At 40.5% G+C, this 144,179-nt stretch overlaps 4 protein-coding genes and 2 non-coding genes across 7 annotated transcripts; 2 read left to right on the forward strand and 4 right to left on the reverse strand.

Moving 5' to 3' along the window:
• The first annotated feature begins 16,128 nt into the window (after positions 1 to 16,128).
• LOC149279490 (general transcription factor IIF subunit 2) lies at positions 16,129 to 92,405 on the forward strand. Its single transcript, XM_089501117.1, has 9 exons — positions 16,129 to 16,197; positions 19,123 to 19,196; positions 19,527 to 19,545; positions 20,274 to 20,424; positions 33,346 to 33,381; positions 59,430 to 59,511; positions 68,197 to 68,296; positions 83,047 to 83,190; positions 92,286 to 92,405. Exons 1-9 carry the CDS (start codon positions 16,129 to 16,131, stop codon positions 92,403 to 92,405), a joined length of 795 nt encoding a protein of 264 aa, XP_089357243.1.
• Positions 49,980 to 50,753, reverse strand: LOC149279491 (BTB/POZ domain-containing protein KCTD4-like). Its single transcript, XM_089501118.1, has one exon. The coding sequence runs from the start codon at positions 50,751 to 50,753 to the stop codon at positions 49,980 to 49,982; it is 774 nt and encodes a 257-aa protein (XP_089357244.1).
• A 7,686-nt stretch (positions 92,406 to 100,091) lies between the features above and the next one.
• On the reverse strand, positions 100,092 to 101,437 carry LOC149279492 (translationally-controlled tumor protein homolog). The gene is made up of 4 exons (XM_089501111.1): positions 101,250 to 101,437; positions 100,832 to 100,937; positions 100,595 to 100,711; positions 100,092 to 100,244 (listed from the first exon to the last, which is right to left on the reverse strand). Exons 1-4 carry the CDS (start codon positions 101,435 to 101,437, stop codon positions 100,242 to 100,244), a joined length of 414 nt encoding a protein of 137 aa, XP_089357237.1. The 3' UTR covers positions 100,092 to 100,241.
• On the reverse strand, positions 100,317 to 100,447 carry LOC149279493 (small nucleolar RNA SNORA31). The gene has a single exon (XR_016278578.1). It is a non-coding gene; the product is annotated as a small nucleolar RNA SNORA31 (small nucleolar RNA).
• LOC149279494 (small nucleolar RNA SNORD58) lies at positions 101,007 to 101,075 on the reverse strand. The gene has a single exon (XR_016278576.1). It is a non-coding gene; the product is annotated as a small nucleolar RNA SNORD58 (small nucleolar RNA).
• A 28,722-nt stretch (positions 101,438 to 130,159) lies between the features above and the next one.
• SLC25A30 (solute carrier family 25 member 30) lies at positions 130,160 to 139,351 on the forward strand. 2 transcript variants are annotated; one of them, XM_089501114.1, is made up of 9 exons: positions 130,160 to 130,241; positions 133,213 to 133,360; positions 133,943 to 134,037; positions 134,412 to 134,497; positions 137,013 to 137,108; positions 137,388 to 137,512; positions 138,219 to 138,357; positions 138,778 to 138,858; positions 139,310 to 139,351. In XM_089501114.1, the coding sequence occupies exons 1-9, from the start codon at positions 130,178 to 130,180 to the stop codon at positions 139,349 to 139,351; spliced, it is 876 nt and encodes a 291-aa protein (XP_089357240.1). In that variant the 5' UTR covers positions 130,160 to 130,177. The 2 variants fall into 2 exon arrangements, with proteins under 2 accessions (XP_089357240.1, XP_089357238.1); XM_089501112.1 differs by having other exon boundaries at positions 130,178 to 130,241; positions 137,013 to 137,204.
• Positions 139,352 to 144,179: the final 4,828 nt, after the last annotated feature.

Raw genomic sequence — 144,179 nt, forward strand, 5'->3', positions numbered from 1 at the left:
GGTAGATAGTGAGAAGGGGGTAGGGAGAGGTTAGTTAGTGAGAATGGGGGGGTAGGGAGAAGGTAAATAGTGAGAAGGGAGGGAGAGGGGGTAGATTGGGGTGGGGCCCTTAACAGATTCTCGCACCGGGGTCCTGAGGCTTCTAGTTACGCCCCTGCCCCTCGCCCTTCCAACATACACTCTGGCACACATAAATACACTTACATAAATAACACACACTCATGTTCACTAACACACATGTACACATTAATTTTAACACTTCATCTCACCCACTTACACATCCGTGCTCACACACAAACACCTACACATATTCCAGCACAAGCAAGGTATCACTGCGGGATAAATAAAGGGTAGAAGCAGGTTTAAATAATCTTCTAAACAGCTAATAGGTGGATCAGGAGATGAATTAATGAAACAGGAGAGCATGTAGTTTAGTTCAAGGGATCTGTCAGGTACAATCCTGACAAGCCACATGCCGGCTGTGGCATAACCACAATTTGTCTTTTGCTTCTAACATGCTTTAAAGCGACTACTTTAATGTCACCCCTATCCCTGAAAATGTCCATGGTAGGGTAAGCCCTGCTACTGGGTTCAGTTACCAGTTCCACAACATTTGAAGTTCAGTTTAATCGTAAGCCAGGGTGGATAAACCGACAGAGGTCGGATGGGGCAAATATCTCCCCAATGAGCTGGCTTCAAGGGAATGATTGGGTCCTGGGTATACCTCTGCCACACATACAACACACAAACCACCATCTGGATAACAATGGCCTATATAGTTTGCTTGATATGTGAGCACTTACTTGGTTCTCAAATAATATGAATAATTAACTGCTCTCTCATGAAAGAAAATTTCACTGAGCTTTGAAGAGATGATGAATATTCCAAGCAACTTTTTTTCTGCTAACTGGCAAAATTAAAACAAACAAGAAAATCAGTAGTTATTGATACTTTGTCTAGAGTATGCAATTATAGGTTATTAAATCCTCTTGGCTTGAATTGTACAAAAGGCAATTTCCTTCTTACTTCATATCACTAAAAATCTTGCCATTCAGTGGCATTCACAGTACAGTATATATATATATATATATATATATATATATATATATATATATATATATATATATATATATATATATATATATATATATATATATATAATAACCTATTGGTGGAGCCATGTCCAACACATTCAGTCTGAAACACTGATAGATTTAAACTTTGTTCTTATGACCACGGATCTCCCAGCAGAAGATCTGAGGTAACTATGGAGACCCCATTTCCTATTTGGAATATAGGAATGGCTTCAGCAAGATGTATCAGACTAGTGTGCACATGCAACATTGTGATAATTTGCCTTCTATGGAAGAAACAGCATTGAGTGCACTCAAATACAATGCACGTTTAAGCATATCTGTGTTCTGCAGAACTTGTTCTTGTTCTACCATAATTGTACCTGTTCTACAGTTCTCAGAGGTACCAGACATCTTGTCCCAATCAGAATATCCCCATACAATCTGATGCAATCACACATATAAACATGCACATGCATATACACATCTTCAAATTACTCATATAGGCATGCATACAGACACAAATGTAGCCACCCTCTCCTCTCATATTTGGGAGTCTGACATCAGGGAGAGAGGAGGCAGTGAGGCTTGACGACTGTATATGAGTTTCTTGTCAAGAACCCAGCCAACCTGCTACAATATACCGGTATATAACTATACACACACACATACAGTACACACTAATGCCAGAATCCAACAAGTGGGGCCACCCTCCATTAGAGTGGCACTAACACACCCCTCCACAAAGCTACACTGATTTAATCACAAGGTTGTTTATAGTACTAGAATGGAGTTGTTCAGGGCTCATAATTTGATTCTGTGACTGTCAGGGGCTTTACAGACAAGAGGTCATCCTAGAGCTGATAGATGCATATGTCATTCAGATCTCTCTCACTAGGACACAGAAATAACTGCCTCTAGGGCATCCCACTAATAGATGTAAAATAATTAAAATTGGAGGGACACACAGTCAGAGCCCTTTTCATTCTGCCTATCGTTACATTAAAGTTAAGTGAGCTACCATAGAATGGCTTCCTTAACAGGATACTGTATCATACCAAAGTACAATAATGCTCCCAAACACTTGCCACAGGCTATATACAGTTGTGTGAAAAAGAAAGTACACCCTCTTTGAAATCTTTGGTTTTATATATCAGGATATAATAACAATTATCTGTTCCTTAGCAGGTCTAAAAATTAGGTAAATGCAACCTCAGATGGACAACAACATATGACATATTACACCGTGTCATGATTTATTCAACAAAGATAAAGCCACAAGGAGAAGCCATGTGTGAAAACCTCAGTACATCCTTACTGCTTCTATAGGAATTGAGATATTAAGTAGCAGACAGGTGCTGCTAATTAAATGCCCTTCATTAACTGATCATCAGCAAGTGTGATCACCTCTATAAAAGCCGAAGTTTGTTGGTCTGGAGCATTCAGATGTGTGTTAATGCAATGCCAAGCAGGAAAGACATCAGCAATGATCTTAGAGAAGCAATTGATGCTGCCAATCAATCTGGGAAAAGTTACAAGGCCATTTCCAATCAATTTAAAATCTATCATTTCACAGGAAGAAAGATTATTCAAAAGTGGAAAACTTTCAACACAGTTGCCAATCATCCCAGGAGTGGACATCCCAGCAAATTCACCCCAAGGTCAGATCGTACAATGCTCAGAGAAAAAGCAAAAAAATCCAAGAGTTACATCTCAGACTCTACAGGTCTTAGTTAGCATGTTAAATGTTATTCATGACAGTACAATTAGCACAGACACCTCATACGAACTGTGAAGCACGTTAGGCGTGATGATTTTAACTACTTTTGCAGCTACAGGACCTGGGAACCTTGGAATCATTGAGTCGACATTGAACGCCTCTTTATACCAAAGTACTCTAGAATCAAATGTGAGGCCATCTGTCTGACAGCTAAGCTTGTCCATAATTGGGTCATGCAACAGGACAATGATCCCAAGCACACCGGCAAATCTACAACCGAATGGCTGAAAAAGACAAGAATCAAGGTGTGGCAATGGCCTAGTCAATGTCCAGACCTCAACCCAATTGAAATTCTGTGGCGGGACCTTAAGGGAATTGTACATATGCCTGCAAACCTCAATGAACTGAAGCAATGTTGTAAAGAAGAGTAGGCCAAAATTCCTCCACAATGATGCAAGAGACTGGTACAGTCATACAGATAACAATGACTTCAAGTTATTGCTGCTAAAGGTGGTGCTACAAGCTATTGAATCATAAGGTGTACTTAATTGTTCACACATAGCTTCTTCATTTTGGCTTTATTTTTGTTGAATAACTCATGAGACAATGTAATAAGTCATATGCTGTTGTTCATCTGGGGTTGTAATTATCTAATTTTAGACCTGCTAACGAACAGATGATTGATATTATGTCCTGAGATGTAAAACCATAGAATTCAAAGAGTGTGTTCTTTCTTTTGCACACGAAAAATACTACAAATTACTAGCAGGTTGTGCTTACCTTTACATGGGTGCCTTTGTTTATACTTCAGTTTCACACATCTTACCAGGATGCCTGCTCGTCCGTAGCGGCAGGTCCTACGCCGCGTCTGATGCTTCCTCCTCCACTCGCGGCGCGCCGTCTAATAGACGCGTGCCCCTTCAAACAACTTTATTCGTTCCCCGTCAAAGACGGCGGGGAACACGCCCGAGTGACGTCATGCACGTAGGCGTCCACTAGCAGGCAATTTAAAAACTGAGCACTGAGATTAATTTAGTGCTCAGTTATTGTGCTGTTTGGACCTTCGTGCCTTACTCCTTATGTTCCCTATTGGTCTCCTGTGTACCAGACCTGGCTATCCTGATTCGTGCTGTTGCTCTCAGTGTACCAGACCCAGCTATTCTAATCGTGCTGCTGCTCTCAGTGTACTTGACCCGGCTATCCCTAATCTTGCTGTTGCTCTCAGTGTACCAGACCCGGCTATCCCTAATCGTGCTGTTGCTCTCCGTGTACCAGACCCGGCTATCCCTAATCGTGCTGTTTTTCTCCGTGTACCAGACCCGGCTATCCCTAATCGTGGTGTTGCTCTCAGTGTACCAGACCCGGCTATCCCTAATCGTGCTGTTTCTCTCCGTGTACCAGACCCGGCTATCCCTAATCGTGCTCTTTCTCTCCGTGTACCAGACCCGGCTATCCCTAATCGTGCTCTTTCTCTCCGTGTACCAGACCCGGCTATCCCTAATCGTGCTGTTGCTCTCAGTGTACCAGACCCGGCTATCCCTAATCGTGCTGTTCCTCTCCGTGTACCAGACCCGGCTATCCCTAATCGTGCTGTTTCCCTCCGTGTACCAGACCCGGCTATCCCTAATCGTGGTGTTGCTCTCAGTGTACCAGACCCGGCTATCCCTAATCGTGCTGTTTCTCTCCGTGTACCAGACCCGGCTATCCCTAATCGTGCTCTTTCTCTCCGTGTACCAGACCCGGCTATCCCTAATCGTGCTGTTGCTCTCAGTGTACCAGACCCGGCTATCCCTAATCGTGCTGTTCCTCTCCGTGTACCAGACCCGGCTATCCCTAATCGTGCTGTTTCTCTCCGTGTACCAGACCCGGCTATCCCTAATCGTGGTGTTGCTCTCCGTGTACCAGACCCGGCTATCCTTAATCTTGGTGTTGCTCTCTATGTGTATTTGACCCAGCTCCAGTTCTCCAGTCTTCTACCTGCATTCTGGTCTCCACCTGCATTTACCAGGTGCCTTTTCCTAGGGCACCTCATAATACTAAGGGAGAAATACTTTGATATACAAATTTAAAAGCAGTCAGTCTACTAGAATCAGTACATCTTAGACAGGAAGAAGCAGGTCTACATTATCACAATTGTAAAATAATATACCAATTAAAATATGGCATGAGATATATCAAAAAATCATTAAAACAATATATATAATATTTACTGTTTTATTAAATTAAATATATATGATTGATTATAAGAGCACAGTGCCACTGCAAACAAAAAGTACTTAAAGTGCAATATTAGATTATACATCATCAAACAGAATCATGTCTCAGGTTATTTATTCTTATTCAATTTCATGAATAAGTAACAGAGCTCTTGTAACCGGGAGAATACATTAGTTGCAGGGGACTTTCCTAAATGTCAAAATTTAAAGGACACTATCCATCATGTGCACTTTAATGCATTTGACAACTGAGAGATCCCCTTAAACGTTCATGGTGTCCCCATTGCCCCATTCTTTTCTATGCATCTTCCACTTTTTGTTCTCCGGCTCCAAGGCATGCATTTACTATGTTCAGCCAAACACATCTCCTGATCACCAAAGCACACACATGATATACACACTGATATACCAAGACCTCCCCACATTCATGTACAGAGAGTGCTTGTAGGTAGCGCTGGGATAGCCTTCCTTGCCGAGGGATATCCAAAGGGACTTTTAGAACCACAGGCTTTTGGACTCTTAATGTCTACTTGGATTGACTGACAGGAGGGCAGACTTCGGCAGCCGGCCATCTCTCCAGCGGCAGTCAGAGCATCAGGGAGGGGATGCAGGCGGCGTCCTTCTCAAGAGGCTGAGTGAGGTCCCAGGAGATTGTGCAGCTGGCCCATTTCTCCAGTGGCAGAGCATGGCCAGGTGAGCACTACCCTTTTAGGGGCAATTGGGCTAGGGGACCATGTGGGACCGGAGGCAATCCATCTGGGGTTTCCTCCTGTGTTAGTCTTCTTGCGAAGGGGGAGAAATGTCACGTTAACCCTTTACGGCCAAGGGTATGTTTGAGTTGGGGAGAGGGGCACTGTTGCATTTCTGGGGAGGCTCCTTACCTACCTGCCTAGTCTCTTCTTATGTCTAAATAACCCTGTGCTCACTGGGGGCACAGGGTGACCGAGAAACCCCGTCTGGTCTGCCAGAACCAGACTCCCATGGACTAGCCAGCTATGGGGGCTTCACAAGCCAGGAATGTGCCTGACCGGGACGCCTGACCGAGGAACCGCTTCGATTCGCTACAGACATCCTTTGACCCACCACGTTGTTACAGAGAGGGGGCTCTGGTTGTTACAGAGAGGGGGCTCGTTCGGCAACCCTCGTTTTACTACCAATCTTTAGGACCGGGGTTTACCCAACCGCGGCTATGGAACTCTGGCCCGGCTACCACGCGGACTGTTCCCGGGGACGTTTCTGACGCTGTTGCTCAGGGTCTCAACGTCAGATCACGTCGCTTTTTGGATCATAACATTATCAGACTCTGAGCTCTCCATTAGTACCCCGGGATTGACACCCCTCCCTCTAGATCACCCCAAAATAGTGACTCTTTGTCGGGTGGGCATTGCTGCCCATAGAACTGTATGGTGGTTGATTGGATTATACCTTTAATCCTATCATATTTGTTTTATATATATGTGTGCTGTCCTCAATAAAGTCAGTTCTGTTTACCCCTACACTAAGTCTCGGTTAGTGCTTGGGGGAACATGAAGGGTTAATCTCTTGAGCAATTAAGCAAGGAAGATCTCTATGGCAGAGCTACTCAGTCTGAGTATGGGTCTCTGTCACAGTGCTCCCATTGATTAAAACATCTGGAGAAAGGGAATGTTTCTGGTGAAAAGCCTGGGCTTACTGAACAGTCCTTCTTCTCAACAAGGGTCCAAATATTGACAGGTTTTGTTACAGAGAGGTGAAGATTTGGTACTCAGGTTTTTCAAATAAGATAATGTTGTTTGCAGGGTCATCTTGGCTAAGCTTTGTGAAACATAGGGTTTTATCTGACAATATTTTAGAGCAACAAGAAAGGAGGGAGTGGTGTTCTCCTCGATGGCTGTTTTACCTATGCATCGCTATACCTTTTAGGTCTGTTTGCCTTTAAGGGTTAAGTGTTTTAAATTAGGTGGTTCTATTACCAGTTTGAACTTGTTTGGTTAACAATGGTGAATTTTCTATGGTAAGATCAGTATGTTTCATTGACATTTTCCATGACTCCAGAGTTGAGGTTATCGTGTAATTAAATCTCTTTGACCTGGGTCTGGGGGTTGCCCAATAAAGAAAAAGGTGGATGGAAGAAATGTTACTTATTGCTTTGGATTCATGGCTGACCACGCCACTGCCGTACTCAGGAGCACCAAATACAATACAACACCACATAAAGGAGTACCAATGTTTTCCTTACTTTAGGCCTAGAGAGGTAACTCATGTAAGGCTTTGGGATTGTACTAAACAGTGGAAGGTGTATTAGCATACAGTTCTGTGGGGTAAGTGGACAAGAATAAGCCTACTTCTCTCTTAAGCATCTGTTTTCCTAACCCTTATATTGCAATTAAAAAACTCAGACATTATTCTTTGAAGTTAGGCATTAACTTTGAAGTTAGGTAGTCTAGCATAATGGAAAGCAAGGATGTGTGGGGCTGAAAGATCACCAGCTTCAAATTCTAAGCTTAAGCCTAGACCTTGTGATGGCACCCCATGTTACAAGCCCCTGATTTGCATTATTGGCTTGAACGGTACAATGGAGAATAATACAAATAGGGAGGATAAAGGTTAAAATCTGCCATATGCCATTTGAAAGAGTGAACATTTCTGACTCTGGCTGTAATCCTAGGTAAACTCTCGAAAAAAAACCAAAACTCCAGTTTACGCCGTCAAGTGCTTTTTCCACATCCATAGACAGCAGTAATATCTCTACTCTGGAAATTCAGCTTCAATGAATAAGGTTAATCACCCTGGTGTCTGTTGTTGTGCTTGGTTTCATAACCAGGGACAAAACCAACTTGATCCAAGCCAATCGATTATGGTAAAAATGGCTGTAGCCTGAGAGCGATAATTTTAGTGAAATGTTTGATGTAATCATTTTTAAAAATAGATAACTACTACAATTTAAATAGTGTTTACTTGGCTTTAAAATAAGTGTTTTTTTTGCCTTCAGAGATTGCCATGGTAACATAGCTCCCTCAAGTTGAATACGTTTTAGGAATTTTGCTTTTTGAGAATGTTCCTCAATGCTTTATAATATGAAAAAGAATATAAACACTAAAAATGTTCAGTTATGATACTATTCTCTAACAGGGGGAGGGATGGGAGGGCAATTTGTATCATTGGCTGCTCTAGTTTAAACATTTTGGGCTACCCAAGCTTTTTGTTTTCTGCTTGCAATTCTATATGTATCAACTGCCTAGAGTAACATACACTAAAGGCAGCATTTGCATCTTCATTGGGTACTTTCTGTGATTCTTTTATTTGCTTCATATGAATTCCCTTTTTTGCGATTGTTTTGTGATTTTTGGAGGATAGTTTAAATCAATGTAGAAATTGGGAGGGCAACCAAGTAACCCCTAGATCTATTGGCTGACCGCTCCAGGGATCTTACAATGTACAGAAAAACGTCATTTAGGAAGGGCCATCTGGAGTGTGATCATTAAAGTCAGAAGGAGCTTCCGTGTGGCATGATCAACCGGCAACAGTGAAAGCTGCAGGGCTCCTTTCTTGAAAGGAAATGGCAAGGCTCAGTGTTACTGTATCAGAACACAATTATATTGGAGGAGGCCTCTTATAACAGCGTTGCAGCCAGCGCTAATTATTTTTTTCCCTTAAATCATCACCTTAATCCTTACCCACCCTTGCATATGTTGCCTGAACATATCAACAATCAACAACTCAACTGTTAAACGTTCTTACCATACTGCCTTGTGGTAAACAATAGAATGTATCATAAAGGTCTGTGGGGAACGAGATATTGATAGTAGAAACATGACTTCAATATCATTGCCATAAATAATCAGCTTAGTGTGGTGCTTGAGTTTGGAATGTCACCACAATGTCAATTTGAAGCAGAACCTGGTTCAATTCAGTTCAATTACTGTGTACAGCTGTACTTAAAACTTTTTTTTATGACACTTTGTAATGTAATATGAATATAATACTTTTTTTATAAATGTAAACACATAAATGTAATCAATTATTTAGTGTAGAGATCTGTAAAATGTTGGATTTGAGGAAAATACTACTTTGTCATATAGCAGAAGCCTTTTGATAACTGATGCGATTATCATAAATGATTAGCAATGCAGGAGCAGCTTGTGCAAGCTTAGATTTTATTACACACAGAGCCAATTAGGCAATGGCAGCTTCTACGTGGAGCATACTAGATGTAGGAGTCAATGACTACTAGCAGTCACAAAAGAAACCCAAGCAATATTTTACTAAATTACTTCCATTTTGTATTACAGCCTAAAACCATTACCAATGATGTCATGGAAACCACCATCAGTGATTCCATGGAAACCTGTGGCTTTTTCACTTTTGGGCTTTGTATTGTTTTTTTATTAGTAATTATTTATAAACCACAATCTACTTTAATTTTTAATATTCTGAAGATTAATTTCAGTTAAGATAAGCGCTGGCACATTTTAAACAAATAAACAGTTTAGCAACATCCATTTTCCAAAGTGAAGGATCTGGCAGCAATTTGTCAAGTTGTAACTTGAATACATCTGATAACCTTATACCTTACAGAAACAACAGGGAAAATAATAATGCAATGAACAGTGGGCTTCATGTTGTGCACTGAATGAATGAACAAATCCACTTCCACAACAGGAAAATGACAAGGGAACAGACATAGCTCCAAATCTGCCAAATCTGGCAGGTTTACAAAAGTGGAATTGATACAATACAGCAGGAGCGCTTAAATTAGAGAAAATGGAATGGTTTATTTCTCCTGGCCTGCATTATATTTGACAGTGGGATACAGAGCTTGGCTATCTGATATTACAGGGTGACACAATGTACTACTGCCTTCTTGGTTCTCATATTGTAACTAACAGGCATGTCATGATGCCAGCAGCAGGTATTTAACATTGCAGCTGTGGTGTATAAGTTTGACCGTTCTTTGGCACTTTACTTCCAAAAGGGTAAAACAAGATACAAATGAACTTCTGTATCATAATGAAATTAATGAATTAACTTATTTGTTCCATCGATAAGATAGCTTTCGTTGTACATAAAATCTTTTCCCAAAGTGAAACTTTTCTTTGCAGGCCTTCAACATATACAAAAGATCTCATTAAGTATGTGTTTGTGGGGTTGCACCTAAAACACATAATAGAAATAATTTGCTAGATTCTACCCTAAAATATATTTTCAAATAACTCGAAAGCCAATCATTAAGATGGTCGCGTGATGATGTTCATGAAGTAATTGAGTATTAACCATTTAAATGCTGGAGAATAATCTCCACCATTTAATCTCCACCATTTAAAACTTAATCCCTTACCTCATAGTAGTGGGAATTGAGGTGTGGGGGGGAATTAATCACTGGTAATCTGGAGGAGGCAATAGTGTCTTGGTGGGACACAGACCTCTATATAAGTGCTCCCTTGTGCTATACAAGGTCCTCTTGATATGTACCACAGAAAACACTCTCTTGGGTCACACAAATTGGCTTGTTGGAAGAGGGATCCACACATCCCATTGTAAAGCGCTACGGGATATGAATGGCACTACATAAAACAATAAATAACAAAAATAATCTCCACAAACTAGCCCAAATGAGTCTGCCCATTCTCACCATAAGTGATTTCCCATAACCACAATGGAAAATGAATCTGATGAATGACAACAGCTCGGTCAGCTTTTTAGGGCTGAGTCTGCTATTAGACTATTAGAACTAGTAGAATTTTGCATTAATTATACGATTGAATGTTTCATGGTTAATTAAATATACCTCAATCTTTAGTTTTTCATTTATAGATTCTTTATTAAAAGATCACTAGGGAAATATTGAATTTTTAATATATAGGAACTTGTACACGCAGCTCTTGCATTCTTATTATGATTCCACGGGACTGTGAATTACCCTCAGCTTCTCCACAAAAGGCTATACGCCCCGACCAGGAGCAGATTGACATGCTGAGACACCGGTGACAAGCCTAGCAGTGTTTACCACAATCTTCTCGCCCATAAAAAATGTAAATGAAACAATGCTGACTATGAATGCAAAGTATGCTGTTTCTTCTCACTTGCTAATGAACAAGATTTTCAGCAAAGAGGGAATTGCAAACAACAGGCGTGCAGATAACATCAGGGTACCCAGAAAGCTAGATAGAAAACACTGCAGGTAGCCTACCCAAGAATACTTTGAAACAAAAGACTAATAAAGAAACACACAGACACTTACAAATAAGACTCATTTACACAGTATAGCCGTTCAAAATATAATAAATTATACTAGTACCTTTACCCCATGTGTCACAGCAGCACATCGGCAGTGTTTCACAATAAATATTTTCTGGAAACAGAAAAAAGTCAGCTTTTTACTGGGTAAATTAGGTATAACTGTTAGTAATGGTACCGCCATAAGATGCCAGGCATTATTTTTTCAACTGATTTATATCATGAGTGTGTGATAGAAAGTGAGTGCATTACACTTTGAGGGTACAGGCAGGTTCCGTACTGCTATTGTAGGAAAGTCAAAATGAAAAGATCATTGGAATTAACAGGATACACACTAACATTAACACAGGTTAAGACATATTAGAACAGAAGTAGATGAGGGCCCTGCTCTATTAGAGTGTAACTGAGTAGGTGAGGGGTGTCTATGCATGTATGTACAATTGTTTCAACTTGGGAGCCATGTCCTGGTTTGTTCCTTCAAGTTCTAGAGAGTTGTGTTAGGTTCTTACCACTGCCTGCTAAGCAGGTATTCATAAATTGCTGGTGATAGACACATGTGCTGAGTATACTATGATGTAAACTGTATGGTCTCAATGACTGACATACCCGTCCCAGAATTTCACAATTTGAGTGCGGTCAATAGAAATGGACTGCATTCACTAGTGACTGCATTTGAGGGATACTTCAGCTACCAGAGGGGTCTTGAAGTGGGAGACACTATCCAGGCCAGTCCAACACCTTCCTTTCCAGCAGTTGGTCCTTGAAGTTTCCTTTCAGAAACACATAGCAACCTATTTCTGCTTGGGTTACAAATTAGGCTGACTTGCCTACCATAGATGGTTATATAGTTATATAATGGTTAACTATATTTTTAGAGTAAATAAATCCAAAGATTTTTTTATGATGTACTTGGTTGAATAGCTTCATATAAATGTAAATCATTATTTTGGTGTGCTGCCTGTCGATAACAAGCAAAAAAGCGTTTCTTTGAATGCCTTAGCAGACCCATAATTATAAAAGCTTCTGATGTTCTAGCAATGCGTTCTATAATGCAGATTCCAGAGCTGAGCTCATAAAGAGATGGCAAAGTCTCAGAACGAAAAATAACATTGAAATTGCTCCTTGTCAAAAGAAACTGATTGCTGTTAGAGAAATAAGACAGTGTTTACTTTGTTCCACTCTGAATTCTAAATAAATTGGAAAAGGACTAATAAAAAATTGCTGAAAAGGGATTTACAGCTACAAATTATTTAATATCCCTTGATAGGGATGAAGATGTCTACAGGGGTTGATTCCTGCAAAATAGAAAGGCAATTCTTGAAAAAAAAAATGCTTATGTGTGTGTTAGGGAGACCATAAATATATAAAAATATCTATAAATGTAGTGATATTTTGTAAAGTTTAGTATTATATGTAATGCAAATCTTCTTTGTAATCTTTCGGTGATGAAATATATGGAAATCTACAGATCTTGATCCCTCATAAGGTTAGTGTAAAGAGCAGGGATCTCAGAGATCCTTATTAATGAAAATGTTTGAGAGTTAGGTAAAAAAAATTTGAAAGAAATACCGGAATGTGAAACATTTGTAACTTTATATTTTTTTAAAGAATTATTTTGCTTTAGACATATCCTCTCTATGTCAGACATCGAATATGCCAGCCTAAAGGATAGAGGGTAGTGAGAGGTACTCAGTAACTTCCTGAAGTTTTCTGAGACCCTGATATAGGGCATGTTAGTTCTATTCATTATAATTGTCAGGCTTAAATTCTTTATCTATTGAAACATCTAATTACTACTTGATACATTTCCACTAACTGTCTTTTGACAGTTTTGGGATCATTGTCATGCTGAAAGACCTGGCCACGTTTCATCTTCAGTGCCCTTGCTGATGGAAGGAGGTTTTCACTCAAAATCTCACAATACATGGCCCCATTCATTCCTTCCTTTACACGGATCAGTCGTCCTGGTCCCTTTGCAGAAAAACAGCCCCAAAGCATGATGTTTCCACCCCCATGCTTCACCGTAGGTATGGTGTTCTTTGGATGCAACTCAGCATTCTTTTTCCTCCAAACACGACGAGTTGAGTTTCTACCAAAAAGTTCTACCTTGGTTCCATCTGACCATATGACATTCGCCCAATCCTCTTCTGGATCATCCAAATGCTCTCTAGCAAACTTCAGACGGGCCCGGACATGTACTGGCTTAAGCAGGGGGACACGTCTGGCACTGCATGATTTGAGTCCCTGGCGGCCTAGTGTGTTACTGATGGTAGCCTTTGTTACTTTGGTCCCAGCTCTCTGCAGGTCATTCACTAGGTCCCCCCGTGTGGTTCTGGTATCTTTGCTCACCGTTCTTGTGATCATTTTAACACCACAGGGTGAGATCTTGCGTGGAGCCCCAGATCGAGGGAGATTATCAGTGGTCCTGTATGTCTTCCATTTTCGAATAATTGCTCCCACAGTTGATTTCTTCACACCAAGCTGCTTGCCTATTGCAGATTCAGTCTTCCCAGACTGGTGCAGGTCTACAATTTTGTTTCTGGTGTCCTTCAACAGCTCTTTGGTCTTGGCCATAGTGGGGTTTGGAGTGTGACTGTTTGAGGTTGTGGACAGGTGTCTTTTATACTGATAACAAGTTCAAACAGGTGCCATTAATACAGGTAACGAGTGGAGGACAGAGGAGACTCTTAAAGAAGATGTTACAGGTCTGTGAGAGACAGATATCTTGCTTGTTTGTAGGTGACCAAATACTTATTTTACCGAGGAATTTACCAATGAATTCATTAGAAATCCTACAATGTGATTTCCTGTATTCTTTCCCCCCATTCTGTCTCTCATAGTTGAAGTGTACCTATGGTGAAAATTACAGGCCTCTCTCATCTTTTTAAGTGGGAGAACTTGCACAATTGGTGGCTGACTAAATACTTTTTTGCCCCACTGTAGTATAAATTCACTCAAGTGGGGTAAAACAGTTCATTATTTTCATTACATAAAAAAGATACAAAATTGGGAAAAGACAAATCTTGTGTAATTGATATAGTTTCTGGACAATATTTCATCAGAAAGGTAAACACAAATTTTGAATAATTTCACTAAAAGCATGGTGGGGCCAAGTAGCACAACCTTTGAATATATTTAATGGTTAAGAATAGTTCTTTTAGGGCCATTAAGTGGACAATCGTGTTCTTAACAAGCTTATGACACATGTTTAAAACATGGTGGTCAAGAGCAGAAATAACATGGCTTCTCATTACAGATATCAGATTATGTGTACTGTTATACAGGCATGGCCAACTGTATGACCCATTTAAAGGAAAATGAGACACTAGGCTCTAAGGAATAGCACAGTATTTTTGCGATTCCTATTCCCACTGTATCAGGACAGAGGGCAAAACAGCTGCGAAGAGCAGGAGATAAAGTAGGACACCACTGTCTGCTGCATTCAATAGCACAAACACACTCCCTGGAGGTCTCTTCCTCCCTGCCTGTTCCTGCCAAGTTGCAGCTATCAGGATGCTGGAAGCCAATGCTGAAAAATCACCCCATACATGCACAGAATGTTTATTTACTGAGATGAGGAGGGTGTTAGGAAGTAAAATAAGTTCTATGGGGTCTAGGAAGCAGACATTTCCATATAAGGGTTCTATATAAAACCACAAAATAATATAAGTAACATGAAAAAGAAGAAAATGTTAACTGTAAATGCTGCTGGTGGTTTGTTTTTATACGGTGTCTACAGGTAGAGTGGGGGAAATCAGATCTACCCAAGGACTTTGCACTCTACAAAGTCATGCGCTGGTCCTCTACCTACTCTCTACCTTGCCAAGAAAACGTACTTGCCTCTTTCACAACCATAAATTCTGTTTTCATCCTGTCACCCCTAGCAAGGCTTCTGATGTCCCCTCATCCTCTCACCTCGCTACCTGCCCACTGCCTTGCATCGCGGATTACTTGAGATCTACATCTCGCGACACCTGCAACCGCACACAACTCCATTGATTTTACAGCTCCCTGGGCCAGTTACGGATTATCAGAGGATTTCCCCAACTGGCCCATGGTCCCTGGTGCCTACAAAACCAGGACTGTTGGGAGATATGTTAGCGTACTCCATGTTACTGTAAAAATCCACGCATTCAATCTTATCAATCATGCAGAAGGAGAACACAACTCTCAAGTTTAACTGTTTAAGAGGGATCCTTCCAACTGGGACCCCAAATCCAGTCGTATCCGAGGGTTCCATTGGTGAATGGCTCTAAATGACTCAAGAATGTTTATACAAACAGTAGAAAGCATGTTTACTAAGTACACGTGTAAATAAAATGCATTAGTCTTCTCCCAACTTGGTTATCAAAAAGTCACAAAAAGTCTTTAACCCTTTGGTGCCAGCAAAACACGTGAGATATCCTCATGGGGTTAACGTGGTTAAGGTGGTCACGCCACTAACCACACCACCAACACAAAAGCCTATTTAAAATAATGGAAACTGCGGAAAAAGTGAAAATTAGGTTTATGTAACTCCTTGGGGGGGAAATGCTGCCGAATTTTATTTAAACGTCTGGTCAACTGTTTTTTTTTATTCCTTTACGTCTAAACAGCAGATAAATATTTACGTTCATTTCAAGGTATAGTGAGAAAAGTATATATATCTTTGGATAACTTATGTCATCGCCAGCTATTACTTTTGCGGATGCAATTTTTTTAACAAGCTTGGTCTTTCTAAAGGTGCGCAGCTCTGTATGTTACGAATTTCCGTTCAGGGGAATAATGTGAGCGAGACAGTAAGAATGTCCCATCCTGCGCTCCGTAGAGCTCTGTGTACTGCGTGCACCGGCATATTGAAACCGCCGTGTTTTGTCTTCCGGTTTTGAGCATCTTGGAGCTTGCTGAGCTTCTGCATAGAATCATGTCGGCAGAGAAAGGGGAGCTGGACTTGAGCGGCGCCAAACAAAATACCGGGATGTGGTTGGTGAAGGTAAGTGGGGGTAACCCACGTGGGTGTATGATTTTTAAACCCCCTCACAAAACCGGCGACATACAACAAATTTGCTTTAAGTTTGTTATGTAATAACTTACTGCCTCATAAAATAATGGTCATCTGTTAAGAAAAGCTGTTAAGCATTATACTGGGATAAGGTATTAGAATAAGGCTACTTTGTGTGGTGGTCTCACTCCACAATAGGTAGCTTTCCTTTGTGTGGGACATGGACTTGGTGACATTTCAGGCATCCTTTGCAATCCCAATTTTTTTGCCCACCCTTGTCAGTGGGTGGAGGGGATTCTGCAGAGCATTTGCCTCTTTCAGCGGAGTGCTTTCTAGTCACTGATTGCCAATGGCCCAAAAAGGGGGTCATGGCGGAGGCTTTGTGCTGCAGCTTCTCCTAAAGGTAGGTGAATTTATCTTTATTTTACGGATTAAGGGATATATGTTAAAGCACCCGCACAGTTTTTGATTCCTTTCCTACGGATTTGTGGACTCCCTCTTTTTCTGTGTACTGTTGTTTGCCTAGATGTAGTACAGCTGTTTAGTACTGTTTTTAGCAGTGTACAGAGATGCGTTACATTGTTGACCGATCTAGCAAAGATAATCGCACATGCCAGTAAGGACGACTTGTAGTAAAGCGCATCTATGTCATCATAAATGTGAAGTATAGATGAATTGCTGCTAGAGATTTTATCATCCTAAGAAATGTTATAGCTAAGAAAATGAGAGATATTTGGAACCTCCAATGACGCAAACAAAAACGAAGTGCTCAGACTTTTTGTTTGCATTTGGTTTTTTTTCTCCCTACCTTCTCTACTTCTTGCCTTCTTTCTCTTGTTTTCTTTCTTGGTCTACGTTACACCTATACGAACTTGTTAGACGATCCAAAAGCACGGGTATTAATATGGTGTCCCCCCCCACTTCCTGCGCCCCTTGCGGCTTCCACTCTCCTGGGAAGACTTTCCACAAGATTTTGAAGTGTGTCTGGGAATTATCCCTCCTCAACCAAACTTCACAGTAGGCACTATTCATTGCAGTAGGTAGTGTTCTCCTGGCATCTGCCAAACCCAGTTTGTCCATCAGACTTCCAAAAAGTAAAGTGTGATTCATCACTCCAGAGAACACGTCTACACTGCTACTTAGCTACAGCATTCCAGCCAACTCTTGGCTTTGCGCGTAGTGATTTCCGGCAGCTGCTCTGCCATGGAAACAAGTTCAACAAAGCTCCTGATGCTCAGTGCTTATGTTGATGTTGCGTTTAGGGTCAGTTTGGAACATTCAAGATATCCTAGTTTTTTTTCTAAATTGCTGGCCCTTCATTATCCATAGATAAAGAAGAGAGGAGTGTTCAGGTATGCTCAAGGAAGAGCCACAGTGGAAACCAGAAACCCACTGAATATACTGCCCCTTTCTTCCTGCCATTGGCCCCCTCAAATAGTTCTGTAAGGACCTGGGTTCTTACCCGTGGGGGGTCTTTAAGGAGTAGTCGGAGCCAGACGATATGCCCACCTCCGAGCCATAGAGCTGAATTATCCTGGATACAGCTCTTGTATGGCATGTTAAGCATTATGGACGTGGTTTTTGAAACTATCTGCCTGCCCCCAAAAAATCCCATGGTGTCACATGCACCAAAAACAAAACATAAATCTTCACCTAGCAGCCAGGAAAGACCATGGAAGATGAAAGGGAAAAAAAAAGCAGTGAAGGTCCACAGTGGCCCTCCTGTGCTAAACCAGCAAGGCCCCACTATGACATTCCAAACGTTGCCCTGCATCAGGTACGCAGTATGGAGCATGCTCAGGTTTGGACCTCCCTGGGTGCTCAGGAAGCACTTTGGGTTTCATGCTGAGTTGGCGTTTAGGCCAGAGGATCGATTGTTTCCCTCTCTTACAGATACTACACTTATCTTTGTTAGGATTTCTCTATCCTACCGATATAACTGTAAGTGTAATAACGCTGTTTTAAAGGTGGATCTTATTGGTGTTGGCACTTTATAATGCTTAGTGTTGTAACACAATTATTTTAATCTATATATTTGCAGGTTGGCACAATGCGGTGTTCTATTTCTGGGAGTTAAGAAATCTGTTAAGTTCCCCCCACTATCTGCGGATACTCTTGCTGATGGGAGTGGACTGTTGTGAAGATATTGTGCTTTGGGGTCTAGTCGCAAAAAGAATTGTCAGGTTGTGCTGTCAACTCTGACTGCATGTCGTGAAGATCCAAATGAGTATTGTGGGAATAGCTTGGCTGGCCCTGTCTAATGTATAGTTAAAGTTGGTGAGAATTGTTCGGAATCCTCACACGTTGAACTATAGATTATACAGGGCCAGCTCAGCCATTCACTCTAGATAAACCTTGAAACCACAACTCTTGCTTTGAGTTGGTGTTCCAGTGCCCTTTGCAATCGTTCCATTTCGTGATTGTGTTGTCTGCAAAGTGCAAGGTTATTGACACAAAGATCTCCTACACAACAGCATGGAACAATTTTCATAAAGGGTTAAGTCCATGAAGCTGAATTTGAACTCTTTGATTCGTGTGAAGCGACGTGAGGATCTGGAACCTAACAAGCGTATTGGCAGACTAAATCATACTTGTTTGCTAGTGATTGGAAATTGGCATTTGGCAGATAACGCGGATGCTTTGATGCTTTCCTCATTTTTCCTTCAAAATTGTTCCTTTTGATATTCAAATTAAAGCGACATCTATCATCAGAAAGAGAGGAGGACGCACAGACTAAATTTAGCAGCCACTGCTTATTAGCATTTTGAAACGGATATTTGAATTCGGAAACATTTTCTTTTACTCGAATTTAACTATTTATATGTACTTTGGCGGAAGGAAGAGTTGTTTTGTTTAATCATCTGATTGCCAGACACACCGTTCAAGTGTTTCTAAAATGACGTATTTCTCTTGTAGCTCCCGAAGTACTTGGCACAACAGTGGGCAAAAGCTACAGGGCGCGGAGAAGTTGGAAAACTGAGAATCGTTAAGTAAGTAATGCATGACCTTTTAGGTGCAAATCCTTTTATTTAAATACTAAACATTCCCTTTTGATACATTTAGCATGGGAGTATGCAGCTTATCATTGATTAACTTGGCAGTGCGATTTATATACTATAGTGTTCCACCTGTAACCAAGGCTGACCCGTGTAACAAATGTGTGAGTTGTAATTGCACTAATATTAGTGAAAAATATATCCGAGCAAAAACCTTGGGAGTAACTTACATTTCTCTTTAGATCTCCTATCCCAGAATGTTTTCAGTTTTGGAACTGTATTTTTACATTATTTTACATTTTTCTTTTTCTCTCTCCATTACAGAAACCAAGGCAAAACAGAGGTGAGCATTCTACCTACAATGGTGTAGCTTTTTCAGTTTGCTTTGTTGTGTGTAATATTTGCTGAGCCCAGAATGCTTATGCAGCGTTTTAGCTGAGATCAAGTACCTGTGAAAGCTTGGTCCTCTTGCCTTAAGGTTGAGAAGGCCTATGAAGCCCGAGGAGGGATGTGACAGAGTCTGCTATGGTGCTGGGCATGTGGGGGCATAATTTAATTAAATTTTTTACCTCACTGGTTTGTAGTAGAGTCTTCATTTTAAACCTTTTTTCACAGCTCACATAAATTGCCCAAGCCTATGGCTGAGTTTTTGTGCACTTGTAGGTTTTGATTTTTCGGTACTGACACAGCTTACACTGGAAGTGCCAAAGGTGGAAATGGTTTCTTGAAGACTTAGCTTTTTTTGGTGTGTGTGTGTGTGTGTTGCTTTTAGTGTGTTTCCTCCTTGGAGTGAGCCCTACAGACTCTCCCTTGGTTTTTGGCCAGGCAGGGAAAGAAGGGCCTGTATATCCCCTCTTATGGGTAGTACAGCCCCCAAACAAAAAGTCTGGGGCCCTAGTATTGGAGCAATGGCCCCTTTTTCTTCATTGCTGACAGGGGCTTTACAGGGGGGGGGGGGAAGTATAATTACCTACTTATAAGACCACTGAACACAGTAATAGTTATACCTCCCCCCTCCAACTTTGCAAATAAACCGCAGGACGATCTTTGATTTTGGTTTTATGCCATCAGGTTTCATTTACTCTCAATGAAGAGCTTGCGAGTATCCAGGATATTGGAGGAAAGGCAGCCACCTCATCAGTTACTGCACCAAGGGAACATCCGTTTCAGCTGCAGAGTGTGGGAGGTCAGACTCTTACCGTGTTTACTGAGGGCTTATCAGGTAAGAAGGGGTGTATTTTAATGTGAAGACAGTTATGTTTTGGGATGGTTTTATATTGTGTACTATTTTCTAAGGTTGTGACATCTTCGCATAAATCCCTTGTGTGTAGGTGCAGTGAGTTGTGTTGTGTTGTTTACTACCAGTTATCTTGATAGGGACTTGGAGTATTATGGACTTCATAGGATGATGCTGTGGTTGGCTACAATGCCATGTTGATGGAAGCTCATGTATAGAGAGAGAATAAAACAAGGGCTCGGATTGAATACACTTTCCTCCTTAACCTAGGGAAGTTTTCAGATATAGTAACTAATATTTCAAAATCGGGTTCCTACAAAAGGGGATTGGGGTTCTCATCCATTTAAGTTCTTATGATGCTTGTTCAAAGTATACATTATTGGTAACCTGTAAATACTGCTTGTTACAGGCAAGGTCCATGGGCCCAGCTGAGACAGTGGGGAGAGTGTGAGAGTAAAAAGTTGACTCCACCAAATCCTTGGCTACCTGTTTCTGTTTCCAGCAACCACCAAATTAACACCTGAAATCCCAACTACGTTATCACCCCGGTAAACAATTTGTTTCCACGACCAAGACTATATAGTCTAGCTCTGGTGGTAATATCGGCTTATTTTACTTATGGCCTAGGCCCAGTACTCGCATTCCAATAAGCCCTGATGATCAAGGGATATGCTATATTACCCCAAGATCAAAGACTAAAAGAAAGGCTATAACAATGTATACAAACAAAATACAAATTCTAAAATACATATATCAACTCTTGACACCATTAAATTAGTGTTTTTCATATACGGAACAGTAACATTTTAGATTTCTTAAAAATGTAAAATAGACATTGAAAAGTCAAAAGCTGGTGACAATCATTTGTGTCATCGGTCAGATGGTTGTAAAATGGCACCAACTTTGGTGATTTACACAATGGAGTATTCACAGAATTGTCTACAGCCAAACAAAAATCTTTTTTTACATCTTTTACTTCTGTTTTATCTCTCAGACCGCCTCGCTTGTCACATTGTTTGGGATTAAATCCGAATTTACTATTTCAGGCTTATCAGACATACTTGGCAAGTTTGACTATTATAAGGTCACCTCGCTCCTCTATTCCTTGAAATATGACATTTACTGATAAGCATGGCAGAAACCCTCAAGACTAAAAATAGGATTTTTTTTCCTTCATGTATTGTCATTCCTATAAACGGCAGACTCCAGACGCCATTTGTGCTCCAATGTCCTTTCTTTAGTCAAGAACAACCAAATATGTCAATACAGACTCATAATGCCATATGTTTTACACTTAAAATTGTCAGATTTCTGTTTTTAAACCTCTTGAGAGCAGAAATGACATTTAATAATTCAGACTAATCATCACCTGATTTGTGATCACTGTTGTCATTTTTAGTGGCTAATTGAAATATTTCCAGATTTCAAGATGTCTAATGTGTGCTTAAATGTGGCATGTCATGTGAGAATAACCTCCCATTATTCAGTAAAAAAACTAATAATTGTTAAACTTAACACTGTCCTGCTAGATTTTTGTATCAATGACTACACACCCTCAAACTAAGAGATCAGCGCACACCCAGCAAATACTATTTATAAAAGTGTAAAGGTATATGCCTAAGTACACTATACTGCGTAGCCCACCACTTCGCCGAAGTACCCCAATTTCAGCGAGTCTTTTACATGGCTATATTGCTTACCAAGCAGTGGGAGAATTGGGACTGCACCCAGAAATATGCATGTTTTTTGGGGGTGTGCTCCCCCTTTAAGTATATATATTTTTTGCATATTTGCAGGTTCTGACCAAACCTTAGGGTTATGCACCTCACCTGCCACAGCCTTTGAATTACGTGAGAGTTTCGGTGGGTTAAGCAATACAGCGTGGAAAATTAGATAGTTCTCGCCGGTACTCTGTGGTACTCTGGCACAGTGGTAGACTAAGCTAATATACAGGCTATGTAGTATGACGGAATCCCCAATATTTATGCCTTAGGTGCTTTTTAGAAAGGATTTACGTTTTGGACACTGAAGCAGCACCCCGGAATCTGAATGTGTATGCTTTTTTAAAAAAAATGTTTAGGGTGTGTACCCCTTGCCGAATATTTGATATCAGTGTGATGGTGTGTGCATATCTTGTCTCATGTTACATTGGTAAATGCAACTTTCCTTTTGTGCAACTACTTTATTCCTCTGACTGTCCCCTTTTATTGAAATTGTTCGCAGCGTTTCGCAGGTAAAAGATACCTCCACAAATGTAATGAAGTTTTACTTTACCAAGAGAACGGTAGATAAATGGAACAGCCTCCCAATAGAAGTGGTAGAATTTGGTTGTGCGAGGAATAAGCTTAAAGCTTTCCTGAACCTAAGACTAGATGGACAGAAAGGTTATTAGAAATAGGATTTGATGGCTATTATCATGTTCTTATCAAACAGTAACGCAGCAACTGACTGTCCTCGGGAGGTAACTACGATCCTGTTGGAAATAACGCTGTCGAGTAACCTTTTCCTAGGCTGTTGCTATGGGGGCAACAATGTTTCCCCCTAGATCTCTTCTTCACTTCTAACCACCTGTCTTTTGAACGTTTGTAAGCGTGTATTGTGAAGATGCAAGTCTCACTAAATGAGCGTTATAATCACAGTCTGGAAGCTGGTGGCGCACGGTTTTCCATTTATTGCGTTTTATTATGTCTTGTTTCATGGCAAAATTCAGTTTTACGTTGAGTCCTAAGACTTTTTCAGGGACATTGTTATTGGTCGTTGGTTCTCAAGCATTTTAGTGTTTGAAAAGTAACAGAAAGTCTTTAAACGCAAACTATAAAGTGTAGGCAGTTCCCTGACTTTTCAAAGCTAGAAGCTGTGTTATTGTATTTCTAAAAGGCAGTAGGGTGAGTCACGATGCGCTGATGACTACAGCTTGCATTTTGGAAGGTCGGCGGGTCCCTGTAGTGTACTTTTATGTTGACAAGATTGCTCTGTAAATAGTTATCTATATTATATATATTATATATATATATATATATATATAATATTATATGGGCCACTTTACTAGGTACACCTTGCTGTCTATAAGGTGCTGGAAACATCCTCAGAGATTTTGGTCCATATGGACATGACGAATTTCTAGTTCCACCACATCCCAAAGGTACTCTATTGGATTGAGATCCGGTGACTGTGGAGGCCATTGGAGTGCATTGTCATGTTCAAGAAACCAGTTTAAGATATGAGCTTTGTGACATGGTGCATTATCCTGCTGCAAGTAGCCATCAGAAGATGGGTACGCTGTGGTCATAAAGGGATGGACATGGTCAGCAGCAATACTCAAGTAGGCTGTCGTGTTTAAACGATGCTTGATTGGTACAAAGAGACCCAAAGCGTCCCAAGAAAATGTCCCCCACACCATTACACCACCATCACCGCCAACCTGAACTGTTGATACATGACAGGATGGCTCCATGCTTTCATGTTGTTTATGCCAAAGTCTGACCATCTCAATGCCGCAGCTGGACTGGAGACTCATCAGACCAGGCAACGTTCTTCTAGGCTTCCATTGTCCAATTTTGCTGAGCCTGCACGAATTGTAGCCTCAGTTTCCTGTTCTTAGCTGACAGGAGTGGTGCCCGGTGTGGTCTTCTGCTGCTGTAGCCCATCTGCTTCGATGTGTTGTGCGTTCAGAGATGGTATTCTGCATTGTAGTCACAGGGGTGTAGTGGTTGCGCTTCACACGGATAGTAGTCATAAAAAGGAAAGAAAAGCACAATGGTGTAGTATGTCTTATCAAGCTGATGAAATAAAATGCCAAATTATAGTACTCACAATTTATGGGGGCTTAATGATTAGCCCCAAAGTAATTGTGCTCTACCCTTTGTTTTATGGTATTCTGCATTCCTTGGTTGTAACCAGTCTGCCCATTCTCCTCTGACATCAACACGGCATTTTCGTCCACACAGCTGATGCTCACTAGATATTTTCTCTTTCGGACCATTCTCTGTAAACCCTGGAGATGGTTGTGAATGAAAATCCCAGTAGATCAGCAGTTTCTGAAATACTCAGACCAGCCCGTCTGGCACCAACAACCATGCCACGTTCAAAGTCATTTAAATCCCCTTTCTTCCCCATTCTGATGCGGCATATCTGCTGAGCTGCACTGATATCTTTACCAATACATCTAATCAAACTACCTTTTGCTGTTTTAGCTGGATGGTTAAATATATAAAATAAAACAGATCTTATTTCACACTATTAGTACCTTTTATAAACAATGCCTATTAGGAAATACTCTGGGACCCACCGAGCATTTGTGTCTTGGAGACTGCGTTATCTCACTTATTCTTTCCCACAAACTTTGCATGTTCGTCATAAGAATCCATTTTACGTGATTTCAGCCATGACGACAATGTTATAATTTTCTATTTTTGTATTTTCTCAGAAAAACGTTGTTTTGATATTTGATATTTCTGCTACTCTTGCATACAGTTCCCATACTTTTTAAGGCTAGTCCATTAAAAGCAATCGCAGCCTATTTATCACGTAAGCTTTCAAGCTGCGGACCGAAAAACTATCGCTTGAAAGCTTATTTCAAAGAATATGTTTCTTGACTGAAATTCTTAATGCATTCTTAATTTACTGGAGAACTGCCTCTAGAGAAACACTTAATTTCCATAAAAAAAAGAGAGAGGTGAGATGTTTTAAAGAAATCAAAAGAAATCAAACGGCTGTAGGGAAAAGTAGATGATCAAAGTGTTTATTAACTGATAACAAATGCTTAACCTGTTAACGTTTTTACAGCATTGCAATTATATTTAGAATAGAAACATTGTTTATGTTGTGCGTTTTTAGATGTTGGAAAGCAACGAGTAAAGCTAGATGGCTCCTTATGGCTACACTTAACGAGAGATAATCCATAGTCTTTTTTCAGTAGCTGTTACCTTTTCCCTTCTTGGCGAATCCTACCTGAGTGTTTCACATCTGCAGATCCCTTTCAAACTTGCTGAATCTCCATCTGAGACGGGGCCAGAGTATAAGCCATTCTTGAAACCATAAGTGGTGGTTGAAGAGTAGTTGGTGATTTTACACCCAGCAGGCATCCTTTAAAATATACATTGTAGGTTCTTTCTTGCTTTTGATATCTGCTCTGGTGACACTGCATCCATCAGCTCCTATTTTAGCTACACATACGTGGCTAAAACAGCTTGGCAACATAGTTTGATGGTCCATCTAATCTGCCTGTTTTTCCTGATGTAAGGAGGCAAGCGTAGTCAGTCCTTGGTCTTAGATTCAACAATGCTATTGATTGACCATTTTCATCCCTGTCGTGTATTTTGTTCCGGCTAGTAGTCGTGTCCATACTGTGTCATCCGCCAGGCGTGCAGTGCTTCCGCAACGCTGAGGAAGATTACTCGTGCTGACTGGAGTACTTGGACAATGGGAGTAATATTTCTTGATACATAATGGGAAACTTTGCTAAGTTTTCCTTTTTGAATGTTTTGCTAGCACTGAAAGGGTCTAAGCAATGCATCTGTGTTTACAAACCTCACAAAAATATCCTTTAACCCCTTGATGACAATTGCCGGTCCGGGCACGTCACGGAAAAACAAGTCGTTTACGACAAATGACGTGCCAGGACCGTCATTTGTTAAAACGGGTGAAAAAAATCGATCCGTGATCTTTTTTTTTTTTTTTTCACCCAAACGGCGTTGCTGTAATGCCTCGACCTCGAGGCATTCAGCAACGTCACGATCGGCACTAGGGGCCATGTCTGGCCCCTCCCCGGGGCGTCAACATCCGCCATACATTGTATGGCGGCGGATGCCCGTTTTGAAAGCGTTTAGGAGGCGATCGACGATCACCTCCTAACCTTAAATGGTGTCGCTGGAATGTCTCGATCAGGAGGCATCCAGCGACACCAAACACTTACCTCTGGATGGACTGTGCCCGGGGAAAAAAACCCAATAAAGACGAAAAAGTTCGCTAGATGGTCTCCAGACCCTCTAGAGAACTCTGGCTCCACTTGCAGGTTGAATACAGATACTGCATTCAACCATGCAAGTCAATGGAGCCCAGCTTTCTAATCAGTGTGATTAGTAAAAATAAATTAAAAAATAAAATTAATAATTAGAAAAAAATAGTAAAAAAAACCAGTAAAATGTAAAAATAATTTCCCACTGATGTCACTATCAGGGGAACCTTCAAGTTTAAAAAAAATTTTTTACAAAAAATTAAAAAAGGCAAAAAAATAAAATATATATAAAAAATATGTTTTTGTGAGCAAGTCCTAAAATTAGCATATTAGCTTAAAACAATTATCGCATGGAAAGAGTTTAAATACTGGCATATTAAATGCCCATGGGGTGTCTACTTTTAAAAAAATGTATGATTTGATGGGGTAAATTGAATTGGCCGGGTTCAACAATGTCCCAATTAACACGGGGGGAAGGATGGCCGCACAACTAATTTCCAATTGGAAAAATGTACACGTACCAAATGTGGCCTTTTAGTTCCCCCAAAAAATGACAAACCCATGCATGTGGGGTATCACTGTACTCAGGAGATGTTGCTGAACACATATTGGGGTGTCGTGTGACAGCGGCATATACCAGGAGCTGTAAATTCATACATAACATAGGTGTGCGGGGGAAAAATACACACAAAAGAATACTACTGCAAACTTTGAAAAAATTCTGGTGGCAAAATGTGTGCATGCAAAGAGTTAAAATACCAGCATTTAAAATACCCTGGGGTGTCTAGTTTTCAAAAATATATGGTTTTGTTGGGCACACTGAAATGGCCCGGCTCAAAGATATACCAAATAGGGCATGGGCAGTGGATCCGCTGTACTCAGGAGATGTTGCCGAACACATTGGGGTGGTTTGTGATAGTGACATATACGAGAAGCTTTTAATTCATACCTGAAGTAAAATGTGTGTGACAAAACAAATAAAAAAAAAAAATGACTACCACAAAGTTTGACAGACTGGTGGTAGATATGGTGCATGGAAAGAGTTAAAATACTAGCATTTGAAATACCCTGAGGTGTCTAGTTTTCAAAAATATATGGTTATGTTGGGCACACTGAAATGGCCCGGCTCAAAGATGTACCAAATAGGGCATGGGCAGTGGATCCCCAAATGCCAAAGTTCAACATTGAAAAATGCGCATGCCCCAAATGTGGCCCTTTTGCCCCCAAACAGTCAGGCAAAATCATTCATGTGAGGGATCGCTGTACTCAGGAGATGTTGCTGAACACATATTGGAGTATGATGATAGTGACATATACCAGAACCTGTTTATTCATACCTGAAGTAAAATGTGTGTGAAAAAACAAATGCAAAAAAAATTACTACCATAAAGTTTGACAAATGCTGATGGTAGAATTAGTGCTTGGAAGGGTTAAAATACTAGCAGTTGGAATACCCTGGGCTGTCTAGTTTTCAAAAATATATGACTTGATGGGGTAAATTGCATTGGCCGGCTTCAAAGATACCCAAAATGGCACATGGGGGGAAGAATTACCAGATTTGGAAAAAATGGCTTTGAATAGCAAAACAAATAGTAGAATCTATTTAGCAGGTTTTTTCATTACCTTTTATAGATGAGTAAAAGATTTTTCAACTAAAAGTTAGAAACAGTCATTTTTTTGTAAATTTTTCACCATATTTTATACTTTTTTTAATAGTAAATAATATGATACAATCAAAACAATATCATCTAAAGAAAGCCCTTCTTGTCCTGAAAAAAACCAATATATAATGTGTGTGGGTTCAGTAAACGGGGAAGAAGAAAATGACAGCTAAACACGAGCAGCGCAGAAATGTTAAAACAGCCATTGTCACGAAGGGTACAAAAAGTAAAATCAGCCTTTGTCACGAAGGGGCTAAGGCAGAATGTTGTGTCCTGACCCTTATCAGGCACCGGCTAGTGTACAGGAAGACAAGATGCTGCTGCGTTTAAATCCCGAGACCAGCCTTGGTTATGCCATTTACTGCTGATTTTAGGAGACGGCATTTAGGGAACAGGAAAGATACATAGAAGAGGCTTAAAAATCTAAATCACATTTTTCTAGGTTTGTCTATGATTTCCACACAACTAAAGTCACTGAAGAAAAATACCCGTCCCCGTTTGGAAACCATGTATAGGACTGTTATGTATTTTGGAAATAACCAATATGAGTACTGCAATAAATAAGAGTCGTCTGTTTATCATTTTGGAAGAGAAAAAATGTCGGTGCGCTAAGCCAGTCTCAGGCTCAAATAATACAAATGTATAACATATACATTTGTATTATTTGAGCCTGAGACTAGCTTAGCGCTCCGACATTTTTTATTTTCCCTGTTTGCACATATTTGAGGTTGTTGGCTCCTCATCAGTCTGGTTGCAGCTTGCTGTCCAGGGGTTCAATGGGAGGAGGTTTAATTGCACCTCCCCCAACACATTAATAAGGTTTTGGTAGCAGTATAAACTGCATGTAGGAGGTGAGAGTAGGATCTCACCCTATTGAGAGTGTGCCTTGACGTGGCGGGTGAGCTTAATTATGCTTTGGCCAATTCATATAACCAAAACCTCTCATTTATGTTATGTGTGTGTGTGTGTGTATATATATATATATATAACACTTTCAAAAAGATGGTCAGCACTCCAGGTCTTTAAATAGACAATTTCATTTTATTCAAAGTCAAGTCGACGTTTCAGTCATTACTGACTTTCATCAGGACATATATATATATGTGTGTTTTTTGGATTTATTTTGATTTTATTTATCTAGCTTATACATATGTAATCATCTTGGAGATTAGTACGTACACATACATACAATGCCCCCCTCTTACCGCATGGAGACCTGTCTGCAATGTGTGCAAGCTGCTTACCGCTGCCTCTCACTACTGCGTGGTCATGTAACACAGGCGTCTGGATGCCATGCACCGGCCTCAGCACCCCCTGTAGAAAAATAGGGGGCAGCTTTCCGGTGCCAGGATGTGATTTATTAGTTGCCTTGGTGACCTAGCACCTGGGGTTTTTCGAGCCTTGCCATACACTAACATACCTGTGCTCTAACACCATACAATAACACACGTGCTAACATGTTATGTTTTACTAACTCTAACACTATATCTTGACATACTCGTGCAAATACCATACTGTAACAAACGCAACACTGTAACACCAAACCTATGCACACTATCCGAAAACATACTTACACACACTCACTCTACATATTTAAAAATACACACACTGAATGCCACGGTGCTGCCCATCTTCTGTTGTGTATGTTACAGTATAGCTTGAGTGTGTGTGTCGGCATATAGTGTGTGTGTTAATAAAATGTGTTTGTGACCATAAAACATTACATGATTAAGGAAGAATAAAATGTTGGCACCAATTTTTTTTTATTTTTTTTTGCTGGCTGCTAGATCCAAACCAAATTTTTCAACTCCTGTATTAAACAATGTATAAGAGTTTTTAAACTTGGGTTTGGAACGCATTAACCAATAAACAGAGAGGCTTACATAAGACAACCAATAAGCTAAAGGGTGCATCCTTTGGGTTGAGGATAAGGTGGCTCGTGGGAGAATTGCCTCTCCTCATCAGTGAGGGTGCTGACCAATAGCAGAGCCTACTTTCTCCGTGTTATCCAATGGTCATCAGTGCAGGCACTCCCTCTATATTATGTCTCCTAATTCTGATCCCGGGACACTGGGCATTCCCACTCCCATCATGCCTCCCCTCTCCGTCACAATGGAGTCGCCATACACTAAGCAGGCATGGGATCACCAAGTTGGTGGTATTTTTACTTTTTAATGTTACTGTTATTTGTGTGCTTTATAACTGAGTAAATACAATTAGACAGATTAGCTCTGGGTACTATAACTTTCCGTTGTCACGGTATACTTAATATTTTTATAAGAAGTTGCTTCTGTTTAACAAATCATTACTTTCCCTTGGAATCAAAGCTGAGTTGTCCATAAATTATTAAAACAAATATTTAATTTAATTTGACATGGTCTACTTGGCTAGTATAAGCCAAAAAGGTTAATATATATATCGTTTTGTTTTGAAAGGATGATTAATAAGGCATTGTAAGACGTTCAGCCGAAGCAGCGGCAGACTATCTGTTTTAAGCCACGCGGAATGTGAGGGCGACGGAGATTATCTGAGCATGCAGTGCTTTGACTGCAACCGATTTCCATTAACTGCAGAGCCGCTTTCTGGGAGAAAAGTCATTTGGTGGCACTTGATGGGATTTAAGACGTTTCCTGCAGACGTTTTCTGGTCTGCACAGTAAATGGATTAATGCTAAACTGTGCTTTCCCCTCCATAGAGGCGTTTCAGAAGCAGTTTCTGAGCCATAACAAAACAGTGATTTTGTTACTATACATTTCTAGTATTTAACCCCTTCGCGACCTTTGCCGGTTCAGGACCGTCATAACAAGAAGGTCACTAAATGACCTTTGACGGTCCTGAACCGTCAAAAAATTAAATAAGCTTAGAAAGTGATCAAGGATCACTTTCTTCGCTTAAACGGCCTTGTTGCAATGCCTCGATGTCGAGGCATTCAGCAAGGCCGAGATCGGCATCGGGGGCCATGTCTGGCCCCTCCCCGGGGCGTCAACAGCCGCCATACATTGTATGGTGGCGGACGCCCGTTTTAAAAGCGTTTAGGAGGCGATCAACGATCGCCTCCTAAACTTAAATGGTGTCGCTGGAATGCCTCGATCAGGAGGCATCCAGCGACACCAAACACTTACCTCTGGGTGGGCTGTGACCGCTCCGGAGAGCGGTCACAGCCGCCGCTGCCGGTGATCTTCGCCATCAAGCAAGATGGCGGCGGCCCGGGAAATAAAACAATAAAGACGAAAAAGTTCGCTAGAGGGTCTCCAGACCCTCTAGAGAACTGGCTCCACTTGCTGGTTGAATACAGGTACTGCATTCAACCATGCAAGTCTATGGAGCCCAGCTTTCTAATCACTATGTGATTAGTAAAATATTCAAAAAAAATAAAAATAAATAAAAAATGGAAAAAAAACTAAAAAAAAAATGTGCTAACATTTAAAAATAATTATGCAGTGATGTCACTAGATGAACCATCCAGTACCAGCAAAATGTGTAAAAAAAAAATATATAAAAAGTATTAAAAAAATAAAATAAAATTAAAAAATAAAGTTTATTATTTTGAGCAAGTGCTAAAATTTCTCAAAAATCTCAACAAAGAGTTAAAATAAAAGCACTTCAAATACCCAAGGGGTGTCTAATATATAAAAAAAATGGCTGATGGGGTAAATTGGAGTGGCCTAGCTCAAAGATAGGGCATAGGTACAGACTGACCAAAATGGAGAAAAAAAGCGCACTTCCCAAATGTGGCATTTTAAATCTGAAACAACCCGACAAACCCATGCATGTCGGGTATCACTGCACTCAGGAGATGTTCCTGAACACACATTGGCGTGTTGTTTGACAGTGGCATATACCAGGACCTGTATATCTATAACTAAAGTACAATTTGTGTGAAAAAAAAATAAAAAAGAAATTACTATTACAAAGTTTGACAAAGTGTAGTTCTATAATTGGTGCATGGAAAGGGTTAAAATAACAGCATTTGGAATACCCTGGGGTGTCTAGTTTTCAAAAATATATGGTTTGAATGGGTTAAATTGAGTTAACCGGCTTCAAAGATATTCCAAAGAGGAGAGGGAGGCACAATGACCAAATGACCACCTGAATTACGCATGCCCCAAAAGTAGCCTTTTACCAGCCAAACAATCTGACAAACCCATGCATGTGGGGTATCGCTGTACTCAGGAGATGTTGCTGAACACACATTGGGGGGTTGTTTGACAGTGACATATACCAGCACCTGTATATCTATAACTAAATTACAATTTGTGTGGAAAAAAAAATAAAAAAAATTACTATTACAAAGTTTGACAAAGTGTAGTTGTATAATTGGTGCATGGAAAGGGTTAAAATAACAGCATTTGGAATACCCTGGGGTGTCTAGTTTTCAAAAATATATGGTTTGAATGGGTTAAATTGAGTTAACCGGCTTCAAAGATGTTCCAAAGAGGAGATGGAGGCAGACTGACCAGATTTGTTAAAAAAGATTTGGAAATCATAAAACGCTGCTTGTACTTATTGCCCTATAACTTACAAAAAACAGCAAAAAAACATAAAAACATTGAGTATTTCTAAACTCAGGACAAGTAGTAGAATCTATTTAGCTAGTTTTTTTACTTGCTTTTTTAGGTGAGTAAAAGATTTTTCAAATAAAAGTCATAAAATGTTTTTTTTTCAATTTTTCACCATGTTTTTTTAATTTTTTTTATAGTAAATAAGATGATACGATCCAAATAATGGTATCTGAAGAAAGCCCATCTTGTCCTGAAAAAAACAATATATAACTTATGTGGGTACACTAAATGGGTGAGGAGAAAATTACAGCTGAACACAAGCACCACAAAAGTGTCAAAACAGCCTCGGTCCCACAGGGTACAAAACGAAAAATGAGCCCGGTCCTTAAGGGGTTAAGTAGTCAAGCTTGAATAAAAAGTAGGAAATTAAACTTCTCACAGAAGTTATAGCCATTCTGCAAAATCTTCTTTCTTCCTCCATGATCTGAAATCTCTTGCCGCTGATTGGCTGCTTAAGCTGTCAGTGGTAGTAATGTGCTTCAAATGAAATCAATTAGAGGGCATATGAAGGTTGCCGTGTCCTTTTTTTTAAGCGTGGGTAAAATTGTGCCATTTCACCCACAAAATCATAAAACCATAGCAGTCCACGTTGGATGCTCAAATGCTAGCAATAAGCATTTTAGAAAAGGTATCCCTCTTCTGGGTTGCCAGGTACACATTTGGATGTGCATTATATTGGCTGCCTGCCTCGTGAAATGTTACTAACCTCACGTTTTTGTGTTTTTAGGTCAGTCTGAAGATAAACCTGAAGGCAGAAGTAATGGTAAGTAATCACACGGGCGAATGTCTGCCTTTTTTTCGTGTGACTTGTTGCGTAAGGCACATCAAATAGATTAATTGAAAGATGACTCAATCTGATTCTCTGATGCACATTTGATTAGTGTAAAATGTTCTTGAAGGAAACCTTAAAGCCATGTCAAATACACTAATCGCATTTTGTTCCGAGTCCTGTTTTGTGGCAAAATCTGACATCCTAGTGCAGTTTGTTACCCAGCTGCTACGGAAATTCATTAACGGTATAGAGGAGTTCCATAGAAAGAGAGAAAGCAAAGGATCTAACAAAATCTAACATTTTACATTAAAGTACATACAATACTTAGAGTGCCTCTTTGTCTTTTTATCAAATTTTATTGCCAGTGTTCATTTGTATTTTGAGAATGTAAAATGCTTTGATGTATTCTTCGGCCAGCCATAAGCCAGCTGTGCACTATAAGAGTTGTAGTCCAACCATGTATATAATGTCCTTATAGTCTCATTACCCCGTCTTTAAAGATACAACTCTATCAACAAAGAATGCATATTAAAAGTACACATATGACTTCTGATGTACTTAATACCGTGCAAATAGGGAAAGGGCAAATGAATTTCCCTGCACCCAGGGAACATCAGCTAACAATGACAGCTATATCGTATGCGTTATATTGTATATGATGGTTGTAGTGTCCGTTTTATATATTGGTTTGCATTTTTACAAATATCAATTTGTTTGCTTTCATATCAATTTAACCAAAGCACTGGAGTTGCGTGGAAAAAGATGCTTCTAGATGCTGGGATATTTTTTTTTCCCATTTGCTTCTGTAGAAAAGCAGCAGGATTCTTCCGTGACACCACTGTACACATCTGAGGCATATTATAGGCTCTCATATGTGTTATATATGCATGTATGGGGGCAAGACTTAAGGAATCCTTATGTAGTATTAAGATGGGCTCTTTTTTTTTTTGTTTTTTTTGCCTTATCGGTTTCAGTTCCACCAGTTTAATTTGCAAGTGCATATTCAGGACTTATATATAATATTCCTGTAAAGAAAAAACATCGGGAGAGGCTTGCCTATATGCGTGCCATCTTCCAATGATGCTGGTGATGTCGAAAGGTGAACTAGTGGATCCCTCTTTCTTTTCATAGGAGACTTCTCATTGAGCGTAATATTCAGGGCTGTATACAGCAATGTACGTTAACACTGGGAAAAAAACGGGATCTTTTTGCTTTTATTCCAGTAAACGTTCTATATCTGTAAACATGTAGGCTGCCATTGTTGGCAGTCATGTGATATTTTGGGTGACTTTCTCTGCACCGGATTCTTTATGGCAGTGCTGAGTCCGTTCCTCAACATAAGTTCATTAGAGTGTCAGCTGGGTGATTTGCAATGAGCCATTCTATCGTTTATCGTGGCAAGTATCATAAGGAGTAAGGGTCGTTTTACTGATCGGTATAAGAAGAGCTAGAATATACAAAATATATTATATTATGCAAAAAGTAGAGCTGTAGGTCTATTAGACATCTAGTTTGCTACATTTTTTGTTACCGTGACAACCAACTTTAAAGCCTGGTAACACGTGAGACTTCATGTGCACAAACTTGCATGTTTTTAACTGGGTTCTGTTTGATGCCGTTATTTACCACCAGTGACAAAAACACCTGATTACACTTAGAGGGGAGTTATTAATGTTTTATTACTAAGATTTACTGTGCGGTTTTATTTTTAAGTTATATAATATTCTCTGACAGCTGCTTGTTTCTCAATTTGTATATGTTTTAGCGTTAGGTTATCCCAATCTTCTAGATAAACACCTTTCCTCATGGTAAACAGAAGAATGTCTAGGTCTTAATCATCAAGTTGGACTCTCTGGCTAATGAAAGTCTATTTTAAGATAAACTACTATATCAAGTAGGTCAGTTGAGAGTAGATGTAACCTACGGTATTTGCTAGATTATAAAACGACCCCCCAAAATTTGAATATTGAGGAAAAAAAAGAGAACCTGAATATGACAACCACATAAGAAAAAATGTTTTACTAGTAAATATTCACATGTAAAAATTTTTCATATTTAATAAAAACCATGATTGAGAAAAATCCCTATATGCCACTCTGCCCCCCAGACCTACCAATGCCTCCTTCAGACTCCCCGGTGTCTAGTGGAGGCAGCCAGCGAACGCCAGCGCGATGCGTGTAGACAACCTCTGCTGCTGCCCGGCACTTCCACCGGGGCTTCTACAACTGAGCACCAGAAGGTCATGTCGCGCAGCACTCCATCATAGAAGTGCCGGGTGGCAGCGGTGGTTGCACGCATCGCGCAGGCATCCACCATTGCCATTGTGATAAAGAGATGAAAGTGTAAATTTTAAGTTTTTTATTCTGCTGTTTTTTTTTGTTTTTAACACCCAGTTTGTTCATTACATTATTTTAAATAAAAGATAAATTTGCATTTTTTTATCCGATTAATCGATTAAATAATCGGACAACTAATTCAGGGGCGTACCTAGAGTATTTGGCACCCGGAGCGCATCCTGTAAGTGGCACCCCCCCCCCCACCAAATGTAAAGACATCTACAAAATTATGTTAAGAATATTTATTGCACCAATTTGTAAACTGTATGTCAATTGTAAACAACAAGAAATCTGAAAAAATAAATGAATAACTTATAAGTAAAATAAATACGTTTAAATAACATTTACTGAACATATAATAGAGCTTTCTTTAATAACCCTCCAAAAAAAACAGCGTCCACATTGCCCACATAGAACCTGACCAGCACCCAAATTACACACACATAGGACGTGCCATCTTTGCCCCCAAACAGCCCAGCATGAGTCAGCATTGTTCCCAAACAGCCGAGTGTACGCCATCTTTGTTCCATAAACACCCTGCCTGTGCCATTTTTGTCCCATAAACACCCTGCTTATACCATCTTTGCCTTTTTGACAAATCAACTATACACCTATGATTAACACAAACACTTTTACAGTCACTCACTAATTCACTTTCATTCACACAATTCATTCACACAATCATTTATTCTTTCACACAAATTATTTACACATATTCATTGATGCATTCTCACAAATTCATTAATTCTCTCACTCATTCAAACAATTCATCCACACATTAATCCATTCATTTTCACTCTCTCATTCTGACTCTTTATTTCAATATTCTTGCTACCCTCCTTTCTCCCTATCTACCCCTTCTCACCCCCTTCTGCCTATCTACCCTCTCCCCCCTTTGAAGTTCACTTACCTTTCAGGAGTCCTGCGGTGGGGGTGCAAGGCCTCTGTCTCCCAGCTCTGCCACTGTATGGAACAGTATAGAGTGATGGGAGTTATGATGTACTTTAGAGCATAATTATATAATGAAAAAGACACTGGAAATGGTACAGCATAACACCCATCACTCTCACACATTTACCAATCCACAGATTCCACACATACCAATCCACATTTACCAATCCACAGATTCCACACATACCAATCCACTCTCACTGTCACTCTCACTGAATGATTTCCTACCTTTCCTCTTTTCTTCTTACAGCAGTAAGCTCCTTTTCTTCCTCTTCTTCTGTCTTCTTCGCTCCTCTTCTGTCTTTTTCCGGTTCAGAGGGCACGGACGGCGGTGGGCGCGGCTTCAGTGTTCTGCGCCGGGATCTGACAACAAACCCCGGCGCACAGCAGCAGTTGCCGCATGGATCGCGACGGAGCGGTATCGGAGGTCTTTAACAGACCTCCGGCTCCCTTGAGTGATTTTAAGCCGGTTCAAGGGAACCGGCTTAAAATCACTCAAGGGAGCCGGAGGTCTGTTAAAGACCTCCGATACTGCTCCCTTGCGAGCCTTCTCCTCCAGCGGCGGACATTACTGTCCGTCTCTGGAGGGGTGCCGGCAAGTTGGCACCCCCCTGATGAGCGGCACCCAGTGCGGACCGCCCCCCGCTAGGTACGCTACTGAACTAATTGATTATTGAAATAATTGTTACTTGCAGCCCTAGTTAAAATTTGATTTGTGTAAGCTGTAGCTCAGGGCGACGCCAAGAAAAAGGAAACCTAATCAAATATTTAATTACATTTAACTAACTTTCTAATTAAATGCTTTCCTTTCATCCTTTTTTTCTTCAGTTATTTGTGATGTTTTGAGAACTGGTTTTATTAATACATCATTTTAGAAAATCAATATTTCTGTAACATATCTTGAAGCCTCTTGTTTTTTGACCCAACAATATTGTAACTTTCTAACCGTTCAGATATTCGTTTCCAGCAAACTTTGAAATCAAGGAACATGAACAATGTTTGTTGTTTTTTTAAATTTATTATTGATATGAATAAAGAGTATTTTAACCCCTTAAGGACCAGGCTGTGTTTTACCTTTTGTACCATTGGGACCGAGGCTGTCTTAACACTTTTGCGGTGTTTGTGTTTAGATGTAATTTTCTCTTCACTCATTTAGTGAACCCACACAAATTATATGTTGTTTTTTTCAGGACAAGAAGGGCTTTCTTCAGATACCATTGTTTTAATCATATTATCTAATTTCCCATAAAAAAAATAATAAAATATGATGAAAAATGTAAAAAAAAACCCAAATTTTCTGACTTTTACCCCAAAAATCTTTTACTCATCCAAAAAAGCTAATGAAAAAAAACTACTAAATATATTCTACTATTTGTCCTGAGTTTAGAAATACCCAATGTTTTTATGTTTTTTTGCTTTTTTCTGCACGTTATGGAGCATTAAGTATAAGTAGCGTTTTGCTATTTCAAAACCATTTTTCCCAAATCTGGTAATTCTTCCCCCTATGTCCCCTTTCGGGTATCTTTCAAGCCGGCCAATGCAATTTACCCCATCAAATCATATATTTTTGAAAACTAGACACCCCAAGGTATTTCAAATGCTAGAATTTTAACTCTTTCCATGCACTAATTCTACCACCAGTCTTTGTCAAACTTTGTGGTAGTAATTTATTTTGTGTTTTTTTTATCGCTAAAATTGCTCTTCAGGTATGGATTTACAGCTCCTGGTATACAACACTTTCAAACAACACCCCAATATGTGTTCAGCAACATCTCCCGAGTACAGTCATTTCCTTTTTAAAAATTTTTTTTTTTTAAATATTTTACTAATCACATAGTGATTAGAAAGCTGGGCTCCATTGAGTTGTATGGTTGAATGCAGTACCTGTATTCAACCTGCAAGTGGAGCCAGAGTTCTCTAGAGGGTCTGGAGACCGTCTAGCGAACTTTTTCAACTTTATTAATTTTTTTCCCTGGCCGCCACCATCTTGCGGATGGCGAAGACTGCGTGCGGCTGTGACCGCTCTCTGGATCGGTCACAGCCCGCCCTGGAGTAAGTATTTGGTGCCGCTGGATGCCGCCTGATCGAGGCATTCCAGCGACACCATTGAAGTTTAGGAGGTGATCGTACAATGTATGGCGGATGTTGACGCCCCGGGGAGGGGCCAGACATGGCCCATCATGCCGATCTCGTTGATCACTTTCTAAGCTTGTTTAAGTCTGATGACGTGTCAGGCACGTCATAGGTCGTTAAGTGACCGTTTTGCATGACGTGCCTGACCCGGCAATGGACATTAAGGGGTTAAGCATTTTGTCTTCTATTATCCTGTTCATGTGTTTAGTTGCTTTTTGATTGAAGATACCTGTTAGATGTAATTAACATTTCCAAGTTACAGTGTTGCACCAAAAGAATCATGCCTTTTTAGTGTCTGCGCAAAATTTTACAATGGTCTTCTATCCAAGTGTATTTCATCTTATTTCGAAGATTCTTTTTGGCCATAGTGAATACGTTATACTAAGCGACATTCATCCGCTTGTAAATGAGGGTCCATTGGAGTTACACATCCTTTCCCGCTTGTATGATCCTCATTGTGTATTTCTCTCATTAAACGTTCATTAAAGTATCGTTGCTCATAGGTGCTCCTTGAGAGTACTTCAGGCTCCATAGGGCTTATGGACTTTTCTGATACCAAGTACATCTCTTAATATACTAAGTGTGTATGAATATATACAGATTATAAAAAAAAAAAAAATTTCAGAATGGATTAATATATAAATGGGCAGTTTCATACAAATGTGATTCTTTCTTGATTCATAGTCCCAGCCACGTCCAAGTGCGGATCAATGTTAAATCAATATGCACTAACACTCAACCTCCAGGTAGGAATACAGTCATCCATCAGGCTGGATTGAAAATTCAGTTTTATCAATATACAAATTAGTGGTTAAGGAGACAATTAAAGAAGCTAATCTTAAAAATACTTTGTGTTTCATGAAATATTTCCTTTAATCCAGGAAATCCTTGTAATCGGTTCTCTGGTGAATTGATGTCACCTACCCCGAAGGGGGTGTTAAACTGAAATGACAGAGCATCGAAAAAAACATGCAAAAAGTGCAGTGGATTTGCAAAGCTTTGGCTTAATACATTAGGAGCAACTCTGGTCCAGATGAATCCTCTAACCCAGGCATGTCCAAACTTTTTTTCGAAGAGTGCCAGATTTGATGAAGTTCACATGTGGGAGGGCCGACCATTTTGCCTGACATTCTTTGAACCATTAAAATTAAAAGCAAATTAACTATTTTATGCAAAGTTTATTGAAAACAGCATACTTTTCATTTTGTGACTTGGGTGACAAATCTAAACAGGTGTTAAATCACTCTGCCTATAATATAAAAAAAAAACAAAACAGATCTATATTTGGGCAACTTATCTGGGGGGCCTTATCAGTCCGGAACGCGGGCCGCAATGGTGCCCTCGTGCCTGCTCTAACCTGTCTGTAGTGCAGGACATTTTTTCCCTTAGTTTGCTATGAACACATCATGCTTGTTCTCTTCAAAACCCCCTACTTATGGTTTGCTTGTTTTGTGCGAGTTTAACCTCTTAAGGACCAGGCTCGTTTTTTCTTTTTGTACCCTGTGGGACCGAGGCTGTTTTAATACTTTTGTGGTGCTTGTGTTCAGCTGTAATTTTCTCCTCACCCATTTAGTGTACCCACATAAGTTATATATTGTTTTTTTTCAGGACAAGATGGGCTTTCTTCAGATACCATTATTTTATCGTATCATCTTATTTACTATAAAAAAAATAAAAAAAACATGGTGAAAAATTGAAAAAAAAACACATTTTATGACTTTTATTTGAGAAATCTTTTACTCACCTAAAAAAGCAAGTAAAAGAACTAGCTAAATAGATTCTACTACTTGTCCTCAGTTTAGAAATACCCAATGTTTTTATGTTTTTTTGCTGTTTTTTGTAAGTTATAGGGCAATAAGTACAAGCAGCGTTTTATGATTTCCAAATCTTTTTTAACAAATCTGGTCAGTCTGCCTCCATCTCCTCTTTGGAACATCTTTGAAGCCGGTTAACTCAATTTAACCCATTCAAACCATATATTTTTGAAAACTAGACACCCCAGGGTATTCCAAATGCTGTTATTTTAACCCTTTCCGTGCACCAATTATACAACTACACTTTGTCAAACTTTGTAACTTTATTTTTTTCACACAAATTGTACTTTAGTTATAGATATACAGGTTCTGGTATATGTCACTGTCAAACAACACCCCAATGTGTGTTCAGGAACATCTCCTGAGTGCAGTGATACCCGACATGCATGGGTTTGTCGTGTTGTTTGAGATTTAAAATGCCACATTTGGGAAGTGCGCTTTTTTTCTCCATTTTGGTCAGTCTGTACCTATGCCCTATCTTTGAGCTCGGCCACTCCAATTTACCCCATCAGCCATTTTTTTTTTTTATATTAGACACCCCTTGGGTATTTGAATTGCTTTTATTTTAACTCTTTGTTGATATTTTTGAGAAATCTTAGCACTTGCTCAAAATAATGAACTTTATTTTTTTAATACTTTTTTTTAATACTTTTTTTTTATATTTTTTTACACATTTTGCTGGTACTGGATGGTTCATCTAGTGACATCACCGCATAACTATTTTTAAATGTTAGCACATTTTTTTTTTTTCCCTTTTTTTTTTATTATTTTTTTTTATATTTTACTAATCACATTGTGATTAGAAAGCTGGGCTCCATTGACTTGCATGGTTGAGTGCAGTACCTGTATTCAACCTGCAAGTGGAGCCAGAGTTCTCTAGAGGGTCAGGAGACCGTCTAGCGAACTCTTTCTTCTTTATTGTTTTTTTTTCCCGGGCCGACGCCATCTTGCTGATGGCGAAGATCACCGGCAGCTGCGGCTGTGACCGCTCTCCGGAGCGGTCACAGCCCATCCAGAGGTAAGTGTTTGGTGTCGCTGGATGCCTCCTGATCGAGGCATTCCAGCGACACCATTTGATCGTTGATCGCCTCCTAAACGCTTTTAAAACGGGCGTCCGCCGCCATACAATGTATGGCGGCGCTGTTGATGCCCCGGGGAGGGGCCAGACATGGCCCCCGATGCCGATCTCGGCCTTGCCGAATGCCTCGACATCGAGGCATTCCAGTAACGCCGTTCAAGCGTTCAAGCGAAAGTTGATCACTTTCTAAGCTTATTTAATTTTTTGACGGTTCAGGACCGTCAAAGGTCGTTAAGCGACCATTTTTCCATGACGGTCCTGAACCGGCAAAGGTCGTTAAGGGGTTAAAAAAAAAAAGTAGATTTGAATTATTAATATAAAGATTGTAAGCCCCCGTATGATAAAGTTTAATTATGACAGTGGCTTTAATCCATTTATATCATTTATATTAGGAAACCAGCTTGGTTTGTGGATTTTCCTTCTCACATGAAAGTCCCCATATTTCTTTTGATGGGCTTTTAGAATAATGTTATTCATACAACTCCAGCTTGCATTAACAGTATGCCTGGTGGCAAGATTTACATCATGCTGGCAAACTTTAGATTTTCCTAGTATCAATAAATGTCTTTACACATGCTGTTTCCAAACAAAGCCGAGTTCTACGTTGGATATTTTCAACCACCGGTACTTTCTAGTCTTTTTGCAAAGTTTCAAGCTTAACATTTTTTTTTTTTTTTTTTTTACAGTTTGTGGTCATTTGATTCATTATAGCAATTTATCATAATGTTCTCTTTAAACATTAAAATGTAGTGACCGTTTCAGTGTCAGAATCTGTGCAAAGAAAGAAATGATTAAGAAGAAGTTTACAAGCGTGGATTCAGTTGTTCTTGTTGCCAGGCTTTCACAAGTAAAGTAAAATACTTCTCTTATAAACCCAATAATGGTTCTTGCTATATTGTAAAACCCATAACACCATGGAAATATACCATAGAAAAATACTTGCCACCCAGAATATAAGGAGGATGAAGCGCTGGCAGGTTTAGTAAGGAAGTACAAAAGAAAGGCAGAAATATTATAGAGGAAGCAACTGCAAACAGCCACCAGCATTTTACTTGCTCCGCACCTCATCACTTTACTTGTTACCATTTGTCAACAGCTTAAGGTTTATCCAGCATGGAACATATTTTGGGGGAAAACATTGGGGAGGTTTTGATGGATGAAAGCCTGAAATCAAGTACTTATTATCTTAATTAGTTGTATATGGTGTGATATTTATATTCTCTGATGGTGCTGTAAACACTTTGGATCCTGGAATGAGGGTAAACCTGTTTTTAGGTTAAATAAAGGATACAGAGACACACTACTAAATTCACATGTACGTAAAACATGCTGGTTGTTCTGTATGTTGACTCTTGAATTATTAATTTGTATGAATATAGCTGTTTTTATGTCATATGGTTGCAGTACAGTTTGATTTAATTAATGTTTTATTTGATAACAGCCTGTATAGTAGCAGAGCCGAACCTTATCACAAGAAGGGAATGGACTGGTAGCGGGTGAGCTTCGCTTCCAGTTCTTAAGTATTTATGCTTACGGCACAGGTATCTTGAACTCGTGAATGAGTTCAGTCGGAATCAAACAAATTGCCATTTTAACAAAATTTGAATGTTTTAGGAGATTTGTATGAATTGTCAAAATGAGTAGGGACCCTCAATGAAACCAAAGAAAACAAATTAAAGTACTCCAAATTGTAAATTTACATTTCGTTATTTCACTCGCTTACATACTCACGCTCTCTCGGAATGTCTCCCTAACTTCTCTGCCAACTGCTTCTGTTTCCCCGTCTCCGTGCCTTGTATTTCTTGTATTTTTTTTTTCTCTTCTGCACTCTTTTCATCTGATTCTTTGTGGACAACGGGACAGGGACATAACCTTCCGGTGCACTTCCGCAAAATGGGGCATCAGGGGAGAGGATGTACTCGGAAGCTCTGCCATTCTGTGGTAGCTTCAGGGAAAAGGGCAGAGCCGCTGGGCACATCCTCCCCCCTGATCCTCTAATCCAGGGGTGGGCAATTAATTTTCCCATGGGGCCACATGAGAAATTGGAATGGTTTTAGAGGGCCAGACCTCTACAAACTACAAACTCCGAAGCCTTGTCCATTTTGTTAACTTATGTGCTGTTTAATAAAGTTATTCAAGCCTACGTCATTGGTAGAGGTGCTTGAATAAGTAAGGCCTGAATAACTATTAGCACAGCACAGAAGTGAACAAAATGAACAAGGCTTCGGAGTGCATACCGTATTTTTCGCTCTATAAGACGCACCTGCTGATAAGACGCACCTAGATTTTAGAGGAGAAAAAAAAGGAAAAAATATTTTGAGCTAAAAAATGGGCTAAAATATTTATTACAATAACTGAATAAGCTATGAACACAGTAAGACACACACAGACACAGTGAGACACACACAGACACAGTAAGACACACACAGACACAGTGAGACACACACAGACACAGTGAGACACACACAGACACAGTGAGACACACACAGACACAGTGAGACACACACAGACACAGTGAGATACACACAGACACAGTAAGACACACACAGACACAGTAAGACACACACAGACACAGTGAGACACACACAGACACAGTAAGACACACACAGACACAGTGAGACACACACAGACACAGTGAGACACACACAGACACAGTGAGACACACACAGACACAGTGAGACACACACAGACACAGTGAGACACACACAGACACAGTGAGACACACACAGACACAGTGAGACACACACAGACACAGTAAGACACACACAGACACAGTGAGACACACACAGACACAGTGAGACACACACAGACACAGTAAGACACACACAGACACAGTGAGACACACACAGACACAGTGAGATACACACACACACAGTAAGACACACACACACAAACACAGTAAGACACACACACACAGTAAGACCTCCCTCCCTAACCCCCCTTCTCAGTATCTCCCCTCTAACTCCCTAACCCCCCCTTCTCAGTATCTCCCCTCTAACTCCCTAACCCCCCCTTCTCAGGATCCCCCCCCCCGCCCCGGTCACTTACCTTAAACTCCTGTGTTGGAAGCGTTTGTCTCGGGTGCCGGCGCCCAGCGTAAAGCGCCGGCACCCGAGACAAACGCTTCCAACACAGGAGTTTAAGGTAAGTGACCGGGGCGGGGGGGGACACCGGACTCATTGGTGAGTCACCAGGACACTCTTTGCGGGCCGGTCCGAGCTATTCAGCGGGCCGGATGTGGCCCGCGGGCCGTGCTTTGCCCAGGTCTGCTCTAATCTTTTACGAGAGGTTACTTTGGGCAAATGGCCTGAGCTTTGAGTGCACCTTCTTTCCGATCGGAGTAAAGGGTGCGCCCAAAGATCAGCCATTTTGCCAGTTCATTGGAGGTCATGTCCCTGTCTTCTTGTCCACAGAGATCGTGAATGACAACAAATTTAGTTTCAGAATGTAAAAAGCCCCCCATGTTAATCCAAAACTAATTGGCAGGAATCAAATGGACCAAAACCATACAGTTTGACAAAGGCCCTGTTTGGCCGAAATGTTGCTTTTTTTTTTTTTTTTTTTTTTTTTTTTTTTTTTTTTTTTGCTTTATCTTCTATCCTAAAGATTGGAAGCTGTTTGGAGTGCTGGGATTCCTTTTCTTTGTTCGTGTGCTTCAAGAGGGTTTATGCTGTCCATTTTTTCCTGCTAGCACCCAGCTTCCTGGGAGTTGAGTGCAGAACCATTTTTTCTTTTTACAAAACCATACATGTGTCCGTCCTAAGTACTTATTGGTCCATTTGGACAATTCTGGTTCATATCACTCCAGACCATCTTGGTTCTCTGAGCAATACATTAACTTTTTTACCCCAGGGCTGGACTAATTTCTGTCAGATAGACATATCTGGGAACCAGCTTAATTTTTTTCCCCTAGCCACAAAGAGCTAGAGCCATACAGATCATTATAGAAGGGCAAAAAAAAGTAAAGATATAGACTTAAAAATATAGGAGCTATCTGGCTGCTTGGATTTGTCAAGATGTAAGAATATTCACCATATGTTTTTGCATGAATGCAACACTTTTCTTTTACGCAGATTAGTATGTATGCTCTTTTGCAATTGGAGTCACAAAACAAGAATTTTGTCCCATTCTCATCGTTCATCATTTTCATCATGGCTCTGTGCATACATATGATTGCCTCAGCTACTCCCATTGATTTCATTTGGCAAACAATACTTGCCTACTGCGCTATGAGTAGACACACAGCAGTAGCAAAAGCCCATGGAATGTTGACTTAAATATGAATTTACATTAATATATTATAATGGAGTGTTCCTGTAAGTATGCTGCCGCATACTCTTACCCAAACATGCTTATACTTGCCAAAACACACATTGGGTATAGCACGATTTAGTAGATGTTAGTGATACCTGCTGTTCAAGAATTATAAGTCGCATAACTGTACATAGGTTTCTTCCTTGTTTATAAAGATACTTAAATCTAAATAAAGCCCTGGATTTGAATATTTCTGAACATACCCAGCATACTCCAGAGTTTCAAGAGGTGATTCAGCTCATATCAGGTCTTCCCACCAGAATGGGCTAAGGAATATGAAAATAACCTACATGGAGGCTATGACACATTGTTGACAAATTAGTTGGTTAGCACCCTAGCACTTGGTGAATGTAATTGTTGAATTTATTGGGTTTTTGTGTTGATGGCCTCAGGTCCCTGGGTATGGGGAGCAGGACCAGCCAGCTGTTATAAGACATTCCTGTTGTTGGGTTTGTGTTTCAAGCTATACAATTTGAAATATTGAGCGTTAAGTTGCACATCTTGATCCTCCTCTTTGTGTGTGATTTGTATCGCTTTCTTACTCTTCAAAGTCAATCAACGAAATTAATACTTTAATCTACAGAATAACCTTTAAGAGATTAATGCAAGACCTGGTTAGTAACAAGTGAATGCTTTTACATGGCTATGTAAAGGAATTGATCAGTGTACACATACGTTACCTGTCTTCTCATTATTTTTCTTTCTTTCTTCCCTTTTCTTACTACCGGTCTTGTTCTTATTGTCTTCATCATTTCCAAGGGATAAAGCGTAACGCCCTGTTAGATTTATTGATCTAACAGGGAACATTATTGATTGATAATTGTTGCAGCTAGATGATTCTACTACTATTCAGTGTCTTTGTACCTGGAATTGTCACCATTTCATACAATGTGTTCTTGTACCCTTCAGTAAAACATTGCTTTATAAAAAGCACAAACTATATAAAACCAGATTTTAATAAATTCTTAAAGCAGTTAAAGTTCCGCTTTGACAAGTCTAACTTATGCCCGGAACAGAACGGTCTTCTTGGGAACGGGGAATGCCAAACGTAACAGGTTTTTTTTGTTTTTTTTTTACTTTTTGCTCCGTGAATGACATAAGGGATCTTAGAGCAAAAACGTTTCATGGTTCCACACCACCTACCTCTTGAATAACTTAAACTTTAGCAACATATGCAAAGCATACATATGTGTATTTTTGTGTGTTCCAAACCACGAAATTACTACAGGAACTTATTTTTCTCTATAATAATTCTAGTGGAAAACTGTACGTGGCATTTTAAAATTATGCGTCTAATAAGCCACATTACTTATCTACAGGCAGTACTTCACCAGCATGTGGTACTTAGTGATGGTTTGCATTCAGAAATCATAAAATTATTTTTTTCTTATTTTAGGTGCCTTTAGATATGCGTATTATTTAAAGTGTCTCATCACTGGAAAAAAGCTAGTGCTGTTTAACAGAGCACCAATTCTCTTAATGGCAGTCTAATTGTATAATTAAGAGGTTTTTTTAAAAAAAAATCGAGCTACTAATATGTTTGGATTTTTGTTTTACACTTTTAATTTTTGATTTTAATATAATAAATTCAGCCTTTACCAAATCCTGTCAATTTCAAGCCATTCTTATAATAATTATAATATAATAATTGTATTTACAAATAATCCCATTATTCTTCTTTCATTTCATATTGAAGAAAACTATATAAACAATTGTATCTATATATTTATCAGAAGGCATTGGAACATGTTAACATTCCCTGTGATCCATCTCCCATGATGTTGCTTTCTGTAAGTGGCCTGTACTCAAAGTAGAACTTTAGATATACTGCTTTAGTTCAAAAGCACACACATTCTTTGCTTCGGTTTACTAAATTTAAGAAATTATAGTGCAAGCGTACGACAAAACCAGAGACTTATTAGCAGTGAATAATTGTTTGGAGCGACCTAACCTTTTTTCAACCCTTTCTCTAAGCCATTTTTAAGGGTTTTGTTGCCTTATTTAGCAAAGTTTGGGATAATGGTCTAAGAGTGATGCCAGATTAACAACGCCTTTGGTTTTTCTCTGCGTTCTGGAAAAGTACAGTTCAACATTAAGAATGCTATTTGCAAGTTACATGCCTCACTGTGATTTTTCTGGTCTGGCGTTTTTCCGATTTTAGTTAACTGGCTTTTTGAAAGATGTTTGCTTTCTTGAAGCCTAGAGAAGTCTAATTCTACACAAGAGAAAAGCACTTTACCTTGCGCCATTGTCATAATTCTGACTAACATGCTTCAAGTTTGTACTTTATTTAATCTCCGGTGAGAGCTCTATTTATGCAGACCTGCCTTGACGGTGTTATCATGAGATGGCACCTTTTTATAAACCTCAATCTCTTGGTAGAGCAACGAAGCTATCTATTCCAGCAGTCAGATCTACTTGATGAGTGTGAAGTCTTAATATTGTCTTGCTGTGGTTCTAGATGTCTCAGCATTCTAGATGTAAAGTGAGATTCAGAGAAAGGACCAGGCACTTCGGTGAAAGGTTGAAGTTAGAAGAGTGATTTATTGAATTATTGTGTGCATTGTCATCACATCACATTTCTTTTACATATATAAACTGTGTTTTATAGACTTTAGAGTGTGTATCAGTGTTGATGAATCCCTTCCAGGAAAATACAGTAGCTCCATATGTTTGCTGGATACATTATTGTAGATTAGTAGAGTATTTCTGAGTACATGAACCCGATGAGGCCCTTCACAAACAGAGGTTACCAGTAGTTCGATTGTGTGTGGGGACTTTGGAGTCTGATGTTAATGATTCCTGAACGGGAAAAAAAACCATATACACAAAAAACCATTTCATGGAGGTACTTGGCTGGAAAAACTTGATGGCCACCCGATTACTGGCACCAAATCTTATCTGCTATGTACAGAGAAAAAAAAAGTTTATAGATAGAATGGGTGTTTGGCAATCTGTACTGGTGTCAAAATAAATCTTGCAGTAGAACAGTATTGTGCTTATTTTTCATGCATAGTCATACTTCATAATGCCTCATCAGTCAGACAAATTCCCTATGAATATTAATAAGGTGGTTTTCTAGAATCAAAATTGGTTACAAGAATGCATTGCATATTAGAATAAACAACTCTAAATAAGCTGAAGGTACAAAGAGATGAACCGGTTTACTTTTTCAGACGTTAAATATTTCTACGCGAAGTGTTACTGGTTTTCTGGTTCTCCTGATTACTTTTTCCCTTTACCTTAAGTGACCTTGCACTCTTTACGCGTAAACACAGAGAAAAGCAGTTCTGCGACCCTAGAAATGTATCCACTGGAGGAAAACAGTTTTCTAATTGAATCAACTTTTCTAGATCATCCACACTTGTACAACGTTGAATTATGCGGGGAACATAGCGAGGTGCCTGCAATGAAAAGCATGCACTGTTTAAGGTTTTCCATGAAAAGCATTTATTTCTGAACCAGTAGTCCACACAGTTGTGTTGCAAATTGCAGGCTGGAAGGAAAGACACCGTTTCCATGATATGGTTTGTTGTTGTACTGAAGCATAGCAGTTGTGCTTTCGAAAGGACATGTTGAAAGCTTGGGTATTAATTGGGAGGTGCTCAGAACTGCTTACCTTTGCAGAATAATAACTGTGTTCAGGTATTTCTTCAAGAGCACAAAGCGTTTCACTGCAGTTGCAGAGGATTAAATATATTAGCAGCATAAAACCATTTATTTACAGTAGTCGTGTTTCGCTAATCAACGTCTTGCCTCCTAGAGAAGGGTGATTTACGTGCAGTATGAGTAAGTCGGATTCTAAACGTCATTTCAGGCAAAATGTACGTACCGTGGGCTCTGTTCATTTGCAGCTGACCTGTTTGCGTGTCTACTACTTGGATACCTTTTGTGATGCCAGGCTACTGCAGACTAATGAGGCTCAGATGCATACTGTAGTCCTTTGTATAGCGGTAGAGGTAATTACTTGATAAAATGAAGTGCATCGCTCTGAACGATTGACCCTTTTGAACAATCCAGGCTTGTCAGCAGTCTAAAGCCACACTTTAGTGCCATCATAATGGCTTCAAATTTAAGAGTCTCCAGGGTGCATACAAAGGTGTTGTCCTCCTTCAGTACTAGCCGCGTCCCGTTCTCCGATTTGATAAAATATTTAAATTGGATAACAGTTGAAGAGATGCAGAATTCCTCAGGAAACCCATCCAGTCTGCTTTTAGAAACCAGCACAATACGAGCTTTTATTCTGGCTATGAAGTCGGAGGCGTTGCAGAAAATCCGAAGACCCTGAGACCGGTCGTGATTATCTGTTATTTCCAGAAAAGTGGTCTCGCGGGCAGCTTGTTGCTCCTTCTCCCATCTTGCTTTGACAGCCTCACTCAGTGCCTTGAGCCTGAAAAAATCCGCTTCTTGTGCCAAAAGGTTGTTTTCTTGGAAGCCTTCGGGTAGCAAGAGTTCTCCATTTCGTAGAAAGTTTAGAACGTGCCTAAACAATAGACCATCTCTGTCAATAAAGTAATGTCCATCTGCATCAATGGGACAAAAGATTTTCCTGTTCACAACACCTTCCAGGTAAGAGTCTGGATACTTGGATAATGTCTGGTTTTGTGTGATGTACAGATATCCACCGACGTTGAGGGTGACGAGAGCCGATTTGCAGTTTGTGCTTTGATCTCCGTCTTCTGTATTGTGGCATTTGTCATCGCCGTCCTTTTCCCTTCTGTTTATTCTGCGTTCCATTCTGAGCCTCGGCGTTTTACGATAGCTATCTGGCCGCCTTCTTGTTTGGTTTCAAAGAAGAATAAAAAAGAGCCGTATTCAGCTCTGCCACGATGATAGAATAGAAACGCTGCCAGCATTGCATGAGCTGTCAGCTCGGTTTTGCAGTAGGTGGCGTATGAGCTATGCAAACATAGAGATATCGGCAATACAGCTGGAAGAAGATGTATTTGCATTTAACTGTGTATGGGAACGTCTTATGTATGGTCACTTCTTCCTTTAATCCTGCCCCCTTTTACCTCCTCCTACTGAATACATTGATTCTGGATGTTTAGTGTGGTTTACAATAACATGTTTTTACCCGCTAAACCCGATTTTGCTCAACAGATGTATAGTCAATACTATGATAATTATTAATCCCCTTTAACCCTGTTCTTCCCGTTGAAACTGACTGCTTGCTCTCGTGTTCAGCGTTCACTAAATCTGCAAAGCGTGTAGTACATATGCATGATTCAGCCATGTACATGCTTCTATTGCATGTTAAGAAGGCCCCTTGCTCAGGTTTAGAAAGTCCTGGCTTTCTGTGGACGTGCGGAAAAGCTTCTCGCAGAGTAGATGCTTCAGGTGAGGGTGTGCCAGCTGCCATGTCTTAAAGGTTATCGCTAGTCGGACTTGTTAATTACATCTGATTTGGTTTAACAGCTGTTTTTTTATTTTTTTTTTACATTTTTATTTTTTTATAGTAATGTTTTTATTTATTGTGTCAGTTTTTCAGCTACTGAGGTTACTTATGGAAAAAGCATGTTCTGTTGCTAAAAGCCAAAGCGTTGCTGCCTTGCGTGATTCATCCTTGTAGCTCCCCTTAATAAAGAGACACTAGGGTTATCCACGAGATCCGAAAGAACGTAATGAGTGTTCCAGTACATTTCCCACCCCGCTCTGGTCATTTTTAAATTGTAATCTTCACATTTTTTGGCATAACTAAATTATTTTTTTTGGAACAATTTTATCCTGGGAATCTGAGATGGCACAAACTCACCACATTTTATTAGGTTGCTTTCATTGTCCTCAGCCTTTCCAAACTAATCCACAACAATCAGCTAGTTAACAGGTGAGAAGTTATTCAGAGGGGAGGAATAAGCACACGCATGCTTTGATAAGCAAATATTTCTTTTAATTTTTTTTTTGTATTTTGGAGTTTCTTGTTCACTTGTTGGGAGTGCGGGAGTGTAATTTTGTTTTTACAATCATCTCTAAACGAGCCTCCCTTTCTGTAAAACCACTCAAGTGCCTTCTGTTTACCTCAACTCATCTGCTGATGTGAGTGTCGAGGAATGAACAGAATGTTTACAAGCACAGGCCATCTGTTAGCCTCCAGTTGCACTTACAACTCCTATCATCCAAAACCCTGTGTAGTTTATTTAGCTGGCGGTTACCTAAAGTCTCCGCAGACTACTCGTATGAGTGCTGGTGGAATACCTCTGTCTGCTCCTAGTGTATTACAAATTAATTTTGTTTGAGCTTTGCTCACAAGCCCTTGCTGCTTCCTTGTAGACATGTTGAGAAAATGCTCGTTTGCACCCTTTTTATAACTGTGTGGAAAAGAACCTAGACTTCGCTGTTCATCTGTGTGAGGGTTGTGGAAGTTGGAGTCCGCAAAAAGTACCCATTTTTATTTAATACAATAAGTGAATTATTTTTTTTTTGTGTGAGTTTGTTATGAGGGGAGGGCTTGTCCGATGAGGGGGCACCGATGATGTCAGAATGTCTAATCTCTTTGTTTAAAAGGGATCATTCGTTTTTCCCTGCCTGCTGGCAAGATGAACAGCTGCCAGCATGCAGGCTCTTATGAATAAAAAAAAAAATATTAACCCCTTAAGGACAACGGGTTGTCCTAAAACCAATTGAAAGACTTGAGTGCTGGCTGATCGGTCCATTCTCTAGTTGGAAGCCTTGCCTTTAAATTTAAAGGTAAGACTTATCTCTTTAACGGAAGTCTTGCCTGTACTTTCAAACACTGTCAGGGGAGGAAAAAGTAGTAGTCATAACCGGTACAATGCAATTTGTGAAAGCTCTAATACAAAACTATACAAACGGCTATCTAGTGTTAAGTAAGAAATGTCCTTTCCTTTTATGTATGCTATGCAGATGAATTGTGCATTCTTACACCTTTAAAGCATTATTTGAGGATTTAGCTTTTAATGTATGTTTTGTATTCCTTGGTGGAAGATAAAAAGCATATGCTTCTTAACAAAAGAATTAAGCAAAGGCACATTTTAACTTTGGAACAAGAAAGCACACTGTATCAAACCTTTCCACTTAGAAGCTTAGCAGGTAATGTTATCTTTTTTTAAACGTCATTAGCAAGTTTCTTCAAAAGCTTCAAAACATAAAATGTTCTGTGCCAGTTTTTAAAACGTGGTTCATAAAATGTAAATATGTAAGTTGAATTTAATGCTTCCTAGGCATAGTAAGGAGGCGTTGCTATGGCAGCAAACTTTTTAACTTTTATTTCTCGTGCTTTTAGCCTTCACTTTTCTATACAAAGCATCAATGTGTCTAGTGTTCCTAGGAAGTTCATTCCGGAAAGGTTGGATATCATCAAATTCTTAATAGTGATATCAATCTGATTTTTGTATGATTTCTTTGTAAGTGCAGGACAAAAGTATAACAGTGACCTAATTGGTAGAGATGATTTCATAACGACCAGACCTCCATACTCCTAAAGTGCCAGATGAAGAATGAATACGGCAGAGACGGATAACTACCATTTTGCATTTTGGTCAGCTTTTCAATCATTAATAGTCTTCTTGGAACAGGAATACCTTGAAATTCCCTGATTGTCGAAAAAACAGCTTAGCAAAGCAGAAGTGATATTTGTGTGTGTATGAATGTGTGTGTGTATAATTACCGGTATATCCCCTCCCCCAAAGTGAAAATATTTCATTAAATGGACAATGTGTTTGAGAACACAGGAATCGCTGAAAGGTTATTGTGCCCCGGGCTCCATAATTATATGCTTGAGCATTGTTCTTTTTGTCAAAAGCTTTTGAAGAAAGCGTAAGCAAATCCATCAATGTATTATGAGAGATGAGAAGCCTTCTTTACTCGCCACCTATTCCTCAACAACAAAGGCTGAACATTTCTCTCTAGCGTCCCTCCCTTCTTCTGTATGTTATTATAGACAAGTCTATTGGTTTGTATTTTGTTCTGTAGTCTGCTAGGAGGAAGATAAGGACAAAATAGATGATTTATGAAGATGGAGTGTTGCACTTGTTAAGTTGACTGTAGTCATTTTTTATTGTGCAATTGTACAGCAGTGCAGAATACGATGGCCCTAAAGAAAAATTAATATGGGTAGATTTCAATTTAAAAGAGCCCCATATCATTTATACACAGATAATATATATTTGGCGTTTAGGCTTTTTTTCGTACCACTAGATTCTAAATCATGGCCACAGACCAGAAAATAGCCAGAACAGGATAAAGTAGCCATCGGGTTTTTTATTTTTGTTTTTTTTATGTTATAAAATTGAGGAATATGGACAGTTGAAATAAACTATCATGTATATAAGAAATTGTATCATTCAGGTGCCATTGTTCTTTTTATTTACTAGTTTGATGAACTTATAGGCCTATTGGGACACTAAGTAATATGTTGTGAGTTATGTATAAATATTTGTATACAAGATCAGCGCAAGTGCCACTCGGCTGTGTCATGTGTTTGTGTTTTTTTGTTAACGTGATACACTACTATCTGACTTCTAACCCATCATTCGGAGTTTAATACACGCTGGCAAGGGAATAAAGTCCTGTGAGCAGCATTAAAGTATTTCATTCTCCTGGTGCGGAGAGCTTTGTTTCTCTCCATCGCTGGCCTGATAGCGTAATGCAGAGTGACTCTTCCACAGCCAAAAAACAAGTAATTTTCAGTCTGTGTACTTTAGCTTAGTACTTTATATTATAAATATATATATATATGCGGGGTAGCTGCTCTGTGGGAAATGTCTCGCTGGTCTTAAAGAGAAAATAAGAGCTTAATTAATCTTTCCAGTAAAGGATCCTGGAAGCCGGTCGCTGTGATGCCCTTTTTGACATGTATTTCCCGAAGCTACCCATGTACTGGCAGATGCTGTAAAAGCATTACACATTCCACATCTAATAAAACGATACTTCACACGGTAATACACAGCTGCCGGTTGTGTGTGTGTGTGTGTGTGTGTGTGTGTGTGTGTAGAGCATTAACCCCTTCTCTACCAAGCTTTAGATTGCTCACCTGCCCTCCTCCATATTGCAGTAAAAAGAGTGACTTAATAGCGCTGCTTATTTATTATATTTTTAAACATTGCGTTCAATGCCTTTTAAATGTAAACCGTTCCCATGCCTTTATCTGTTTTGCAGGCAGATTGCTGACAAACTCTGTAAACAGGGATATAGTTCTCCGGGAAACAGTCTTCTCCAGCCAGATGAGCCTTTAGTATATGCTCCCCTTGCAGGAATTATCACATTTGTAAACTTGAGCTTTATTTTTCTGGCGGTTATGCCTTTTTTCTTTGCAGCGAGTACATAAATTAGTACCTTGACTGCACAGTAACAATGCAGCAGAACAGAGATTGTTCAAGTGTTAAAAATGTGGACTATGCTTAAGTGGATCAGATACTGTGGTTTGTTTCAACATGGACAGGCCTGGGTCTGACTGGGGTCATAAAACATAGAAAACACGACTGCAGCGTAGCCGTCGTCGTTTTTACTCCGTTTTATTATACACAACACTAATAAAATTAATTTGGGCATCTGGGTAAAGTTCTGTGAAGACGCAGCATGCCAGGCGGGCGGATTTTTGTGAACTATACCGAAGCCGCTATGTAATGATAGTGTGCGAAATCCCCTTAGCCATGAAAGGGTTAAAGTGCGACTGTGTCTCACTGTTACCATGACTCACAACATTTGATATGTCTGGAGGAGACACCGGTGTTAGAAAACCAAATTAAACCTCAAAAACTGCACACTGGCTTGTTCTCAAGTATGTTAACCCAAAACTAAATGATATCGGGCTCAAACTATACATTATTTTACAAGCGGTATCATCGTGAGCGCTGCAGACGGCCACCGGTGCCCAGGAGCCAGGTCGCTACTCCAATACGTAATCAATCACTTTAAAGATGCGGTGCTAGTAAACGTGACCGGCTTTATTCTCTCCCACAGAGGTTTGTTCACATAAAACACAAGACTTCTTACAAAGCTAATTCAGTGTATACGGCAATGAGACGGCGGTGCCTGCTTTCACATAATTTACTAACTATTCCATGGGGAATAAGTGAAATGTAATTCCAGGAAGCACTTGGGACATTCCTTAGTACTAATAGTGATGTTTCTTATACCTTTTAAGTAATAAGTTTAAGCAAAAGTTTTTTACCTTCTTAATAAGAGCATCGTGTCAACTGCTTTTACAATTAGTGAATAGAGATAGAGGTGCGTCAGAAATATACTATACCGCAGTTACAAGGGAAGGGGTAGCCAACAGTTAACTTGCCAGTGGTCCTCAGCCGGCCCTTTGGCAGGGGCTCGTTTCGGATTATGGACATTGTAATCCAAGAGTATCTGAAGAAGAAGACTGGATTAAAGCAGAACGTTGTGAAGAAACCAGAGCTTCGCACAACTACAAAACCTACTCAGTGTTTAGCTGTGGTCTTTAATATGCACCCAGTATCACGCCATTGTCTTTGTGTTTTAAAATCAATGTTTCTATCATCTAGTCTGATGGATGCATTGAAAGTAGTGTCATTTAAAAGGCAATGTTCTCAGCTTTGTATGTGTGTTTATCCAGAAAGTAAATGGGATTCTATAAAGGTGCCATTTGAAACACTAAACTGTATTTGTGAAAACTGCAAGGACTTCTCAAGGACGTTGGGGTTAGATGTCTAATACTGCTTTAAGAGCCCAGAAATGTTATCAGATATATAACTAGTTGAATTAATGTATGTGAAAAACCTTACCAATTACTTTGGTATGCCTTTATTTTTTGGGGGTGAGGGGGTCTCTGGGGCACTGGAGTGTCCCTTTAATTTATGTGTTAAAGTATAACAAGTCCATTGATGGGTTTTGTATTTAAGAGGACATTTGGGTTTCTGAATGAAGAAGATAGTCTCCTATTATCTGCTCAGTTTAAAAATGAACTATGGCAGTTATCACGTGAATTATTGTTCTGGCACATAACGGAACAATGAGCGAAAAGACACGGGGAACATCACAAAAGAACATTTACAAGCAATGGAGTCTGTTAACTGAATTTTCCCAATTGCTTGATTTTTACAAATGGGTTAATGGATATTTCAAAGCAAGTCCTTGGACTGTTTAAAATCTGGTGTAGTGGGAGACGGTAGCGAGTAACATAAATCTGTTTGCTAACTGGAACTTTAGCGGTGGAAGCTAAAACTTTCCTGCCATTTTGGATAAAACTCTGTAAAGCTGCATATAACTTACGTGGCCCCTGTGTTTATCATGTATCTATACATTATACAGGGCCGCTCACTGATTTAACTAGTTAAATGCAATTCTAGGTGCTTATTTATCTATTCCGTATTACACTTTTTAAAATCCAGTTTAACCCTTTAATAACCCTCAACTCCACCGAATGGATCTTTTCCATGTGTCAGCGTTGGAGTTCTGGAAGGGAATACCTAGGTTTGAAGGTAAACTCTTGTACCACATGCAGCACCTCAAACAGAGAACGCGTAGTCAAGTACTTTGTGAGTAGTTAAATATGCTGTATTTAGCTGAAAGAAAACCATTAAAACTCTTAATTTTAGAAGAAGCTGCAGCTCCAGTACTGCAGTTCACAACCAACACACACTGGCAAACAGGACAGGTTTTCAGTGTAATTGTATGCTTTCGATGGTTGGGAGAGTAGGTATATTATATATTATTCAGGTAACTGACACTTGAATGAAATACAGTGTTTGTAAAACTGATTATAATATTGTAGCCATATAATACCTGTTTAACTCCTGGTACATCTTCAAAACCCTATTAATTCTATAATTTTCATTGGCTGCCTTATCTGATCTGATGAGGGGGTCGGGTTTAGCAACTCTGTTGCCATAGCAAAGTTCAGAGTTTACTAAACCTTTTTATCTATATTTCATGTGATTAGAAGCCTTGAAGGAAGTAAACGAGGAAGATCGTCCTCCTCATTTGTTTTAATCAGAGCGCTACATCACCCATACAAAGAATTTCATGGGGTATCTTAAAAGGAAAATGTATACCGAGGCAAGCGTGGCCTAATGACCTTTAAAAGGCACATCTCCTTGCATCGTTTCTTTTAGAATTATTTATGTTTTATGAAGTTGCATTTCCAGATCTATTGGCATGGGGTAATTCTCAAAATAAGGCTGCATCGATCAGCTCTCGTAGGTGAGCAAGCTCAAAAATCTATAATGATCTTTCATATTATTCCTGGTGTTGATAATCCACGTCGAAAGAATGCAATTTCTTGGCATTACAAAAGACTTTCTCATTTCTCCCTTATTTATGGTGTACTGTTAGCGGATCCTTCACCTTTTCCAAATCTTCATGTTTATTTTACGGTTCTGTCCAATAAGTAAACCTATGTAATGGTGTCTGCCGATTAAAATAAGTAAGAAATATTTCCGAAAGCCAACTGAACGTGAGAACAGGCATTTTAACTTCTTATGCAGAATGTGACCATTATCCCCGCCGCATTGTCGCCGTCCCTCTTAAGTTGCCAGCCTTTGTAAATCACAGGGAACTTAAGGATAGGGAGTTTATTAGATGTGTTGGTTCCTTGAGCCACGACAAGGTCAAGTAGTCCCTTGGCTTCTACATTACATTTCTCAAAAACAATTAACCTGAAACATGAAAGACAAACGAAATGCACAACAATAGGTAGTTTCAATAGGGTGAAAGTTCCTCTTTCATTGATTGCCTCTCTCTTTATTTACTCTTTTGTATTTTTATGTCTGGTTGTAACACTGTTAAAAAATATGCTTTAATATTAGGTTTTTTCTGATTGGTTCAAGCTGTGCTATAATTTTAAGCATAAACCACATTAATACAATTCTACATTCTACAAAGTGATTCTCGTGGGGAGCCTTGCTATATAATGTTTGCGATTCCTGTTACAGGCCATTATTTTTGATAAACGATTGGGGTGTTATCCTTTCTTGCAGAGGCACAGATTACACTCACGGTGTATTACACATGCACAAACACTTTTTTTTTTTTTTTTTTTGTGCTTCACCAGCTTTTCTGTTTGAATGATCATTACTACATGCTGGGTATTTTATTCATGGAATAATGGCTTATCTGAACACTTACTAATTTGTTTGAATTGTCGAGATAATTTGCCTTTCTTTTATTCCAACACGAAGTACAGTGAGAGTGTATTTTGTTCTGTACCACGTTGACATGCATGGTTGGTATGAACACATGGAGTCCAGATAATGTATCTTAGGAATCCCATTCTTGTACACATTTAAATATTAAATGTCTCTATTTTTGCAGCAGGTTTTTTTTTTCATCTATTGGCTTTTTTGCTCTTATTTTTGTATCCCGCAATCTAATACATGAAACACACTTACCTTCTAGATTCCATTGCTTGAAAGTTATGTGTTAATAGACATGTTGTCGGGTACAGATGCATGTTTATGATCGGCCTCTTTTCTTTTATTCTTTTAGATAAACTTGCTTTGGAGGGAATAGTGGTCCACCGTGCTGAATGCAGGCCTGCGGCCAGTGAAGACTACATGCAAATGAAGCGGTAGGTTTTACCATGCTAAATACTAATTTACTGGGTTGATGTTGTCTGAACACTAAGCAGGAACAATTGTCTGAACCTTGAAAGCATGCAGTTATCAGATGTTGTGGGATAACAATTATGTATGCTACCCCCATCCATCAGTCACCCTTCCCAAATTAAAAAGATCAGGTATTGCGGACCACCCATGACCATCAGCTAGAATCTTGGTGGAGGTTCTCCACAAAAGCAGATGTCATACTTTTTGTGTCTGCCCCACTGTATTTTCTGTTATTCAGGTTCAGTCACTTTAATTATCCAGTTTGCCTTTTTTATCATCATATGTGATCCAGAAAGTTCAACTTAAACTAGTGCTATATGAATATCTTATCCTTATCCATCTCAATGTAGACTTCCCAGGGAAAAATGTGTCCAACCCCTAGCATTAAAAACATTAATGGTTTGTCTTGTTTTCTGTAGTCATCTTGCCCCTGGCCTGCCCGGTTCCCTCCCCCCCATTCAGATATGTTTTTTTAATGTTTGCCTATGGATGGACTTGGTATTTAGTGGGCCCATCCGTCATCAACATGTTTGTCTGTTGTATTGCATCATGTCCAGAATCCCCACTTTGAGATATTTTGCCTTGGCCACCATGTTCCTATGTTTGTGTTACTAATTGCATTTTTTTTATTGCGATACGTGAATTCAGTCTGCGTAGCAGGATCCGTCAGGGTGATTCAATTTGGGGTATATCACAACCTGTGTTCCATCTGCTCTGGTATCTGCTAGGACATAAAAAAAAACAGCCATTTGGAAAGCCTTATTTTTTTAAGCTTGTTTTCTATTGAAAAATGTATAAATGTGTGTAGGCTACAGACCTGACCAAGAAGGATATCTTAAAAAATACTAAAAATGATAGCGGTTGTGGGGAGAGTTTTTCTTGTTGCATTGTGAGTAATAAACTAACTTGGTCTAGGGCTTGAAATGTTCCCGGCACATGTGGAAGCCATTCATAAAATGCAGGAGCCAGAAACAGGTGCACTACTGCTGCCAAATCACCAGATGTCACATCGCCTGTCACTGCTGAGCCCCTGGCGCTGAGCCATGCGTGGAGAGGGAGAGTTGGCGCTGTATACAGACCGCTGCTGGACACAACCCGGCTTTGTATAGAGCCAATTAGTGTCCAGCATGTAAAGCTCTAGGCACTAGAAAGCAAATCCTTGTCGCTATGGTAACCTGGGGTTTGCCAAGCCCTGACTTTGTCCTACTTGACGACCAGTTAAAATCCATTTTAGATACGGTCAGGGTAATCCCCCCTTTTTCACCTTTTAACGCACCATAAAGTCATGCAGCCCTCATTCTTACTGGAGTTTGAGCGCTGTCTCCACGGCAGGCTTGTGTTCTTCACTCTTCAAAATCAGATAAACAGCAGACGGTCTACTCTGAGAACTCTGGAGCATCTTGCACCGTAGAAGCAGCTGATTGTTGTCCCCGGCTCCTCCTTTACTCCAACACTTTTCATAAAATTTCAAAACAAACTTTCATTCAAGTTGCTAAAATGCTAATAAGCATTTTGGGTATATTGGCATATTAAAGATCTATGAAACTTCACGAATTCCATAAAACATAGCTCAGAAAAAAAGTAAGCTAGTTAAAAAAATGTGATTCATAAGCCCTTTGATGGACTGTGACTAAAGATCTAAAGGTCTTTCTCCCTTAAGACCAAATTGTGGTCTTCTGTTAGCATCATAACAGCGAGCAGTCCAAGCTTCCCTGGAATCGAGATGAGGCAGCTGTTCAATCTGTGAGTGCGGTAATGGGGGTATGCTATAAAATGTAACTAATTAAATCCCTGGAGGTTTGTTCACTTAACACATAACTAGAGTAACTGAGGAAATATATTCAGTGCGAGAGCCAGAATGGCATTTTCATCATATTTTTTGTCATCTTGAAATATAAGAAAAGGGATGCCTCAATCCTTTTTATTCGATTAAACAAGTGCAGATCATCATAACATGACCTTTCCTGTGGTTATAAAGACACTTCATTTTTTTTTATTGTTTCCACAACCTTTCATAGAAGCATTAGAAATGTAAGCTTTCACCACCAGTGAATTTATGCTAAAGCTATGAACTGATGTGTTTGTCTGTAAATAAGAACATAGAATTTTACCCCATCTAGTCAGAATGTTTTTTCTGATGTAAAAGAAACTCGAGCCTTAGCCAGCCCTTGAGTGGCCCAGGCTAGCCATATGCCTATCTCATACAGGTCCCCTCACTGTAGACTCAACTTCTACCAGAAGGCTTTTTATCTACCACCCTCTAACTTTAGATTATGCCCTCTTGTTCTATCATTTCTCCTCCTTTTGAAATAAACACCTCTCCCGCACTTTAAGTAGTGTTTCTAATCTTTCTCTTTCATCCAAGCTACACATACTGAGATCCTGATCATAGTCTTTCCTGATGATGTTTATCCTGCAAAAGATTGACCATTTTATTGGCCATGCTCTGAATTATCTCAAGAATGTCCATATCCTTCTGGAGATGGGATCTCCAGAACTGTACACAATACTCTAGGTGGAGTCTGACCAGAGATCTGTAAAGGTTTAGAACCACCTATGTTTCTGCTACTGTTGCCTCTCGCTATACAACCAAGCACCATACTTGCTTTTTCCAACGCATTACATGCTTACCTTTAAGTCTTTAGAAATAGCTACTCCCGAGTCCCCTCTCTTCTTTTTTTACAGAAGAGTAACCCCAATCTAATATTTTGCTTTGGGATTATTATATACCAATTGCATTATTTTGCATTTATGTAAATAAAATGACAGCTGCCACACTCTAACTTTTAGACCTTCTGGCTTATTCTACTATAAAAGCAGAATCTTATATCTGCAAAAAGACATTTTGTGTCAACCACGAATTAAAGAAAAAAAAAAAAGTTTAAATATTGTGCTCTGTGGTGCCCCACTACTAACTTGGACACTCATGTGCCTTATCCATTAAACTATTTTAACATCCAAACATTGCAAAATATACCTGACATAAATGGATGAATAAGGTGTAAGGCGTTGTCCATTAGATAACAAATGTATGGTTATTATACTACTTGGAGTGCTCCTAGACAGTCTTGAGGAGGAGAGAAAGTGGGGGTTAGAGGGAGTGAATGTTTGTTGTCATTGTCATAATGCATCTAAGCAGCTTCTTTGATCTTTATTTGGATAAAAACCTTATAGCAGCTGTGGTTTTTAGTTTTAACACACTCTCTAGGCTCTTATTAACACTTATACCGCGCATCACCAAAATGCAGGATAAAAGAGTGATGGTTCGGTGTTTTAATGGGAATGTATGGTACAAGATACAGTAATGTCCAGTTTGCTGTCAGGTCCCAAGTTAGACTTTCTAAGTCTGTTTTTCCCCTTTTTTGCGTAACGCTCTCCGGCCTTTTGCCGAAATAGCATGATTTCCAAGCGTAGTCTTTTCTATTGCTTTTCTTTTGCTAGTTTAAAGTAGCAGTATCAAGCAGCGCACCATAAATAAAGTGGTTTTGGCACATAGGAGATTGCTGAGTAAATAATAATTCCTCGTCCACACTCTATACTTATCACATTTTCCTCCATGTCTTTTCTTTAGTTAAAATGCTGGCAACAAGCTGGTGTAGAGCCACATGCGTTTAGCAAGGCTAGAGACGTTGGCAACCACTTAAGGCTTTGTCTGTTCACTTGAACTAGAGCTAAGCAGAGACCTGGCTGGTGAAGGCATTCGCATTTAATAAATAAAGTGGTGGAACTGATCACCACATATACGCTCTGAAAGATGATTGAAATTGTACTCGAACTGGTTGCTTATCTACTGCCCTTTATGTGTAATTGAGTTGGAGAGATGAGTAGGGGGTTTAGGTAGGCGAGACAGGAAATAAAAAGTTGGCGGAATGCGGTGTTAGAAAAGGTAGTGAATTTCAGTTTTAGAATACTCAAATCAATGACTGTGTCCTTAAACAAGATATTGCAGACCATTTCATTTACTAGGGTAAATCCACTAAAGGGAGTTCGTGGAAGAGCAGTGGTTTCCTCTTCTTCACATTATATAATCCGTTTTAGTGACTCGCAGCAGCAGCTCCTACTTACCAATCCCTCCCTGTAATCACTGTGACAACTGGCCCCGCCCCCTTCCTTCTCCCAGAAGGCCAGAACCACATGGCTGTGACACTCATCTAACTGTAAGTATAAAATTAATATTTGGGCTACTGAAAGTTAGGGGAGGTGGGAGTTAATTTAGGGCGTTTGCTCTGAAAAAACCCTCATTTAATAATCGATAAAAATCGATTCAACTAATCGATAATTAAATTCGTTGGCAACGATTTTCATTATCGATTATTATCGATTTTATCGATTAGTTGTTGCAGCCCTATTTAATAGATTAGCTTTTTCCTGATCCCCGTCTATAACTTCTCCCTCATTACTTTTTAAGGGGCCAACGCTTTCATTTTTAACCTTTTTACTATTTATATAGGTAAAGAACATTTTGGGGTTTGTCTTACTCTCTTTGGCAATGAGTCTTTCTGTCTCCACTTTTGCTGCTTTTATCTGATTTTTACATATTTTATTTTTTTCCCGATAGCTTTTTAGTGCTTCCTCACTGCCTTCCTGTTTTAGTAGCTTAAATGCCTTTTTTTTGCCATTTATTACCCCCTTTACATTTTTATTTATCCACATTGGTTTTCTCTTGTTCCTGACTCTTTTATTCCCATACGGTATGTACCTTTCACAGTGAGAATTTAAGATATCCTTAAAAATCTCCCATTGAGTGTCTGTACTCTTGTTTTTGAGGACATTTTCCCAATTTACAGTGTTAAGGGCTTCTCTTAGTTGATCAAACTTTGCCTTCCTAAAGTTCATGGTTCTTGTGGCTCCTCTAAGAGTTCCCTTATTGAAGGAAAAGTTATAATGTACCATATTGTGATCACTATTTCCTAGATGCCCCCTGACCTGCACATTAGTTACTCTGTCAGGTCTGTTGGTTAATATTAAGTCCAGTAGGGCGCCCCCTCTGGTCGGGTCCTGTACCATTTGGGACAGATAATTATCCTTACTTATAGTCAGAAACCGGTTTCCTTTATGAGATTCACAGGTCTCTGTTTCCCAGTTTATGTCGGGATAGTTAAAGTCCCCCATAATAACCACCTCATTGTGATTTGCTGCCTTGTTTATTTGCTTTAATAATTGATCTTCTGCTGCTTCCATTATATTTGGTGGCTTATAGCAAACCCCGATCAGTATTTTATTATTTTTCTTTCCATATATTTCTACCCATAATGACTCCACATTATCATTTCCCTCACATATATTCTCCCGCAGTGTGGCCTTTAGGCTGGACTTTACATAAAGGCAAACTCCTCCCCCTTTTTGTTTTTTTCAATCCTTCCTGAATAGACTATAACCCTGTATGTTAACCGCCCAGTCATAGCTATCATCCAACCATGTCTCTGTTATACCCACTATGTCATAGTTTTCTTCAGACATTATTAACTCCAGTTCGTCAGTTTTATTGGTCAGACTTCTGGCATTAGTAAGCATACAATTTAGAGGTGTATGGTTTTTTTCCCTATGAAGCCTATCCCTATTGACTATTCTAACCCCTCCCTCCGCTCCACCCCCAGGTACATTTATAAGCCCCAGCTTTCTATCTACACTATCTTCCCCTTCTATATTGTAGTTTCCCTCCCCCCCTTTACCTAGTTTAAACACTCCTCCACCCTTCTGGCCATCTTCTCCCTGAGCACAGCTGCACCCTCCCCATTGAGGTGCAGCCCGTCCCTATATCCGTAGAGCCTGTATCCGACAGAGAAGTCGGCCCAGTTCTCCATGAACCCAAACCCCTCCTTCCTACACCAGCTTCTGAGCCACTTGTTTAGCTCCCTAATCTCCCGCTGCCTCTCTGGTGTGGCACGTGGTACAGGTAATATTTCAGAAAATACTACCTTGGAGGTCCTTGCCTTAAGCTTGCTGCCTAAGTCCCTGAAATCATTTTTAAGGACACTCCGCCTACCTCTCACTTTGTCATTGGTGCCAATGTGCACCATGACTGCTGGGTCTTCTCCAGCCCCCCCCCCAGTAATCTGTCAACCCGGTCCGCGATGTGCCGAACGCGAGCGCCAGGCAGACAACACACTGTTCGGCGATCCCGGTCTTTGTGACAGATCGCCCTGTCTGTCCCCCTAATAATTGAGTCCCCCACTACCAGCACCTGTCTGGCCTGCCCTGTGCTCCTCCTTCCCTCCTTACTGGAGCAGACACCCCTCTGGTGGTCAGAGGCAGTGACTTGCTGCAGTACTGCTAACTCTGAACTAACATCCCCCTCATCTGCCAACCGGGCAAACTTGTTGGGGTGTGCTAGATCAGGACTAGCCTCCCTGGCGCTTTTCCCCCTACCCCGCCTTCTAACTGTAACCCAGCTAGCTGCCCGACTGTCCTGTACCTCCATCCCACTATCCTCCCCCACCTTTACCCCCGAGAGAGCTTGCTCAGTGAGCAGCAGACTCCTCTCCAAGTTGTCAATAGATCTCAGTGTTGCCAGTTGCTCCTCTAGACTCAGGATTTGTGCTTCCAAATGAGCAACCCGCACACATCTCGCACAGCAATATGCACCCTCGAAGCGCTGATCAAGGATTGCATACATTGAGCAAGATGTACACCTGACCGCATTGTCAAACATGGAGGACATCTTGGCAATGGGGATAGCTCAAATAACTGGCAAAAACAGACAGTAAGGTGCAATGTATATATATATAAATATATGGAATCACAAGGATTTATACTTTACCCTCCTTCTTTGCTTGTAACTCCTCACTTAGAGATGTCACTTAGGAGATTCGCCCCAGCTCAGGATTCGCTTGTGTGTCCAATCTAAATGCAACTGCAAAAGCCAAGCAGAACTCGCAGAGACTTCTGTCTCTAAATTAGAACATTTAAAGCTATTTTTGTCAACCAGTTTGGTGATTTACATAGCACAACGTTTATAGATTTTTGTATTTCCTTTTTCTCTCTAGTTTTTAATAACTCCGTACGAAATGTTCTTTAGAAAGCAATGTGTAATTTGAATGATCATATGGGGGAAATGGAACAGCTCCTTATGGTATGAAAACCCCCTGCTCCTGAAGGGGTTAATTTAGTAATTTAGGAATAATGCTTTTTGATCATCCGGAGTATTCTATTATATTCACATAATTGGGCAAAGTTGCAGCTTTACAAAGTCATCGGATTTCATGCGCTTGAAAAGGCGTCTAATCTATTTAAAGAAGATGTGCGATGTTAAAGCGTGTTTTTGCCAAGCATTATATAGTTTCTGCCCACCTGCAATCTAAACACATGCGTGTGCGTCTCTGCAGTGTACATCTGTACATGTGCAGGCCTTTTGTTCACAGTGACATCTGACCAGTTGTCTTTTAAGGTAGTGGAAGCCATGCCAGGTTCAAAACACGCTACTTATATAAAATCCCAGTGAAGAACTTAAAGTAACCCCTACATTTATTATGAACGGCCGTGTGAAACGGACTAGAGAATCGAATACTGTTAAATTGGCTTTTTCCCCATTTTTACAATCCATGGGATTTTTGTTTAATGAATTGCAAATGTAATCTTTTGCGGTAGTTTAATGGGTACCAATCTTTAGCTTTCATTATGTAGATGGCTTCATCAGTATTGTGATTGTGACAGAATGAGCTGTCATACAGGAGCCCAAGGTACTCAGAGATGGCTCCAGCCTGGCGGCCAAACAGGCAGGAACTCCATTGTGCAAAGTAATCCCATTAACAGGATGGCTACCAGGGGGATATTCAGTAGCTAAAGGGGATTCAAGGTTGGGTTGTCTACATGTACCTGTTTATCAATGTTGATTTATGTTAATGAAGTTCTGTGGCTATATCAGTCTATGTTTTACAACAATAAACTCTTCGTTCCTGCTGTTCTCAATTCAAGGTAGTTGTGTCTACTTATTGGGTACACATAGCAGGGTTCCAAGGTGCGCATGCTGACTGGTGCTGGAAGTGATTCCGGGGACAACAGGAGGATACATCTGGGTGATCTCTGGGAGTTACTACAGCTCTCTTGGTGAACCTGTTAGAGTGATCTATTCCAGTTATTTAATACCAATATCTAGAAAAAAACACTTTAAAATCTGGTTGAAAAAAACCCCCAACAAATTAAAATATCTTGTTCAAGACAATCCACTAAAGCAAAATAATTATTCATTGTGTTTAGAATTAGCTTCCGTTGCGTTATTCCCATGAATGTCTGGGCAGCCATGTTTGTTCTTTGGCGGTATTTTGGTTCACAAAGAAATCTTTCTATGCGCCACCGGAATAGTTACTGCTTTTTCATTTTCCGCTGGCGCTATGCGCATGAGATACTTTTACATTAATATGAATAATTACAGTTTACAGATACATAAGCTAGAATGTTTCATGTAACCACAGTCTCTGTGTAAATAATTCTGGGACAGGATACCATGCAACAGCTTCAGGGGATGAGATGAAGTCATTTTCACCAATCTTAAAGTGTGATATTTTGGTTAAATTGTGATCAGCTCCTCGTAATAGTGTGCCTTATGTTTGTGGCTTTAGTCTTACAGAAATGATTGCTGTATAGAATTCATATGCAGGGATTTATAATTTTTTTATATTTCATTTTTTTTTTTTTTTTTTTTTTTTTAGACGGCAGATAGAAGAATCCTCCAAACCAAAAAGGCAATCGCAACAAATAGATAAGGCTGTAACAACGAACTATAGACCTGTGGCTAACCATCAGTACAACGTAAGTATCTGTTAAGAACTGTTGATGGCAGTAATATGCTTCACAAACACATTTTTATTTCTGTTCATACTATTTGGGGGGGGTTACGCATAAAAACTGATTCTAATGCAATTATGGAAAAGTCCTATCACCATAGCAACCACTGGCATGCATCAATAACAATGATTTGTCCCAGTTATTCAATGGTGGTAAGACTTTTTTCAAACTTTGCACCAAAGTCACCTTTTATACATACCCTTCAAGAACTAATTATGTTTAGAGAGTACAAGCAAGTCTGACAAATTCTGTATAGCATCTTTTACTGTTTGATTTAGAATGCAGTAATGATTATACCCGATTCCTACTTGAGAAATGCGAAGTCCCTCACCCGGTTATAACTTTGAACAGGTTTAGCTTGTAGAGCCTTAGTGCAAGTGTGAGAGTTTACAAAGATATTGCTTGAACGTTGATCAAAGCAACCTAAAGTTCCATTTTGTTGCAACATTCAACTGGTCTCTGTGTTGATAAGATCACTTTGAGGTCTATTTACTAAAGTTGTCAGGGGAATTTGGAGGAGAGTTGTGTTTTGGCTCCGTCACATCACTATACGTTACAAAGGGCCAAACCCTGTGAGCTCCTGCTGCAAGAAGAACTTGGCTGCCCGAGCTCAGTCCTTACAATGAACATTGAACCAAGAAGAATACAGCTCTCCTCACAACTCTCCCTTTAGTGAATACATAGTCCTTTCTAAAACTTTGCACCAACCTGGCAATATTAAGAAGCTGTCTAACAGAGCTTGTGATGGGGTAAATATTTGCTTGTGCTTGCATAAAGACCTAGATTATCAGAGCAGCGCTTATGCCATGAAAAGATCAACCTATGTTTGGGGGAGGAGGGAGTTGTAAAGCCTAATAACATTGAAATACCCTGGATTTCTATGTATGTTGTGGCTTTTTAGCATAATTTACAAGGGGTCACAAAATTGGGGACATGTTTTAACAAAGTCTGCTGATACCAAAGCAGTAGTTGGCTCGCATTGACCACAGAAATCCTTAAAGTGCTTTCGGCATGACTAAATGAGTATGTAGCTTATTTATTCACAGACTGTACTATTGGAATTCCTAATCAAGCTTCTGTTTATAATTACATGAAAAGAATAGAGAGAGAAAGCTTGTAAATTTAAATTGGGTATAAATGTGTCGCTGGAATAACTAAAATGCTTAAATACACGTTCGTGTTCGAGGCAGTAGTTTACTGTATTGGCTACAAAGACTACATCTCACTCCTACTTGGACACGTTTTGAAACAGTCCTGTTTTTTTTTACGGGACAGTCATGATTTTTGGGCACTGTCTGGGTAGCTGCCCCACTGTCCAACATGGCCACCTCGTGATGCTTAGCGTGTAAGGTGGGTGACCGTGTCTGAAGAGCCTCTACTAAAATGTTATTGTAAGCAAGGTGGTATTTCCAAAACACGCATGGATGTATTCCAAACATTTTATTCACTAAAGTGCCACCGATAACACAACTTAATTTTGGGATATCCTTGTTCTTCTGTAGATTCTGTTTTTCTTAAGACCTGTATGGGTTCTGTTTGCGGTGATTAAATTGCAGTAATAGGTGGGAGTTAAAGGGGATTATTTTATGTAATAAAATGTAATGCTTTTATAACTAAGTGTAAGGTTAGAAGTGTTATTTCTAATATTACTGAATGCCCAAGTCATTCCCAGAAATAATTCCCTAATTCCACAAAAAGCAAGTACATGTAGCCATAGACGTGACATTGGCTTCTTAAAGAATAAGAATAAAGAATAAAATGACCTGCTAAGGTCTATGTGCTGAGCCGACCACCGTGTTTTTCCCGTCGTGTAGTGTCAGTACCACGGGGTGTCGCTCTTCCTGGGACAAGGACCTAGAACCGAAGAGGTTAAGATACCTCCTAACCCCTCCTACTCCTCCCTATAAGAGCCCCGGCAACCCTCATACCTTCAGTTTTTTCCTTGTCCCTTGTCAGGGACGGACCTTGTTTTTTTCGTTGGTGGGGCACACGGGTTGTGTCCGGGGGTTCCCTCCGATTGCTCCCCGGGTGGTGAGCAGAGCGAGGAGTAACGTCCGCATCGGCGGACGTTACGGAGCCGTTTAGACGCCGCGCTCTTATGCCGGCAGGTTGGAGCATGCGCACAGCGGTGGAACGCACGCCAGAGGGCGCTGCGTTCCACCAAGAGTACTGACACGCTATTGAGCATGCGTGATTCAGTTTCTCTTGTTCAGGGCGCGAAAACTAACTGGTTTTCGCATATATATAGCTGTGCTGCCCAGTCTGACAGCAGAGGAGCTTGTCAACACTGGGATTTCCGTGTCACCAGCCCCCCCACACGGATTGAGGAGTTGTAAGGTAGGATTTGGTTAATCTTACCCTGTCAAATCCTCTGCCCTGTATATTTTCTACTAAAAATTTTTTTTTTTTTGTGTGTTTTATATTAGATGTCTGGTCCGGTTTCACCAGATAAGCCGGATAAAGAGAAATATTTTACACCTGCTCCAAAAAAGGCTGTGGTTAAAACCAAACATTTATCGTGCACTGAATGTGCCACTCCGTTGCCGGATGGTTGTAAGAAGAAATTTTGCAAGGCCTGCTCTGCTGAGAGTTTGGCAAAAGAAAAACAAAAAGACATGCAGTCTTTTTTAGGTTGGTTCCAGGACAACCTGGCGCAAACGTTTGAAACGTTTAAAGCAGCAGCAGCTACACCTGTGGAACCCGTTAAACTTAAATCCCACAAACGTAAGAGGGTATTATCCCCTCATTCTGATTTATCCTCTGGGGAGGTTTCTTGTTCATCCTATTCAGCTTCATCTAGTGGGGAGTCAGAGGATGAGACCAATTTTCCTCCACAGGAGCTGCGTAAATTTGTTAAGGAAGTCTCACGGCTTTTTCAGGATTCAGACCTGTCAGCGCACCCCAAAGGGTTGCCCATGTTATCTCACATGCAGAATCTCATGTATAGAGAGTGGAATAATCCAGGCAAAAGAGCCTTTATATCAAAGCACTCTAAGCAGCTTTTTTACCTTCAGGGCGATGATAAATGGGAAGATATCCCTAAAGTAGACGTCCAGATAGCCCAGCTTTCCAAACGTACGACCATTCCCATTAGTGAAGTGGCTGGTCTTAAGGATCCTATGGATAAGAGGGCAGAAACGTCTTGCAGACGTATTTACCAATCATCTGGATTCCAGTGTAAAGTGGCGTTGTCTAGCGCATCTGTGGCTAAAGCGCAGGGTGTCTGGTTGCAGTCCTTAGAGGGCAGTCTTTCAGAATCTATGGATGAAGGTTTGTCTAAACTATTTAAAAACCTGACACTGGCTAATAGCTTCCTGCTGGAAGCTGCAGAAGAGGGCCTTAAGCTTTCAGCCCGTAACATGGGTTTGTCTTCCGTTGCCAGAAGGGCATTATGGCTACGTTCCTGGGCAGCAGATACTGCCTCCAAATCTACTCTATGCGATCTGCCTTTTGAAAGAACCAAGCTATTCGGTTCTTCCTTGGAGGAACTGATCAGACACATGTCTGATACTAAAAAGGCACTTCCTCAGGATAGGAAAAGCAGATGGAACAAGCGATACCAGTATAGACCTTCCAGGCCTTTTCAACCAGTTTTCAAGACTCAAGCCTTTCGTAAACAACACGAGAGAAAGTTTCAGGAACACCCTAAGAAACCAGAGGGTAGGAAGTTCTGACGGTGTTGGAGGTCGTCTGCAATGGTTCCTACCAAAATGGAGGCAAACCACAAACAATTCCTGGGTCCTCAGGATCATTGCGGACGGGTACAGGATAAAGTTTTCCAGTTTTCCTCGTCCTCTGTTCCTGATTTCGTGTTACCCCTCTCAGGTGAAGAACTCAGCACTGTTGGCCGAAAGCCTTACCCTTCTAAAAAAGGGTGTCATAGAGCCTGTTCCAAAGTATCAGGAGTTTCAGGGAGTTTATTCCCGTCTCTTCCTGGTCTCAAAGCCGGATGGGTCCTTCCGTCCAATTCTGGATTTAAAGAAAGTCAATGCGTATATTCCTTACCGTCACTTCAGAATGGAATCCATTCTCACGGTTACCCGCCTGTTGAGACAAGGGGACCTTATGGTTACGTTAGACCTAAAAGATGCCTATCTCCATGTGCCTATCGCCATAGCCTCCAGGAAATATCTCAGGTTTGCCATAAGAGTCGGGACAAGAGTTCGTCATTTCCAGTTTACTGCTCTCCCTTTTGGCCTGTCGTCAGCTCCTCGGATCTTCACAAAGCTTTTAACTCCTATTGCAGCGGCTTTACGGAAAGAGGGGTTCACAGTCGTCCCTTATCTAGACGATTGGCTGCTAAAAGCAAGTTCTTCTCAGGAGCTCCGGGCACATCTCAGCTTTACGACCCGATGCTTGGGGGAACACGGCTGGATCATAAATTACAAAAAGTCCAACCTGATTCCAACTACGAAGATCCAGTTTCTGGGGCTCATAGTGGATTCCGTCTCTTCAAGACTTTATCTCCCACGCTCCAAGATCAAGAAGATAAAGAATCAGGTTTCCTTTCTGCAACAAAATCCAACCCTTTCCTTCAGGTTGGCTATGAGTATCCTGGGCAGTCTTACAGCGTGTATTCCGGCAGTAAGCTGGTCCAAAGCGCAGTTGAGACCCCTGCAATGGGACATCCTACAACAGTGGTCCAGGAGACCGGAGGATCTAGATGTTACCTTCACGGTATCCAGGGAGGTTTTACTCCGGCTGAATTGGTGGAAAGCAAAGGAGCGCCTCACCCAAGGGCGATCTTTTCTACCACGTCATTGGATCACCCTCACCACGGATGCCTCCAAGGTAGGCTGGGGAGCTCATCTACTCGACCTCTGCAGTCAGGGCAGTTGGTCCTTAATCGATCAAGCCCAATCATCAAACTTTCGGGAACTGAAAGCTGTGTTCCTGGCACTCAAGACCTTCGGTCCAAGATTACGGGGGGAAAGCTGTGAGAATCCAGTCCGACAATGCCACCACAGTCTCATATATAAACAGACAGGGTGGCACCCGGATTCCAAGGCTACAGGACCTTTCAGACCATCTCATGTGCTGGGCCCAAAGAAACCTGGAGGATTTAGCAGCGACACATATCAAAGGAGTAGACAACTGTCTGGCAGACGATCTCAGCAGATCTCGTTGCTCCCAAGCAAACTGGTCCCTGGACAAGAGCATTTTTTCTCTCCTAGTTCAAAGATTCGGCCTACCAGATATAGACCTTATGGCGACCAGACAAAACAGGAAATTGCCAGTTTTCGCCTCCCTTTACAGGCAGGACAATCCCCCCCTGCTAGACGGAATGTCAGTGGTTTGGTCTTTCAAGATGGCTTATGTGTTTCCTCCAGTAGCCATGATTCCTCGGATCCTCCTAAAGATTCGGGTAGACAGAGCCAGGGTTTTAGCTATTCTCCCTTATTGGCCGAATCGAAGTTGGTTTTCGGAGCTGCTCAGTATGGCGATTTCAGTATGGGAGCTGCCAGTTTCCTCCCATCTTCTGGAAAACAAGAACCTGTCCAAGGATGTTCTTCTGCAGTTCAGATTGACGGCCTGGCTGCTGCAAGGATGATCCTCCAGAGCAGAGGCGTTTCCAATTCTATGTCAGAAATCCTCTTGGGTTCAGTACGAAGATCTACGTCCACTATTTATCTTCGAGTCTGGAATAAATTTCTCCACTGGTGTGTCTCCAAAGGTTTGGATTTCTCTTCTCCCCCCACAAGTTCTGTTCTGGATTTTTTGCAGGAAGGTTTTTCAGCGGGTCTCACAGTCTCGACGCTTAAGGGACAGGTTTCAGCCCTGAGTCATTTTCTCCTGTCGGAGTTGGCGTCCCAAGTTCTCGTCAGGCGTTTTTTTAAGGCTGCCATCATTCAACGGCCTCCCAGACGTTCGCATTTTCCCTCCTGGGATTTGTCATTGGTCCTCCAAGCACTCTGCTCTGAACCATTCGAACCTTTGGAAGAGGTATCTCTAAAATTTTTATCCCTCAAGACGGCTTTTTTGGTGGCCATTACCTCAGCGAGGAGGGTCAGTGAACTTCAAGCTCTTTCCGCGGCTCCAGAATTTACTATTTTCCACCAAGATAAAGTCGTCCTGTATGTTAAACCTTCTTTTTTGCCCAAGGTTATCTCTGAAGCTAATGTCAATCAGCCATTAATTTTGCCCTCTTTCTTCCCGTCTCCTTCAACTCCGGAAGAATCACTCTGGCACACTTTAGACGTCCACAGAGCTCTACGAATTTATATAGACCGCACTGCTTTTTTCCGCTCCATGGATCAATTGTTTGTTAATTATTTTGGTAGATCCACAGGCAATGCGGCCTCCAAGCACACGATATCTCGATGGCTTTCCGATACTATTCGCTTAACCTACTCTCTCAGTGGTCAGGTTCTTTCATCCCGCATTACTGCTCACTCCACCAGAGCTATGGCTACATCCTGGGCTGAAAGGTCTTCGGCATCTCCAGAAGAAATATGCAAAGCAGCTACTTGGTCTTCCTTTCACACGTTTATCAAGCATTACCGGCTAGACATCTTCTCCTCCTCTGATGCTGACTTCGGGCGTAAGGTGCTTCAGGCAGTTACCTCGTGACCGTTTTTTCCCCACCCAGGAGGGGTCATCTTGCTATATCCCCGTGGTACTGACACTACACGACGGGAAAAATAGTAATTTTACTTACCGTAAATTCTTTTTTCCTTAGTGTAGTGTCAGTACATATATCCCTCCCTGTGCATTTTTGTATTAAAATTATTTTTTGCAAGCTATCTTGTGTTTCTTGGTACTTTCTGAAGGTATGAGGGTTTCCGGGGCTCTTATAGGGAGGAGTAGGAGGGGTTAGGAGGTATCTTAACCTCTTCGGTTCTAGGTCCTTGTCCCAGGAAGAGCGACACCCCGTGGTACTGACACTACACTAAGGAAAAAAGAATTTACGGTAAGTAAAATTACTATTTTTTGTTCTAAGTGGATTAGTTCCTTTAATAGATTTCAGTCAATTTAAGAAAAATATATATATAATTGACTGCTCCTGTGAACTGGGAAGGTTGTGGGTGTTTGCAGGTAATGCTTGGCAGAGAGATGGCAAAAGGCGGTGGGAATTTGGAAGACAAAGATAAATTGAGGGAGGTTTGCCAGGCAACGGAGAGCGGGCTCGGAGGATTAAATGAATACATAATCTGTTCTGTGCACACCTGGAAATGTCACCATTTGGAACATTGATATATATATAATATATATAATTACACACACACACACTCATTCTATGGATAGTTACCAGCACGCTAGGTCTTTTTCCAATAAATACAGATTCCTCTTTTCCAGGTCAACGTTTCAGTCTATTTGACTGAAATTTATTTATTCATCAGGACACCATGTGTGTGTTATTGATAGTATGGCATAATGTATCTAAAAATTACCGACTGAAATTCAGTATTCTCAGAGGTAATCTTAATGTGTGTTAGGCTGGTCTTGCTTTACGTCCCATTTATATAGCACCAGCAGATTCCCTAGCACTAGTTAACCTAAATTCCGGACGCAAATCCTTTAGAATGGGGGGGGGCGACTGACAAACTTTATTCATAATGTCCCCCTAAAAGTAGACTGAAACCTTCCTTAGCTCTATTTATTTTTTCAGCAAATATCTGTTTTCGTGGCTTCAACACGCTGACAATCTCGAAACAATTGTTGTTTATGAAATAGTTATTAATATAACACCTTACATTTATCTGGCTTCAAAATCCCAGTAATGTTTCAGAAAATTCTCATATTTTTACTTGCAATGCTCCGCATTTCATTTCTTGCACGGCTTCGTGGACCTCTAGTTCTCAAGTCACTTCTACTGTCTTAAGTAAATATTGTAGGGTCACGTCTCCTACAAACATAACTTCCAGATATTTTAGACCCTTCTATAGACATTAGAGAGATATATAATGTGTGTTAAATTAAAACCAGAACACAAGCTGATGTTAAATTAAAATATATATATTTTTATCTGTTTTATTTTCTATATATTTTTTTTCTCACTGGCACTTGATGTGGCCCAAGCATACCTGGTACAGATGCTCTTTTCACCTGTCCTTGGGGTTAATACGATGCCTGTTCAATAATTAATATTTTTTATATATTCTACTAACCATTCAGCCCATTTTCTGATTTTGAAACGCTATTCCAAGTATTTTTCGAGTTGGCAGTAGTTCAGCCGCGCGGAACGCCGAGATGAATAAATACGGGCTCGAAGGTAGAAGATTTAGCAACAGTCTGTGAAGACACAGCTGTGACTATGTGCTGAGATTTAAAGGTGACATTGCACGTGATGTGGAAACATTTCATTTTCTTTGGAGAATGTTTCTTGTGATTTGCTCTTTGCTTTGATATCGAAGCTGGCTCCAGCTGTCTTAGGATGGATTGCCAAAAACGCTATGACTGCAAACATAAATATATATTTAAAACAAAAAATGGTATCATCTATAGTTTGTTTCAAACTAACTGCCAGCTATATAATGGTCATATTCGTCAGCTATAAAACCGCATCTGCTCTTTTTTGAGCTCTTTTTTTTTCTCCTTCTGTGCCAGTATTATTTTCAAACTGAGTATTCATTTTTTTCTGTCCTGCCATTGTAAAAGCGCTACAAAATCTCCCGGTGCTCTATAAATGAGTGCAATACCGTCATTGTTTACCTACTAAGCTTCGGCTAACAAGCAGCAATAAAGAAGAACTTGACTAGCATGTAAAATGTGATTAATCGTAATTATGTGGAGCAGTTCTTAGCTGTCATTATTGATATGGTAACCCTGTCGGTTATCCTTTCTGATGCAAATATAGGGGATTTTATATTCTAAAAACTGGTAAAACAGCAACATCCTGCTCCGTCTGTCCTCTAATACACAGAACTATTTATAGAGCTATGTATCGGTACTCCTATTTTTAAAGGGTTGTCCTAATTTATGTAAATAAATAAAAAAAATCTTACCTGGAATTCCCCGCACTGGAACTCTCCTCACTGACAGCCGGGGAAGGTCTGCGCGATGGACGCAGACAACTCCCGCCGCTAAACGCACCTCCTTCCGGCTGCAACGGAAGTTGTCTACGTGAATCGCGTAGAGCTCTACAGGCTGCCCCGGCTACACACTGGGGAGTCAGAAGCACCGGTAAGTTTGGGGGGGGGGCCATAAGACAGGAGGATCCAGGTCCCCTGCAGCACTGCGGGGGATCTGGATCTTAGTGTCTGATTATAAGATGACCCCGATTATAAGACGAGGGGTCTTTTTCAGAGCATTTGTTTATACAGTGGAAACCATTTTCTAGGCCCCACATAGGGTTAAAGATCGGTCTGGATCATTGGCCAGGAAATGTGTGGTCATTTTGCTAGCTGTTATAACAAATTAACTTTGTAGAGCATGAATAATTCACCAACACTAGCAAATGTATGTGACAGAAATTGCACATTTGTTATTCAAGAGATCGAGATTCAGTAAATAATTCTAAGAAGCTGCGATGAGGGACTGAATGAAAATAAGCATGGTGGTGAGTCACAGTCAGTGTTTTGGGTTTGGCATCAGCATGGACACCTGTTCTTAATTTAGTTTTGTTGATGTCTTTTTATTTTTTTTTATTTGTGTCTAATATTAAAGGAGCAGTCAACCCTCCCTTAATTAAAAAAATATATATAATTTGCATTCTTGTCCAAAAAAAGTTGCAGCACAATGCCTCGTCTACTCATCACTACGTTTTGGCACAAGTTTCCCTCCCTCAAGCGACCATTCATTGGCAAGAAATCACTCCTATGGAGATCAATGCAAGCGTGAGAGATGGGGATGTAAATAGTTGGGGAAGAAAAAGAGCATATGAATGCTTATATGCATTTGCATGGCAAAATCAAGGCAAAAATGTTAATTAAAAAGTGACTGCTATCATATGCATTAAAGTGTGTATGATGAGTGAAGATTGTCTAATTACATTATTGCACCTTCTGGTAACTGGCATGACTTTGGATTTGCCTTACGCCTGAGCTAGGACAAGGAACCCAGCCGTTCCCTTCTCGGTTGCCATCTTCACTATGAGGTGCCTGGATATGATGTGATATCACGTGTCCTGTCAAGCATTGATCTCCTTTTATGCCAAATCCGGGTGCTACAAATACACCACCGATAGGGCAACACTGGAGATTTGTTCGCTTCTACTTCACCACTGATGAGACTCCTCCATGCCATAAATGGAGTGTGGGGTCATAATAGGACGTTGAGGGGGACAGAGTTAATCTTATAAAATACATTTTAGAAACCTCTGAGAATGTTTGTCCCTCTGTGGGTTGAAGTAGGACAGCTGAAGTAATGGAGTTTGAGATGCACGAACACTAGTTGCAAAATATGAAACATTGAAGGAAATAAATAATGTGAGGAATATCCCCCAATTGATCCAGAAGAAGTAAAGCATGCATAGCATTTTCCAGGTGCCCCATCTAGTCTACTCAGTACCCATACTGCCCCATCTAGTCTACTCGGTACCCATACCGCCCTGGGCTGATACCGAAGGTGCCTGCCGTTCGAGAAGCTGAGTCAAGCCTCAAAGCACATGCACATAAACCAATATCTAACCCAAACAGCTGTTAAAACAAATTAATTTGCCTTAAAATGCAGGCGGGCAAATTGGCACAAGACAAAGTTCACTCAGTCAACCAACTGTTTGATACTGTTTAGGATTTAAACTTGCAAATTCCAATTATGCAGCGCTTTATATTATGTTCAGTCTTGCATTCACAATTGGCTTTCAGGCCTCCTCTCTGAACAGCATTAAGAGGATGATAAATTCCAGCCGCTTGGGAATGTGATTAGGTCCAGCAGGCCTCAAGTGTAACGTTTCTGAGAATGTTAAGAATGTCTTCAGGATCGAATTCTCTTTCGGTTCGGTAGATTTTGTAGGATTAATGAACATGTATGTACAATAAACATTTACATTAAAAACTACCTTTTTATTCGATGCTATAAAACATGTTTACGTGAAAGAAAAACACCACTGCATGGTAAATAATTGCCAGAAATAGGTGGTGATCCTACACAATCACATTTTGGGAAGTTTTTCCTTTTAATGCACTAGTTGTGTGAAAACAAAACAAAAAAAACCATTGGCATGGCTATGAAAACGTTTCCCTATTTAACCTATTCAGCCGAACACATCTCCTACTGGGCATTTAACTGGAGGGGCGTGGAAAGGGGCAAATGGATATTGTGCAATCTGCAGAAACCCCCCATGCATTTACAAAAAGAAAGGACAACATTAAATGTGAAGGGAGCGCACAGCTATCATATTATATGCATTAAAATGTATACAATGGCTGTAGTGTCCCTTTAAGTTTCTATTTTAATAGATTTTTAACCTGGTATGCACTGGGGCATAGACAGTGGATTATGCTTGAGTCATTATTAGCCCTTGTAGGAAGTTCTGATACTTCCTGTTGTGGCAGTTTAAAACAGGATGTGTCATCATGGCGTGTAGAACAGAAAATTATATATAAAAAAAAAACAAAAAAAAAAACCCACAATGCTTTATATGTTGTATATAAACGTAAGAATTGCGGCAGTGCAGAACATTCAGGTTTTGGTGACTGTATATTTAACAGGGTTTCGGGATGGTGCGCTGTATATTCAGGAGCATCCATGTTGATTGTTAATTACATATTAATTAAAAGAAAATCCCAGAAGTCTAGCTTCTGACTGCCTAATTGAAGGAGGCTCTGGAGCATAGGGTAGAACATCTCTAGCCCGGCGCTCAGAGAATTTAATTAGCCACAGCTTGCAAAACTGAGCTTTTGGGATTAACGTTACTTTTTTTTTTTATTGTATGTTGGCCCATAATTCTTGAAGGTGGTATCACAAATGAGAACGCCTACCTGAAGGCATCTTGAAAACGTGAAGGCAGCGCACTATTAACTGTAAGGAAAGCACAGTATTATTTTTTATTACTGTAATTACAGTTGATAGATCATTTTGCCTGTTCCAGCAACCAGCTATCTACTCTATTAGCCATATATCGGGGATTACAGTATGTTGCCTGTGTGTTGTTGGGGGGGGGGGGTGTAGAAGGAGTCCTCGCACATCATCATGCAATGAGCAGGTGGCAAGCTGAGCTGCAAGAATTACTATGGAAATAGTCTAAACCTTTGGTTAATATAATGCAAACTCATTTTCTTTCACTTCTGCGTTTTTCATACAAGCAGTTACTGGCTCATTTTCCAGTCCGCAATGAACATTATTAGGCTTAAATACACATTATTTGTATTGTGTTAATTTACACGGTGCTGGAACGTTGCAACGCTTGAATGTCGAAGATTTCCAACACCATGACAGGTTGAAATGCTTTTAGAGCCGTGTATTGTGTTATTCACCCAGTAGCCTTTTCTCTTTGCTGTAAATTCAGAGCCGCCTCTCTGAAGGAGAGATCTTTCATTTGAAAAACATGAAACTAAATTTTTTTTTTCTCATTAATGGGTTTAGCCCTGGCATCTTTCACAATACCTGCCCTTGAATAATTTTGTGATGAAGAAACAAATACAATAAATGGTGAATAACAGAATGTTCATCCAGGGAGATGCCACATGCGAACATAACAATGGAGCACAGCTAGCACCAAAGGCTTCTTTTAGCTTCCGCATACTCGCTGTTTGTCTGGCAGAGACACGATATATCAAAGGCATTTAAATTATAGAAACAGAATAGTCCAGCTAATTGTTTCAAAAATTATACTACTCCTCCTATCTCAGGGGTCAGTTTGTTGATGGGTGGCATCAGGGCCAGCCCGACAATGGAGCCAAGTGGGGCAACCGCTCCAGGCGGCACTTTTGAAGGGGCGGCACTTTGCCGCCCCAAGCCCCTGCTCGGCGCCCCCCTCTCTCTCTCCTCTGCGGCGAGTCTCCCTGTTCGGTCTCGGTGCCGGCTTGTAATGCTGAGTGCCGGAAGATTTCCGGCGCTCAGCATTACAAGCCGGCACCGAGACTGAACAGGGAGACTCGCCGCAGGACTGCTGAAAGGTAAGTACAAGGGGGGGGGCGGCAGGGGGGGGGGAGAGGAAGGGTAGATAATGGGGGTGGGAGAGGAAGGGTAAATAATGGGGGGGGCAGGGACGGAGGGAGAGGAAGGGTAGATAATGGGGGGGGGGGCGGCAGGGACGGAGGGAGAGGAAGGGTAGATAGGGCGGGGGGCGGCATTTTAAAATTCGCCCCAGGCGGCATTTTGCCTTGGGTCGGCCCTGGGTGGCATTGCCTTTACGCCGGAGCCCAGGCACCTGGATAAAATGCTTTGGGAGTCTGTAATCCACTGTAGATACCAAGCAGCTTGCCCAGAAAGTAATCCTGTTGCTTTTCTCAGTTTATTATTTGTTTTATATAGCACCATCATATTCCGTAGCGGTGTACAATGGCTAACTAATGATATTTTAAGAGTCCTCAATTTATTTTGTATTTCTCATAAAATCGAAGAAGAAATGGTTGCGTGGCAGGCTACATGATATCTAAGATGTGCTGCTGTGCAGACCAAAGCCAGACTGGCTCTGTGTGAGATTGTCTTAAGGCTGGCCTCTCACAAAAACAAAATATACATTAATCAATGGAACAAAACAAGCATTCTGTATTGAGGACATTTTATTTTAACTATGTACAGCGGCTTTTGAGACCTTCTTGAATAACATTTACCTTTACTACTACCCTTCTTTTTGTCCATTGAACCAGGGCTGATATTCAGCATCAGGTTTACAACACAGCGTCTTGTAGGAGCAAATTGGCTACATCGGTGTTTGTCCGTAATTCCGCTTACTGGTCATCTCTGTACCTACAAATTGATGCCTGTATAGAACCTAATGGGGTTTATTTACTAACAGAGTTGGAAGGGGAGTATGTGGGAGAGTTGGTGTTTCAGCTCCTCCACTTTACTATACATTTTGAAGGACCAACGCTAGCAAGTTCCTCCAGCAAGGAGGACAAAACTGGCCCTGTTTAATTGTTTGTGAGGAGCATTTGAAGACTCCCTACCAAGTTAACATTACACAGGGCCTCTCCAGCTCATCCTGCAGCAAGGGGTCTCTGCTTTCATATTCTACAGTGAAGTCAAGAATCTGAAACTTCTTTAGAACCTAGTCTTCATAATATACAAACTACCGCCTCTATTTCTGCAAGTATCATAAATCGCTACATAGTTTGTTGATAAAGCACATTCAACATCTGAAAAATACGATCTACTAGTTTAATATACTGTATGTTCCTCCGTGACAAAATACACTTCCTTTCAGGGAGCACCACCAGGTATAATTTCCATCTCCAAGGAATTGGGAAACCTTTTCACTGGAAGGAACAGTCATATGTGTTTTACATGGCCTTTCATTCACTGAAGTTGCTGTTGAGTCTACGTTTACTGTGTGTCACAATTTTTTTTTTCCAAAAAATTAAAATGAGATTGTCAGATGCATTTCTGTAACTGTTGTTGAGATGACTTTTTAAAGAACTTTCATAAACTATACATTGTGTTGGGCCAGTTAAGCCCTTCTTGCAAGAGAAGCTCAATGGGGATGAACCTCTCATAATGCATGTTTAAATGTTGAGGGTTAAGTGTTCGCCAAACCTTCCTGGTTTGATGAATTCATGTCTTTCGAAAAACATGGTACTTATCTGCATGGATTTATTTAAGTGAATGCTTTTCAGGTTTTGGATGAGATAATTTCTGATGTAATAGACAATGTATATTTTTATATCCAGATTGAGTATGAAAAGAAGAAAAAAGATGATGGAAAACGCGCTCGTGCAGATAAGCAACAGGTTTTGGATATGCTGTTTTCTGCATTTGAAAAGCATCAGTACTACAACATTAAAGATCTGGTGGATATCACGAAGCAGCCTGTGGTGAGTAACGGTACAGAAAGTGGCTTTGAGAATTGCACCTAGAAAATGGTATCCATTTATTGGGTGTACATTCCTTTTTTGCCAAACTGCATTAGCATGTAGCCTGTGAGCTATAGATTCCGTAATTCCAGACATTAATGGATTTTATGCAATCTAGTACACTTATAGAAGGACAAATAGATATGCAAAGTTAAGAGTGTGAAGGGGGAGAATTAACATAGAATCAAAATCTGAATTCATCTTAATGTCTTCTATAAGACTATGTGAATTTAAATCATGGTCACTGATCGGCGTACCTGGGAACTCTCCCGGTTTGACCCGGAGATTGCCAGGTGAGTGCTGCTCCTCCATTTCTCCAGGTCAAGACCCGAATTCTCCGGGTCGTGGGGTCCTGACACGTCCCCCTCCCCACCCATTTTTTCCTTTACATGGGGGTGTTCCCCTCGACGTCAGCGGGACCGCCCGCCGACGTCGATGTGCAGCCCTGGCCGCGTCCCGCAAGGGAAGGCTCAGAGAAGTTCCCAGGTATGTTGATCAGGAAACGCAGATGCCTCTCTGCTAATTAGTAGAACAATACCAAAACAAATTTTGCTTAAAATTATACCATATAAAAAAACATACCATAGGTGCCACAGCTGAACAATGGCAGCAGTATCTCCTGGTCACAGTCATATACCCCACCTACTAACTATTGGCTTAAGGGGTCTGGTGCCTGTGATTTTTCTTATTGTTTGCTTGTAGTGGTAGGTCTAAGGGGTTGAGTTTTTGTTTTTCTCAATATTTTCTTCATATTTTGGAAGGGGGAGAAACTAAGGGGTGCAAATGGGTTATTGGGGGGCTTCCACTGTTTTTTTCACATTTCTATTGTTTGTAGTAAATGCTTTTTTTTTTTTTTTCTCACTATGAAGCAGAAGAGCAGGCAAACTTACGTTAATGTTTTGCGTGGGCTTTCCCATTTGTTTTCTGTAAATCCAGTGTTGTCTACAGTTGAGTGTCACCTTTCCTAGCCGAACTTTGAATGCTAAGGGTTGGTACTACCCTGAGCTGAGGTGTCACAGTTCTGTATAGGAAGCCAGGTTATTGTTGCCAATACAGTTTCATTTTTCTATTTTCGGGACAATCTGTGGCTTATATAAAGACTTTATTAATACTGCGTTATGTTATGTGTCAATATATTTTTAATTGTCCTACAGAAAAATTACTGTGATCAACAACAAGTATAACGGGATCATAGGGTTACAGTCGGTATTACTTCTTCTCGTCCTATTTCTGTCACACACATCTTTCAGGTTTTGAGATCTCCGTCATTTGTGTAGTGGACACCCCTCGTAATTGTTTCAACCACACTCATTGTTAACAGGTGTATAAAATCAGCACATAGACGTAGCCAATCATTGGCAGGAGAATGGGTCCTACTGAAGAGCTCAGTAACTTGTAACGTGGCATTATCGTAGGATAACACCTTTGCTACCAGTCAGTCTGTGAAATGTCTGCCCTGCTAGGTTTGTCCGGGTCCACTGTTAAGCGTTAATATGTGAGCTGAAATCACCTAAGACTAACGGCTCAGCCACAAAGTGCTAGACCATGCACACCAACAGAGCATGGAGGCCAAGTGCTGAAGCGTGTAAATATCCATCCATATATATCATGTCCAGCAGGAGTGGTGTAAAGCAAACCGATCATTGGTGGAGGAGGGATAATGGTCTGTGCCCCTTAGTTCCAGTGAAGTGTAATGTTAATGCTACAACATACAAAGACATTGTAGACAATTGTATTTGTTACATTTTGTGGCACCAATTTGCGGAAGACCCTTTCCTCTAACAGCATGACTGCAAGGTCCATAAATACATGGTTTGAAAATTTGAATTTGGAGGCTCTTGACTGGACCACACAGAGCCCTGACTGTAACCCCATTGAACACCTTTCGGATGAATTAAAACGCTGATTGAACACTTTTTGTTCTACATCAGTGCCTGACTTCACAAATGCCCATTTGGCTGAATATGGCCTTAGTGACAATGCCTGGTTTTTTTTTTTACTTTATTTTGCACTCTTCCTTTTTAGCTGTAATTTTCTCATTTACTGTACCCACACAAGTTATATAATTTTTTACAGGACAAGTAAAGGGCTTTTATTAGATACATTTATTTTGATAACATCATCAAATTTACCATACAAAAATATAAAACTACGGTAAAGAATTGAAAAAAAAAAAACACTAATGAAAACGCCAATGAAAAAACAGCTAAACCGATTCTATTAGTCTTGAGTTTAGAAATACCCTTGTTGTTTTGCAAGTTATAGGGCAATAAAAACAAGTACCATATTGCTATTTCAAATATATTACATCTATATCGGTGATTAAAAGAGAGCTTAAGAGCTTTAACATGAACATGTTTTTATACAGTTCTAAAATGTAGGTATTATGTGTGAGTTTTTACTGTGTACCTGCATTTATTGTTTTTCTACGCATTTTTCTCTGTTTTTCCCCTTCTGTCATTCTCTGGGTGTGTGCGTGACATACATTACTTGCAGGCTTTGATTTGTATTCAGCTGAGAGGTATACTCTTGTGTTCATTTCTGCAGATATTTCAGCATATAGGGTATTTGTGATGGAAAATCTCTAGGGCCATCAAATCCAAATGCCATTTTTCTGTCTCTTATGTAGCACTCTGCTTTTTTCCCCACAAATGGCAAAAATGCACAATTCTGGCTTTCAGAAAGTGAATGTGATGTTACATTGCAGTGATATCATTAACCACCTGTAAAAATGAAATTTAGGTACTGCATGTCATGGCAGGTTAAAGGGGCATTTTTGCAGTTTTTTGGGGGAAAGCTGCGTAGTTCAGGTCATTTGTCAAAGTTTACATTACCTAATAAACACTATCAAAGCCACAATAGATTTGATTGGCAGTTTTAACCTTGCTTATAAAGTGGTTCATTAAATTAAAAGGTCATTGGTAACACAGATGGATCTATTACTGATTAATGCCACTCACGCACTATCCTTAAAACTTGTATTGTTCATGGCCCTTGAAGACAAGACTAAAGAGAATGGAGTATTGTTCATAGTTCATTATAAACAAGATTTTTTTTTGTGCTGCTGCTTCATTTGAACCATACCCTGATGTTCAGCAAAGGAGTGGAGGAAGGGCCATGAATTGCACCATAGACACAGATCTTGGCTAAAACTGGGAGAACACAAATGAGTGAGCTGTTATAATTCATATCTTAAATTGAATGGGGTAGATCTCTGGGGGGCATTTGAAAATGCGACTTTGAGAATGCGAGAATGCTGGATCACCCGTGATACTATTGCTCCGCTATTTTTCCTATGTTAAAAGAATTACTTTTTTACAGTGCGAACACAAAAACCACCTCTTGTACACTACTAGAGAAATCCAAACGAGAGCCTCCTACCTTATCTCATATAGCATATAAGAAACACTATCTTTTTTTATATAGAGCCAGCAATTTCCACAGCATTTATTGCAATACATTCAATACATGACAAAACTAGAATTGACAGTCTAAGACAAACTGTCACATTAGGATAAGAGGACCCTGTTCACAAGCTTGCAATATAGATGACTCCACATTTTATTGTCTCAGCTGAACAAAAAGAAACGTGTACAGCAAGAGAAACAAAGACGTCACACTTACTGGTGTCTAAATTGTAAGCTCTTGAGCACGGTCCAAAATGTTGCTCCACGTTCAAAATTCCAAAATGTTGTTGATCTACGTTCGCTTTCTGCACCCAAACGGTGTCCCTGAGGCGTCAACATCCGCCATACACGGCAGACGCCCGTTTTTAAAGAGTTTAGGAGGCAATCAATGATAGACTCCTAAACTTCAGTGGTGTCCCTGAAGTGCCTCGATAGCGAGGCATTCAGCAACGCCGAACTCCCACCCCAGTTGAAGTAGAAAAAGTTTCGATGATGGAAACATCTGCATTTAAGTAATTATATGGTGTCTGTTGAAAAAATAGCATGTTAAAATGATAAGTTTTAGTCAGATTTTCTAGATAATCAACACCCATGACTAGAAATCTGTAGAGAGGTATAAAATCAATTAATGCACGTTAACTCTTTCATTGCTATATTTTAAATTTAATGTCAACACTGCAGTACCATATGAAATAGTGTAGTTTATGTAGTGCAAATGTATATAATTTAATGTAATTACTCATAATAAGATTATAATGGTAAAAAAAATGGATTAGAAAAATAAGCCTTGCAATGCTGGCACTTAAATATTAATGTATTATGGTAATTTCTGAGATACATTTAATTACTACCTACATTTGTAGGCAAAATAGTTGAAACCTATACACGATGATAATGTATAGGGTTTTAGACATCTTTGTAACTGTTGCCTTGTATGAGTTTAACTGTAATTTTCTCATTTAGTGTACCCATTAGATACCATTATTTTGATCATATCTATTTTACTAAATAATAAAAATGAAATATAGTGAAAAAAATTGGGGGGGGGAAGCCTCCTTTTATCACTTTCATTTGAAAAACCTTTAAAATATATCCGAAAGCTAATGAAAACAATTGATAGATTCTAATTTGTCTTTTTTTTTTTTGCAATAGGGCAAACCATGATTGCCTCCTAAGCTCTTTTAAATCAGGCGTTTGCCGCCATATTGTATATACTGGGTATGGACGCTCCAGCGACGGATCACACAGGGTCCCTGGAGCAGATTTCGGTGTTGCTATGAATGCCTCGACATCAAGGCATTCACAAACCATTTAAGCATCGAAAGCTACCCTTGGTCACTTTCTAAGTCTATTAAATGCTCTGACGTACCAGGCACATCGTGGGTCGTTAACTGACTGTTTGTTCGTGACATGCCTGTCGCGTTAAGGAGGTAAAAATCCACAAGAATAATTTTATAGAAATAGCAGAGAATGTTTGTAAATCAAACCAAGTAAATACGCATTCTTCTTGTAAAGGCCTTACTTGGTTAAATAAATTGCAGTCAATAGGTCACAAAGTCACATAAAAAGTCTCTGTGAAGACATACCCCCTAGCCCCGTCTCCAATGACACCTAAACCAAGAGTGCCCCCTTTTGGCTGTTTTTATTTTGGAAGGAGAAGTGACCATAAATCAGTGGCCCAAAATATTCAACTCAAATCCACTACCATCACTTCGAGAATCATTTTGTTTTGGTGACCCTCGTTTTATGGCATGACCTTGCACCGCCTTTTTGGTCTGACGGTTTTGCAACTTCAACACCTTAATTACATAACCCCCAGAACAGAGAATTGCTTTGTGGCCAAATGTCTGTGCCCACCCCGCCCCTGCCAATTATCACCCCAGCATATCTCTAATATAACTTAATATTACCGTAATATAGAATAACATGGAACCTCTCGCCTTTCACCAAGTGCTTCGGAATATTGAGCTGTTTCTATGAATATAAATCCCAGGAAATGCACAAGTAACTGCATTTGCAATAGTAAAACAAGTCCATTTTAGACAATCAGTGGGTCTTTTCCTGAGACACAAAGTGCTACTTAAAGTAATCTAAAAAGGGTGTAATTTACTTCAATGTTGTATTCATTTTTATTTCGTGTTCCGAAATGAATTTCCCTTTTATAATCTACAAATGCATCCATTTAACTTGGCTCAGGCACCATATTGCTGTTCTAAAATACATAACAATATTAGCAATATATTTCTCTTTTGTTATGAAACAAGTTATTCCTTACATCTGGGAAATGTAGACTTAACCAAGACATATGGGTATCCATCGACAAAAATTAACTGGATAAGCAAAGTGTCCTACGCCAGCTCATAGACTTTTTACCATTTACTATTCTTGGATTCTCTTATTAGGCAGCTTCTGTTCTGTTTGGAGACAATCCCTTTAGCCTTTTATCCCCTCCCTGCGGGATACATTTTTGACATTTCCACCGTCTCCTCACATAGTAATTTTATCAAATTGTTTTTGGGTTATTCTTATAAAAATGCCTTTCTCTCCTTTGTTCTTCTTTCTATGACTAACGTCTGAACACTATGAGGGTTCTTAATTGGAACTGGTTATAGCCTGTGGTAGTCCAAGTTAAAGATGCAGTACCCTGCTGCATTAAACACTTGTAACTAAATGCAGCATTAGAATTCCTAGTATTGTTAAATGCATCAGAAATAATTCATTAATCGGGTAAATTGTATATAAAATACAATTTACAATAGTATATTTAAAAATGTATGCCAGGGACGCTTGTCGTGTGACACAAGCTGATATGTTGCCATAGAAACATCATTTTTCTGTGGTGTTTTTAGATTATTAAACCTTTGGAGGAAAGAGAATATGTTGACCAGTTTTCTAATGTTTATCTGTTTACCGTACTAGACAGGGCAATTATTATTTTGCCTAAATGGAACCGTACAATTAAACTGCTTTATTTGATATAGCCATGTATATACAGGGCTATATCTATATATTGGTATTTTCTACTAATGTTTTCCTTTATGTGTATCTAATGTTCATAAATCCTCTTATCGGATGAAAATAGTCGTTAATATTTATCTTTGCTAGAAACCTATTCATGTATTATGATCTATTAGGGAAAATATACATGGACACAAAGTCCTCTGTTTAAAGGAGCCATTCTGGTTAATATTCTTGTCCCTCCTGATAATTTGTGCTAATATCTTCAAGTGCCTTGAATCGAATACATATTAAAGATGCATTCCCACCTCTTACAACAATGTCTTCTTGCCTCTGAAGCAGATCTCTGTTCTGAAAAACCTAGACAAATAGATACCTTAGGTAAGGAGGGCCGTGTATTAATATTTATTCTAAGACACAATCTTGGTGAACAGATGTATATCTTACTTCAGTATACAGAATGGTACATTAATCACATTTTTACCCTGAAACAGCTAGAATGATAAAGTAGCCTACAGACCGTTTCTTGCATTACTCTAGAATGTATAGTCTAAAATGAGTCGTGTGTGTTAGTAGGTAGCCGTTTTTCTGGCATATCCTCTGTGTTTACGCTGATGTTTGCTGCTGTTAAGCACTGCAGAACTTGTTAATGCTCTAGATAACTGATGATGGTAATAATGACAGTCTAGACATGCTTTTCTCATGTAATCGACTCGTCCTGGCAGACAGATAAACCACCAGATTACCCTTTATTTCGTTTCGATAAGCAGCCCTCTGGAGTTCCCAATTCACACAGTGTTCATGTTGTAAAGGAACGGCATGTTGGTGTCTGTGCACATTTATATTTAAACATTACAGATGTTTTGTTGTATTAAATGATCTTTTTTTAGTGATGTTCTGACTGTGGTTGTTCCCATGGCAACTTGGATCTTGGGAAGATTAACTTGCATTTGGTTTCACATGATGTTAGTATGTTGGATACCTGCCTTCTCTTTCTCTGCAGCAATTCCTAAGATATAACCCTCTAAGCACCGGAATAATGAGAAATCCATTGGTACCGGTACTAGAGGAGTTAATACCCAATTTTGCTTACTGAAATGCAAATTTGAAAAGATGGAGAATCTCGAACAATTACATGCAGACCAAGAATTATAAACCAAGAAACTGTAGATTTTGTTCTTCCTTCTTGTCAGCAGTGATGGTGTATGATATTTCCCTAAGTTATTTTTACCTGAATTTCTATCTGCTGGTGGAGATTCCTTTAATTATTAGTTCATAATATAAAAGTGCCTCTGATTGGCATACCTGTGAACCTCCAAAACTATTTTGGCCGTGTTTTTTGCTTCCCAGTAATGATTGTGGATGTTGGTTCAAGGCCCCAGGTGGACCAGTTAGTGATACTCAATTGGTTGCATCCTTGTGTCCTTTTTAGGATTAAAGATGATTTGCCTTGTGTTTGCTAGAGTGGTCTAGAGAAAGGTCTATATCCTTCAGAAAAATAACCAAGAAGGCTTGGCAGACCCTAAGAAATAATGTAAAATGACATGTATGGATTACGGCTGTCGGGAATTTGACACCTTCATCAATACATTGTGTTGGGCATTGTATAAATCCTCTGCACACTGATGAATGCTACCAAGGTCCTCTGCCCAAGGGTCTATTGGCAAACTCATGCACTCCAGCAAAACTTTCTATAGCATCACAGAACTTGTTGCACGTGACCGCATGCATTACATACATTTTAGGAACAGATTATTGCGTGTACTTAATCATTTGTGAAGGATTTATTGTTCTTGTCCTTTTGTTTAGTCATATAAACATAGAATTGAATGGCAGATAAGAACCATTCACCCTACCTAGTCTGTCCATTTTTCCTGACACCAGTCCTTGTCTTGTTTTAGATACAGCATAGTTTTTGGTCTAACCCATGTATGTTTAAATTCCCTCACTGAATGTCAATATGTTGTGTGTATTACCAAGGACGGTGTTGCTAATATGGTAAGTAGACTGCTGGAGTATTTGTGTAATGTGGTTGGATACTGACATCTGCTGGGATTCGGCAGAATATCAGCTCCACGTTTAATGCAGAAAAGTCTGATACATCTTCAGCACCACATTAATGGAATCCTGTATCCCCAAATCCTGTATTAAATTAAATGATGGTGTTTACAGATTACGATAATATCTGTTCTAGAACACCTGCCTTATGTGTGTCCCGTGGGAACAGTAACCTTAACTGTCCTCTGGATCTGCATAATTATTCCCCCCCCTTTTGACGTTTGACCATGAACATAATGTAATTAAAAATTATTTTAGTCTAAGGGAGTGTAGAGTAAGGTGCAAGAGACTACTCTATAAGAAAATGCCAAGAAAAACTTTGTCACCAACTTAATTTCAAACATATTTAGCATAGTAATACAGCGCCAGTAGAATACCGGTTAAATGTCTCTAATTCCCCATGCATTCATTATACAGGGCTAGCTCATTTTTGGGTTTCATCAGGTTTTGGCCTTATTACATATTTGAGTGAGGAGAAAAGGCTTAAATCAGCATCTCTATCTTACAAATCACATCCAGGTTCCCATTTTTTGTCGAATATATTTAGAATTGACTGTTATAGAATAATTTCTTTTTTTCACACTAATGAAAATGTTGAATTTTGACATTACTTTTTTTTTCCCTCTCCATTAGACATACCTTAAAGAAATCTTACGAGACATCGGCATTTATAATGTCAAAGGAACGCACAAGAACACATGGGAGCTGAAACCGGAATACAGGCATTACCAAGGAGATGATAAAAGTGACTAGCGGTAATGAGCTGGAACCGATCAGGGTCTGTGCTTCGCTGGCTGTGCCGTACAGTGAAGATGGACCTCTAATATTCCCTTTTGTCTGCTCCAAAGCCACAGAAACTCTGTGAGCAAGACACGGCTTTAGAGCAATATAAAACATAACAAGCCCTCTTTGCTAAATATCATTATTTCTATGTACACTGTATTTTGCATTTGTCGGCAGGGAGTATTTTTGATAAATTGTATACAATTTTAGGAGGCAAATATGTTCTTGAACCCTAGTATACTGGGCTAGGTCATTTCTCATTTTAACCCCCCCCCCTTTTTTTTTTCCTTTTCAAGACTGCAGTAAGGTGTCTTCTGGGCCCTTACCGTGTGTTTTTAAAGGAGCAATCTGTTGAGTGTCATATACCAAGCACAGTATTTAATTATTTTGACAACTTCTCCAGCACTGAGCTCAGGATTTCCATTGACCATTAATGATACGCAAGGAACATAAATCTCTGTTCCGGCATTTGTAGAAATGTTGGTGTCCGATTGCTAAGAGATTTATAATATCTGGAATGGTGCAAGAAGCCTTATTTATGTCCACACGTGCTGTATAAACCAGTTTCTGACATGGTGTGCAAGCTCAAAGTATGTATGTTTTTAGTATACTACAACACCATGAGCCTGGCTGGTGGCGACATCATGCATTTTCTTGGAATAACAAATGTGACACTTGAGCAAATGTATCTTTCTTCAGGAACTTGACTTTTATTGCTTTAATGGGAGATCCTTAGGAATTTTAGTTATTACAGTAAAATAAAGCTGAATCAAGTTTCATGGACTTGCCATATAATTCGTTTTCTGTTAATAAAGTTTTTTAAGGTTTTTAAATTGTTTCTATTCATCACTAGATAAACAACTCCCATCATTATAAAAAAAAAAAAAAAGTTATAATGGATTAATAACTAAAATGCTATGAGGTTATTTTTTACAGGTATGTTTTTGTGCGGCGTTTTAATTGTGGCTGTAATAAATATTGGAAACATCCCGCTCATTGAACAGGCAAAGGATTGTGTAAAATTAGGGAAGGACGGCTGTAACATTGATCCCTGCTAACGCCATACCAAGTGTTTACGTTATTGGACATTTAGGATTCTCCCCCAATACTGAATCCATTTTAATCTTAAAAGAACAAAACACACTTAACACAGTCCATTAACAGAGCAAAAGCTAAATATTGACCAAGCATGACACAAAATAAAGCCAACAAAAAGAAGCCAACATACATTGAGTTTTATTTAATGTGCCCTGACAACTCCATACATGGATCAAAACATAGGTTTTCTTACAATGCCATTATTTGGTATCATGTTATGTTAAATATATTTAACTGTCCTCATTGCTATTATTGTATTGTGGTCAGTGTGTTCTTTTGATATTCTGTTGATGGGGTTCATGGAGCCTTCTCCTCTGCTGGCTGCACCTCCACACCTTTATTTTCATTATTTTGAATTTTTTTAATGTATGAGCCAGTTTTAATTTTAAGCAGCAACTGGGGTGCTTATCGGTCTGAAGGCAAGTTATAGTTTTTAGAGAGCAAGATATAGTACAGGGTCATCCAACATGCCGCCCAAATGACATCTGCAGAGGTAACTGACTTACCGCTTTACCTCAGAGTTGAGTGGGGTCACTTAAAGGTTCCATTGGTGACCCTGAGGGGGTAGTTCGGCAGCTGAATCAGATGGGCTGAGGCTTTGCAAGTCATGTGTGTCTGTGCATGTTGGCGAATGTCTGTGTGTCAGTATGTGTTTTTGGGTTTGTCTGGTTGTGCTAGTTTGATTATCTGGTTATGCTGGTGTTTGTTGGTGTGAGTGCATCTTCAGAGGTCAGGCTCTGGATCCACTTTTGGCTCTGACTGCATCTGCTGGAACCTACTGGCCACAGAGAGCATCGTCATCAGGCACTTTTGCCTGCATGATCATCAGGGGGATGGGTTTTGATACAAAGTAGCCAACCACCGTCGGGCCAAAGATCAGGGACAGGTTCTCAGCCCTTGTATCGTTTTTATCAATGATAGTAGCAGCAACTTTCATCAATTGGGAATATCCTCCATGACATTCTCTGGTATTTGTGTGAGTTTTCATTCATTCATACTGCATATTATTGTGTATTTTACTACTGTAGGACTGATGCACACATAATGCACGTTACTGTGAGTTGAAATTAATCCTGTATTCACATGCATTGCACCACTAAAAGGCCATATTTTCCCACTGCAGAAAAAAACCTGGACTCCCCTGATGTGTACTATTCAATAGAATATAAAAGGCACCAAAGCAATATTTCATAACACTGCATGACCACATTGTACATCATATATACTTTGTTGTTCAAGCACATAGACATAATGTTCCACCTTGGAACTGAAATTTCTGCCATGCTATATCGGCCCTGGTCCACTAAGTGTAAAGTGGAAGTGTTTAGGAGGAACAGCCCACCCACAAAGCAATAGATCATGCACACAAAGTGGGGCAGCCAAGTGCATAAATATCACTTGCCCTCTTTAGCATCACTCACTACCGAATTACAAACTGCCTCTGGAACCAACTTCAGCACAAGCAAAGTGTGGCAGGAGCTTCATGAAATGGATTTCCATGACCGAGCAGCGGCACACAAGCCAAAAAGCATGATGCTCAAAGCCAAGCTTCATCTGAAGTGGTGTAAAGCACACCGCCACTGGACTTTGGAGCAGTGGAAATGTTCTGTGGAGTGATGAATCACATTTCACTATCTGAAAGAATGCTACCTTATGGGATGCATAGCGCCTCCTGTAAAGTTTGGTGGTGGAGGATAATGGTTAGGTTGTTCTTCATGGTTCGGGCTCCTTAGTTCCAATGAGGTGTAATGTTAATTCTACAGCATACAGAGACATTGTAGACAACTCTATGCTTCCAACTTTGCGGGAACAGTTTGGGGGAGGCCCTTTCCTGTAACAGCATGGCTGTAACCCAGTGCACAAAGAAAAGTCCCTAAAGACATGGTTAAATGAGTTTGGTGTGGAAAAACTTGACTTCCTGCAGAGAGACCTGACCTTAACCCAATCAAACACCTTTAGGATGAATTGGAGCAGGCCGCCTTGTCCAACATCAGTGCCTGACCTCACAAATGCTGTTTTGGCACAAATTCCCACAGACAAATTCCAAAATATTATGTAAAGCCTTCCCACATACTTTGGTCATATAGTGTGTATTAAACAAAGATTGCTGCCCAATGTCCAATAATGCAGTATTAGCACATTTTTTGTACTTACTTTTCTATTTGCATTAGTATTGTACCATCATACTACCATATTAGGATTTAAGGCCTTATTTCTTTTATGTAGATATAAGTACCACCTCCATTCTCTCTTTTGTCCCTATTGTTCTTTTACCTTGCTTACACATTATATCTTTGTTCATCACCCATTGCTTTTGGATAGGGCTGTAAAGGAGCTCTATGAGCTCTGATGGATGGCCCCTAGTGGGTTGGCACCCTCAACAGGGGTTCGAATTGTCAAGTTTCCCTACTTACAGGGTTCAAACAAATGCCACTGCTCTCCTTTCAGGCAACTTATCAGTGTTCGATATGGCTTGTCTACTCACTAGAGACTGGCTTATTGCTTTGGCCCCACAATACCCTTTTGCTTACACATCCGTAAGAATGATCTAGTGCCCAGCTATATTTTTTTACTGGGAAGATTTTGCTTTCTACAATATGATGCCATGGATGTTCTTTTGCTGGCCACCACTGTGGAGAAATGTTTGCAATGCTACACCACTGAATTTCTCTCCATAATACTCCCACGATGTCTAGTATAAACACATTATGTTACTATGTATGTTGGATTTGGACTGAATGATCATTATCCAAAGTAAAAATGTTACATGTGCTGATGTAATTAAGTTACTTGAGACCGGTTGAATGTGCTACAAAAAGCTGTTCAAACCCAACCCCACATCCAGCACTTGCGTGTGGTACGCAGTGTTTATTTAGTCTGTACATTATATCTCTAACGTTTATTTACTATTTACACACACATGTGTAGTGCTGTATTTTCATTTCCTAAACAAGCAGTTAACTATATTTATGTCTTCCTTTGGAGGTGCCATAATTCCACTAAATTACTGTGTTTGATCTGTGTGGAGGCCATGATAAAATTCAGCTGCTCTTCTTACTGAGCTCCTTCCAATGAATCACACGCACCCCCAAATTTAAATTTGTTTAACAAGTATCTTGATACAACATTCTGGTATTTTTCAGTTTTGCATATTCTCTACTAATAAACACTAAAATCATAAATATACCTTATCTTATTGTTGGCTACTCCAAGGTTTTTCAATTTCCACACTCACTGAGTTTATATTTTGCTTATTGGTTATCCCAATACATGAGAATGATAAATGGCTCCTTCTCTATCTGGGCTAGCGAGTCAATCAGTTTACAATATGCTGCTAAGGATTGGACTCTAGAAATCCTAGTTAACTGAGGAGTGCCTGTAATCCTTCTTGTGTTCATTCTCCATAGTGTGGAACGTGGCCACATACAGAATACGCTGCTTGAAGGCCAGGCCTCTGACTTTTAAGACCTGCCAGAAAACCACTGAAGACGCCTTTGTATAGAAACACACACCTTCTGTAAGACTGCGTTTGAAAATGCCTTGCCTTTATTTTTGGCATAGGTCTGTCCACACAGAGAGCTTTAGATTATTATAAATGGTAGGCAGGTAATGTTTATGCAGTCCTAGGCGTTTACTGAAACGTAAAGATATGTGTTGTCCACTTTTTGTGTAGCTCCTTTCAAATAGCAGCTTACAATTGCTCTTAGTATCTTAAACTAGAAGCTATTTTTATTAAAATAGGTGTAGAAAAAGCTAATTAGCAGTACTCAGAATTGCACTTCATGTATGCAGCATTGGGCCCTGTATCTTTAAGCTAAGTAAGGAACACTTCTTATTCAAGTTTGGATATTCTGGAATGTTCTCATCAAGAATGTTCTTAATTTTATACCTAGTTATCTTTAGGTAACCAAGGCACAAAGGCTTTGGGAAAATCCTAACAGGTTTTAGTCATACATTTCCTAGATGTTTTGCCATCAAGGTACAATAGAATATAACAGGTACTAAAGCAGGGGTGTCCAAGTTTTTTCTGCAGTGGGCCACTTCATCAGAATTGTATACGTGCGCGGGCTGCACTCATTTTTCACTGAGAGAAAATATGGCCTTTAATAAAATATGCAGATTAAAATAAAGTAAATGACACAAAGCCTTTACTTTTCCTCTCACTGATTTCTGGGCCTACAAAGTTTTGTGACTACAAATTCAGGATTCAGGATAAGTAAAAATGAAATAGTTCTATTTATTCTAGGGATGCACCGAAATGAAAATTCTGGACCAAAACATTAACGGTTCACTTGGCCAAAACCGAAAATGACCCCCCACCTTTAAAAGTAATAATCAAAACTCCAATTTTTAATAAAAGTAGGTAACACACCACAATTGGACAAAAAAAATTAGCAATATGTAATAATTAGCAATATGACTTGGCATGATAGGAGTGTGATTGCTAACAGCAATCACAGTCCCATCATGCCTAGGTTCCAGCACTTACACATCCAAGCTATGACACACATACTCATTCATTCATATACTCATTAATTCAGATTCATTCCCTCAATCACGCATACTCATTCAAACATCCTCCCCACCACCTTACCTGCACCGCAGCTCCTCGATGCCGCTTACAGACTTCAGCAGGGGGCGTGGCCTCCCTCTGCATTCTCTGGTACTTCACAGAGGAAGCAGGACTGGAGCAGTCATGTGATGTCACGTGAACTGTGCTGGGTTCTGCTTCCTCTGTGCAGTACAAAAGACCCTCCCACAGGTAAGTAGCAGGGCTCTTGTTGTAGCAGGGCTCGAGGTACGGCACGCCGATCTTACGCGGGCTGCACCTCGAGGTCTTGCGGGCCGCATGTTGGACGCCCCTGTACTAAAGCAATATTTCATGACACTACCCTCTATAAGTAAATGCAATCAAATTTTTGGCTATATGAAATGCCATGTTGCTAATCAGAATGTGGGCAACCGCTTGGCTACATACCACTATATAAAAACTGGTTTCCAAAGGGTTATTAATATGGCTGACAAATATTGGATTGGTTGTAAACGCCCATAACAAGTGTAGTAGTCAGTTTGCATTAACATGAACACTTAACATTGTACTGTTTGACAGATAAATAAGTTCCACGCTTAAGGGAAAAGTCCCATGAGGTTCAAACAGTATAGGAGTACACCCATGCTGTAGCATCACTAACTTTAAACATACTCATGATGCGGCAGATTTTGGATATACAAATCATACCGCCTCAGAGACACGCCACACATACGGATTACTGAACATTAGTACCAGGGACTACCAGATTTAAATTATCCTGATGAATTGGGAAAGCTACCGCTCACATCAGGAATGTACGTTGCTTCCCCACTGCAGATTGTTGCCGTTAGTAGAAAACACTGAGCTCTACCTGTCCCTAAAAAGCAGGGCAGAGCGTGATGGAGCAGCTAAAGCAGGACAGTTGGGCATTCAGTGGCCCTCAAGGTACAGCTCAGTGTTTAAGTAATAAATGCCAAAATGTAATTGTGACAGAAAGTTCACATATCTTGCATCACTAAGCTTTTAACTCCCTTTACAGGTACTTAGCGAACTTGAATATTCCAGACATCTGGATCCAGCATTGAAAAATTTCTGCAAGGGCTACACCGACCAGGTGCCATATGCAGTGTGTTTAGCAAAAACATGTGACAGTAGTAACTGATTCTATACTAGATTGTGAGTCAGGTGACATAACCAAGAAATCCAGGACCCAGGCCTATGAGCCTTGAGGCCAGGGATACTTGGCTTTGTCATAGACTAACCCAACATTTAACCTTTAACATATGCCGTTTTATGTCTGAATCAGATCAATGTCTCCTAGAAGCAGAACGTAAATTTCCTGAACATTTGGACACTATCTAGAAAAGTATGAATATACTGAGTTTAATGTCTGAATGGATATTATGCGCATAGTGTTATCAGATCCAGGGCAAGGAATTCACTTTAAAGCCTCAGTTTAGAACCTCAAAGACTAAACCACTAGGGCTGTAGCCTGTACATACCCATGCCAAAGCCTAGGAAACCAAGAGCCAGTTGGAAATTAAACAAGGAAAAAATAAGAACACCATTAACATCAAATTGTTTCACCATCTTTATTTGGGGGCGAGCACTTCCAAGAAAATTCCTTTTAGATGGTTAATGGCCTGTAAAAAACACAAGCAGCAGTCATTTGTAATACTCCCCCATCCAGCAGTGACTGGTGGAGGGATACAGCTACTACAGCATAAGATACACCTTCAGAGTCAGAGGTTCTTCCAAAGAAAGGTCCTCTGCCAGTGGAGGGGTAGCTGCAAGAGCCCATAGGTGAATTTAATATTGGCAGGTTGTCCACAATAAAGTCCTTTTCTTTGCGATCACTGGAAGTTTGATGAAGCATGGAGCCATTGTGCAAACAGGCGTTGTGTCCTTTTAAAAAAAACGCACACACAAGAGCAAGGCCCAGTCTACACAGAATTGTAGGAAACACCAAACCAAGAAATTGCCTACAGCGGAGATCAATGGACTTTATTTAAACCATAACAAAAGATTGTTTAAAATGTGCCTCCACTGGAATAATTTAGGGCCAACGTAAATTATGAAGCTCAATGGCATCAGTCCCGTGTGAGCCTGTTAAGACTTATCCAGGTGCTTGAATGGATGAGAAGCAGCAGTTGTGGTAGGTGATCCAAAATGTGATGTTACTACGAGAAGGAAAAAGAAATTGTTAATGTATACAGGAAGTTAGGTGGTAATAAACAGTTCATGTAGAAAGATTATGTATTCCCCTATTCAATCTGATAAGTCACATTACCAGACAGTCAGAAAGCGCGAGGAACGTTTATATTGCATCTCTGTGCAAACCAAAAAGCAACTGGGTAAGCTTATGGTCTATCAATGGATGCAAAGCAGACGGCGTCCACAATGTATAAAAAGTCGAATACAGTCTTATTTTAATTCTGTGCTGCTTACAGGGTATGATGAAAGTTAATAGCAGTATAAAGTTACGTCAGACACGGGGGCGCACAATTAAGTAAAAACATTTTCAACTTACACATTTTTCAATCTCCAAGCCATCCTTGAAGAAGGTCAAGTAGGGAGTTATGCCATCCTCACGGAAATCCAACAGACACACCATGCCCTCTGGATTCATGCTCTCTCCTGTGAAAAACTGAGAAAACATTTTTCTTTTAAATAAACCCATACAGGTACTATGCAAGATGTTTATGTAGATCTACTAACCATGCAATTTTATTTATCTCAAACTAGGAACAAAAAAAAAAAAAAGTACCTGGTAATTTTTGAAGTTGCCAAGGATAGCTTTGATTTTCTCTGCAGCTCCTGTCATGAAGGGTTTAACACGGTCGGGATGGCTTTCATCAAGTTTGGCTTTAATGCTGTAGAAGGAAGCCAGTATTAATTATGGGTTATTACTACATCCCCACACCACAGGAACAGAAATGCAGTGTGCTCAGACATAAGTTAGTTTCATAGGAGCAAGCCTCTAAAGGTGTCCTAAGATGTCATCACAGCAAACGCAAGACTCCAAGTCGCTATATATGCATTTCTAGAGCAAAGCCACCCTTTCGAACCAGTCCACGCCTAACAGCACCGAAGCAAAAGTCATGAGAAAACCTCAACTCTACATATTTGTCCCTCTGAAAATAAAAGTCATATTTGACTACGCTCAGCAGCTGGAGTTTACTTACGCTTTCATGTAGTCCTTAATATACTGCTTGTAAGACTCCTTGGTGAAGCCAGTTTCCTGAAGCTTGTGGTTTAATACTATATCTACCCCACTGACGGATGTCGAATCAGTCCCTTCGTCCGGGCACTCGGCAGATGCATTGCCACCAATAAGTGCATCATCTATTCCGCCTTCTACTCTGGTGACCATCTGAAGAAAGACAAAAAAAGGCATTTATGAGAACATTGTGAAATTCTCTCCAAAACTGCTTCACCCACTGTGTTTCAACTACCTTTGTGTAGCCAGTGAGAATTCTACAGACGTCAGTTATAGTCGGTACCCATTAACCACTTGATTAGTTCTCGTTTATCCCAAACACTAATTAAGACCCCATATATAGGTACACCAAGTCTTACCTTGCCTTCCACTTCAAAGCACAGTCCGCCACAGCTCTCTTTAATGATGTAGATGTCCGAAAACATTTCATCTCCTAAGAAAAAAATAAAAATAAAAAAAAAAATGGAGAAAACTTGGAATATAAACACCAACGAGAAATAGTTGCAGATCTTATAAGCATCCCCGTGCCCAAGCTATTAAAAAAAAAATGTTTAATAATCCAGAACATTGCTTTAAAAACAACAACAAAAAAAAAAACAATTTCTGCCAACAGTTACAGCACATTAGTTATGGCGATTCCACTACAAAAAAAAATGGGGGGGGGATAAAAGTGACCCTGAAAACGCGTCCATTTTCTGACGGGCACGTAAAGTCGCAAGGAGAATCAGTAGCCCTGTGCGGCTTTACGCCAGATAGCGGCAAACAATGCGCTGAGTCATCAGCTGTAGTCGCGCCCTAGGCCCCGGAAAGGAAGCAGGCGCATAGCGCGTCGACTCTGCCCGGCAACAGCAGCCAACCCATCGCCACGCCCACTTTCAAGGGGTGACGCACTGGCGGGGAACGTAACGCCACAACGTAGGCATCCGATGTAGCATCACTATACTAGCCCCACAACTACTGGGGCGCAGCGAGTGAGGCCCTGGGCTAACCTCGCTTTTATACACACATCAGCGGCATTATAAAGTTTAGCGTTTGTATAAAAATAGCCCCAACACCCCAACTAAAAGCACACAGTACGTTACAAACGGGTACCGAGATATTCCCGTTTATGCGGTAACCACATCGTACGCTTACGGGTTAAAAGAAAATGCATTGGCTGCGCCCGCCCAGATATATCTTAAGAAAAAATAAACAGCACACAATAAATCGCCATTATGCGCCCAGTAATTCCGGGTCGCAAAGCCACGCGGCTACCCAGACGTTAGAACAATTAGAATAACGCTAATCGTTCTAACGTCTGGGTAGCCGCGTGGCTGAAACTACAACGAAGCGACCGCACGACTACTACGCAAAAGTTTCTTACCGGAGATGATATCCCTGTAGATGATCATGTTGGCGGTTCCCTGTGCGGTGAGGCCTCGGAGCGTCGAATTTGAGGCTCAGTGCCGAAGAAGGGTGGGGAGAGAAAAAGGAGCGACTCGCAGCGTCTCTCAGCTCATATAGAGGCGGCGCGGCCCCAGTGACGCAAACGGCGCGTGCGCAGTACAAAGCAGGCGGAGCCAGCGCATTCAATGACGTTGGGCGTCGGTAAGGGGGTGAGAGGAGTGGAGTCGCGCAGGCTCGCTTTTTGGCTCTCTCAGAGCAGTGATGCTCTAGCGCGCTCTGCCGGTCTGTGTTAGCTGCGGAAACACGAGAACAACTGTTTTGTTTAGTTTTACAAAGTACATCAAATAAGGAATAATACACAAAATGGACGTGTCTAGGTATGATTTATTGATTTTATATAGCGCCATTATATTCAATGCTTCTGGTTGCAATGCATTTTTGCCTCCTTGGGGACTTTTTTTGATACAGTCAGTCATGTCAGGTTTTACATACTGTTTATCATAATGTAAGCCACCTTTCCAGTACTACCACATTTCATTTTCTCATCAGTTTTTCCCCTGACTGCTCCATACACTTGAAGGGCCAAACCCAGTGAGCTCCTGCGCGGGGTGCTCCGCTCCCACATAATTATATCAGAAGGAACTTCCCTCATTGAATGGAAGGCTCGGTTTTGTTTTGTTTCTTTGCAGGCATAACAAAAGTCATGGTGGGGTAAAGGTGATGGAAAACCTCTCCGCTTAAAATTAAGGGGGTAGTAGAGGCATTACTAAACACTAACCTACACCAACCAGACACGCCAGAAGGCGCTGACACAGCTGCAAGGCATTCTGGGTAGGCGTAAGCAAACAAGGTTAACAATTATCACTATCTGCCTCTACTGTATATCCACTTTATGCATGGGCCCCTTGGAGCAAATGTCTGCTGTACTACAGACTTTAAACAGAGCCCAGGACAGACGGGCAGAAGCCAGATCACCGCTCATGGACAGCTCTTTCACCCTTTATGGGCTCCGTGCAGTTGTGGCAGCAGACTGGCTTGTTTGGTTGGTGTAGACTAGTGTTCAGTAATGCCTCCACTACCCCCTTAGGTTTAAGTGGATGGGTTTTCCTTTACCCCACCATAACCTTTGTTATGTGTACTGCTCATACTGCTCCAAGCCTCCAGCAGTAGCCAGTATCACAACCTCATGCTGATGAGTCCCATAAAGGACAAAACAGCGGTCCATGAGTGGTGATCTTGCTTCTGCACCTCTGTCCCAGGTTTTGTTTAACGGCTGTATAGTATAGCGGACATTTGCTCCAAGGGGTCATGTATAAAGTTGATATAGAGGTATAAGGTGATCATAGTCAACATTGTTTGCACATGCTAGTGTTTAATGATGCCTCTGCCACCCCCTTTTTTTGCAGGAATAGCTAAGGTTGGTATTTCATAATGTGACAAAGATAAAGTGCAACGTGCCACACAGTAGAGGGATGCGGGTGTTGCGGGGGCGGGAACGGGGGGTCAGACAATGTACCTGCGAGTCCCAGAAATCCCGCACACTACCGCAAGGCTGCCTTCGCGTTGCTCCCACACAGCGTCTCTTTTGTTCCGCCCAGGAACCCAGCAGAGTCACGTCAATTTACGTCACGTCACATTACTCTGCTCCGTTCCTGCTTCCCGTGGGCGGGACAAGAGAAGAGACTCTGTGTGCGAGCAACTCCCGTCACATCATGCTGTGGGCTTGTCCAATGGCTGTGCTGCATCTTTTAAAGAAAAAAAAGTAGATTAGTAACAAAGAGCCTATATAAGAGCAGAGCAGGAAGGGGAGTAGTTTGTTTTTCTGTGACTCCTTTATGTAACGCTGCTGTGCTGTTCTTCTGTGTGAGACTTGGTGAGCCTCAGCCTGCCATCTCTCACATTGTCTAAGACTCTCTAAACTAGGGCTGCAACTAACGATTATTTTCATAATCGATTAGTTGGCCGATTATTTTTTTCAATTAATCGATTAATCGGATAAAAAAAATGAATGTAAATTTTTCATTTATTTAAAATAATGTAATAAACAAATTATATTAAATACAAACGGCATAATAAAAAAACTTTGATAAAATGCATTTCTTGCCTTTATTTCGCAACCAGCCCCCCCCAATTTATGCATGTTTGAGCCCAGACATGCCACGCTGCCTCCCACATATGCCACTCCACGCTGCCCCCCACATATGCCACTCCACTCTGCCTCCCACATATGCCACTCCACTCTGCCTCCCAAATATACCACTCCACGCTGCCTCCCACATATCCCACTCTACGCTGCCTCCCACATATCCCACTCTGCCTCCCACATATGCCACTCCACTCTGCCTCCCAAATATACCACTCCACTCTGCCTCCCAAATATACCACTCCACGCTGCCTCCCACATATGTCACTCCACGCTGCCTCCCACATATGCCACTCCACTCTGCCTCCCACATATGCCACTCTGCCTCCCACATATGCCACTCTGCCTCCCACATATGCCACTCTGCCTCCCACATATACCACTCCACTCTGCCTCCCACATATGCCACTCCACGCTGCCTCCCACATATGCCACTCCACGCTGCCTCCCACATATGCCACTCCACTCTGCCTCCCACATATGCCACTCCACTCTGCCTCCCACATATGCCACTCTGCCTCCCACATATGCCACTCCACTCTGCCTCCCACATATGCCACTCCACGCTGCCTCCCACATATGCCACTCCACTCTGCCTCCCACATATGTCACTCCACTCTACCCCCATACACCACTCCATCCTCCCCAGACATGCCACACGGCCTCCCAGACATGCCACACTGCCCTCCCCACATATGCCACTCCACTCTACCCCCAGATAAGCCACTCCACTCTACCCCCAGATATGCCACTGTGGCCCCAGATCTGCCTTATACACCCTGATACACCACTCTGTCCTCCCCAGACATGCCACACTGCCCTCCCCACATATGCCTTATACCCCCAGATATGTCACTCCGTCCTCCCCAGATATGCCTTATACCCCCCCAGATATCTCATAGTCCCCTCATAGAGTCACAGACCATACTTTTATAAATAAGTACTGGGTTAATCTTCACTGCCCCCAGGATTTAGATTCCCCTTAGTTTGCCCCCCTTAATCTCTAACTGCACCTTAAGTTAACTTTAATAAATTAATAAAATTAACCCTCAGTCCTCATCATTAAATTAACCCTAAACACCCCATTAACCATAACTGCCCCTAAATTAACCCTAAAGACCCCATCAACCACAGCATCCCCTAAATTAACCCTAAAGACCCCATGAACCACAACAGCCCCTAAATTAACCCTAAACATACCATTAACCAAAACTGCCTCAAATTAACCCCAAACACCCCATTAACCACAGCTGCTCCTAAATTAACCCTAAACACACCATTAACCATAGCTGCCCCTAAATTAACCCTAAACACCCCATTAACCATAACTGCCCCTAAATTAACTCCCACCTCCCCTAACTTTCAGTAGCCCAAATATTAATTTTATACTTACAGTTAGATGAGTGTCACAGCCATGTGGTTCTGGCCTTCTGGGAGAAGGAAGGGGCGGGGCCAGTTGTCACAGTGATTACAGGGAGGGACTGGTAAGTAGGAGCTGCTGCTGTGAGTCACTGAAACGGATTATATAATGAGGGGTATTTTTCAGAGCGTTTGCTCTGAAAAAACCCTCATTTTATAATCGATAAAAATCGATTCAACTAATCGATAATGAAATTCGTTGGCAATGATTTTCATTATCGATTATTATCGATTTTATCGATTAGTTGTTGCAGCCCTACTCTAAACTTTTGATTTAATTAAGATAATCAATTAAATTAATTATGATCATTTAACCAGTCCACAACTATCCCTAACCTTAACCCTACAACTCTAAGCTAATTTTGACCCTCTTTCTTCCATCCATTGATCTTAAATTACCAATTGAACTTTTTGTTTCCACGGCAACTGCAAACAAATGGGATTTCCAAAATGAAAATGCTGTACGAATTTTAGCAAATACAAAGAAATCCTCCCACCCGAAGACGAACACAAACTTTCTAACTGTGACTGAGTATGCATGTGTATGGACAGACAAGCGCAGTGTATATGTGTGAACATTGACGGTCTATCCATTACTATTATTATTTTGTGCCTAAAGTTAATAGACTGAATCACTGTAACGCATGTTTACATAGATTGTAAATTCCTGCGGGAACAGGGACCTTCATTCCTCTTGTATCTGAATGTCAATTGCTGTATTTTACTTGTCGTTATCTGTAACTTTTTTTCTTTGTACAGCGCTGCGGAATCTGTCGGCGCTTTAAAAATAAAGTATAATAATAATAATGATGATTAACCCAGGTGCAGGATTGGGTATTGTTTTAAATAAAAAAAAATTATAGTGCCCTTCCAGCAAGTGCGAAAATGCCCGCAATGAACCATGTCCATACCCATCCCCAATTTAAATGTGTGAGTATCAGTGTGCAGGGATTTAGCCCTTATTTTATGGGCTATTTTTGTGTGTTTGTATATGCCAGTATACAGGGTTAGAAAATGTGTGTGGGTGTTGACAGTGTACAAGTTAAACTGTGTATTTGTCAGTATAGAGAGTTTTTGAGTGTGTGTGTCTTTGGGGTGTTAGTGTATGATGTTAGAGTGAGTGTGGTATCCGTATCTTGACTGTGAGTGTGCGTTAGTGTACAGTATGGTGTATCAGTGCACAGTGTTAGATTGAGTTTGTATGAGGTTGTCAATGTAAATTGTTAGACTGGAGTAAGTCCCCATGAGTGTGTGTGCATCGAGCGTCAGTGTATGATGTTAGTCTGGTGTTTGTGTTTGTATATAGTGTTAGAATATATATATGAACTAGTAAAGTAGTGCACAGTGACACACAGGGAACAGGGCACTGAGCAGTGAAGAAGCTGTACAGACTAAGGGGCAGAACAATTATTTCCTGTGCCTGAGTGTGATACACCCCATGTATCTGGTTCTGTTGCCCCTGCATAAGAAATAATTGTTGTGCACCATAGCCTGTACAGCTTGTTCACTGCTCAATTCTGCTAGGCTTTAAAATATTGCCCTTTATGTAAAAGAATGGGGGAGCACAAGAGAATAGTGTTGCCTAGGGTGCCACTTGGTCTAGGACTGGCCCTGATATACATTATCAACTGTCCCGATTTAGGCGGGATAGTCCCAGTAGCGTACTTAGCGGGGGGCGCGGTCCGCACCGGGTGCCGCTCATCAGGGGGGTGCCAACTTGCCGGCACCCGGCACCCCTCCAGAAACTGACAGTAATGTCCACCGCTGGAGGAGCAGGCTCGCATGGGAGCGGTCTCGGAGGTATTTAACAGACCTCCGATACCGCTCCCTTGCGATCCGCGCGGCAACTGCTGCTGTGCACCGGGGTTTGTTGTCAGATCCCGGCGCACAACACTGAAGCCGCGCCCACCGTGCCGTCCGTGCCCTCTGAACCGGAAGAAGACAGAAGAAGAGGAGCGAAGAGCAGGAAAAGAAGCTGAATGCTGTAAGGAGAAAAGAGGAAAGGTAGGAAAGCATTCAGTGAGAGTGGTTTGGTATGTGTGGATTGGTATGTGTGGATTGGTAAATGTGTGAGAGTGATGGGTGTTATGCTGTACCATTTCCAATGTATTTTTCATTATACAATTATGCTCTAAAAGTACATCATAACTCCCATCACTCTATACTGTTCCATACAGTGGCAGAGCTGGGAGACGGAGGCCTTGCACCCCCACCGCAGGACTCCTGAAAGGTAAGTGAACTTTAAAGGGGGGAGAGGGTAGATAGTTAGGAGGGGGTAGATGGGGAGAAGGGAGTGAGAAGGGGTAGATAGGGCAGAAGGGGGTAGATAGGGCAGAAAGGAGTGAGAATGGGTATATCGAGAGAAGGGAGGAAGGAGGGTAACAAGAATATTGAAATAAAGAGTCAGAATGAGAGAGAGAAAATGAATCGATTAATGTGTGGATGAATGAGAATTAATTTGTGAGAATGCATCAATGAATATGTGTAAATAATGTGTGAAAGAATAAATGATTGTGTGAACGAATTGTGTGAATGAAAGTGAATTAGTGAGTGACTGTAAAAATGTTTGTTAATCATAGGTGTATAATTGATTTGTCAAAAAGGCAAAGATGGTATAAGCAGGGTGTTTATGGGACAAAAATGGCACAGGCAGGGTGTTTATGGGACAAAGATGGCACAGGTAGCGTGTTTATGGGACAAAGATGGTGTACACTCGGCTGTTTGGGAACAATGCTGACTCATGCTGGGCTGTTTGGGGGCAAAGGGGGGCACGTCCTATGTGTGTGTGCTGGTCAGGTTCTATGTGGGCAATGTGGACACTGGCTTTGGGGTGTGCAATCTGATATATGCCTGTAATTTAGGGGGTTTTATCTATACCTATATATACATAATTGCTAACAGCAGTCACACTCCTATCATGCCCAGGCAACCAGTACATGCTAGAACCTGGGTATGCCTGGGTGTGATAGGAGTGTGATTGCTGTTAACAATCTATATATATATATATATATATATATATATATATGAATATTGCCATTTTATTTTTTGTCCAATTTTGATGTGTTACTTACTTTTAATAAAAGTGTGAGATTTTTTTTTATGGTGTGTGGGGGGGGGGGGGGGTCATTTTCGGTTTTGGCCAAGTAAATGCAGAATTTTTGGTTTCGGTCCAGAATTTTCATTTTGGTGCATCCCTACTAAGCCAGACACTGAAGTGGTAGGCCTATACCACATCAATGTTTGGTTTAGTATATGGTGATAGGGGATATGCTGTACTATTGTCAATGTCTGGCTCAGTGTATAGTGATAGGGATTACGCTGTACCACTGTCAATGTCTGCTTCAGTATATAGTGATAGGTGTTATGCTCTACCCCGTGAATGTCTGCCTCAGTATATAATGATAGGTGTTATGCTGTACCACCTTCAATGTCTGTGCCAGTATATAACGATAGAAGCTATGCAGTTTTAAAGTGTGTGTGTGGGGGGTGCCACATATAGGATCCGCCCCAGGCGCCAAATACTCTAGGTACGCCCCTGGATAATCCCGATTTTGGGACTCTGCCTGCCTCTCCCTACCTCTGTCCCGATTTGCCGCTCCATGGGCAGGCCGGTGGAGCACAGAAACTGTGCAATTTGATAAGCAGCCGGCTTGTGCGTGCCGTGCTGCTTCTGCTTCAGGACAGTGAGGCTCTTTGTCCCGTCCCCTTGGAGGGGCGGGCTCACAGAGTCAATAGAGTTCCTAGTGTGGCAGTCAGTCCCGTAGAGGAGAGCACGGAGCAGGTGGGAAAGTCAGAAAAAAAGTCATAGTTATGGTTCGAAACAAATAGGGGCAACAATACACAATGAGGAGAGCATGGGTGTGCTGGCTGGGGCATTGAAGGCTCTGATATGTATGTTACTGTGTGATATTACCTTTGTGGGGCTCTGATATATGATAATGCATGCTACTGTGTGATATTACCTGGTTGGGGCTCTGATATATGATAATGCATGCTACTGTGTGATATTACCTGGTTGGGGCTCTGATATATGATAATGCATGCTACTGTGTGATATTACCTGGCTGGGGCTCTGATATATGATAATGCATGCTACTGTGTGATATCACCTGCCTGGGGCTCTGATATATGATAATGCATCCTACTGTGTGATATTACCTGGCTGGGGCTCTGATATATGATAATGCATGTTGCTGAGAAATATTTTCAGCGTAAGTAGCATGCATTAGTACCAGTGTTAAGGCTGATCTGCCTTTTCTGTTGTATTAGATTGATTAATTTTTTTAATAAATTGGTTTGGTTGAATTCAATGTGTTGGTTATTTTTAATATGCATGACTGTGCTGACAAAAATGAAGCGTGTTTTAAGTTGCGATGCAAGCGCGACATTGTAAAGTGCAATTGGTTGTATTGGTGAGTTCCGCGAGAGCGATTTAAAAAAAATCCCTCTTTCACATTTTGAAATGTTGGGAGGTATGCATTATGTCCTACCTTAGTGAGCTTCCGCTGCAGGCAAAATGTGTCAGGCCCTGTATACTAGGTTAAATCTCTGACACAGTCAGGGTGTTGAAACTACAACTATTCTGCAAACTCTCCCTTTAGTGAATCAACCTCAGAGTCAGGCTAGTCATTTAGAGTGGGGAATTCCGTTCTTTACCACAAGGCAGTATTATAAGATCTTAGGGTGTTTAGTAGACTGGGCTAACATAACACAACTAGAAGGCAGACAGATGGATAAAATGCAGCTGCCTAAAACTTTATGCAAAACTAGAACTATTTGAAAATAAGAAATCACCACAATACTTTTGAAAACGTATTTTTATTTGATACCTGTGTTTTTTTTTTGTTTTAAACCTGTAGGGGATATTATCTTTACTGATGTGAGTACTGTTTCTAATCTAATGCTGGTTCTTATTTTATTGCCGTTACATCATATCTTTAGTATCTTCTTGAATGGTTCCAGCTACTATTTGCATGCTTTATTTTTAACTAAAAAACTTTCATCTAATCTCATGACTAATAAATCCTTATCTTATTGTGTTATACCAGACAGTAAAATATCTCAGTCTTAAGACGAGCAGTTTGGAAAAGAAATGGCTACTGGGAACTTCATAACAATCTCCCTTTTTAAGACAAACACTCACGCTAACATACCTAGACACACACTAACATAATGAGATACACACACATGAACATAACCACACACACTTACTAACATACCTACACACACCCCCAGACACACACTAACATAACGAGACACAAACACTAACACAACCAGACACACACATACCCAGACTCACACACTTACACACCCCGGCAGACATACATCCTCACACACAAACACCAACATAACCAGACATACACAAACTCAAACAGACAAAAGCAACTCACTCACCCTGCCTGCAGCTTGTCTTCAAAGCAGCTTGCACACACCCACAGCGTGGGCAGCCATGATTATCCTGTGGGGTCACACAATGCGATGTTACGTGACCCCATTCCACCCCACCTTCTTCTTAAAATGTGTGGCCCCTCTGGATCTGCCCATGTTTTAAAAGTACTGTTTATTTTAATGTTTTCTCCATGATCCATGTATGGGTATGCATACAAAAAGCGAGAGTTCCTTTGTCTAGTTTTAAATTATGACCTCTCCTTCTTTTGAAATAAACTTCTTGTTCTTTGTTAAATCCCTTTGTGTATTTAAATGTTTCTATCATCTCCACCTGTCTCTCTTCTGCCCTTAGTCTTTGCTGATTATTTCTTTATTTTGCAAGCCATTCACCATGTAAGTGTCCACTCTCTGAACTCTCTTTAGCATGTCATTGTCCTTATGGAGATTGGTTCTCCAGCACTGTCTCTCTAGATGAGGTCTGATCAGAGAGGCGGCACAACCGCCTGCCTAGTTCTGCTCTCTATGCTGCCTCGAGTTCTGCCTCTAGCTATATAACGTAGTTACCCTGCTTGCTTTTTCGTATGTTATGTGGCATTACCTGTTTAACTTTAGATCCTCAGAAATAAATAGAGACAGTACCTTATGAGGTTTAGGTAGAGGAAAAATCAAATCAATATGATTGTTATGAAATTGGTTTGGAATATATCATGATACATGATCAACATAGATGTGAAAACCTTCTTGTAGGGACAATCTGTCTTTTAGATAGATAACATCTCATGGGTGAGTGGGTGAAGCTTATCTCCATTCATTTCCAGACTTTTCAATTTTCACTAATGGAACTGAGGGTCTGCCCCAGGCACTTTGGAAGTTGGCATTACCCAGGAATCCCAGGAAGATAAATGAGGTGTAATTCTTAAAATGAGACATAGGTATGTTTTGCCGGGTTTTGATAGGAGATATGAGGAGAGGGTTAGTCTCAAAGACCAAGGATAGAGTGTACCGGGGAGCATTTATTTTAAGCTTAGCTCTGTAGAGCTTTCCACATTTATGAAGTAAGGCTTAATCTTTTTCGGGAATAGGATGCCAAGATATGTAATATGTGTTAGTGCTTGTCAGAAGGCACAAGTGAGAGCAGGTTTTGAGGATTGTGGCCCAGATAACCAAAGTGCTTCTGATTTTTCCCTATTGACCTTAAATCCTGAGACTCTTTCAAACTAACCCAACAACTCCTACACAGCAGGCATTGAATTTAAAGAGTCAGTGACAAAGAGGAAGGTATCACCCGCAAAGGTATCATAGAAAGGGCTCCAGTGCAAAGTAGAAAAAAGAGGAGAGGGCAACCTTGCCGGGTGCCTTTAGCTAAAGGGAATAGAAGAGAATTTAAATTGTTGGTGGTCACAAATGCATGAGACACCGCCTTAGTATATGAAGAGAATATAGGGCAAAGGTTTTGGGTTTCCAAGAGAAATCTCTTTGTTAAATGACCCATACAGTAACAGCTTTTTCACTAAAAAGGTATATCTCTTTAGGATTTTAGAAATATACCAGTTTATTGTGACCCATACAAATTAACCAAAGAAAATAGCATAAACAAAGAAATATGTATGTATAATGTGCAGATATGTCAAAATATCCACATTAGGATACTATATTGCAAAAAAAGATCCTGAAAAAAACAAATGAATACCAATTCCTGAGGCATGGAACACTTTCAGTAAAGCAAATGGAAAGCTACACACTGGGTCTGTTTTATACACTTTATATAAGTGGATGTATGATAGGTAAAAAGTAGGGGAGGTCTTCTTTACCAAGGTTTGTGTGGTGTCAGGGTCATGGTGTAGTTCCAGTTTTAGTAAAGTAGGCTAAGGCGGCAAGGCATAAACAAACGCCTGCAGGCCAGGAGATGGTAAGTGAACAGTAGACATGTGCACGGTGAGCAAAACCGCTGACAAAATGTTCGTTTTTGCCACATTTGTTTTCAGGCAAAAAATTTTGTTTCGCGGCGTTCAGCTTGGACGAAATTCCAAGGTCTTTTTTTTAATTCGCAACGACTCATCTGCAAAAACGAATGAAAAACCTGCAAGCACCTGCTTGTCCTGAGTTTACAAATACCCAATGTTTTTATGTTTTTTTGCTTTTTTCTGCACGTTATGGGGCAATAAGCACCAGTAGCGTTTTGCTATTTAAAAACTATTTTTCCCCCAAAGCTGCTCACTCTGCCCCATGTGCTATTTCGAGTATCTTTGAAGTCGGCCAATGTTGTACTTCAGGTATGAATTTACCGCTCCTGGTATATGTCCGTGTCAAACAGCACCCCAATATGTGTTCAGCAACCTCTCCTGAGCGCAGTGATACCCCACATGCATGGGTTTGTTGGGTTAATTGGGGTATTTTTTTGCCATTTAGACATCTGGTCAGTCTGTGCCCACGTCCCATATTTGGGACATCTTTGAAGCCGGCCAATTCAATCAAATCATACATTTTTTTTGCTCATAAAAAAAAAACTTTTTTGGTGACAGTGGGGAATTATTTTTACGTTACCATATTTTGTAAACTTTTTTTTTGAACTAATTACACTGATTAGTGAGCTGGGCTGCATTCAACCTGCAGGAGGAGCTCGAGAGTTCTGAAGTGGGTCAATATATTCATTTTTCAGTTGGGGACGCTCTTCAGAGCAATCACAAAGCGATCGGGATAGATGGTTTGTGTTGCTACGTGCCTCGATATCGAGGCATGTTGGCAACACCGATTATGCTTAGGAAGTGATTGCTGATCGCGTCCCAAGCTGTTTTAGCCGCCACGATTTTAATGATCGCTACGGCGGCAGACATTTTTTTTTGTGGAGAGGGCTTTCCTCCCCAGATCCAAGGTCAGCCTCATTTGTGAGGCTTCCGTGGATGCTGCAAAACCGCCGATATCCGTCATTGATATGTACCCTACTACACACAGTCTCTCCCACTTTACTTCATCAAGGAGTGCCAAAACGGCTTTTAATGGCGGCTACATGTGGCAACGAATCCAAACAAATTGGAAGAGGTTAACTGTCTGAGACTGCTCATTTCTGGTAATGACTATGTAATGTATATTATAATATAAACATATTATTGAATCTGAATTCAGTATGCTTCCTAATAATTTATATAATCTAAAATGTATTTTATGTGTTTGTGCCTAGGTGAGTGCATATGTGAATAGATATATATATATAACATACGACTGTGTTTGTAATTTCATCTGCGCCCTACTGTGTACCTGAATGGCAGCTGACCCTAGCCCTCACAGGTAGGTTAGTTTCCTGCAATGCTTCGATAATGTATTTGTTCCCAAACGGCTTGTCAGTGTGCTCAAATGGCTTCTCAGTGTCCCAAACAGCTTGTCTGCACCATCGTGGCATGTACGTGTGCTCAAACAGCATGTCTGCACAACCTGCAGTGTACGGCCTGTGTGTAAGGAGCCCCAAAACTTCTGATGGCGGCCCTGGCTCCAGATAGGGGCCATTATAGGGAGGAGTGCAAGTTGCCACTGGCTATAAGTACAAACTATTTTCTGTGGCAAATGGTCCTCACGGTGAGGGAAACATAGCTCAGGTGCTTGCTACAATAGCACCTGTCTCTAATAATGAATACCTTTTGATTACGCATCTGCTCAGGACAGGTTGAATATATGGATTAGCTGTCATGGAGGAAAAAAGTGAAAATGTCAGAGTGGGAGAGAAATAATGAAAAAATGAAATTCTTGGAGAATGGAGGGAAGAAAGCAAATAATATTTATGTAACAAGTGGAAAAAAGTAATGTGTACTTTGTAGGGGATCAGCCATGCCAAAGACTTTTATACCTTTGGCCCACATGGCAGAGAGTCAGTTGTCCAGGTGCAAGATCTAAATGATGTCACATTCACTGAAAGCGATCCAAATGTACCCTTTGCCTACCTTTGTTTCAGTGCCACATGAGGACAAAAATGTTACTGATTATGATAGCTCCGCGTTAGATCAGGATTGATCAGACAAAATTTGTTAGATCTAGTCTAATTACTGAGATATTGCATATTTAATGAGGGGGGCTGGCCCCCCCTCAACTGAAATTTGGAAATTTTTTTATGGATTTTGGTAGATATTCGTTAGATCCAGTTAGATCAACTTTTTTTCGTTAGATCTATCACGCAGGAGGCGGTATTCACAATCCTATTTTGTGTGCGGGGGATGGGTATACAAACAAGGCTGGCCCCCCCTCAACTGAAATTTGGATTTTTTTTAATGGATTTTGGTAGATATTCGTTAGATCCGGTTAGATCAACTGTTTTTTTCGTTAGATCTATCACGCAGGAGGCGGTATTCACAATCCAAATATCTGCCAAATAATTGATGACCCTTCCATACGAAAACCTTTAGGTGTCCTGCAGAATGGAAGTATCTTGAATCAAAATAAATAATAACATATATAAGGTCAATAATACTTGCCCATTTGAATCTCTGCTACATATTGTGTCCACCATGTATGTTGATTATGAATTGTACAGAAACTTCATAAATAATTCGGAAAACCCATTTCTTGATGTTGTTAAGTACTTTGTTGAATTTGGTTCAAATCAAAACATGTACAAAAAGAGAGCACAGTTGTTACTGGAAGTTTACCCAAGCCTCACACTTCCTGGTGGAATTATTAGCGTGAATGCAGAAGATTACATTGGCAATACAATTCAAATGTTTTTAAAAAAAACATTCCCAGTGCAACTGAAACATTTGCATGTCAAAATGCAGCATGTAAAAATAAGCAAGAAAAATGCAATATCTTTTGGCCGATCAACACAAATGATCTAAGACATGGTTGTGAGCGTGCTTTGCAAAGTTCCTCTAAGGTCGTTAACAGACCATGTTCACCCAATTGCAACCAACGTACTACAATGATCTGTAAACCTGGACCACATCTCATAATCGAGCCACGTGTTGGTTCACCAACAACAAAGCAATGGCTCTCTGAATTTCCTAACGAGGTGACCATATCGGGCATGGTTTACACACTAGGGGCAGTTATAATGCATGTTCAAGGAGGCCATTACATTTCATGTTGGAGAAGAAAAGACAATTTTTGGGAGGTATACGATGATATGGTGCGCACTGTAAAAACTGTTGACCCAAACAAAGTATGTGGACTTTCAGAGGTAGTTGTATATGTTAAAGTGTAGCTTTTTCTTTTAACATAACAGATGTAACAAATTATGTAAGACATAGTTTTAAACACTCTTTATAAAGTTAATCTAAGGTCATTCATAGACCATTTTCATATAAATGCAATCAACATGCTACAATGGGATGTAAATGCGGCCCACACCTCTTAATTGAGCTACATGTTGGTTTGCATACACCAAAACAATGTTTTTCTGATTTTCCAAATTAGATATGATTTGTACACTATGGGCATTTACTATGCATGTTCAAGATGTTTCATGTTTCCATTTTTAGACATAGCTTCTATTACTGAACCCGGCGTCACGTGACCTTCCAGTGCGGCTTCCATCATGGAAGCCCCAACGGAAGCGGAGGGAAGAAGCGGCTGTCTGCGCGCATCGCACAGACTCCTACCGGCTGCCAGAGAGGATCCAGGTCCCGTGCAGCGCCTGCAGGGGATTTGGATTTTATTGCGCGATGTGCGCAACCTCCGCTACTTCATCTCACTGCCACTTCCACCTGCCCCACCAGGGGTTAATATATCAACAGAAGAAAAACAGGACAAGTAAGCAGCACTGGGTAAGTATTATCTTTATTTTTATGCTCATTTGCCCTGTGTTTCTTCTGTTGATATATTAACCCCTGGTGGGGCAGGTAGAATTTTTGCGGGATCTATTAATTATGTGCATTTGTGTTTTTTTTTTTAATGTTTATATTTGATTTATTGTCCATATATTTATATTGTATTGTGTATTTTTTTTGTCTATATTTAATAAATATAAAAAATCAATTTTAGTGATGTCAGTTTTTCTTATATCGGGGGGGCATAAGACATATCAGGGGGCACAGTGGCATAAAGGGGCTATAAGGCATATCAGGGGGGACAGTGGCATAAAGGGGCTATAAGGCGTATCAGGGGGGACAGTGGCATAAAGGGGCTATAAGGCGTATCAGGGGGGACAGTGGCATAAAGGGGCTATAAGGCGTATCAGGGGGGACAGTGGCATAAAGGGGCTATAAAGTGTATCAGGGGTCACAGTGGCATAAAGGGGCTATAAGGCATATCGGGGGCACAGTGGCATAAAGGGGCTATAAGGCATATCTGGGGGACAGTGGCATAAAGGGGCTATAAGGCGTATCAGGGGGGACAGTGGCATAAAGGGGCTATAAGGCGTATCAGGGGGGACAGTGGCATAAAGGGGCTATAAAGTGTATCAGGGGGGACAGTGGCATAAAGGGGCTATAAGGTGTATCAGGGGGGACAATGGCATAAAGGGGCTATAAGGCATATCAGGGGGGACAGTGGCATGAAGGCGCTATAAGGCATATCAGGGGGCACAGTGGCATCTCAGTGGCATATAGGGGTAAAAGGCATATCGGTGCATGGTGGCATATCAAGGGTAAAAGGCATATAGGGGGCTATAACGCATATCAGGAGGGCACAGTGGCATATCGGGGCACTGTGGCATATATGGGGCTATAAGGCATATCAGGGGGCACAATGGCATATTAGGGGACAGAGTGGCATCTAGGGGGCTATAAGGCATATCAGGAGGGGTATAAGGCATATCAGGGGACAGAGTGGCATATAGGAGGTGTCACGGAGCTGGCTAGTCCGACCGACTGCCTCCGCTGTCTTGTGCTCCCTTAGCCTGGGACAACACACTTTCCCCGGTTCCCCAGTCACTAGCCGAGACTCAGTGTAGGGTAAAACCAAACGAAGACTGGTTTATTTTAGACACACAGAGCTGGATATATCCAGCAAAACACACATTAACATAAAACAAGATATTGGGACACAAACCGCCCCCTTAATCTGCCTCCCAGAGACAACAGGGGCAGTAACGGGATTAACAATACAATAGGTGGGGGGAGACTGATGTATACAACATTAAACATCAAAGAATGGTGGTCACTCCCTGGTGGCAGATCCTGGCTGTCTGCTGGAGATAATCCCCTCAGCCAATGATGAGATGATACTGCTGGGGGTAGCCACAGAAGTCTTTACAAACCCAGGGCCCATAGTCAATAGGGAGGAGGCTGGCAGTCAGGCTTCTCCAGTGGCCCCAGTGATGGAGGCTTCCGTCACAGGAGGTATCCCCTTATACCTCCTATATGCCACTCTGTCCCCTGATATGCCTTATACCCCTCCTGATATGCATTATAGCCCCCTATATGCCACAGTGGCATCTCTGACATATAGGAGGGTATAAGGCATATATATATAGGGGCAGAGTAGCATATAGGGGTATAAGGCATTTCTAGGACAGAGAGCCAAGCTGGGGGCGAGATGTGCATAACTGGGCAAAAATAGTTTACAGGAATATTTACTAGTAAAGCTTTTTTTGGTATTTTTTGGGTTCTTGTTAAAATATAGCTTTAATTATTATGTCAGTGAAATAAGAAGGCGAATCGTGAAATGCCATTGTAAATTATAAGTTTTTATTTTAAATAAACGAAGAATTTGCATATTGTTTTTTTTTTACTCGATTAATTGGAAAAATAATCGGCCAACTAATCGATTATGAAAATAATCGTTAGTTGCAGCCCTAGTTTTATTATACTAATTAAACTGTTTTTAAAAAAATAAAAAATAAAACTGCTCCTCTTTGTTTAGGTCTGTGTACATGCATTTTTATTGAAAAAGTCAAGGACCTCATTTAGAATCCGGCAACAACACTAAAGTAATGACAATGGCTTTGAAAGTTGTGTTCTTTCTAGATATAGATACATTACTGAGTCCTGGAAAACAGGACAACACATGTTGACCTGAGGGTCAACACAATATACACCGATTTGTCTGGATTGGATTCAGGTCTTGTCACGTTCCGAATGGTCCGCGATGCAGAACAGGCAGAGCACTGAAGTATGAGCAGAGTGAATCAAGAAGTTTTCACCCAATCTGCCTTTAGCCCTATGGTTGAGCAGCAGACATAGGCACCCTGGGACTTATGCGGCTCCTAACACTCCTACGTACCCAGACACTCACGTTAGTAGGTAAGTACAGGAACGAAGGATTTAGGATAACCACGAACAGATAAGAAAAAAACCAGAAGAATTATAGAGCCGGTATACTGAGCTGGTTGATTTTACTAGATCTAACAAAAATCTACCAAAATTCATAAAAAAAAAAATCAAATTTCAGTTGAGGGGGGGCCAGCCTGTATGTATACCAATCCCCCACACACGAAATAGGATTGTGAATACCGCCTCCTGCGTGATAGATCTAACGAAAAAAACAGTTGATCTAACCGGATCTAACGAATATCTACCAAAATCCTTAAAAAAAAATAAATCTAAATTTCAGTTGAGGGGGGGGCAGCCTGTATGTATACCCATCCCCCACACACAAAATAGGATTGTGAATACCGCCTCCTGCATGGTAGATCTAACGAAAAAAAACAGTTGATCTAACGAATATCTACCAAAATCCATAAAAAAACCACAAATTTCAGATGAGGGGGGGCCAGCCCGTATGTATACCCATCCCCCGAACACAAAATAGGATTGTGAATACCGTCTCCTGCGTGATAGATCTAACGAAAAAAAACAGTTGATCTAACGAATATCTACCAAAATCCATTAAAAAAAAACAAATTTCAGTTGAGGGGGGGCCAGCCCGTATGTATACCCATCCCCCGAACACAAAATAGGATTGTGAATACCGCCTCCTGCGTGATAGATCTAACGAAAAAAACTGTTGATTTAACCGGATCTAACGAATATCTACCAAAATCCATAAAAAAAATCCAAATTTCAGTTGAGGGGGGGCCAGCCTTGTATGTATACCCATCCCCTGCACACAAAATAGGATTGTGAATACCGCCTCCTGCGTGATAGATCTAACGAAAAAAAGTTGATCTAACCGGATCTAACGAATATCTACCAAAATCCATAAAAAAATTTCCAAATTTCAGTTGAATATTATTAAATATTAAATATGCAATATCTCAGTAATTAGACTAGATCTAACAAAAATTTTGTCTGATCAAACCTGTTGAAATTTTTGTTGACGGGGGCTGGCTACGGGTTAGCCCCCCCTGAAAAAGATTGTTAATATTGCCTATTTTAGAGTAGATCTAACGAAAAAAACAGTTGATCTAACCTGATCTAACAAAGATCTAACAAATGCAATGATCTTTTGTAAAAATTCTTAATATGGGGGGCTAACCTGGGGGAGGTCACATGAGGCAGTGAACTACAAAACAATGGCTTTAGAGTGACATCCCTACACAATTTTGCAATCTGCTTCGTGTCACATTCAGGTCTATTGAAGAATTCTGGGTAATGTTAGCCTCGCTATAAATGTCCTTACAACATGTAGCCTTAAAGTGACTACTGTCTACTGACACCCACTGTAGAATAATGCATATTAAAGTACTCTGTGCTACCTGGCTATACATTCTACCAAAACGAAAATCTAATTAAAATTTTTGCCTTTAAAGTTCCAGTTCATCCCAAAGATGTTCAACGGAGTTGAGGTCAGGGCTTTGTGTGACCAGAATAGAAAAGGGCCTTCCCCAAACTGTTCCCCCAACATTGGAAACATACAACGGTCTAAAATGTTTTTGGATGCTGTAGGATTAAAATTACCCTTCAGAAGAAGTAGGTGGCCCAAACCCCAAAAAGACAGCCACAGACCATTACCCCTCCTTTACCAAACTTCACAGTAGGCATTATGCATTGCGGTAGGCAGTGTTCTCCTTGCAGCGCTAAACCCAGAATTGTCCATCAGACTTCCAGATAGCAAAGCCCGATTTGTCACTCCAGAGAGCGTTTGCACTGCTCCAGAGTTCGGCGGCGGTGTGAAGTACACCGCTCCAGCCGATGTTTATTGCACAGAGTGATCTCTGGCTTGTGTGCAGCTGCTCAGCCATGGAAACCCATTTTATGAAGCTTCTGACGCACAGCGCTTGTGCTGATGTTGCTTCCAGAGGCTACAGAGTAGCGATACTACAGAGGAAAGGTGATATTTATGTGCCACGCGCATGCAGCAGCTCCACTCTGTAAAGTCTATCTCTTTGTGGCTGAACTTTGAATCCGAGATACATCCACTTCATCATGACAACACAACGGACTGGGGCAGATCTGGATTTGGTTATATATTGCGACTACGTCATACAGGGCCGGCCCAAGACTTAATGCCTCCTGGGGAGAAGTTTAAAATGCCGCCCCTCCCTGCCGACGCCGGGGGGCAGCATTTTAAACTTCGCCGGGTCCATTATCTACCCTCCCCCCTTTGTACTTACCGTTAAACAGTCCTGCGGCGAGTCTCCCTGCTCTGCCACGTGCCGGCTTGTAATGCTGAGCGCCGGAAATTGACGTCACTTCCGGTGCTCAGCATTACAAGCCGGCACCGAGACCGAGCTAGAGGGCTCGCAGAGGAGAGAGAGGGGCGCCGAGCGGGTAAGCGAAAACCACTCGGCGCCCCTCTCTCCTCCGCTTCAAAAAAAACAAACGTGCGGGGCGGCAAAGTGCCGCCCCTTCAAAAGTGCCGCCTGGGGCAATTGCCCCACTCGGCTCCATTGTAGGGCCAGCCCTGATGTCATAACATGGACACTTTAAAAGGTTTCTAAATTCTTGGCATGTGTCAGGCCTGCTACATGCTATCTTTTTATATCATATCATTTTTATTGTGCACTTAATGAATATTAACCTATATTCAACTGGCCATAAACAGGCCCTCAGTTTAAGAGGTTAACAGGTGCTAAGCGAGCATATTTTAGGGCCCATGTGACTTTCAGACATGGAGGATTTTTTCTAATAAATTCAGTAAAATAATAAATTGATTTACTAAAAAGTACATTTTAAACAAAAATAAAAACATATGTCAACAAATATAAACATGTAGTAGGGACTTATCATATGGCAAATTTATTTCAAACACTAGAGACTTCAAAATATGAAGCCAAAATTCAAGAATTTCTGCTTAAATCAATTAAATTAATATTTAATAAAAACAGAAGGCCCGTCACCACCCCTTTTTTTCTTCATTGTATACATGTCAGTGGTAAATCATTCTCAGGCACGCTGTTTATGCTCCTAACAGCAACTCATAACAGACAGCCACACACGTTAACATCACAGCCTAATCATTTCCAAACTGGTAGGACAAGCTGCGCTCTGGAAGGCCCCGCCCATTCAAAGATTAAACTCAGCGCTGATCACTCTCCTTTCACGTGCACATTCAGCAACGCCTTTCCACCTCCCCACCAACCAGATCTTACATTTACCGGCGTGCTGGCGGGGTTATGCAGATTGTCTCACAGTGTGGGCGTGGTAATATGCTGTACTGGTCGGGCCCACTCACATACTAGGAGGGGAGGGGTTAACGTCTTCGGAATTCTCAGTCAACGTTCACGGCTTCTTCATTCCTCCCTGGGTCGTGTCGCGGAGAGGCCTGCGTGTTAATATCACGCAACCCAACGGTAGGTGACACGCTGAGTGGGGATAAGCTCGTATACACAGTCAGCGTACACTTGCGTCTTTTTCCTGTTGTATCGGGTCCGGCAGAGCAGACTTAGCGGGCTCGGCAGGCATCTGAATGGGGCTTCAGCTTAATGAAGGGGAGAGCTCGCGCGCCTGTGGCTGTCACGTGGGGTGAGTGTTGACTATTTAAAGCGGCAACAGGAGCTGAATGGCCAGACACTGAGCGCTGCCTACTTTGTGCAGCAGTGTCCGTAGCCGGCTACCCGCATTCTGGCTGGAAGCTGCAAGGGGCCCGTTACGTATAGTTAAATACGCAGGGATTACGAGTAGTCATCGTGACGTCTTTTCAGTACGTCATGCTCCCAAGCGTGATATCAGCATTCCCCAATGACATTTCTTAAATGGCTGGAGTCTTTTAGTCGAAGTTGATATCTTTTATTGGCCTAACATGCAAAACCGAGTCAAGTTATATAAACTGTGTTGGAAAGCTAAAAATCCATTCCAAATGGAACTTTCCAGGTTAGCCCTTCATCAATATCTCAATGTCATATCAGAATAATCAATGAGGTACGCAAGACCACTTTCTAAAGGAACGTATAGCATCGTGTGGACTTTGTGTATGATAACTGAGTGGTCCCACAGCATTTTTATGGTGACCCCATCCCTGCTTCAAGTACATAGAGGGATTACATTTGCCTCTTTCAACACTCCTCAGCTAAATGCCTTGCAGGCGATGTGTTTGGCCCAACATTGTATACTTGCCACCGCGCATCTCCTGCCCTGGTCTGGCCAATGGTGAGGGGGGTGGGGGGTTTGTTCAGACTCCTGGATTGCTGTTCAACTTTACTGAAGAGTAGCTAGTAGACAATAAGTTCCAAATAAAGTTCTTCCAGACATTGTTTTAAGCTCTGTTAGTAAGCTCGTCTTGGGATGAGAGCTGGCATGTCGGGTTGGTGGGTTCCTTGTAGGTATGAATGAAATTATGTAGCGGGACGCATGTTGCTTTATAGTTTGTTACAGTACATGGCTTGTTAATTGATGGTGGTAACTGTGTGGCCGGGATGGTGATGACAAGGTGGCCTTATGAACCTGATGAGATGTGCGCGGCACTTGATATATGTGTTTGTGCTCACGCCAGGCATTTCCAGTTGTGGCTGCGCATTACAGCACCGGATCTGCCACTGGTGAGGCAGATTGGGTAAGTGTGTGGTGCTGTTGGCCAGTGGCCCACCTGGCGTTTACCCAGTGTGCCAGAAGGCCTGTCGACACCTTATAATAAGAGGTAGAGCATATTAGGATAGAAGATCCTTGCCATATAGATCTTACCGTCTATAACTATTATAAATTATATACACACAGCTTTCGGAACAGAGACAGCCTTGCTTGCTTTAATACGTGGCATGTTGTAAAATCTTGTGTAATGCACACTATTGTCAAACATTGGTGCATCTTGTTCAAGGTCAAAAGCTGATTTAAAGTTCTGCATTAAATATGTAAAGTGAAGAACGTCCCAAAGGCTGCTCTGGCGATAGCACTGCTTTTACGGCTTTGCACCAGAATTTAGTGAGCAGGGCAGTCCACACATATCTGTCTGTAAGATGTATACACTCGCTGTACAACATTGAAGAAGTTATAGGTGTAATATATAAAAGAAAAAAACAAAACACCCATCGGTAATATACTACAGATTTTACCAAACATTAAAACTGTAGCACATATAAATGTTGCATGTTGTGTAACATTTTACCCCATTTAATGCTACACATTCTGGATTTAGTAGGGTGTCAAACAGCTGTTATGGTTGAGCGCTATTAATATACGGTACATATTTCCCAGGCTCTATTGAGGTGTAGTGTCTTGTGTCATCTGTACATATTGTAGCAGTAAGTGTGTTCCAATAGTGTAATGGCAACAGCTTTGTTCTAAAATGCATGGCGGCGGTATATGTTCCCTTGATATAAGTTACTGTTTTCTGCGTGTGTTATATTGTAGTAATTGGTCTGTTTACTGTTGAGGATCAGTACTTGTCCTTTGTTATCAAATTTTACTCTGTCACTGACCTGGGAACATTTCCAAGAGTATATTATAAATTGCCCAAATATTTGAAGGTTAGAGATGTCACTGGCATTACTTGTCCCCATCTGGCTTCACACAGAGCCGTTTAATGTGGTCCATGTGACTCTCACCGGGTAAATGAGGCGCTAATGGACATTTTGTAATTTTAAGATATTGAGCTTGGAGAACAAACACAGAACATATTGAGAAAACATATTTACTAAATTTAGAAATCCGTTGGAGACACTTAGAGCTCTAATGGAAACTCCAGAATAGATTTACTGGCATTTTAAATGCAGAGTGACATAAGAACGGTTTCAGGAGATGATGGAAGTGAAAATACAGTTTATTTTGGCCACGTGAGATTACAGTAGATTAGAAATAGTTTGCTCCTAGTGATATCCTTTATTCCACCCCCACCCCACGACATTCTATTAAAGGAAAACCAGTTTGACGGCAAGGGCAGTATCGTAGAGGGCACACGGGCCATTTAGCGGGATCCCGGGGCTGTTTCTCGTGACCTTGCTGCTGTTGAGTGGAATTCCTCTGGCACACTAACGTTTGTGCTGATACGAGGCGAGGCAGAGCTGTTTCCACCTGCATTTTAGGTGATCGAGTTCAGGCTTCTTAGATGTCTCACCTCAACAGATAAGCCTTTATGCATATACTTTTATTTCATTGTACAGTGTTTTACTGGTCGTTCGCATTCTTCTGACAGTTATTCATGTTGTTTGCCTGATCAATATGTATGTGAAATGGCAATATAGAGCAAGGCTCTATATCTACCATCTGTAATCATGTACTAATAGAATGAGAAGGAGAAAAAATCTTATAGGTTCTGAGAATGCGAAGTTGACATACATTTTCCTGATTTCAAGACGCACATCCTAATCAGCCTTTGATCTTGGCTTGGATAGCGTTATGCCTGTATTATCATAAGTTTGAATAGGTTTATTTAATCTATAGATGTATATAATGTAGAATTTGGCAGAACATCACCAAGCTTTTGGTTTGAGGATCCAGCCCAGTGTTTTTCATGGTGGTATCCTTGAAAGAAAACATGCAGAACCGAAAACTCTACTTTTTGTATGCTAATTATTACTATAAAAATGTGCTTGAAACATAAAATTCAGCCGAATACTAAGCGGTTGTTTTTATTTTTCCTGGCAGTATGTTCCAGAATGCACACAGTAAATAACTCCACTTGTTCCATTGATCTTAATAAGCATTTTAACAATATGTACTAACCATTTCTTCATGGCTCACTAGCATTGCTGGATCTAAGGATCTTCTCACATTCAAAGTTCTCAAGGAATAAATGCTTGGTGATACCCGTGGTGGAGAGGTTGTAATGCAAAAGGTAGTGTGTTACCTTTTTGGTCCCAGGTGTTCAGCCCGTCTATAGCTCTTATAGGCATGTTGCCTATGGGTATAACTTCACAGGTCAGGAAGCTTACTATGAGGATTCTTTCTGCTGCCTTATATTACCAATTTGTTTTTTCCTCCAGTATTCTTTTGATTTTGGTCTGGTTCCATTTATGACTATTGTTTATTATGGACCTCATTGGCTATTACATTTATTTATAAAGCGCCGTCGGATTCCGCAGCGCTGAATTGGCTATAATAGCTCCTCTATTCTGAATTGAACACAAGAGCCCTGTTGTAAGTTGAATGGTAGAACCTGATATGTTTACATAATATTTATGACTGGTTCTGTTTGTTAGGTCTAATCATAGTCTATTAAACATCTCTAGGTGAGTTGGAGTTTCTTTACACATTAAGATGGTTCATTCCCTTTGATCTTATGCTGCAGGAGGAGCCCTGCGTAATGCATAGTTAAATAAGTGAATTTGCTTGAATGTCTCCCCATCGGTTGAACGATGTATTATTCAGAGTCAACTGTTACCGGAGAAAATTGCCCATGTTGGCCCTCATAATGAATGGTGACTTTGAAATTGCAGATTCTCTCTTTACGTTAATACACTCCATAGAGATTGTTAACCTGTGCGTTCATTGTGTATATGATGCCAAAATCTTCCAGGAAAATACTTTAAATCAATGCTTGCTCCTGATTTAAAAAATCTGACTTGAATACAATGGTATGCGATGGATTAGAGAGTTCATGGAGAGTGTGTTCCTCAGACGCTATCTGTACTGCTTGCCTGATCTTACTTGCATAGCAGCAAGAACAGTAGGAATTCAGGAATAACTACTGCCAAGTTGCCTGGAGTATTATGTTAATAACGGGCTCCACCAGGAGGCTGCTGCTAAACTGCTACTTTAATGTTCATTAGCAGTTCATTTTATAGCTTAGCACGTTCTAAAACTAACCAAATTAACTTCCATACAGAATGATGTTACTGTTTAAAGACCCTCGGCAGGCTAGCTAATGTACAAAATACTAAACAATCGTGTATTTCTAGTCTTCCTGTTTTTCCTGTTGTAATCAGTCCTTGGTCTTGTCTCAGATTCAGGATAGCTTTGTGTCTGTCCCATGTATGTTTAAATAGCCCATTGTATTGGCCTCCACCCCTGTTAGCAGATGAAACAAATTGGTTAAAGGGAAGCTATCATTGCGCTTTTCTGTAACCCCCTTCATGTTTAAACAAAGCATTCTCCGGCTCCCTCTGTTTGATATTGGGACAGTGTCATGGAATGGATGAGACCTGTATGGTCGAGTTGACTGATCTTATCTATATGGCCCAAGATCAATAGGTTTATCTGGTCTGTTTTATGGTGACTGTAAACATATCTACTTAAAGAGTGAATTCACTTTTGTTTGAGGAAAGTAGTCAAGCAAATAGAGCATGGTTTTAAAATTAAGAGCCTTGGGTTTTATTTTTTGGTCTATATAGTATGAAGAGTTGCTTTTGTTGGGTATTATACGTAGGGGATGGGGGTGTTGACATTTTATGTTGACTCACACACAATCATTTCAGAGTGTTCTACATGTTTCATTTTGATACACTAAGAAATGCGGCAAGACGTATAAGTTCACTTAGTTTATCGGCTTTGGTCCAGCTGTCTTGCATACTTCCTTTGTTTGAAACATAGAATTTGACGGCAGCTAAGAACCATTCGGCCCATCTAGTGTGTCCATTTTTCCTGATGTAAGGGGTTTAAACCCCCATCAGTCTTTGGTTAGGTCTTATAGTGAGGACAGCTTTCCCCACCACTGCAGCTGGGAGACTGTTCCATTTATCTACAACCCTCCGAGTAAAGTAGAACATTACATCTAAGGCTCTGACCCTCTAGTTTTAGACCATGACCTCTTGTTATAACATTGTCCCTCCTTTCAAATAAGCTTGCCTCTTGTACTTATTTAAATACCTAAAGGGATTTAACAGTTACTTGTGCACCCCCCTCTTCTTTCCTCCAAGCTATATATATTAAGATCCTTTAACCTTTCCTGATAATTTCTGTCCTGCAAACCACTTTCCATTTTGGAGCTCTCCTCTGAACTCTTTCCAAGATGTCTATATCCTTCTGGATATGAGTGCATTATTTTACATTTATCAATATTAAACTGCAGCTGCCGTACTGCCGTTGTTTAACCGAGAATGTCTACTGTGTTTCAGGCCTTTGTATCGTCTACAAAAGTACATACCATTAAGACCTTCTCTAGTATTACTAATTTAAATAAAAGCTATTAACTACAACATTCTGCCTCCTAAAGTTCAACCATTGCCTTATACATTGAACTATTCTGGCATCCAAACTCTTTTATGTCTTTTATGAGTACTTTGGTACAGCTGTGTCGTGTAGTTGTTTGTACGTATGTTAATCTATACATAAGAGCAGTAAAAACATTTTTTGGGCATCTCTGCTGTAGCCTCTCTGTTTGGGAAATGATGGAGCTTGTTACAGTGCATATGTTGAAAGGGTATGACAAAACTAGAAACTGACAGACCAATACATTAGGTAAAGAGTGCCGTGCTCGCCAGCTTACTACTTAGAGTTGACACGTTGGCCCTGTATACACTATTAAGGCTATTACTTTATCAGATAAAGCCCACAAGGCTTCTCTCTGCGGTGTAGCCATGTTTGGGATACATGGTTTGCAATGCGGACCTTAAGAGCCAACCTTGTCCTCCATACAGGCCAATGCTGCAATTACTGTATTGGCTCGAATATAGGCCGCACTTTTTCCCCCCACTTTAAGTCTTTAAAGTGGGGGTGCGGCCTATATTCCGGGTCTAGCGCCTGACGCCCAGGACATGCAGTTCCGGGCGCCGGGCAGGCAGCAGGGTTAGGATACAGATCCCCCGCAGCAGCAGGGGGTGGGGGGGGGGAGGATAGTGGCAGCATATCTCGGGGGGAGGAAGAGGAGGAGGAGGACAGTGGCAGTATATCTCGGGGGGGGGACAGAGTGGCAGCATATCTCGGGTGGGGGAGCGTGGCAGCATATCTCGGGGGGGGGGGGGGAGACAGAGTGGCAGCATGTCTATTTAAAAAAAAAATTTCTTTAAAAAAGCACCAAACTTTTAGGGTGCGGCCTATACACGGGGGCGGCCTATATCCGAGCCAGTACGGTACTCTGTAATTAAATGCAGCAATAGAAACCCTATTCTTAGTTGAATGCTGAAGTCATTCATATTTTTTTTGGCCAAGAATATTTTTCATGTGAACCAAAAGAAAGGGTTTATACATTGTAACCATGGAAACTGAGCTTCTTAAATGGCTAATCGCCATAATGTAGGCTTATTGTAAACTGTAGAAAAACTGCCTATTCTTCAGTACGGTGGTCTCCTGGCTATGAGTATTTTCCTTTTGGTTTGCATGGGATCAAATATCTCCCTTTTTTCCTATAACATATTCTTAACACTGTTTGTCCTCGTATGCCAGCATGGCATATCGTAATTTGTTTGGTGTTCTTTTGTAGGCAAAATAGATCCCTCAAGAAATATGTCCTCTGCAAGTTGGAAACCATTCATATATGGAGGATTAGCATCAATCACGGCTGAATGTGGTAAGTCTGTTGTATATTTTTATTTGTTTCTTCTGTAGCAGTGGTGAGAGACTTAGTGATCTTTAGTGCTTATGGTTTTATTCAGTACATTGCAACTAGTTAATGAGCTTCTGAGATGGAAAATCCGATATGAACAATGCATTGTGAGAGTGAGTTCCTAATGCAAGAAAACCTGACCCTACTTATGTATACATGTGTACATACCCAAACACCAAGTGAATACGATCCTGAAGCTACCATTCTGTGATATATACAACACAGCTCTGTTTGTGTGCTTTTACAGTTAGGGTGTATGTTGTGTCTGTCAAGATGAATACTGCTGAGGACTAAATCGTCTGTAGTTCATGAAAAGTAAAATATTGCTTCAGCCATTCAAATGCAACACGTGTGCTGTTTATATACAAGAAAGCGTCATGTCGTTCATTAACCCCTTGATGACAATTGCCGGTCCGGGCACGTCACGGAAATTCAAGTCGATAACGACAAATGATGTGCCAGGACCGGCACGTCTTTAAACGGGTGCAGAAAGCGATCTATTTTCGCTTTCTGCACTGAAACGGCGTTGCTGTAATCATTCAGCAACGCCATTATCGGCACAAAGGGGCCATCTCTGGCCCCTCCCCGGGGCGTCAACATCCGCCATACTTTGTATGGCGGCGGACGCCCGTTTTAAAAGCGTTTAGGAGGCGATCAACGATCGCCTCCTAAACTTAAATGGTGTCGCTGGAATGCCTCGGTCAGGAGGCATCCAGCGACACCAAACACTTACCTGGGGATGGACTGTGACCGCTCCGGAGAGGGGTCGCAGCTGCCGGTGATCTTCGCCATCAGCAAGCCCGGGAAAAAAAAACCAACAAAGACTAAAAAGTTTGCTAGACTGTCTCCAGACCCTCTAGAGAACTCTGGCTCCACTTGCAGGTTGAATATAGGTACTGCATTCAACCATGCAAGTCAATGGAGCTCAGCTTTCTAATCACAGTGTGATTAGAAAAAATAAATTAAAAATAAAATAAAATTAATAATAATTAGAAAAAAAATAGTAAAAAACCAGTAAAATGTAAAAATAATTTCCCACTGATGTCACTATCAGGGGAACCTTCAAGTTGAAAAAAAATGTTAAAAAAATAAAAAAAAAGGCAAAAAAAAAAAATATATATATAAAAAATATATTTTTGTGAGCAAGTCCTAAAATTAGCATATTAGCTTAAAACAATTCTCGCATGGAAAGAGTTAAAATACTGGCATATTAAATGCCCATGGGGTGTCTACTTTTAAAAAATGTATGATTTGATGGGGTAAATTTAATTGGCCGGGTTCAACAAGGTCCCAATTAACACGGGGGGGAAGGATGGCCACACATCTAATTTCCAATTAGAAAAATGCACACGTACCAAATGTGACCTTTTAGTTCCCCCAAAAAATGACAAACCCATGCATGTGGGGTATCACTGTACTCAGGAGATGTTGCTGAACACATATTGGGGTGTCGTGTGACAGCGGCATATACCAGGAGCTGTAAATTCATACATAACATAGGTGTGCGGGGGAAAAATACACACACAAAAATACTACTGCAAACTTTGAAAAAATGCTGGTGGTAAAATGTGTGCATGCAAAGAGTTAAAATACCAGCATTTAAAATACCCTGTGGTGTCTAGTTTTCAAAAATATATGGTTTTGTTGGGCACACTGAAATGGCCCGGCTCAAAGATGTACCAAATAGGGGATGGGCAGTGGATCCCCAAATGCCAAAGTTCAACATTGAAAAATGTGCATGCCCCAAATGTGGCCCTTTTGCCCCCGAAAAGCCAGGCAAAATCATTCATGTGGGGTATCACTGCGCTCAGGAGATGTTGCTGAACACATATTGGGGTGTTTTGTGATAGTGACATATACGAGAAATTTTTAATTCATACCTGAAGTAAATACCATACAGTTTGACAAAGGCTGATGGTAGAATTAGTGCTTGGAAAGGGTTAAAATACCAGCATTTGGAATACCCTGGGCTGTCTAGTTTTCAAAAATATATGATTTGATGGGGTAAATTGCATTGGCCGGGTTCAAAGATACCCGAAATGGCACATGGGGGGAAGAATTACCAGATTTGGAAAAAATGGCTTTGAAATAGCAAAACGCTACCTGTACTTATTGCTCCATAACGTGCAGAAAAAAAGCAAAAAAACATAAAAACATTGGGTATTTTTAAACTCAGGACAAATAGTAGAATCTATTTAGCAGGTTTTTTTATTACCTTTTATAGATGAGTAAAAGATTTTTCAACTAAAAGTTAGAAACAGTCATTTTTTTCTAAATGTTTCCCCATATTTTATACTTTTTTTAATAGTAAATAATATGATACAATCAAAACTGTCATCTAAAGAAAGCCCTTCTTGTCTTGAAAAAAAACAATATCTAATGTGTGTGGGTTCAGTAAACGGGAAAGAAGAAAATGACAGCTAAACACGAGCAGCGCAGAAATGTTAAAACGGCCATTGTCACGAAGGGTACAAAAAGTAAAAAAAGGCCTTTGTCACGAAGGGGTTAATAGCTATGTGGTTGCTATGTGGATATATAATTTTAACAATGTAGCTAAATGTAATTTCTAAGTTGGCTGTTTCTTATGATGCCTGTGAGGTTCTGGTTTTTGATGGACATTTTAATATTGCGGCCTGACAGTTTCCATTTTGAACGTGGCTTAACTATTATACTTGAGTTAATTTCTCAGTTGCTAAACAATTCAGTTACTAAAACAAATTCATTTTTTTCTTTCCCAAGGATATAAAATTGAGTCTGTTTACATTTTTAAATGTGTAACACCCTAATAAGTGTTCACTCGCTAATTGTTCCTATCCCATGACTTAATATGTTGAGGGTAATTTATTGAAAACTGTGTTTTGTGTGTTTTCTCCTCTCAAGAAATGCCAGCAACATGCCAGAGCATTCCCATTTATTGGTTCTGTGTATTTTTAAGGCACTTTCCCCATTGACTTGACAAAGACACGACTCCAGGTCCAGGGCCAAGCCAACGATGTGAAGTATAAAGAAATCCGGTATCGAGGCATGCTCCATGCACTTGTAAGAATATGCAGAGAGGAGGGACTCAGAGCATTGTATTCTGGGTAAGTATAGAGCATTTATATAGATTGGCCAGTGGATAAGTCATTATGTTTATGTTGGACAATATACAATGTTCTTAGACGGGTCTATTGACAAAGTTGGTTTGCAGTAGATCATAAAGCGCGATGTAACATTTTGGGGAGGGTTCCTTTTAGATATACTAAACTGCAAGCCTCTGTTTGTCTTTAGAGGGGCAACGTTAGGCCTGTGCTGGAAAAGCAAGATGTTTGTAATGTCTGCAAACCAGACTGGAATTGAGACGTTGAGTTGACCCTTCGCTTTCACCAAGACTACAACATATAGCGCTGAGATCTAAGATATAGTTACATTTCTAACAAGTAGTTCAGTGGTTTAAAAACACATAACAGGCATACAGTATTCATGAAGAATTACTGTTTGCCTTTTTTTTTTCCCTTCTCCCTCTCCTTGAGCTCAATGTAATGTTGGGGGGGGGGGGTCAATCTTTACTTGTTAAAGTCCATTTATGATGACATAGCACTTCCACGCGTATTTGCCCACTGGCTGCGGCGAGCTGTGTGGCCGCTGTCCCACTGTGTTCATTATTTTCATTTCCGCCTTCACAGAATTGCCCCTGCGATGCTTCGCCAGGCATCATACGGCACTATTAAAATTGGCACTTACCAGAGCCTGAAGCGCCTCTTTGTTGATAGTCCAGAAGGTGAGTCGTGTCTTAAGAAATATTTTTACTCTTATATTAGTGTTAGATTTATGAGAGTAATAACATGGTTAGGTTGTAGCCTGGCTAACACAGGTCAGGTTATGACTGGTGGAGTATTTTCCTCGTTTTATGAAAATTGCAGCCATTCTCAGATTGTGTCTATTGATATAAATTGATTTCCATAGAAATATATGGAAAATGTGACGGGTATACAAATACAATCATTGCAAATTAGTTTTTTCAACTAAGTTTTTATATACTTGTAGCGAAGATTTTGCATGCGTTTCTCATATTTCGTATTTACAAACATAATATAATTTTGGACTGGCAAAAAATATATATTTCTTTTAGTAAACTTGTGTCTTCTATTGTAGATGAGACACTAGTGCTGAATGTATTTTGTGGTGTCCTGTCTGGTGTCATGTCTTCCTGCATTGCCAACCCCACAGATGTTTTAAAGGTAATAATTCTCATTTGCAAATATTTTGGGCAGGAGGGGTGTGTGCAATATATGCTGTATACATGTTGGCTAGCTAAGCTTTTGGAGATGTAGTTTCTGTAGCATGCGTTGTCAAACATTGGCAAAGGCGTCGGAAATTCATGGCTTTTTTTTTTTTCTCTCTCCAATGTTTTTGTGCCATTTTACATTGATCTGCATGAAGGACAGCCTTCTTGGCTTTTTGATAAAAATATCAGGTTGTTCCTTAATGTTATCTGGGGAAACCTTTAATGGGTTTATAATTATTATTTTCTGCGTGTGTGGATGGGAGGTCTCCATACCCCCCCCCCCCCGAAACCCTTGCAAAGCCAGTACTGGAGCTGGTTGATGGTGGGTATATCACGTGGCTGGCATCAAAATAGGGGAAAGGGGAAATGTATGTGATTCTGCAGAATCCCTCTATGTATTTGCAAGGGAGGACCACGTAAATATGTAAAGGGACGCCTAGGCTATCATATTTATTACATTACAATGTCCATTGCTCCCTTTTTTATTTTAAATAAGTTAACTCTTGAAGACCTTTTTCATTCCAGATGGGACAGCAAATGCATCCGAGTGGGTTAAGGTTTAAAAACAAAATATTCAGAAATCTTGCAACTCGGAATGGACTCTGGTGTTTGCTTTCATTTGTAACATGTGACAGTAGAGTGGAACTGATCACTATGTTCTGTATTTTGTATGTGAGGGGGTATGACGCAATTCCTTTAGAAAATCGCTGTAGGCAGGGGTGTTAACACAACCCCCTGGCAGTCCCTTTATAATTATCCCTAATCTGCTGTTAATGACATAATTTTTGGAAAATTTTATTTTTCTTGCATACCCAAGGTATGAATTCCACTTGCTAGTATTTCAAGCAATCTTGTATTCGTTTGCTCCTTTAATATTTAGAGTTTAAATATGACGAGGTGCCCTTGAACACATCTTGCATGGGGACCCCTGGGGGTTAGTGTTACACCACTGGCTGTAGGGAAACACCATCCTTATGAATACAACCCTAGTTATGAATACAGAACATACCTTGCTTCCCTAACTCCCAAAATAAAAATAGCTTAGTATGTGATGGACGCTGCCAGCTTGTAACTTGAGACAGTAGTTTTTTGTACTCTAAGAATAGCCAATGAGCCCAGTGATCGTTTTCAACATGTGCTTTAGTGAAGCCGTCATACTGAGTTAAACAGTAGAGGTGTTTTTAGATTCTTGACTAGTTTCTTTTAATACAATTTTAATTCGATATTTTAGCTTTTTCTGCACCAATTCTAAAACATTAAAGTTGTAGTGTGTTATATATCTGTATCAAGCGCATCACTCTTGGTGGCTGTCATATACTCAGTTAATGAAGACGTCACCTACTATACCACTATTACATTTCACATAACCGGTACATACGTTTTGATAAGTTAAACTGGTATCGGCCCTTAAAGTTGGCAGATCTCCTGTGTGCCATTATAGGTTTTTTGTTATATCAATGGTCAAACTGATTATCTTACTAGTAGTATATGCCAGTGCTTTTAAAGCTTCCAACCTCCCGGGAATGCCTGGAGAAAGTTGTGATACATAGAATTCTATGAGATCTTTTTCTTAACATTCTGTTTTCTTAAGTAATCATGTAATCTTGTAAGATATTGTCACTGTAAGCCCCATAGAAAAATTAGAACGCATCATGTCAGCTCGCTGCACAAATGCATCACCGTTAGACACAACTGTACGGGTACGAACTGATTGGCTGTGCGGTAAATGTTTCTTAAATAATGGAGGGTGTACGGATCCCAGCTTCAGGGAATGAAATCCTGTCAGTCTTCCTTTCTTACAAAAGTAAAGCCCACATCCGGAATCCAAGGTATCCATCTCTCTAACAATAAATTCCAGTGGTCTTACAGGAGGCCATCCAACTCTAGATGATAGTAAAGAATCGATGTCCCCTCCCCATACGAAAAATATATATTTCATGTATCTAAGCCAAATGTTGATATGCCGTTGGAATAAAGGATTAGTATACACGTACAAATAATTGAAGATCAGTAACAAAATAGCGCTAGGTTGAAGTATTGACCATCAACCGGACACAATAGGTCTCGCAGGGGAATTAAGAAATTTGTGGCATTAGGTACAGCTATGACACTTTAGGTGGCTCAGAATTCAAAAATCTGAAAATTCTCAGTGGAAGCTTTAAAAGACATATTTAGATCATACTGAAAGTTCCAATAGAATGATTGGATTGAGCTGGAGTAAATTTACCGTGTGATGTGCAGCGTTAAAACATTAGGTGTAGGTGTTTGGATGGGATCTTCAGATCAATGTCCCAACATTGATGTAGCAAAAAAAATCTAAGAAAAATATTCCTTAAAGTAATTTCTTGTACATAATTATACAGAAGATATTGTGACCACTGCATTTGGTGACTACACTGCCATACTACTTTCCAATGTTTTATTTGTATATTAACAATTTCCCTGTTCAATTGTCCTGTGCTCTTTAGATCAGAATGCAAGCCCAAGGTAGCCTTATCCAGGGAGGAATGATTGGAAATTTCATAAATATTTACCAGCAAGAAGGGACAAGGGGACTATGGAAAGTAAGTTTATCACTGCCTAAAACATTTTCATTGGGTCGATCTTGTGTATGTGTTATAAAGTTAACATCCAGGTGTATGGAGCTTATTTCACTGCTGGTATTGCATTTCTGCCCATTGTTGGGTTGCTGCTTTGGGCCTTACGGATTGAAAAACATGTGGCTGTATCTTGTGCACTTATCGCATGGCTGCAGCTCAATATGATATTGAATATTCTAACTTCTATTAGAAATGAAGATTTCGCACTGTAACATCTGTCTCTATTTATGCTTTCACTTCCAGGGGGTGTCTCTGACAGCACAAAGAGCAGCTATTGTAGTTGGTGTGGAGTTGCCAGTCTACGACATCACCAAGAAACACCTGATCCTGTCTGGGTTAATGGGAGACACAGTCTACAATCATTTTCTGTAGGTGATTTGTTTGGACTTGGTAGTATATTCTTGCTTTTTGGGAGGAAATACTATATAGGCATTTAGTCACCAAGACTGAGTTTGGATAACAATAACCCCATAATGTGGGTATTCTTAAGAAGTCTTAAGAGCCTTCTGGGCTTTCTTTGCATGTGATGTTTTGGGTCACTTATTTTCTCATCCCCCTATTGGTTCCTGGGGGAAAAAAAGGTCCCTTAGATCTTTACCTACACAACACCGCCATGAGGTGCTCAATGAATAGTAAATTCTCACACACAGATTACCTCTGAGCTTGTGTGTAAACCCATACCCATTTATCCATTGTAACAATAAATGTATTTCTTTAGTAAATGGTATCGTGACTTCTAATGTGTCATAGGATATTTATTTAGGACAGAGGTTGTTGACAAGCTTGATGGTCCCAATACTATCATGCTCTGCTGTGTCATTAAGACTTTTTTGCTACAAGCGGCGTTTAATCTTTCAAGGGGGTTACTATACAGCCCACGTTTATTTTATTTATCCTTTCCTGTATGGTACTAGTTCCTGGGCTACTGCCTTTCAGGGCCCCTTTTTTATGTGACATATATGTGTGTAGATGGAATCTGCAAAATAACCTTTTATTTGACTTGGTGAAATGTTCTTTGATTTCCTGCCGAATGTAGAACTCATGTTTGTACCGGTACCTTTCTCATATGTTCAGGTCTAGCTTTACGTGTGGCTTGGCAGGAGCTCTAGCTTCAAATCCCGTAGATGTTGTAAGGACACGGATGATGAACCAAAAAGCAGTATGTGATGCATCCGCTTCAAGTTATAAGGGCACCGTGGACTGCTTATTGCAGGTAATGTATACATATAAAAATGGGGCAAATGCATTTTTCTTTTTTGATTAGGATGTCATAATTACCAGACTACCGTAAGGCCAAGTTAGTCTGGCTCTACTGAAAAGTCATACACTTCTTTTATATGACTAGGTTAGACGGGTTTATGTGAATCTGCTCACTTGCATATCTTTTTTTCTTTCTATTACATCATTACATTCACTATGATTGAACAGCATATTAGGGGCTAGAAAGCAAGATTTAAAATTCATTGATTAAAAGAGCAGTTTGCAGCCTGTATCCATGTTCAGAATACAACTTTGAACAAGATTCAACATAAGGTTCAAATGTAAGATGTTGTACATAAATCGTTTTTTCTTAATGACTGCTATGATGTAATTTTATTTGATTTGAAATGTAAAATTAACACTTTCTTTACAGACGTGGAGGAGCGAAGGATTTATGGCATTGTACAAAGGATTTTGGCCAAACTGGTTAAGGCTGGGCCCCTGGAATATCATTGTATCCTTTCTGTTATTATTGTATAGTATTAAACTAACATTTTTCCATTTTGGTACATTATCAATCCTATTAGGGGGAAAATGGGGGGGGGGGGAAATTCCCCCAACAATTCATCCAAATGTTACCATTTAAAGACAATATATAAATCAGTTTTGGATTAACCATCCATGTGTGTGCAGTGATGTCCTATCATGGTCTGCTCACTTTATGTTGGTGATTCCATGACTATACTATAGTGCTAGTATAATACATGCAAAACTCACTAGCTGTCCCAATAAACAATGGGACTGGTCTGTTCAGAAGCTGCGGAGTACTGTGATCAGCATTAATGTTTGAAGTGTTTTTTTATATTTTCAGTAATTTAGGAAATATAGTGACTTTTGTAACTGCGTGTTTTTATGTCCTTTTATGTTATGTACATATGTTGCATTTCCTTAATACAGTGTTTCAGTTCTTTATAACTTATGAACAGCTAAAGAAACTGAATTTGTGATTGCGTGGTAATCCATACAAGCTGTGAAGTCACTTCAATTATTTTGAATAGCAGAATACCAGATTTCTCTACAGTAGAGCTTTCCTCGGAGGGATGTATGTACGAGATCACTTAACAGGAAGCATAGAAGCTAAACCTCAGCTAAGTCGTCTGACCCACCCTGTTAAAGCACTAAATACCAGCTTTCAAGAGATAAAGCTCTCGCTAATGTGTTTTATGAATGGAAGTACTATCCATTAGAGCATTACCTACAATTTTTTTTTTTATTTTTTTTTACAGTTATCACTGGGCATGGTAACTAGACTGTTGAAATGAGATTGATATGTATAATTTATGTATCTGTTGCAGTTCCTCCAAACTTTTCTGTGTCCTCCAGGCTGTATAAGAATTTGGATATTTTCCCCACATTAATATTGTATTTTTTCCTGGTTTTGTTAGGTTTATCCTATGCGGATAGCTGTGAAGACATACAGGCTAAGTGTGCTTGTGAAAAACAAAAATGACACTTTAATACTTTAATAATCTATACACTGCACATAAATATGTTACCCTTCTCACTCCTCACCACTGGCATAAGGAACTACAGTAGAATAATGTCTACTGGGGGGTGCAGGGTCAATGTGCTTTAAATGCTGTCTGCTGTCTCATAAAGAATGCTTCGTTGGGCCCTATAACACAAGACCACCTGATATGCCTTTTATACATAAGGGATATATATTATATTATAATTTATACTTGAAGCAAGCCCTGTCGTTGGATGTTCGTGGGTGACATGTCCCTCTAAAATGGCAAATAAAGAATGTATTTTCCGTTGCCTTTATGCAGATTTCACACTTCTCGTGTGCGTAACTTTTATTTTCAGGTCCCTCACGTTTTATTACTTAGTGCAAGTTTCTGTAGTAATGTATGATACGCTGTTTTGAATACCAGCATACATTCCACTGACGTGCACAGCTATTTATTTATTTTTTAACTAAATATATATTGTTTTGTGCACATGGCACTTTGATTTATCCTGCCAATTCAGTTTATTAATTATTAAAGTGTTTGGTGCACAAACATCAGTGTGTTTTTTACCTTTTTATACCTTTCTTTTACGTGGCTAGGTTTTGCTCACCTCTATAGCCAAAAAATGGCTTTTTCTTTTGTATAGCTTTGCAACTTTCAGCAATGTTATTTTTAAGTGTTAAAAATATTAAAAAACAATAGTAACCCCAATATTGTTTTTTATGTATATATAACTCTGCAAACCACACAAAGATGTTACATTTTGTTACTATAACGGGAATGTTACAGGTAAATTAAGGAGCTTTGTATTCAGTTGCCCGCTTCTGTAAATTGTAAATTCAAGGTAAAACATTTTTGATGTTGAGAATAGATCGTCCTCCCCCCATGCTGTTGGTGCTATTAGACCAAGCACACACTTTGCACATTTTGCAATTAATAGACTGCGTCATAATGGACATTATACATGCCAAGTCTATTTACCGACTATCTGTTTATAGTGTGATCTGTACAACAGCCTATGGGTGTCCTGATGTATGCAAACCTTTTGATGAAAGATATTTGAGTGGAAAGTTGTGTAGGAAACCTGTTACCCAAATATTGCTAAAAAGCCAAGCTAGTAGGAGATCCCTCCAGACAGATGCCAGCAGGGTTTTGTACATCAGTAGTTCAAATACTGATGCCGGGAAAAAGTTACTTGTGTTTTATCCGGGCACCTCCTACCGTTTATACCCCCAGACCACACACACATACAGACCTGCAGGCAGGGGGCTTGGTCCTGTATGCCCTCCCAGCTGGGGATCCTCATCCGGTGCTACAAATGCTGCTGCTTATTCCTGGTTAGGAGTGGTGGCGGCCCCCGGATAACATAGACATATCCATTAAAAAAAAAAAAAAAATCACACTAGGTACCACATTTTATAGGGGGAAAAAAACATTTTTCAATATGTTGTATGTTGGCAGTACTCCAATGTAGCACCTTGCAATGTACAATGACATGTTGATTGTCTCTGTATATATAGTGCGTGTGTATATTCATTTTCTGGTTTCTGTGTGTATATATATATATATATTGCAAATTTGAACTGGAGCAGTTTTGCTTATTGTAAAGTTCATGTGCAAACTTCTTTGCTAACAAAATAAAAATATGTATCGTGCATCTTAAGAAACTGTTCATATGAATTATGATATAACAAGGGGAATCATGTTTCATTCCTCCGCCATTTTTTATAATTATTATCTACCATATATGGCTGATACACGGGTTTTAGGATTCCATTAAATTGTTACCCTGCTTTCAGCCACTTATTTCTTCACTGCTTAAGTAGCATAAATGTATACATTATTACCACAAAAGTAGCCAAGCAACAACTATCCAGCTCTTTAACATCAAGTCCCATGATTCTCTTGGCTGCAACTGCTGTAAAATAATATTTTCTCCACTGAGTGATCTGCTTTTAGACAGGGGTTTGTGGGTCATGAGGTGTTTGGCTGTATTGGGAAACTGCCAGGCTGTTTTAGCTAAAACTAGGCAGGTGACTATCATGGGATAGCTATGTGCCTGGCAATTAACCAAGAGGAGGCTTTCTATGTGCCAGTTGGAGCTTTCTTATCACTGAAATTCTGTTAAACTCTGATGTGTTATACCTCCCTTGTACTTTATGTAACAGACGTAATATAACAAATTTCTCCTCTGTCATACTATCACCATTATGCCCGAAGCACACATGTGACTTCACATCACTCATTTTCTAGAAATGTCGGTGCAACATTTTTTATTGCTTGGGAGGTTTACTTTAATATCAGAACATCTACGGTGGCAAGTAAAAGTAAGTGTGGCCTTTGCAGCCACCAGCATTTATGTATAAAGTCTTAAAATGTAATATGATCTCCATCTAAGTTCCTATAATGAACAAATCTGTTAACTAATAGCACACATGATTGTATTCTTGTCCATATTGAAAACATCATTCAAACATTTACAGCGTGGGTTGGAAAAGGTATGTGAACCCCTAGACTAACCACGTCAACAAAAGCTAATCGGAGTCAGGATTTTGCAAACCTGGAGTCCAATCAATGAAGTGAGTTGTTAGCCATTTTCAAGAAGCATCTGCTCATAAGAACCATGCCTCACAACACTAGAAATCTCAGAAGGCTTACAATCAAGAATTGTTGATTTACATAAAGCTGCAAAGGGTTACAAAGTAATCTCACATAGTTTACATATTCATCGGTCCACAGTTAGAAAAATAGTTTTTATAAATAGAGACAATATAGTTCCGTGTGTCTCCAGAACCTAACTCAGTAGAGATGGTGTGGAATGACCTTGAGAGAGCCGTTCCACCAGACATCCTAAGAATATGGCTGAGCTTCGGCAGAATGGTCTAAAATTCCTCCTGAACCGGAAGCGCTTCTTTGAAGTTACTGCTGCCAAAGGAGATTTGACCAGTTATTAAATCCAAGGGTTTGGTTGCATTTTCCACCAGCACTGTGAATGCTTACTGGGTGTGTTCAATAAAGACATGAACAATTATCATTGTGTGTTATTAGCTTAGGCACATTTTGTTTGTATATCACTTAGACGTAGATGTAGATCAGATCACGGTTTCTGAACACTTATTGCAGAAAACCAGATAGGGTTCGCTTACTTTTTCTTGCCACTGTATATAAAGGCAAATGATACTTTTTGGGGAATAGTATTAGAAAATGTCTTCCAATTTACTTGCAGTTTAAGCTTGAGAAACAATCTGTTTAGCCTGAAGTAAGTTTTGGCTGAACACCAAAAGACAAGTTAATTATTTAATGTTGCTGCTTGACACACGTGTTAAAGCTAACTGTTAAAAGCTACAACAAAACAGAGGAACATGGATGTCCTGCTCCGCTAGTACAGGGTTTGGTTATGGTTTCCAGTATTTGACCCCCCCCCCCCCCCACACTTCACAAGTAGCTGACCAGCACATGTTAAGTGCTGATCTGCAGTATGTAGGTTTGGGTCCCCTCCAAAAACATAGATTTGCAATATGCATTGCTTGCTTTTGTATCTGCAACCTGAGTAAGTGATGAGTAAAACCGAGGAAACAAGTAGCGGCTAACTAAGTAGAACAAGAGTCCAAGCTTTCAAGACAAGAGGTACCAGGGGTTGTAATCACCCAAAGGTTCAATAAGTGGCAGACAGATGCCAAGAGTTAGGAACATAGGCAAAGGTTCAGGCACCGGTAAAAATCAGCACTGAGGGAATTGCCTTTAAGGGCTTAAAAACATCACGCATGCAGATTATTAACCCCTTGATGACAATTGCCGGTCCGGGCACGTCACGGAAAATCAAGTCGTTAACGACAATTGACGTGCCAGGACCGGCACGTCTTTAAACGGGTGCAGAAAGCGATCTACTTTTGCTTTCTGCACCCAAACGGCGTTGCTGTAATGCCTCGACCTCGAGGCATTCAGCAACGCCGCGATCGGCACTCGGGGCCATCTCTGGCCCCTCCCCGGGGCGTCAACATCCGCCATACATTGTATGTATGTATACACGTTTTAAAAGCGTTTAGGAGGCGATCAACGATCACCTCCTAAACTTAAATGGTGTCGCTGGAATGCCTCGATCAGGAGGCATCCAGCGACACCAAACACTTACCTCTGGATGGACTGTGACCGCTCCGGGGAAAAAAACAATAAAGACGAAAAAGTTCGCTAGATGGTCTCCAGACCCTCTAGAGAACTCTGGCTCCACTTGCAGGTTGAATACAGGTACTGCATTCAACCATGCAAGTCAATGGAGCCCAGCTTTCTAATCACAGTGTGATTAGTAAAAATAAATTAAAAA

The sequence above is a fragment of the Sceloporus occidentalis genome, unplaced genomic scaffold, assembly GCF_023333645.1.
Source record: "Sceloporus occidentalis isolate IW3139 unplaced genomic scaffold, rSceOcc1.0.p SCAF_164, whole genome shotgun sequence".
Lineage (NCBI taxonomy): Eukaryota > Metazoa > Chordata > Lepidosauria > Squamata > Phrynosomatidae > Sceloporus > Sceloporus occidentalis.

Bases quoted from the DNA above. Each gene is read 5' to 3' on its own strand.
- LOC149279490 (XM_089501117.1), top strand. From the start codon at position 16,129: ATGTCGGCAGAGAAAGGGGAGCTGGACTTGAGCGGCGCCAAACAAAAT. The intron at 16,198-19,122 runs GTAAGTGGGGGT...TTTCTCTTGTAG, and splicing joins CCGGGATGTGGTTGGTGAAG to CTCCCGAAGTACTTGGCACA. The intron at 83,191-92,285 runs GTGAGTAACGGT...CCTCTCCATTAG, and splicing joins ATATCACGAAGCAGCCTGTG to ACATACCTTAAAGAAATCTT.
- LOC149279491 (XM_089501118.1), bottom strand. From the start codon at position 50,753: ATGGAACGCAGAATAAACAGAAGGGAAAAGGACGGCGATGACAAATGC.
- LOC149279492 (XM_089501111.1), bottom strand. From the start codon at position 101,437: ATGGTCACCAGAGTAGAAGGCGGAATAGATGATGCACTTATTGGTGGC. The intron at 100,938-101,249 runs GTAAGTAAACTC...TTCCTTCTACAG, and splicing joins ATTAAGGACTACATGAAAGC to CATTAAAGCCAAACTTGATG. The intron at 100,712-100,831 runs GTACTTTTTTTT...ATGTTTTCTCAG, and splicing joins GCAACTTCAAAAATTACCAG to TTTTTCACAGGAGAGAGCAT.
- SLC25A30 (XM_089501112.1), top strand. From the start codon at position 130,178: ATGTCCTCTGCAAGTTGGAAACCATTCATATATGGAGGATTAGCATCA. The intron at 138,358-138,777 runs GTAATGTATACA...CTTTCTTTACAG, and splicing joins CCGTGGACTGCTTATTGCAG to ACGTGGAGGAGCGAAGGATT. The intron at 138,859-139,309 runs GTATCCTTTCTG...ACAGTGTTTCAG, and splicing joins TGGGCCCCTGGAATATCATT to TTCTTTATAACTTATGAACA.